Source organism: Panthera tigris, chromosome X, assembly GCF_018350195.1.
Source record: "Panthera tigris isolate Pti1 chromosome X, P.tigris_Pti1_mat1.1, whole genome shotgun sequence".
Classification (NCBI taxonomy): Eukaryota; Metazoa; Chordata; class Mammalia; order Carnivora; family Felidae; genus Panthera; species Panthera tigris.
In genome coordinates this window covers 42,210,337-42,349,150 of record NC_056677.1, presented here as the reverse complement: position 1 = coordinate 42,349,150, position 138,814 = coordinate 42,210,337, and the positions used below count along the sequence as shown (strand labels likewise).

The 138,814-nt window shown below is 48.7% G+C and overlaps 7 protein-coding genes across 17 annotated transcripts in view; 6 read left to right on the top strand and 1 right to left on the bottom strand.

Moving 5' to 3' along the window:
* WDR45 (WD repeat domain 45) overlaps positions 1 to 3,035 on the top strand; it is a 5,535-nt gene extending 2,500 nt beyond the window's left edge. Inside the window, exons 2-8 of one of the 2 annotated variants that reach the window (XM_007084955.3) lie at positions 422 to 527; positions 650 to 744; positions 1,258 to 1,337; positions 1,452 to 1,660; positions 1,740 to 1,841; positions 1,926 to 2,071; positions 2,299 to 3,035. In XM_007084955.3, coding sequence (XP_007085017.1) covers positions 422 to 527; positions 650 to 744; positions 1,258 to 1,337; positions 1,452 to 1,660; positions 1,740 to 1,841; positions 1,926 to 2,071; positions 2,299 to 2,408 — 848 coding nt within the window. In that variant the 3' untranslated portion in view covers positions 2,409 to 3,035. The remainder of the gene's footprint in view (positions 1 to 421; positions 528 to 649; positions 745 to 1,257; positions 1,338 to 1,451; positions 1,661 to 1,739; positions 1,842 to 1,925; positions 2,072 to 2,298) is intronic. The other variant, XM_007084953.3, reaches the window with a different exon arrangement.
* Positions 3,036 to 3,131: 96 nt separating this feature from the next.
* Positions 3,132 to 6,006, top strand: PRAF2 (PRA1 domain family member 2). Its single transcript, XM_042974762.1, has 3 exons — positions 3,132 to 3,423; positions 4,572 to 4,789; positions 5,213 to 6,006. The coding sequence occupies exons 1-3, from the start codon at positions 3,245 to 3,247 to the stop codon at positions 5,350 to 5,352; spliced, it is 537 nt and encodes a 178-aa protein (XP_042830696.1). The 5' UTR covers positions 3,132 to 3,244; the 3' UTR covers positions 5,353 to 6,006.
* Positions 6,007 to 6,444: 438 nt separating this feature from the next.
* CCDC120 (coiled-coil domain containing 120) lies at positions 6,445 to 20,960 on the bottom strand. Its single transcript, XM_042974911.1, is given in 13 exon segments — positions 6,445 to 8,838; positions 8,841 to 8,995; positions 10,183 to 10,281; positions 10,412 to 10,586; positions 10,867 to 10,929; positions 11,286 to 11,580; positions 11,965 to 12,105; positions 12,775 to 12,908; positions 13,054 to 13,144; positions 13,321 to 13,420; positions 16,671 to 16,811; positions 16,946 to 17,028; positions 20,892 to 20,960. Coding segments are annotated over 9 exon segments (1,890 nt in total). The 5' UTR covers positions 13,103 to 13,144; positions 13,321 to 13,420; positions 16,671 to 16,811; positions 16,946 to 17,028; positions 20,892 to 20,960; the 3' UTR covers positions 6,445 to 8,059.
* A 9,106-nt stretch (positions 20,961 to 30,066) lies between these two features.
* TFE3 (transcription factor binding to IGHM enhancer 3) lies at positions 30,067 to 41,469 on the top strand. 2 transcript variants are annotated; one of them, XM_007084957.3, is made up of 10 exons: positions 30,067 to 30,422; positions 32,681 to 32,794; positions 33,875 to 34,169; positions 34,810 to 35,055; positions 35,138 to 35,242; positions 36,716 to 36,833; positions 37,191 to 37,247; positions 37,421 to 37,496; positions 39,012 to 39,159; positions 39,632 to 41,469. In XM_007084957.3, exons 1-10 carry the CDS (start codon positions 30,307 to 30,309, stop codon positions 40,070 to 40,072), a joined length of 1,716 nt encoding a protein of 571 aa, XP_007085019.2. In that variant the 5' UTR covers positions 30,067 to 30,306; the 3' UTR covers positions 40,073 to 41,469. The 2 variants fall into 2 exon arrangements, with proteins under 2 accessions (XP_007085019.2, XP_007085020.2); XM_007084958.2 differs by lacking the exon at positions 30,067 to 30,422 and having other exon boundaries at positions 32,706 to 32,794; positions 33,931 to 34,169.
* A 33,123-nt stretch (positions 41,470 to 74,592) lies between these two features.
* GRIPAP1 (GRIP1 associated protein 1) lies at positions 74,593 to 97,044 on the top strand. Its single transcript, XM_042974448.1, has 26 exons — positions 74,593 to 74,770; positions 76,839 to 76,905; positions 77,047 to 77,108; positions 78,614 to 78,640; positions 79,426 to 79,533; positions 82,366 to 82,516; positions 83,493 to 83,677; positions 83,873 to 83,920; positions 84,589 to 84,620; positions 84,724 to 84,771; positions 84,903 to 85,002; positions 86,536 to 86,613; positions 86,816 to 86,908; positions 87,627 to 87,761; positions 88,566 to 88,661; positions 88,919 to 89,131; positions 89,267 to 89,380; positions 90,640 to 90,717; positions 90,822 to 90,917; positions 91,042 to 91,098; positions 91,184 to 91,283; positions 93,065 to 93,195; positions 94,563 to 94,685; positions 94,812 to 94,905; positions 95,658 to 95,812; positions 96,495 to 97,044. The coding sequence occupies exons 1-26, from the start codon at positions 74,729 to 74,731 to the stop codon at positions 96,585 to 96,587; spliced, it is 2,526 nt and encodes an 841-aa protein (XP_042830382.1). The 5' UTR covers positions 74,593 to 74,728; the 3' UTR covers positions 96,588 to 97,044.
* Positions 97,045 to 100,528: 3,484 nt separating this feature from the next.
* On the top strand, positions 100,529 to 107,153 carry KCND1 (potassium voltage-gated channel subfamily D member 1). Of its 4 annotated transcripts, XM_042974321.1 has the most exons (8): positions 100,529 to 101,649; positions 103,594 to 103,756; positions 103,859 to 103,942; positions 104,034 to 104,132; positions 104,405 to 104,655; positions 105,740 to 105,961; positions 106,286 to 106,325; positions 107,071 to 107,153. In XM_042974321.1, exons 1-7 carry the CDS (start codon positions 100,529 to 100,531, stop codon positions 106,302 to 106,304), a joined length of 1,959 nt encoding a protein of 652 aa, XP_042830255.1. In that variant the 3' UTR covers positions 106,305 to 106,325; positions 107,071 to 107,153. The 4 variants fall into 4 exon arrangements, with proteins under 4 accessions (XP_042830255.1, XP_042830254.1, XP_042830253.1 ...); XM_042974320.1 differs by having other exon boundaries at positions 106,286 to 107,147; XM_042974319.1 differs by having other exon boundaries at positions 106,202 to 107,147.
* A 3,123-nt stretch (positions 107,154 to 110,276) lies between these two features.
* On the top strand, positions 110,277 to 138,325 carry OTUD5 (OTU deubiquitinase 5). 6 transcript variants are annotated; one of them, XM_042973765.1, is made up of 10 exons: positions 110,277 to 111,624; positions 112,164 to 112,214; positions 122,373 to 122,463; positions 130,000 to 130,064; positions 130,151 to 130,307; positions 130,406 to 130,554; positions 134,818 to 135,021; positions 136,494 to 136,695; positions 136,785 to 136,898; positions 137,203 to 138,325. In XM_042973765.1, the coding sequence occupies exons 1-10, from the start codon at positions 111,031 to 111,033 to the stop codon at positions 137,325 to 137,327; spliced, it is 1,752 nt and encodes a 583-aa protein (XP_042829699.1). In that variant the 5' UTR covers positions 110,277 to 111,030; the 3' UTR covers positions 137,328 to 138,325. The 6 variants fall into 6 exon arrangements, with proteins under 6 accessions (XP_042829699.1, XP_042829697.1, XP_042829698.1 ...); XM_042973763.1 differs by having other exon boundaries at positions 122,370 to 122,463; XM_042973764.1 differs by having other exon boundaries at positions 110,278 to 111,624; positions 122,370 to 122,463; positions 137,206 to 138,325.
* Positions 138,326 to 138,814: the final 489 nt, after the last annotated feature.

Here is a 138,814-nt window from a genome sequence, read left to right as displayed (position 1 = left end):
CCACTGGGACATGGCAAGAGATGCCCTAGGCAAGTCACAGAGCCCGAGGATTCATCACAGAAATCTTCTAGGGATACGGACTGGGACCCTGGAGGCAGAAATAGTTACTAATGGGAGTTACAGTCCTGAATGTGAGTCCCTGCTTGGGTTGCTCATGGGCAGTGAGGTTCTTGGCCAAGATACTCAACCTCTTCAAGCCTCAGTTTCTTCATCTGTAAATGAGTATGTAACAGTTTTAGAAACCTATTCTCAGAAATCACATCCACAAGTGCTCATGCCATATGAAGCCCAATGCTGGGTGTTAACAAAAGGTTAAACAAGTGGGTTGAGGTCCCATGGGGAGTAGGGGTGGGTCTTGTGTCACCAGGGCTGCCCCTCACCCTAAACCTTGGCCCCGACAACGCACCCACCTGCCCAACAGTGCTGATCTGGGACGATGCCCGGGAGGGCAAGGACTCCAAGGACAAGCTGGTGCTGGAGTTCACCTTCACCAAGCCAGTGCTGGCTGTGCGCATGCGCCATGACAAGTGAGCCTGAGGAGGACTGGGGTGGGGGAGGTAGGAGGTCCCCACAGCAGGCAAGAGGGTTAGTCCTGCATGGGCATCCCGCCATCCCCTCATGGCCATCCTGTGTTGTGTGTTGCCCACAGAATTGTGATCGTGCTGAGGAACCGCATCTACGTGTATTCCTTTCCCGACAACCCCCGAAAGCTGTTCGAGTTTGATACCCGGGACAACCCCAAGGGTGAGAGGACCCAGATGTGCAGGTGTGAGGTCAGGAGGCAGTGGATGGGGCAGAGGGGCAGAAATGAGAGGTTGGAAGGGGCACACCGGAAAATGGGGAAAGAGGGGCAGAGAGAGAGTCTTTGTGCAGAGATGCTCAGATGGGCTGAGAGATGTTCATATTCCCAGTCAGTCCATCTTTCCAACCCTTGGCCAGTTCTCTGTCCCCACCCGAAGCCCCGTCCCACGCCCAGGTGCCCCAGATAGCAGAGCAGAAACACCAGCAGAGAGTAAGGACATGGCTGGCTGTGCCAGGGATCCTTGGACCTCCTGGGGCTGCCGCAGCTGCATCAGGAGGTGGAGAATCTGCCTCACTGCTGGGGAGCACTGCGGAGGGCAAGCTCCCTGAGGGTTCTGTGGGTAACATATATCATGGAAGGTCAAAGTCTTGGCCCTTATCCTGCTTCTGTCCATTCTGAGACCCTGCCTGGCCCCTGCATCCCCCCAACCCCGACACTTCATCCTCACACCCTAGGGCTCTGTGACCTCTGCCCCAGCCTGGAGAAGCAACTGCTGGTGTTCCCAGGACACAAGTGTGGGAGTCTGCAACTTGTGGTGAGCCATCCAGTGGGCAAGGGTAGGTGGGTAGGTGTGTGGGCTGGCTCCCCCTGTGGATGCTTGGCCCCTGCTTCCCATACCCCCAAGCCCAAACTGCTCCTTCCACCACAGGACCTGGCAAGCACAAAGCCTGGCACTTCATCTGCTCCATTTACGATCAATGCACATCAGAGTGAAGTGGCCTGTGTGTCTCTGAACCAGCCAGGCACTGTAGTGGCCTCGGCCTCTCAGAAAGGCACCCTTATTCGCCTCTTTGACACGCAATCCAAGGAGAAACTGGTGGAATTGCGCCGAGGCACTGACCCTGCCACTCTCTACTGGTGAGCACAGGATATGTGTGGCGGGCTGGTGACCCCATGTCACATGACACATGGGCATCACTGCTGGTCTGTCTTCCAGCATCAACTTCAGCCATGACTCCTCCTTCCTCTGCGCTTCCAGTGATAAGGGCACGGTCCATATCTTTGCTCTCAAAGATACCCGCCTCAACCGTCGCTCCGCGTGAGTACTCCCTGCCCTGCCCTGCCATGTCCCCAGTCCCCCTGCCCATGTACCACACCTGGGCTTAGCCAGTGCTGCCTGCAGGCTGGCTCGTGTGGGCAAGGTGGGGCCTATGATTGGGCAGTACGTGGACTCTCAGTGGAGCCTGGCGAGCTTCACCGTGCCTGCCGAGTCAGCCTGCATCTGCGCCTTCGGTCGCAATACTTCCAAGAACGTCAACTCTGTCATTGGTGAGTGGGAATAGCCCTTGACTGGGGGCACTGCATGGGCGAAGTCCTGCAATTTGGACCTGAAGGAATTTTAAGGCATGGGAAGCTAGAGTGGGTAGCTCGACTCCATCATCAGAGGGATGGCATGTGGACAGAGGTCTGGAGGTAGACCCTAGGACACCTGAAAGGATTGGAGTGTGTGGCTTCTGCAGCTTCTAACCTTTTGCTCATCCTCCCCCCTCTTCTAGCTATCTGCGTAGATGGGACCTTCCACAAATATGTCTTCACTCCTGATGGAAACTGCAACAGAGAGGCTTTCGATGTGTACCTCGACATCTGTGACGACGATGACTTTTAAGGACCCTGTGGGTTGTGCGAGGGACCTGCAGTGGCAGATTGCAAAGCCCTCAGGGGGTCAGGAGTACTGTGAAAGCTACCAGCCAGCGAGCATTAGTGGGGCAGGTGCCCACCTTCCACTCGGCAGTGCAAGACAGCTCACTTCACCCAAGCACTTCTTGGTGACTGTGTGCCGGCAGGGCCAGACTAGGGAAGCAGGGAGGGAGCAGACCCCCTGGGGCTCCCAGCCTGGAGACGACTGCTAGGGACCCAGAGGGAGTGCCCTAATTCAACCTGTGGGGATTAAAAAACCTTCCCAGAAAGAGATATCTCTGATGTGGTGAATATGAATAAAAGGCCCTTAATAGTATTTATGGCTGGACCTGGGGGGCATGGGTGGGGCCTGGAGGAGATGTAGCGGAAAAGGGCCTGCAGGGGTTTCCAAGTAGGTGTGACCTTCTTGGACCCTGACCGGAAAGAAGTGGCATCCTACCCAAGTCCCTCTGACAGTCCCTGTTTTTCTTTGCGTGTCCTCAAATGTCTGATTACCGTGGACTTGAGCCATCAGCACGGTCCAGAACTACCCGCTTGGGCGCCCCCACCCGGGGATGATTGGGAACGCCTCGCGGGCGGCGGAGACTTAATTTCCCGGCAGCCCTTGCTGCCTCACAGCCCCGACGTGTTGTTGGCATTTCCGGTCACATGCATTGCTGCCGCTGCTCAATCTACTTAGCGGGTGAGCGTAGCAGCCGCTCGGTCCAGACTCCATTTCCCGGTGTCCCTCGCGGTGCAGCGGGGTGTTACGGGGGTTGTAGTCCGGCCGCTCTTCGGGCTGGTCCAGCTACTTCGACCGGCAGGATGTCGGAGGTGCGGCTGCCACCGCTACGCGCCCTGGACGACTTCGTTCTGGGGTCGGCGCGTCTGGCGGCTCCGGATCCTTACGACCGGCAGCGATGGTGCCACCGCGTCATCAACAACCTCCTCTACTACCAAACCAACTACCTTCTGTGCTTCGGCTTCGCACTCGCTCTGGCCGGGTGAGGGAGGGAGGGAGATGCCGGTTGGCTAGGGACGCCTGCAGGGCAAGAAGGGTGGACCCGCGGTATTTTGAGGAACGGGAGGGGGATGCAAGGCTGGAAGGGGGAGTTCATTAGAAACGGAAAGCCTACGGGACAGGTGAGGGGGCACTTGAAGGAAGTCAACATGGTTAAAAGGAGTGCCTTGGGTGAGATAGGGCCTGAGGGGGATAGAGGGTTGAGAGGATGGAGAAATGTGGGACTGGAGGGAAACTGGGTATCGAGGTGGACCTAAAGATAAAAAGGTCCTGAAAGTGGGGGTAGGGGAGACGGATGTGAGTGATGCCCCCAGATTAAGGCAGCCCTGGAGGACTTTGGGCAGATACAGGGACGGGGACGTGGTCAAGTTGAAGGGTTGGGAGGGTGGGCTTGTGGGGGCTCTAGTTTGGGGGAGATCCTGGCTATGATTGGAACGCTCCAGGAGCAGGTACCTCTTGGGGAACTTGAACCAAGAGGGAAGACCCAGGGGTGGAAGGCTTGAGAGCAGAGAAGGATGGAGAACCCCTGGGAACTTGGGCAGGGTTGGAAGTTAAGAGTGGTACTGAAAGCCTGAAGGGGTTCTTGCAATGATGGAGAGAGGGATCTGTAAGAAGTGGGGAGTGGATGGGGAATTTGAAGGGGAGGAAGTCTGGAAGGGTGTCTTTCTTGTAAGGACTCTGGACCCGGGGAGAGGGAAATGTATAGAGACATAAGGCCTGGAAGAGGAATCTACAGGCCTAGCTCCAAGGGTGGATTTAGGGGCGGGTTGGGGTGGGGCCTGAGGGGTTGGAGACGGGCCCTGCGGGGGTAGGGTTGGAACGAAAGAGCTGGGAGCCTGGAGGCCTAGGGGGATGGGAAGGCCTGAAGCGAAAGAGCTAAGGAAGATGGGACTGTAGGATCGACACCAAAGGAACGAGGGTCCACAGGGCTCCTGGGAGTCAGAAATCCTGGAGGGTGGACCTATTGGGAGACAGGGCTGGGGGAAGTTATTTGTTGGGCTGGAGGATCCGGAGAGAGGAGAACCAAAGCTCCTGGGGTCCGGAATTGAATGGACGGTGGTCCAGGAGGCTTGGAGGCTGGGCAGCTCTCTCCCCGTCTGCTGGACTAGCTTAGTTCCATTGTCCTCACAGGTACGTGCGCCCGCTGCATACCCTCCTAAGCGCGCTGGTAGTGACGGTGGCCCTTGGCGTGCTGGTGTGGGCGGCAGAGACTCAAGCAGCCGTGCGCCGTTGCCGCCGCAGCCACCCGGCCGCCTGCCTGGCCGCAGTGCTTGCCTTCGGCCTCCTTGTTCTCTGGGCCGCGGGCAGCGCTTGCACCTTCCTGCTAGGCGTCGCCGGACCTGTGCTTCGTGAGTATTCACTACCCTGAGACCGCCGAGAAAACGGCCAGCGCTTGCGCACAGTGGCAGCCCTGCCCTGCCCTGAGAAGAGGCCGAGAAACCAGGCAGGCACTTGGCCACACCCCCTTCATAAAGCGCCTTCCCTGGCTTTGCCTTCCCTCTTCTGGGAACGCCCCTCTTTAACTACCGCCTTTTCTGGCTTCCCTGTTGGTATTAAGTGTCTTCCACCAGCCACGTCCCAGTTGCTGTGCGCCCTCCCTGGCCACGCCCCAGCTGCAAAACTGTACTCAGCCACACTTTAAGATCGGAGGCATCCTGGCCACTTAAGACTCTGTTGGCCTGCCTGTGCTCCAATTCCCCTCCGTGGTCCCCCCACTGGCTAAAGCTGATGTCTCACCCCACTGACCCCACTCCTCTCGGCACTGCCCACAGTGATTCTGGTGCACGCCTCACTGCGCCTGCGGAACCTCAAGAACAAGATTGAGAACAAGATTGAGAGTATTGGTCTCAAGCGGACGCCAATGGGGCTGCTACTGGAGGCGCTGGGACAAGAGCAGGAGGCTGGATCGTAGGGGTCTAGGATTTGTACCCAAGACCTGGAGAATGCCACCCCCACCCTGGCCCTGTACTGGGACCCAGAGCCCTTTCCAAGCCCTTGAAATAGAGGGCCCCGTCCAGTTCAGAAAGCAGGACATCTGTGACCCTCCCCCTGATCAGCTCCCATTACCTAGGGGACCAGACTCTTCTTCAGCCCTGAACTTGAGGGCTTGGATACCCGAGCATCCATGGCCATCCTCAAACCCTGGACCCAGTGATACTCCCCCACCGCCGGTCTGGGACCCACCCATCTCCCACCCTCAGCGCCAAAGGTGGGATCTGGGCCCAAGGCATTCTCTTGAACCCTGGACTAAGGCTTTTCTAGACCCCCACCCCAGCTTTGAACCCAGATCAGGGCATTGCCAAATCTTGAACCCAGGACCCAAGTGTTCCCAGCCCCCATCAGGACAGAGGATTCAGGCATCCTGACCCTGTCGAACCCTTGGTTCCAGGTGACCCGAACCCTCTCCAGTCCCACTTGCCTCTCTCCAGCTCTGCTTAGTGATTCTGCTCCTCTCTCCAACATCCCACAGTGATGAGGACCAAGGGGTGGGGTGGGGGTAGCCCTGACCTGGAATGGGGCATCTGTATCAGTGTTACAGCAACAATAAAGACTGTTGCATCTCTCAAGCCGATTTGGGCCTCCTGGGTAAAGTCTGCATTTCAATGGCCAGAAGTGGCCTTCTGCTTTTTGATCCTGTTAGACTCTTTCTGACTAGGTCTTTTTGTGTCAAATACATGAACTGAAGGGGTGAGCTCTCAGTTCCTCCCTCGAACCTGTTATCTCTGGTGTGGCATTAACACACAAGGTAGTTAAGGGCAGGGTGTTTCCTATCACTTGTATTACTGAGGACTCTTGTTCAGGGCAGGCCAGCAATCTGAGTGCAGACAGGAAGACATGTGACCCCACATCACAGCAAGAAAAGCCAAAGTAGATGGTATTATCACGGGCTGTTTCCAGTGTTCTATTTCTTATCACATGGAGTCATAAAAATATATTATCTGGTCTTAACTACAGGTGTGGGCCCCCAAGACAAGGCAGACAGAGGAGTAACACATGGGTTCAGTTTACACATTTATTATAGAAATCCCCTTCCAGTGTGGGTAGTGTCTTGGGCCCAGGTCCATTGGTAGAAAAAGAAAAGTTTAACACCAGGTAAAGGAGGTAGGGGGACCCCCAGCTCCAGAAAGTCACAGATAGGTATCATAGAAAACACAGCTTGTATAGATTTAAAAAGTGGTGGATGGAACGAAAGCCAAGGAAGACGTGACGTAGCCTGTGGCCAGACGTCACCTGAGGATTTTACTGGCATCCACCAGATGCCAGATTCCACCACCGCAGCATCCCAGGACACAACACACCCGATGGCTCTGCCCTCTGGCCCCTCCTGCAGGGCTTCCTGACTGGGGACAGATAGGGCAGAGGCTGCCACCAAACGCTGGGCCATCTAGCCCTGTGGGCAGAGGCAGCGGGCACAGACAGGCAGACAGGGACTGGGGCTCCTTCTGGCACCCCTGGGGGTAGGAAAATGAACCCAAGCCCCCTACCCAGACTTCAGTCTTTCCAATTGCAGGCAGAGAGCCCACCTCCCCAATAACTGCCCTGGTGGGGGGTGGCAGGGGGTTCTGTTCACACGAGTCTCCTGGCTGCCCCAAACAGGGCCATGAGACCCTATATGATCCGTTTTGTGGAGGGGGTTCCTGAATGGAACAGGCTGGGCATGGGGACAGGAATGAGCCCAACCAGGACGAGATCACAGTTTCCCTTTTATAAAACGTCTAGCGTTGGGGGAAGACAGCGAATATCTAAATCACAACTGTAAACAGAAATGGAAGAAGGGGCTCAGAGTCCCCATTACACCATCCTCCCTCTTTTAAGCTGGCTGAGGGCCCCAGTCCCCAGCACAGTGTGAGAGGGGAAACAGGGTGTCAGACACCTTCGTGGGTCCACAAGGTGCCAGGGGCCTTGGAAGATCAGGTTCGGCACCCCCCCAGGACTGAGAGCAACCACACCCCAGGGTTCAGCGAGGTCAGCTGTGTGCTCCCCAGACTAAAGCCGTGCCCAGGCCAACAAGGAGCGTATCAGAAGGGGTCAGACCAGTGTCCCCGGGGTCTGGGGGTCAGAACTGGAGGACTGCTCCCCCTCTAGCGTCAGGTCACTTAAACGAGCGCTCAGCTCCGGAGCATACAGGAAATCCGCGTAGTATCTTTAGAAGGGGTAGCAGGAATCCAGACAGGGTGGCAAGACAGAGGAGAGAGGAAAAGACAAACAAGACACAGAAAGAGAGGAAAAGAAGCTCGTTAAAGAGGCGGAGGCAGACACAGGAGAGCACGTCTGGGCTTGCAAGCGTGGGGAGCACAGCAAAAAGGAAGAAGAGAAAAACGAGGGGCCTGGGAGGCCCTTCCTCCCAGAACCCTGCTTTCAAGGCTCATTTCAGCTGACATGCACTGTTTTGTTCCAATATTACAATTCTTCTATGGCTTGGTGGAAAATTGCTGCTGCCAGGGCCCAAGACACCCCTCTCCACCAAGCCCCCGCGGACTCATGCAGGTTAGGCAGGGCCTGATGACCCTGTGCCGAGGCCGCAGCTAGTTCTCTCGTGGTCTGAGTCATTAGCTACCATGACTGGCTGCTCCCCAGCCTGGACACCTTTGCCATCTGCCTCCAGAGACCCCTACCCATCAGTAAAAGCACCCCCCATACCTGCCGGAGACAGGGGGTGCCGTGAAACTCCTCGAGTGCGGGAGCGGCGCCTGGCTGGGGGCCCCATACAGCGCCTGGCCCACCTCATAGCAGCGGGCATGGAGGAAGGGTGGGTGTTGCGGGCCCATGTGGGGGGGAACAGGCCGGCGCTGGGGCCCGGCGGCCAGTCCCGAGTTGCGGATGTACCAGTCCCGCAGCCCCTCCAGGGCAAGGTTCTTATGACCACTGCGCTCACCAGCCGGGGGGATACGGGTGGGCGGGGGCATCCACAGCAGAGGGTTGGGATGCACCTCTGGACCCTCGGTGGCCTCCAGGGGCAGGCCACAGGGCTTGGTGCGGGTAGCACGGGTGTGGGGATCCTTGCTGCGGAGGAGGGGGCTGCTGCCATCAGCTGCATATACAGGTGGTGGACCTGGAAGCATGGTGAGGAGCCCATCCCGGCGGGAGAGGGGTCCTGGGACCTCAGCCGCAGGCAGCAGCTCCCCCCAGCCTGCCCCACCACCACTGCGGGGCAGGCCCCGGTCCAGGGAATAGTCCAAGAGGAAGTCCCCACACACAGGTGGGAGCCGGGGGGCCCCTCGGGAGGCAGGGGCAGCTGAGCTAGGCCGGGCAGCCCGGGGAGGGTCTGGGGGGCCGGATGTGCGGGAGGAGAAGGCAGGGGTTGGTTGGGGGCGCTCGTATAGCACCTCACTGCTCTTGCAGACCGGGGGGCCAGCGGCAGGGGGAGCCAGAGGCGCTGGCGGGGAGCCAGCTCCCCGCCAGCCGCCCGGTCCACAAGCAGGGCTTCAGAGCTGTTGCTGCGGCGGGTGCGGGCTGCAAAGAGGGAGGCACGGTCGGAGGCCGGGTCCACCCGGGGGAAGCCCATTTGGGAGTCCTGGCTGCCGGACCACTGGCGAGAATGGAGGCCTTCGGGTCTGGGAACGCAGAGGTGGGGGTGACAAGAGTAGGGTCAGAAATATCAGGCCAAGTGCCCACCGTACCTCAATCCTTCCTGAGCCTTCAACTTGCACCAAAGGGACACAGGATTAGGAACTGTGTGTATAAAGGTGTTAGGTAGTGGCGTGTAAAAGACAGCAGAGGTTCTGTCTGACGCTGGGGGGTGGAGGGACTGAAGACGTATGGGGGGATATCAGTGCCAACGCCAAGGGAGATGCCTGTGGCAGGGGCAGGGGAGTGCTGGAGAGGAAGTGCTAGCAGAGGAAGGCCAGCGGAGGGCTCTTCCCAACAGACGTGACCCTCAGCCCTACTACCGCGTGTCTCGTAGCCCCCCACCGCCTCCACGATGGGGTCCTGATCCTTGGGTCCGGAATTCAACTTCCTGAACTCTGTCCCCCCCATGTGTATGAACCACCCGAAACTATCATCCCAACAGCCACCGGTCACAGGATGCAAGTGCCATAAGGACCCGGACTTTGTTTTGTTCACAGCCTTGGAGAAGCAGGCACTTGGCAAGTATTTAAGAAGCACAAGGGTACAGTGTTTAAAAGCACAGACTCGGGGCGCCTGGGTGGCTCAGTCGGTTAAGCATCCAACTTCGGCTCAGGTCATGATCTCACAGTCTGTGAGTTCGAGCCCTGCATCGGGCTCTGTGCTGATGTCTCAGAGCCTGGAGCCTGCTTCCGATTCTGTGTCTCCCTCTCTCTCTGCCCCTTCCCTGCTCATGCTCTGTCTCTCTCTGTCTCAAAAATAAATAAAAACATTAAAAAAAAAAAAAGCACAGACTCTAGAGTCAGACTTGCCTGGGTTCAAACACCAGGTCTTCGGTTTACTAACAAGTCACTTAACCTTTCTGTGCCTCAGTTTTCTCATCTGTAAAACGGGATCAGCAATAGCACCTATTGGAAAGCATGGATTCCCAGCAGATGGTAGATGCTCAGTACATGTTAACCAGAACTTACTGTGCCTACAGTGTCTTTCAGAGGCAGGTATTATTATGCCCACTTCGCAGATGAGGAGCAAAGATTCAAAGAGAAATGACTTAACCAAAATACACCTTTCAAAGCCCAGCCTCTCACATCCCATGCCCTTTGATAATGCTCTCCCAGTTAGAACTAACAGTTCCTTCCTCTAGTCCATGAACCCACCCTCACAGTCCCCTTACTTGCAGAGCTGGGGGCCAGCGCCCCGGGTGAGGACAGGGGTGGCAGGCACACTTCGCCCCTCAAAACTGGAGGCACTCCTGGGCAGCGAGCGTGTGGGGCTAGACAGAGATGGGCAGGCCCAGGTCAGGGGCCAGGTTAGAGACCATACCCACCAGCAGGCCCTCCTGCCAGCCCCAGGCTCAGGATCCTGCTCCTGGTTCCTGGGGGAAGGATGGGGCTCACCCTCACCTGGTGGGGCTGGCCACAGAGTTCCGCCGGCTCTTCAAATCCCCATAAAGATCTGACGGCGGTGGTTTCCATGGGGTTCGCCGCTCAGGGCTGCCCCCTGACACTGTCCGCAGTTGGTCCCAGGCTTTGGGCGGCGAGGGGCGCTCAGCCAGAGGGAAGCAGCTGCGGGGCTCCTCTGAGAGGAAGGCAGAAAGTGGGGGAGAAGTCAATGAGAGGGGGCCAGATGGGTTGCAGGCAAAGCAAAGGGCAGGAGCCAGGGAGACAGGAAGTGGCAGCGGGCTGGGCAGGGGCTAATACATGGGGCTGGAACTGGGGCTGATGAGCTGGGCAAGGTGACGCAAGAAAGACAGGGGTCCCACACGAGGATGGGGCATGGCTGAGCTGGGGTTGAAGAGGGAGGGGAGGGGCTGAGCATCAAAGGATGGATGGGTCTGTGGGGGGACAGAGGTCCTCACCATTATCATGGCTGGCTCCAGACTCTGACAGGGAGCTGCTCTCGGAGTGCAGAACTACGTCCTCTATAGGTGAGAAGGGGGAGACCCAGGCCTATCAATACAAGGCCTGGGTGCCATCCCCTTACACCACTGGATGGTCTCCTCCCTGCCCTGTTCCTTCCCAATAACCCACCTTCACCTGAGTCCAAGACCACCTGAGGCTCGGCTCCTCGTTCTCCTGGTGCCATGTGGTCTAGTTCCCAGCGGCCCCACCCATGCTGTGGAGCCAGTTCATCACAACTCCTCTTACAAGTCAGGTCCCTTAAGATCCACCTCGCTCCCACTTTTCACTATTTACCCACCCACCCCTACCGTGTCCCTCAGCCGATGCCATGCTCTGCTTTCACCGTGGGGGCCGGGGGCAATGGGGCCCGGCTCACCTTGGCTGAGCTGAGCGAGGCGTGTGCCCAGGCAGACTCCTTGGGCCGTGATAACTGCCCCTGTGGACAGGGGTAGGGGCTGCGGTGGTGGGAGCACCGGGAGGCCAAGGCGGGCCCGGAGGTCCCCAAGCTGTTCCTCCAGCTCATGCAGCCTCCGCAGCGCGTCTGCCTGGACCTGGCGCCGGCGCCGGCGCTGCTCGATGCTCAGCTCAGGGGCCAAGGCCAGGCGGCGGGCGGCGGCCGCAATCTGCTGCTGCACAGACACCTCACGCTCCAGCGCCTCAAGAGCCAGCTCCTGTGGGACCCACCCAAGAGGGTGGGACAGGACCAAATGTTGGAAATGGCCGAGCACAGGGACCACTGCGGGTACAGCCTGTCTCCACTTGAGGTGGGGGAGGGGGGCGGTGCTATTCTAGGGTGGAGCTCATTTCTTCTGCAGGCAGGGCCTGTCTCGATTAAGAGACTAGACATACTCATTTTCCTGAGGGTGAGAGGCTTATCACGGACGAGAACCAGCATCCTCCCTCAGAGCCAGAACCCACCTCCCTCAAGTCATTCCCTCCTCACCTCAGCCTCTCCCTCCCCTGGACGCAACCCCAGCCCTGCCTGGCTTCCTCTAGGCTCCTCTTCCTCTGCACCCGTCCCACCCCCATCTTGCTCTCCAAGCCCATCTGTTCACCTCAGCAGGGCACAAGGAGTGGTGTGCTGGGTTGGGGTGCGGCGGAGGGTAGGCTCGGGCCGCAGGGGGCCGCCGGCGGACCAACTGGGGCCGTTCACCAGGCTCCAGCGGGCACTCGGGGGGCAGCTGGCCAGTCAGCTCCTGGTGGGGGCAGGGGTCAGAGACTACCAAGGGTTAGCTGGGGGTATGGGGCAAAGCAATAACGACTCCTGAAGCTACAGGTGTCCTACTAAGAGAGCAGTGATGCTGAGCACGCCATGCCTATTACTTCTCTCCCTCTTCCCAATTCTCCACCAGACAGGTGTGCTGTGTGCTCTCAGCCCCTTGGTGGCCCAAATCCCTGGGGCAGTGGGCATGGGAGGTAGGGGGACCTGCTTTGGAATCCAGAATTTCTTATTTTTTGTAAACGTGACACAGTCTACATACTGCATGATATGTAACACCCCCCTCAGGGCCTGGGGCTGCATGCTCTGAACCACACGATCATTTCTGGCAAACCGTGTAGACATTCACACCAAGAGGAATAAATCAAAACTATAACTCACCCCTTGTCAGTTCAGGTCGGGTTTTACTGCCAGATTTTGGAAATAGCCATTATTTTTGAGGCATTTTGGATTTCAAACTGCTGATAGGGAACTGCAGGCCTGCACTGCCATATTTTACAGATTTGAAGATGTCTAAGTTGAGCTTTGAGAAGCTACAAGGTGACAGGGCATCTACAGCTCAGACAGGTGGCTCAGCACCTACCTAGTGGCCCCGTCTCCTCACGGCCACCCCACCCACCAGGCACTCTTAGGGCCAGGCTCTCACCGCCTCCTGGAGACACACTTTGCGGAGCTCCTGAAGTTTCAGGCTCAGGGCCTCCTGTAGGGCCCGCTGCCGGTCGAGCAGCCCCCGCAGACGCTCTGACTTCATCTGGGGGACAGCCTCTCCAAACAGGGCAGCTGGACACAGAAAGAGCAAAGTTCAGAGCAAAGATCAGCCAGGGCACCCTGGCACAGCTGTGGGGCCAGGGACCAACCCTTTCCAAGTAGGCAGGTGGTGACTCAGAGCAGGGGAAGAGGCAGAAAAGGGGAACCAGCCAGCTACCTGAGGCATTGAAGGTGGGAGAGCTGATCAGCTGACCTTTGACTTCCATCCTGGTGCTGTCGAGAGGCCGTGGCTGATGGCTGGACAAGGCCTAGCAGTAACGCACAGGGGCCATTAAGGAAGCGTATTCTGTGTTCCCCCAGCCCCTGCCCCTACCCAACTTCCCACACCCCAGCTGGGAAGAAGGGGGACCCTGACCCCACCCGCCTGATTGACCTGCCCTCTCAGAAATCTGTGTCAGTGTCCGGACCCACTTGGCCCTGGTACCTTGGTTCCCTTCCCATTGAGTGGGAGCACAGCAAGCGGGGAGCTGGGCGGACTTATGACGCCTCCTCAGAGGTCCATGGGCCACAGTCAGGAGTCTTGCCTGGGAAGGGAGAGTTAAGGGTACAGATTCAGCCAACTATAACAACAGTGGGCACTTATTGAGCACCTGGGTGCCTGGAACAGTTACCTTCCATGCCACATTTAATCTTTACAACCACCCTGTGATGGCAGTTCTGTGATTATTGCTCCCATTTTAGAGATGAAGACAGTAAGTCACAGAGGGGTGAAATAACATCCATGGTTAAGGATGTAGCAGCCTAGGCCCACCCCTCTGGCCCGACTCTCCCTCACTGGAGCTCTTCTAACTCCACTAATTCGTCATAAGCTCCCAGTCCAGTGAGCCTCAGGGCCTTTGCTCAGGCTATGGCTGTCTGGAGTGCTCTTTTCATGTCTTGCCTCTCTGGCCCCTGGCTCTCACATTCTAGGGCTTAAATGTCACTTCCAGAGATGGATCCCTACATTATGTCCCCTCATAACTGCTGTCCAGCAAGAGACTGAGCCTCCTTTACATATCTGCGAAGACAAGAAACATATCTGTCCTGGTTTTTTTTTTTTTGGTATCTCTGGCACTCAGAACACTTCTGAGCATGTAGCAAGTACTCAATGAATGTCTGTTGCATAAATGAAAGAATGCCAAAGTAGCCAAGCTAGGGATCTAGCCCAGATCTGTGGGTCTCTATTTGTCCCAACTCCATCTTGTGGCCTTGATGCAGCGGGGGAGTGTTTCCTTAGCCCCAGGACCCCTCCAGCCCCTCTCCCCACCCCAACCTGTCCTGTACCCAGCACAGAGAAGACGCCCTGCCGGGACTGTGATCAGAAAAGTCCATAGCTGCAGATAACAAGCCTCCTGCCTCCTGCTTCTCTGCCCCCAGACACCCTGGCTGACCACAGAACCTGCCTTGGCTGGCTGCCAGCCCTGCCCTCATCCCCTCCTCTGGAGTTTGCTCCTTCCCTCCCACATCCTGCTTGGTCCCCAGCTGGGTAGCCGGGTGACATCACCTCCCACCACCTGGCCTGACCTCAGCGGCAGGCAACTGGGAGGGCCTCATGAGGCCACAGACATCCCATACCCACCTAATCCCCACCTTTTCATGACATGGTGGCCAGCTGTGGAGAAGACCCAGGCAACCAAGGAGGTGTGGGTTCAAGCTCCTTCTCCATCTGTACGTTGGGGGATGTGGTCGACTGGCTAATATGGTGCCGCTAGTTTCTTGGCAGTCCTCCTACCGGCCCCATAGAGTCTGTATGCCCTCCACAAAACAGTGGTCCTCTGTCTTCAGCCTCAGGGACAGGGATCAGTCTCTCAAGCTTTTTGCACACCCAGGCAGCAATGCGTACTTTGCAGAGAGGTACTCAAATGCCCGGCCTCCAAGGTCCGACATTGCCCAGCACGGCGGGGTTTCCTTGAGGTCCCAGCTCAGCTTCCTCTGTCCCTAAGCTCCTGCGTCTCCTTCTTCTCCAACCCCCATTTGAGTTTGAGGAACTCTCCCAGGGCTCCCCTAATCCTTCCCCCACATCCCACACTGGGCTTCCTTAAGCCTTCTTTCCCTGAGAGCTCACTGCATCCTAGATCAACGGGGTCCAGACAGGAACCCCAACTCCACCCTGTAAGCCTGACCTTGGGGACATAGCTCAGGCCTGAGTCACAGGGTCACTGGGTAGGGAGACACAGGGTCAACGCCCCACACCCCCACATCTGGCTCCCAAACCTCTGCCTCCACTTGCCTCCCCTCCGCACATTTGCCTAGGGGTCCGGAACTCCCCTAGCCCCACCTGGAGATGGTGAAAAAGGGGATTCCAGCAGTCCCCTTCCCTAACGTCCCCCACACACCCCCCCACACCAGCTCCTAAGTCCCGTCCCAGGAAGGGCTACAGCAGGAGAGCTGCAGAAGGTACCCCCCCATACACACCCAGAGGCGGGCCCAGCAGGTTTTTCAGGTCTGCCCTTCTGACACCACAGCCGAGAAAGAAATTCCTGGCCTTAATGACTGTTTACAACCAAGACACCTCACCTGGGTGGCACCCCAACACCCTCAGTGGGACCCCCATTTCCATATCTTGTCCCAATCAGAGCACAAACTCCCAGTGTCTGGAACTGTTCCCCACACTGCCCTGGAGGCCCCCCTGTCCCCACTCTGGGTGAACAGATGGGGCAGGCAGGTGCCAGGAAGTAGTTTCTCAACAGCCCAGTCTGAGCTTTGCTGGGGGGGGCCAGGCCCCAGGTTGCAGGAGGGCAGATGCTCCTTCCCAGGGCGGGGGAAAGGGGGAGAGGAAGTAGGGAGGACAGTGGAGAAGGGGGGACTCTGGCTTCTCTTCTCCCCCAACCCTTCCCCTTGTTCATTTCCGGCAAGGAATAGGCTTCTTGCCAGCAAAGGAAATTGGGCATTTTGGGCTTTGCTCTTCCACTTGGGCCCTCCTTCTTCGCTGTACCTCTTGCACAGACTTGGTTTTCTCCCACAGGGGGCCTCAGTACACCCTAGACCCTTCTTCCCCTACCCTGCCCCTGGGCCCCCTGTTCCCAGGTGCTCACCAACGCCAGAGAGGTGCTGTGGGGTGGCCTCAAGTACCTCGACAAAATAGTTGTCTCAACCAGGCCCTGTTCCAGCTGGTAGTGGCAGTGAGCAGTGAGCCAGTGGCAGATGCCTAGGCCGCCTCCCACTAGGCAATAGCCCAGCCTACCTGGCCAGGGACTGGGCCAGCCCATACCTCTTAACCCTTGCCTGCCCTCACCAGGGCTCAGGACACCCTTAGGGGCAGTGTCAGGGCTAGGGCCCTTCAAGGCGTTCAGTGCGGCCAAGAAAAGAGCCCAGACAGCCCTGTTCTCCCCAGTCACCTAGCAGAGAACCAAGAAAGAAGGGCTAAGGGTAGTGGGAGTGGGGCTGCCCCTGGTGCTACCCAGGTTCCCACGTCAGACCCTGACCACCCAAGGGTATTTATGACCTTGGAGCTGGGGGACGGAGTTCTGGGGTGTTGTTAAGCACACAGGAGGCCTCAGGTGTATGTAAATCTGGCGTGTGTCTCTTGGCACCGAGCACCACATTCCTGAGGCCCCTACCCTTTCCTCCCAGGGCAAGGCTGCGGTGGGATAAGGTCTTGGGACAACCGCCACCCTCACTGGGGTAAGTTTCCCAAGCTGGGGACAGAGGAGGTCAACTTTTCCCAGGAAAGACCGGGTCTCAAGACCCGACCACCCTCTGCACCTCCGGAAGAAATCATCCCAGCAAACTGACAAGACACACGTTTTCACCCATCCTGGTCGCTACGAACTTGGGAGGATGACGCAGACCCACCTCTTCATAGCCAGCTTGCCGATGAGGAAGCTGGGGCTTGGACAGGTGAAGAGGTCTGATTCTGATCACAGAGGCGTAAGAGCGGGTGGACTCAGAACTCAGGGGGCCGGGTCCTGGGTTGGAGGCAGACAGAGGCTACTCCTGCAAGGGAGGAGGAGTGGGGAGGGGGCTCATGCTTCTTCACATCCAGGCTGGCTCTCCCCCACTCCTCCCCCGTGGGCATTTCTGGCTAGGAGTCAAGGAAATTGAGGGCTCTGGCCTGCCCCGGCACATACCACACATCCTGTGCTCCATTTGGGACCATCTGCTCTGTGACCTCAGGGCCCAAGCCCAACCCGGGCCCCTGCAGCAGCCCATGCTGTGATGTGAAAGAGCAGAGTGAGGAAACCTCCCTCCCCACTTGGCAGGTGGGCCAAGCCTGGAGGGGAGCTCTGTATCAGCAACAACGCCCTGCCCCACACACATGCTATTGAGGCCTCCCGCCACCCTGCCCACCTTTCTTCCTGGGGGTGAGATTTCCGGCAAGGGACACAAAGGCCCCTTTCATCCACCCCCCTTTCTCCCTGCTTCACTGCTTAGGGCTGGTGGAGGCAGCAGCCATAAGGTAGGTGGCTGGGTGTTGACGGGGAGTGTCCCCTCAGCTGTGGCCTCTCCTGCATCTTGGCGGACACCAAGAATGTTGGGAAGAAGGACAGTTCTAAAACCAGAGCTGAGAGGGACAAGGGTATCTAGCTGGCAATGTAGAATGAATAGCAAGGCTTAGGTTTCCTCATCTGTAAAATGGGTAAACAATGGTTACATAGCCAACAAAGCCAGAGTCACTTTGGAAGGCATTTCAAAGTACAAGGAAACTCACATCACGTCATTAATGACCGTTGATAACAACAAGAATAAACTCATGCAGAGGTGGCCTGGTGCAGGAGTAAGGAGGGGAAAGCAGGTAACTGGGCCTCTTGGGCCAGGCAGACAGGCGGGACAGAATCACCTGCACACATCGTTGCCCTGGTCCACGACTTCTAACAGCCTGGAAGATGGCCAACCTCTAGGCCCTACCCCAACCAGGGCCTGAACCTCATGTGGCCTCATGTAGGGGTAGCAAGTGGTAACTCTGGGATTCAACCCTGCTCTGCCACTTATGTCTATGTGACCGCTTGGACAAGTCACTTATCCTCTCTGTGCCTCAATGTCCTCATGTATAAAATGGGGATCATAACAACAGTATGGACTTCACAGGATTGTTGTGAGCATGACTTGAATTAATACACTTAAAACTTGCTTAGGACAGTAACTGGCCCTTGGTAAGTGTTTGATGTGTGTTGGCTGTCACAATTAAATTTTTTTCAATGTTTATTTATTCTTGAGAGAGAGAGAGAGAGAGAGAGAGAGAGAGAGAGCGTGCAGGAAAGGGGCAGAGAGAGACACAGAATCTGAAGCAGGCTCCAGGCTCGGAGCTGTCAGCACAGAGCCCAACAGGGGACTCGAACCCAAGAACCATGAGATCATGACCTGAGCCAACGTCTGATGCCTAATCGACTAAGTCACTCAGGTGCCCTGTCATAATTACAACTATTCCTCTCAATCCAAACTCAGCAATCAAATGTGTGTGTGTGTCTGTGTGTTTGTGCATATTTTTTTGAGACCAAGCTGGTATCCCTGTGCTATACCTGATAAATTTGAAGCAGAGCTGTTGTTCGTCAAATAAACGTGTCCAAATTCTCACTATCCAAAATCAAGAACTAAATGTATTCAGATGCACTGGTGAGACAGAGCTCGTATCCCTCAGCCTCCAAACCCTCCCTACCTGCTACCCAGACATGGAACCCTCCCTATCAATCCAGGCATATTTGAAACAGAGTTGTTTTCCCTCATTATCTGACTTCTCCCTACTCAACATCAAAAATGCAGGAACCAAACATCTTCAGATCAATTCTCTGAACACTCACTATCCATATACACGAGCTGAATGGATCTGGATGCACTTTTGAGATAGAGCTGGCACCCACTACTCTTTGAGCTTTCCTTACGAGGCAAGATGCAGGAACCAAATATATTCACACAACACGGTATTCTTACTATCCCAACTCTTGCCACTGGAGCTCAGGGAAATGAATCGATTTGAATATATTTTTTTAGTTGGGGCCATTGTCCCTCACCTCCCCGCTCACTGTGTAAAATGCAAAACCAAAAAACCTCCATATAACCTGTTATCTTTTACTGTCTGAACTACCCAAGCTCTCCCTCTCAGAAGTCAGGTGCCAAACAGACACTGGGACAATGAAGGATGCTTGTGTTGTTATTAATAGGTTTGGATAAACGTTTTAGATGAATGAGATGGGTCTAGTATCTCACTATTCAAAATCTCACTATTCTATGACAAATGGAGGAAACAAAACATAACTGAATTAACACGTTATCTTCTCACTCTCCACATTCTCCCTGCCTGTCCTCAGAATCAAGGAGATTCAGAGAGAGAACCTCGTATTGTTCTTGTGATTGTTATTGTCACTATTGGATAGGCCTGATTCTAACACCCAGTGACCACCCCCTACACACACACACGCCCCACAGAGGTGGGATGGATTTAGCACCAAAATTTGTATTGCATACAGCCAAGAGAAGGGGGATAAACCCCCCACCCCCACTCCCAACACCCTCCCCACGAAGCCCTGAAGCCTCTGGCCTGGAATGGACTTTTTCCAGATCATGCACACCCAGGATTGAGACTAGGAGATGGGGTAACATGACACAGAAGATTCACACACACTCCTGAGTCCCCCACCCGTCTATGTTTGCTTGCCACCCGCCCCACCTGGACATGGGACAGCCCCCAACCTAGCAAGGCTGGAAACATGATCCAGACCACACAGACTCCCAGAGTCACTGAATAATTTAGGGTGTTCTTTCACACTCGGGGAGGGTGGGGGGCATAGGAACAGTTCCATGCTCTCCCGGGGCAGGGAGACAAATGCAAGCTCTGTGTGAGATCACTGGGTGGGGGTGAGGGACATCACATATGAAAACCCTCCTAGCCACACAGGGCCCACAAGGCTGCTTGCTCTTGCTCATGCTGAGAGAAGCATTTGGGATGAACTTGAGATCATGGGAACAGCAGAACCTCCAAGTTCAGGGGCAGGGTATAATGGGACCCCAGTTCTTTTAGGCTCAGAGGAGATGGAAAGCGGGTGTTAGGAAAAGAGAGCCTGAACAGGGTGGAGGGGCAAGGTAAGGGGTAGAACAGGGGTCTGGGGTTGGGACAGAAAGGGAGAGGGCAGGAAGGGGTGGAGGAGACAAGACAGAATCAGAGTCATTGTAGGATGGAGGTCGGGAGGCAGGACAGAGAAAGAGCCAAGACACTGGCCAGGGGATGGGATGGAGTGAGGTTCAGGAGAAGGGTAAGAGAAAAAGTAGGGGGCAGCAAGGAACAAAAGAGAAGAGCAAGGCAGGGTCAGTATAGAATAATCAGAAGACATGATGAAGGACAGGCCAAAACACCAGTCAAGGTAGGGGAGAGGGAAAAAGGGCAGGTTCAGGATGGAGGTAAGGAGCAGGAAAAGACTGGAACAGAAGAAGTATAGGCATGAGGACAGTGATGGGACAAGAGAAGACAGGAGACAACAGCATAGGGCTGGGGGCAGGGACAGGGCAGTTAACAGGGGTATGGTCTAAAGGGGGTGGGCCAGGATGGAGACGGGGAGTCAGGAGGGGACCAGGATAGTACAGATGGGGAGAAAGTTTAGAAATCAGAGGTCAGGAATCTGGACAGACCTGAATTAGACTGCGGTGAGGGGGGGCAGGACATGAATGGAAGGGGTTCAGGGACAAGAGTTTAGGGAACTGACGTGTCAAGCATCAGGACAGAAATCAGGATGATCAGGACAAGGCAAGATGAGCTTCAGGGATGGAACAGGGTCAAGCCAAGGATCCTGAGAAAAGAACTGGGTGGGGTTTGGGGTCAGGACTGGGTTTAGGGGAACAAAATAGGGATTGAGGATCACGCCAGGCCTAAACATGGTTAGGTCAGGGGTCAGAGCGGAGGTACTGGGGCCAAGACTGGCCAGAGCTTGAGGTTAAGAAAAGATGTAGTCAGGTCAGGTAGGGGTCGGGAGTGAGACCACAGGGTCAGAGGTCGCGGGTGCGCTCGCAGGTACAGCCCCTGCCGGCGTTTCCGGGCCCTCACCCCGCCCTGTCTCCTCCCTTCCTCTTCAAGCGGGCGTTACTCACCGAGGGTCCCCGTCCCGCGATGTAGGCAGGTCGCTGTAGGCCAGGAGGGGTGGTGGGTGCGCCCCTCCCTCGCCGCCCCCCCCCCCCCGCTCGTCCCCGGCCTCGCGTCTACTCCCCTTCCGCGCCCTGCCCGTGGGCCGCGTTTGGCCGCGCGACTGTTAGCAGTGGGGGCCACACGGGGGGCGCGGGGAGGGTAGGAGAGGCGCGCGGACTCGGCCGCGGGCGGTGGACCCTAGCCCCCCACCTTCACCTCGGGTCCGTCCGCTCCCGGCGGCACCAACACCGCCGCCGCTGAGCGCGAGCCTGGGGGGAGGTGGGGGGACGGGGGCGGGGCGCAAGACCACAGCAGCGGCGGAGACCAAGTGCGCAGGCGCCAGTTTGGGTCTTCGATTTTCCTGCCCTGGGAGCGCCGGGAGTGAACCAGCTGGGAGCGCGTGCGCACACGCTTTCTCGAGGGCGGTGAAGCTCTCCTCTACTGAGGCCACGCCCCCTCGGTGATCAGACTGGAAACCCCTCACCCAAGTCACCCCCGAACGGACCCCCAAGCAGGACCCTAAATTGCCTTCTATCAACCACCACACACTTCTAAACTCTTCTAAACTTCTGTGTCCCCAAACCACCCTCCATCATCCCTCAAAATGCATCCCCAAACTATTGCTCATTGATCCCAAGCAGTACCCCCAATCCACCCTCCGTGGACTCCCAAACTGTATGAATAAACTGCCATTCACTACCCCCAACTTGTTCCCCTAAACCATCTGCAATCAGCCCTAAAACCATTAACCTCCAAAGAGCACTTCCAAATCACTCTCCCATCTACCCCCAATATGCACCCCAAACACCCCATATTGACTCCAAAGCACTCTCCATGTACCCCCTGAAACATACTCTGCAGCCCAAAACTATACCTCCAAACCACTCACTCTTGAATTACCACTATACCCAGCCTTGTCTTTCCCATGGATCCTAATTATACCCTCAAAATGTCTTTGAAAGCCACCAAGCATAATCTCTCCAAGAACCACCAAATATACTCCAAGTCCTCTGCATTAGCTTCCTGTGGCTGCTGTGATGAATTTACACAAACCTGGTGACTTACAACCTAAGAAATTTATCCTCTCACAGTTCTGGGGGCCAGAAGACCAAAATCAAGGTGCCAGCAGGGCTATGCTCCTCTTTCTAGGGGAGAATCTGTCACCTTCCTACATTAGCAGCTGTCAGCATTCCTTGGCCTATAACCACATCACTTGAATCTTTGCTTCCTTGGTCGCATTGCTTTCCATTCTGTCTATGAAATCTGCTTCTGCTTCCCTCTTCTAAGGACGTTTATTGGGCGCCTGGGTGGCTCAGTCGGTTAAGCATTCAACTCTTGGCTTCAGCTCAGGTCATGATCTCATGGTTCATGGGATCAAGCCCCGCATCAGGCTCTGTGCTGACAGAGTGGAGCCTGCTTGGGATTCTCTCTCTCTCCCTCTTTCTCTTCCCCTCCCCTGCTTGCTCTCTCACTTTCTCTCTCAAAATAAATAGATAAACTTGAAGAAAAATTTAGGTAAGGACACTTGTTATTACAGTTAGGGTCCCCTTAATAATGCAGGATAATTTCCCCATCTCAAAATTCTTACCTTAATCATATCTGAAAACCGCAAAGTCCTTTTTCTTTTTCTTTTTTGCCATCTAAGGTATACTCACATGTTCCAGGAATTAGGATGTGCATATCTTTTGGGGGGCATCATTCACCCTTTGGTTCCCAAAGTTATACATCTACCCCACATGCAAAACACATGTACCTCATCCCAATACCCCCAAAGGTTTGAACCATTACAGCATCAACTCAACTTCAAAATCTCACTTTAATTTCATCAGCTCAAAGGTTCCAAACCTCGTCATCTAAATCAGGTATAAGTGAGACTCTGGGTACAATCCAACCTAAGGCAACATTCCTCTCCATCTCTGGGCCTGTGAAACTAGAAAACAAGTTATCTATTCCCAAAACACAATGGTGGGACAGACATGAAATAAGAGTTAAAGCCATTCCTATTCCAAAAGGGGGGAAATGGAAGGAAAAAAAGGTGTCACTGGTCCTGAGTAATTTTGAAATGCAGCAGGGCAAGTTCCATTAGGTTTCAAGGCCTGGAAATAATCCGCTATGGCTTGAAGTTCCACCTCTGGGCCCACAGCTCTGCCCTCAAAGTCATTCTTCCCTTCTTTTGAAGAGTAGCACATGTTTGCTGCTGAGTAGTTTTACCCTGTATCTTTCTGGTAGAATTTTGGGAGCCCAACATCCTTCCTTCATTTCAGAGTATTTCTGTTTCTTTCAAGCCGACCAGGCAGTGTTTCTGGCAATATAACCTTCCTTCTCAAAAATTTTGTGGGTCTTCCATGGAAGTCACAGGAATTCACACCATTAGACAAGAGGGTCCTCAAAAGATCTTCCATGGAAAATCCCATCTCTATTCCTGACTTCTGCTGAAATGGTTGACAGGATCCATGAGGCACACACCTTATCTCTTTAGTACTAGCAAAAGGCTGTCCAGCCACACCTTTAGTTCTCTCCAGAGCATACTTTCCTGACAGCAAATCTTCTAAATTGTGTGTCTTCTGCAATCTGGACAGCCTGAGAATTTTCTAAATCATCAAAACCTGGATTCATTTTGCTTAGCAGTTCTTCTCTCAATTTATCTCTTTCCTTTCACATGTTACTAAAATCAGCAAGAAGAATCCAGGCAGTACCTCCAACACTTCCCTTGGAAATCTCCTCAGCTAAATATCCAAGTCCATCACTTACAAGCTCTGGTTTTCACACAACAGTAGGATACAATTCAACTCCACTTTCTGTTTCTATATAATAAGGATCTCCTTTTCCCCAATTTCCAATAACATGTTGATTTCCCTCTGAGCCCTCACCAGCAGCATCTGTAACATTCGTATTTCTACCAATATTCTGTTTATGATTATATATATATATACATGTACATAATTTTAAGTAGGCTTCATTCCCAGCATGGAGCCCAACATAGGACTTGAACTCACGACCCTGATATCAAGACCTGAACTGAGATCAAGAGTCAGATGCTTAACCGACTGATCCACCCAGGTGCCCCAATATATATGTATTCTTTTTTTTTTTAATTTTTTTTTAACGTTTATTTATTTTTGAGACAGAGAGAGACAGAGCATGAACGGGGGAGGGTCAGAGAGAGGGAGACACAGAATCTGAAACAGGCTCCAGGCTCTGAGCTGTCAGCACAGAGCCCGACGTGGGGCTCGAACTCACGGACCGCGAGATCGTGACCTGAGCCGAAGTCGGCCGCTCAACCGACTGAGCCACCCAGGCGCCCCAATATATATGTATTCTTAAGACAATGTAAGCTTCGGGGCATCTGGGTATCTCAGTTGGTAAAGCGTCTGACTCTTGGTTTCAGCTCAGGTCATGATCTCATGGTTCATGGGTTCAACACCTGTGTCAGTCTCTACGCTGACAGTCCGGAGCCTGCTTGGGATTCTCTCTCTCTCCCTTCTCTTTCTGCCCCTCCCCTGCTTGTTTTCTCTCTATCTCTCTCTCAAAATAAATAAATAAACTTAAAAAAAAGACAATATAAGCTTTGTCAACTATTCTCCTCACTTCCTTCTGAACCTTCACCAGCAGTGCTTTCCATGTTCGTGTTTCTACCAACAATTTCTTCAAGGCAATCCAGGATTTTTCTATCATGTACCTCAAACTTGATCCAATTCCAGCCTCTACACATGATCCAATTCCAAAGCCACTTCAATATTTTTAGGTATTTGTTACAATATGTTATGGACTGAATTGGCCCCCCATTCATATGTTGAAGCCATAACCCCTAACATGACTATATTTGGAAATAGGGCCTTTACAGAGGTAAAGTTAAGTGAGGTCATAAAGGGGGCCCTGATCCAATAGGGTTGGTGTCCTTATAAGAAGAGGAAGAGACATCAGGAGCACATGCATAAAGGAGAGGTCATGTGAGGACACAAGAGGCACCTATCTGCAAGTGAGGCAGACAGTCCTCATTGGACACCAATCCATACGGCATCTTGATCTTGGACTTCTAGCCTCCTGATCTTCAGGAAAATAAATTTCTGTTGTTTAATGCAACCAGTCTGTGGTATTCTGTTATGGTGGCTCAAGGAGACTAAGACAACATCCAAGTACCAAAATCTGTGTTAGTTTCCTGTGGCCGCTTTAACTAATTACAACAAATCCCATGGCTTAAAATATAAGAGATCTAGGGGCACCTGGGTGGCTCAGTCGCTTAGGCATCCGACTTTGGCTCAGGTCATGATCTCACGGTTCGTGGGTTCAAGCCCTGCGTCAGGCTCTGTGCTGACAGCTCGGAGCCTGGAGCCTGCTTCGGATTCTGTGTCTCCCTCTCTCTCTGTTCCTCCCCTGCTCACACTTTGTCTGTTTGTCTGTCCCTCTCTCAAAAATAAATATTAAAAAAAATTAAAAAAATATATAAGAAATCTATTATTTCACAGTTCTGGGGGCCAAAATTTCACACAGAAAATAAATTTCACAAAGCCAAAATCAAAGTGTCTGAAGAGCTGGACTCTCTCTGCAGACTCTAGAGGAGAATCTTTTTGTTACCTCTTCCAGCTTCTGGTGGTTTCTTGCATTCCTTTGCTTGTGGCTACATCACGTTGCATCGCCTTCTCTTTTTCTGTCAAATCTTCCTCTGCCTTCCTCTTATAAGGACACTTGTGATTACAATCAGGTTCCATTCAGATAATCCAGGATAATCTCCCCATCTCAAAATCTTTTTTTTTTAAAAATGTTTATTTCTTTTTGACAGAGAGAGAGACAGAGTCCAAGCAGGGTGGAGGGTAGTTCTAGAGAGAGACACAGAATCCGAAGCAGGCTTCAGACTCTGAGCTGTCACACAGAGCCCAATGTGGGGCCCAAACTCGTGAACTGCAAGATCATGACCCGAACCGAAGTCTGACACTCAACCACTCAACCGACTGAGCCACCCAGGCACCCCTCCCTGTCTCAAAATCATTAATTAAACCACATCTGCAAACCATATTTTGCCATATAAGGTAACACTCACAGATTCCGGGGATTAGGACACGGACATTTTTTGGGGGGGGATCATTAGCTGACCACACCATCCTATGACAGTTAACAGCTCTACTACTTTACAACCTTACAGAAGACCAAACTCTCTCTCTAATCACTCACTATCTTCCCATAGTCTCTCCAACTGCACCCCAAACCATCTTCCAACTCCCTAATGGTATTCCCAATTTACCCTCCAATAGCTCCCACTTGCACTCTTAAACTGTTTCTGGCAGTCCCATTCCTCCTGAAGACCTTCACATGATCCTTGAGTTGCATGCAAACTGTTCTGTAATAGATCCTAACCTTGCCCCAAGCCACCCTTGATCACCACTCACATCTAGCCCTAAACATGCCCAACTTCACCATCCGAGTGCCCTCTCTTCTCCCTCCATATCTCCTGGGTTTTGTTACTCAAAAAAAAAAAATCTTAAATGTTAATTTATTTTTGAGAGAGAGGGAGAGTGCTCAGGCACATGCGTGAGCAGGGGAGGGGCAGAGAGAGGTGGGGGTAACAGGTTCCAAAGCAAGATCTGCGCTGACAGCAGTGAGCCCAATGTGGGGCTGGAACTCATGAACCATGAGATCATGAACTGAGCAGAAGTCAGACACTTAACCAACTGAGCCAACCAGGCGCCCTCTTCCATATCTCCTGTTTTTTTCCCACCCCACAGTTGCCTTATAATGAGACCCCACATGCGAGAGAGAGAGAGAGAGAGAGAGAGAGAGAGAGAATGATAGGGAGCAGGGTTGAAAAATTGTGAAGTTGTGAGCAAGAGATTAAGAGAGAGACTGAGAGGGAGGACGAGCTTATTGTGGAGGGTGTGTGATGGGCAGCACTTGTCATGGAGATATTTGAGATGTGCGTATGAAGCTCCTGTTTGTAGAACTGGGATGTGTGACAGGATGATTAGCCTGTGAGTCTAACGCTGCAGAATTTTTTCTCCCGATCTGCTGCAAGTCTTTTAAATTTGTAGCATCTTGCAACAGATTACAGTTTTATATATTTTTTAAATGCTTATTTCAAGAGGGAGAGAGAGTGCCATCAGGGGAGGGGCAGAGAGAAGGGGGGAGAGAGAGAATCCCAAGCAGGCTCCATGCTGTCAGTGCAGCACCCTACTTGGGGCTCAAGGGACCATGACCTGAGCCAAAATCAAGAGTCAAATGCTTAACTGATTGAGCCACCCAGGCCCCCCTAGAGTTCTATATTTTGATGTCATCAAACCGGAGACATAGTGCAGCAGGGTGGTAAGGAATGCTTGGGTTCCAATTCCAGGTTTTATAAACTGAGGTTACCTAGAGCAAGTGACTTAACCTAGCTGTACCTCGGTTTCCTGACCTAGAATTTAGGATAATAAATGGAACCCTACTCAGAGGTCTGTTGTGAGAATTAAAATGAATTAATGCAGATAAAGTACCAAGAATGACCAATCAGTGTTGCTTATTGTTACTTTTTAAAAGTTTATTTACTGATTTTGAGAGTGGGGGAGGGGCAGAGAGAGAGGGAGAGAGAGAGAATCCCAAGCAGGGTCCAGGCTGTCAGTGCAGAGCCTGACGTGGGGCTCAATCCCACAAACTATGAGATCATGACCTGAGCTGAAATCAAGAGTCAGATGCTTAACTGACTGAGCCACCCAGGTGCCCCTTTAACATTTTTTTAATGTTTATTTATTTTGGAGGGAGGGAGGGAGAGAGAGAGAGAGAGAGAGAGAGAGAACTAGTAGGGGAGGAGCAGAGAAAGAGGGAGACAAGAGGATACAAAGTGGACTCTGTGCTGACAGCAGTGAGCCTGATATGGGGCCCAAACTCACGAGCCAAGTTTTTAATATTTTTCTGAATGTTTATTTATTTTTGAGAGAGAAAGAGAGAGAGTGTGTGTGAATGTCAGTGGTGGAGGGGCAGAGAGAGAGCAGCAGGGAGGATACAAAGAGGGCTCCTTTCGTCAAATTTTTAAACGTATTCCCCAAAAGTATTTTGTTCTGATGTTTTTAAAGTTTTTTTTTTTTTGATGTTTAGGTCCTTAATCTGGAATTTTTAAAAAAGATTTTAGTTTTAAGTAATCTCTACACCCAATGTGGGGCTCGAACTCATGACCTTGAGATCAAGAGTTCACTTCATGGACACGCTCCATGGACTGAGCCAGCCTGGCGCTCCATGGAATTATTTTTTCTGAATTGTGTAAATTAGGAGTCTAATCCCTCCCCCCAAAAGACAGGCATTTCTCCTCAAACCATTTTCGTAAATTAGTCCATCTCCCTCCCAGTTACTTGAAATATCATTTTTGAAACATCATTTACTAATTCTCACAAGTATCTAGGTCGATTTTTGGATTTCTCCTGTACCATAGATCTCATTTGCTATTCCTATTCCCATATCACAATGTTTTACTTACTAATGATCTATGGTATATTTTGAATCTGGTAAGACAATGCTCCATCCTTTCTTCCTCTTTTGTAAGATTACATATTCTTACATATTCAAGGCACCACAGGAATTTTAACATCAGGTTTACAAATTCCATTTTGGAAATGTTATTGGTAATGTATTGATTTAAAAAAAAAGTTATTCGGGGGTTACTTGGCTGGCTCAGTCGGTAGAGCATGCAACTCTTGATTTCAGAGTTTTAAGTTCAAGACCCAGGTTGGGTGTAGAGATTACTTAAAAATAAAATGTCCTTTTGTAAATTTCTTTAATGTTTATTTTTGAGAGGGGGGGGGAGGGGCAGAGAGCGAGGGAGACACAGAAGCTGAAGCAGGCTCCAGGCTCTGAGCTGTCAGCACAGAGCCTGAAGCGGGGCTCAAACTCATGAACTACGAGATCATGATCCAAGCTGAAGTCGGACGCTTAACCAACTCAGCCACCCAGGTGCCCCTAAAAATAAAATATTTTTAAAAAGATTCATTTGGGGAAGAAGTGTCATCTTTATTATGTGGATAATGGGGTTGTGTGGAAATAAGGGTGCCAAACACAGGAATGCGCAAAGCTCAGTGAAGTTCTCTGAGGTACAAGGGTTGTGTAAGGTCTTGGGACGTTGGGAAGGAGGAAGGGAAGGTTGTAGGTCCAGGTGTTTTGTGAGCTGACTATGCACCTGAAGGTATGGGCAGGGGACCCTCCGCTGTGTGCACACCAATTTGCATGTATCTGGAACACAGAAGAGCTCAATCAAGATTTGGTGAATTAGTGCACAAATGAGTGAATCAATTAAGTTTTGGAGAGCTTATTGTCTGCCAAACAACTGCTAGCACTTTTCATAAATTATCTCTAAACCTCATAACAACCCTGCCATACAGGTATTATGAACCCCAATTGACAGGCCGGGAAAGCTGAGGCTTGGCGAGGGGCAACCCCTTGCCCAAATCCAAACCCGGGTCTTTATGATTCTAGAAGTCATTCACCGAAGATACCAGGTCTAATTTCCATCTTTCTACTCTTCCATCTACCTGTCAAAGATTTATTAAAGACTTACTGTGTAGCATAACGTCCTAGTACAACAACCGCTCTAGGTGACATAGAGCAGGCGCAGCGCTCCCGGGAGGACCAGCTGGGCGGCTAGTTAGTGGGTACTGAAAGGGCGGGGGGGTTCTGGTCCAGGGAATGTAGCTGCCAAGGCCTCATAGTTTTGGGTTTGGCTGAGGAGGCCACGGCCAGATGGAGGTTGCAGCGCGGTCTAGGGAGCAGGTATTACGAATAGTGACCAAGAGGGGGCGCAGTTCTGCCGCTAGAAGCGTGGCCTGGAGACCCTCTGCACGCCTACAGGCCATCGATGCGCAGGCGCAGAGGACTCAAGGAGCGGCTTAAAAAAAAAAATCTTGCGGGGGGGGGGAATCGTTTGAGAGGAGGGGCGTGGCTTAATAAAATTCCCTCTTGCTGATTTGCCTCTGTCTCTGAGGGCGTGGCCTAAATGCGTCCTTCTCCGAATGAGGGCTGGCCGAATCTAGTTTTCCCTCGGCGTCGGAGGCGTAGCTTAGGGCGGGCCCTAGAGCCACCCCTCTATGATTGGCCGCCTTGCTCAGAGGGGGTGGCCCGGTGAGCTGTCCATCCTCCGTGTGGTCATTTCCTGTGGAGTTTCCCCAGCCCTAAGAGGAGGGGGAAGAGGACGAGGGGGAGGAGGGCGGTCGTCCCGGGTTAGGTTGAGGGGGGGGGTGTTGGTCCGTTCAGGGCGGGGGATGACTCACTGCCCATCCCATCGCCCCGACGCCGCCCGCCCGCGCAGAGCTGGCTCCATGGCTTAGCGGAGGAGGCGGTGGCGAGCGGGGGGAGGGGGACTCTTATTTTGTTAGGGGGACCGGGCCGAAGCCCGACCGGCCTGGCAGGGCTCGCCCGGGGCCGGGCGTCATGTCTCATGCGGCCGAGCCAGCTCGGGACGGCGTAGAGGCCAGCGCGGAAGGCCCTCGAGCCGTGTTCGTGCTGTTGGAGGAGCGCAGGCCAGCCGACTCGGCCCAGCTGCTCAGGTGCGGGGCCGCCTGGGGCCGGTAGTGCCTACTGGGGTTCCTGGGGGCCTTATCTGGGGGGACAGCGGGAGCCCAAGACTGGGATTGGAGGCCCTCGGCCTGGGTTTGGAGGACGTCGGGGCGCCGGTCTTGGGGGGGCACCTAAGGAATCCGTCGGTGGCCTGCTTGGACTGAGGCTTAAAGAAGTCATGGAAGTGCATGAAGGGAGGCCTGTTTCTGATTTGGGGGTTTAGAGAGGAAGGTTGTGTTGTGTCCACAGCCTGGTCTAGGGTAACTGAACTTGGGGGACTGAGGCTGAATTTGGGGTCCTTCAGTCAGGCATGGATTTAAGGGGGTACTCTAGGTGAGGCACTGATTTTAAGGGACTTTCCCCCTCAGTGGCAGAAAAGGGGTCCTGGGAGACAGAAGTGCTTTCTTGGTCGCTGGTTGCTGGATGATTCCCAGTGGCTGGTTGCTGGAAGCTATGTTTAGGGGTAACATGAATCTGGAGGGATTTGGGGGTATCTCAGATATGCTACATGGGACCGGCTTCATGAGTGTATGTGAGTGAGCAAGAGAAGGAACATTCATCAAGACTTGACCGGAATAATCACTTCACCCCTGCCCACCCACCCAGCTGGGTCAGATCCCAGGGATAGTGGAAAAGTCCTCTTCCCACACCCCCATAGGGGCTTGAACGGGGGATAGTGAGGCTTACAGAGGCTACCTCTTAGCTCAGAGAAGAAGGCCTCAGACCTTATTTGGGAACCCAAAGGAGGGTCTCGTTCCTGCTGCCACCCACCCTAGCCTCTCAGCCAGCCTTGATCACCCCCTGCGCGCACACGTGTGTGTGCGCGCCCGGGCTTCTGTGCTCACACGTACATTCTTTTTCTCTTCCTCTCCCAGTCTGTCTCTCAGACCCTGGAAACAGTCTCGAATATGTCCCTAGAGCTGGAATGAGCACCAATTGCACCATCCCTGCCTGGGTGGGTCCTCTGTGGCCTCTTCCCATCCTCACCTCCATCCCCAGCCCTCTCTGTCCACACCCTGCCCACCCCAGTGTCCCATCTCTTCCAACTTCTGTGCAATGGGTGTGTGAGTATGAGATAGGGCTTTGCCTGCTTTCTTCCTAGGATTGTGCTGAGCTCAGCGGCTCCCCGAGCTTCCTCTTCCCGACTTCCTGGGTGGTTTTGGGTCCCCATCTGAGGGTGAGGAAAGGAAGGAAGACAGATCCTTGGGGAGGGGAGAGAATTCTTGTCAAGTGAAGTCACCCACAATCTCAGAATTTTAAATCTTTGACTCAATTCAGGATGCATATCCATCCACGTGCATGTCAATGCCCCCTACACACTAGGGTCTTGCACCCAGCATGCAGGGCTGAGCAGGAGCCTTTGCATCTGATAGGCTTCCCTGTCTTCTGATGCCTTCATAACAATCTGGATCTTCACATTAGTGGAAATAGTTGAAAAGGAGGGGTGTACGTGGCTTCTTAGTGTCAAGTGGGTGTTGGTATTAGAGGTGTGTGTGTGTTTTGTTCTATCCAAAAAAACAGGAGAGCCCTGGACAAGCCAAGAAATGCTTGTATAAGCGGATCATCCACCCAAATTCCTCCTCTTTTAAATCCAAATTGCTGGTATGAGGGGAGCCTTTGATATTTCCATTTTGTATTTGGGTGTGCATTGGCATCCCCTGAACTCCGGCTGAGGAGGGGGGGCACTCATTTGCAAAGTCTCAGATCCTTCCGTCAAGTGAATCATCAACCCCAGTTCTTTGTGATGCATTCAGTTTGTGTTACAATGGACTGTTATGCCGAAGGATGCCCCTACCGTGCTGTAAGCGTGTAGACAAACGTGGGCTCACATTCAGCTGTCAGGACAACAGTAGGGGGGTTGGGGGCTGGAAGAGCTGTGAATGCAAAGTCAGGACTCCTGCAAAGTGAATTGTCATTCCTAAATTCTCCATTTCTATTTTCCTCAAACCCAGGTTGTTACACATGATTGTGTTAGAGTGAGGAGTTGGGATCCTGGCACTCTTACTATTTTGAATCCTAAGGGACTATGGGTAACAGAGCAAAAGAGAGTGGGGAGTGGAGAGGGAGGAAGACCTCAGAGTTCCTGGTGGTGGTACCCAGCAGAGTGGCCTCCTGTGAAAGGGACACTCTGTTCCCCTCTCCCTGGCATGTGACACTCTCCTCCCACTCCCCACTCTTTCTCTCTCAGAGGGGAGTGAGGTCTCTATACAACCACTGACCATCACCCTTACTTCCTTTCCACCCTCAGCCTCAACTCTTTGCTTCCGGAATCTGGGATTGTTGCTGACATTGAGTTAGAAAGCGTCCTCGATCCTGACAGCTTCTACGAGCTCAAAAGCCAACCCCTACCACCACGCTCAAGGTATGTCTCCGTTGACTCCCCTCCCAATTCCTCTGCCCCACCATCCCCTCTTGATATGCAGAGGCCCTCAGTGCCAGCCCAAGCCTTTCACCAGCCTGTATTTTCCAGACAGTAAAATTGGGGGCAAGAAACAGTGTGTCACACAGGAAAGCAGGTGGCCAAGCTAGGATTCCAGCAAGACCTCTCCTGCCTCCCCTCCACCCTACTTGCATACCCATTGATACACAAATATTGCAGCCAACCTAGGAGGCTCAGAGTCCTGGGCTGGTCAGCATTCCAGCAGCCCCCAGGTGGGCGGAGCCAGACCCACAACCCCTGCTCACCCCTTCCTCCTTTCGACAAACGCACCCACCCCAGCCCTTGAGGAACCCCTGCTGGTCTCTTCTTTCTCCAAGCTTGGACGTCTAAATGTGCTGAGTCATCGGCCTGGGCTCTAAGAGAGGGGAGGGGACCTGGAAGAGGGGCAGGAAGAGAGGATTGTGAAATCTTCGAGATTTTCAAGACCGACTAGCTCCTGAGACTAGAGGCCTAGGCAGGGGAAGACAACAGGCCTGCAGTTGCCCTTGTAGCCAGATGCCCATCACCAGGAGCTCAGGGAGCATCTTAGCCCCAAGTTGAGCTTAAGAGCCCTCTGTATCCAAATGTACTGCCACAGCCTCAATTTGGCATCCTGCTGTCCTTTAAATAGATTGAACCCTGCTCCTGGAGCCTAGCAATGGCTTCTTTGCTCAGTGTTTGAAAAGGCCCAAATCCAGCCTTCACTATAAGGACTAAGGGCTAAAATTCCCCCACCAGACTAATCCCTGAAGGCTGGGACTGGGCTTAGTTCCAGTGTCTCCCCCATCAGACAGTGACCCCTGAGGGCTGGGACTGGGCTGAGTTCTCCTATCTCTTACCCTATCAGACTGTGATCCCTGAAAGCTGTGACCAGGCTTGGTTCCTATGTCTCCCCCTCCACACCTTGGCCTCCAAAGGCAGAAAACAGGCCTAATTCCAGTGTCTACTCCATCCCATTATGACTCCTTAGACTTGGGACGAGACTTTTAGCTTACCTGTGGCCCCATATTTCCCATTCCACAGCATCCCAATATCACTGCAAGCCACCCCAGCTACACTCTCTGCATCATCTTCTGCAGGGGGCTCCAGGACCCCTGCCATGTCGTCATCTTCTTCATCGCGGGTCTTGCTGCGGCAGCAGCTAATGCGGGCCCAGGCCCAGGAGCAGGAGAGGCGTGAGCGTCGGGAACAGGCTGCAGCCTCTTCCTTCCCCAGTCCTGCACCTGCCTCTCCTGCCATCTCTGTGGTCGGTGTCTCCACTGGGGGCCACACATTGGGCCGTCCTCCCCCTGCTCAGGTGCCCAGGGAGGTGCTCAAGGTAAGGTGACATACAGAGGGCCTGGGAGGGGTCTCTTAGTGACAGGAATGGTCATAGTAGCTCTTGAGCAAAGTCCTAGGTGCTCTGAGGAAGGTCCCAGTTACTGTTAAAATAGGCTGTCAGCATCCCATTGTGTTTAGGGATGTGTTGTGGAGTTGTGAGGGGTCCTTGGGAGCCACAGGATGTCTTGGGGACCACGGAAGGTTGTGAGTGCCTCAAGTGGGCCCTGGGGACTATGAAGTAACTCCAGAAAGAACTTTGTAGGAAGGGCTTCATGTATGTGTAATGCATTAGAAGTTTTGCTATTGGGGTGTCTTGGGAAGCCATGTATGGTTCTCAGGTGTCTTAGGTGGTGTTAGAGACTAGGGGGGATGGTCTTGGGGACTGTGACATGGTGCTCCAGAAACTGAGGGATTCTGTCCACCATGGGTGGATCTTGGGGGCTCAGAGGGATTTCTAAAAAAAAGAGTTTGGGTCCTGGAGGAGACTTAACCAGTATTTGGGGAGGGGGTCTCAGATTCTGGGCCTGGTTTGCTGGTCTGAGCCTAGAAACAGATGACCTCTGAGGGTCAGGCTGGGGCTGAGGGTCACCCCTGTCCTACCTTGCCTCCCCCCCTCCCTCCTCACCCTTATCCCACAGGTGCAGACCCATCTAGAGAACCCGACGCGTTACCACCTGCAGCAGGCACGCCGGCAGCAGGTGAAACAGTACCTGTCCACCACACTTGGCCCCAAGCTGGCTTCCCAGGCCCTCACCCCACCACCGGGGGCTGCTAGTGCCCAGCCACTCCCTGCCCCTGAGGCTGCCCATGCTACTGGCCCCACCGGCAGTGCTCCCAACAGCCCCATGGCTCTACTCACCATCGGGTCCAGCTCAGAGAAGGAGGTAAGTGGCTGTAGACGACCTTCCTATGCTTCCCTTCCTCCAGCTTCTTCTAACACTCTTCCATATTTACTTATTCCCCTAGATTGATGATGTCATTGATGAGATCATCAGCTTAGAATCCAGTTACAACGATGAGATGCTCAGCTATCTGCCTGGAGGCACTGCAGGGCTGCAGCTCCCCAGCACGGTGAGGCCCAGGGATGGGAGGCTGGTCTGAACATCAGTGCATCCCTCTATCACTGAGACTACACCCATGCTGGCTGTGTACATAAGACCCTCGCTTTGGATTGTACTAAGATCGAGAAGGAGGCCGTATGATGAAGATAGAGCATACCAATGCCCTGGTACCTTGTGTTGGACTGCATGGAGAGGTAGACCTTGTAGATTTTGATATATGCAGGGTGGAGACTTCATGTAAATATCAGTGCATACCCAAGCACTCAAGCTTCAGTGTGGGAGGGGCCAAGAAGTGGAACTCTTGTAGCAATTTGAATGTACCAAAAGATTCAGGTCATTGGGACATACCCAGGCCATGTAGTGATTGGAACATATCAAAAGTCATAAAACATAGGGTGGCTGAACCTTGTGATTGGAATGTACAACATCTCTTTCAGTGAACCATGCCAAGAGGCTGGGTCATTTTTAGAGAGGGGATAAAACTCTCTAGAGCAAAGGATGTACCAATAAATTGTAACATTCTGGTTCTGGAACATTCCAGAAGTCCCATAACTTGCTTTGGGACATACCAAGTGGCTGTAACTTTGTTCTAACTTACTTGAAGGACAGAAACATGTATAAAAATGGCATCAGCTTCTCAGAATTTTTTATTGATTTGGGACAGCTAAAGAATGGGACCTTATATTACATGGGTCCAGCAGACCAGCAGGGGTTTCAAGAGATGGGACTAATTCATCAAGAGGTGGGATTAATTACTTAGGTATTAGTGTGTTGCCCTAGAGTATATCCAGGAGAGTGCAAAGGAGAGAGAAAACACTGAGGCTGGGATAAAAGCAATGAGTGCTCGTGGAGTAGTTGGATGAGAACTCCTGAGAGATCAGAACGTGTAGGAAGATACTAGAGTCAGGAGCTTGGTGCTTGACATTGTACATAAGGTGGTGCGACGTAATCATGGCAAAAGACTAGAGATAGGGCTAGAACTCTCCAGAAGGCTTGATTTTGGATGGAACATTACCATGACAATTTCCCAAGGTCTGAGGAGATTGGGTTGGAGTGTTCCAAGAATGCTGAGTTGGAATGTTCTGCTAGGAGGGGCTAGCAGATTGGAATGTTGCCTTGGAGCCATCAAAGACCTGAGAAGGGTGGTTTTCCAGCATTTCTTCTCAGAGCCAATCCCAGAGTTTGGGAGAGGGGCTTCAGAAGATGATCTGAGGTATTTGAGGACCTGCAGGGCATGATGAACAGGCCCAGCAGGCTCAGGTCCCCTGGCAAAGCAGGGTAGGTACCCTAGATCCTGTCTTTCCTATTGAGTTGCTCTGTGAAATTCCCTTGAAGGAGAAGGAAAGGTGCCCCGTGCTGAATCAGTCAGCCCTTGCATTAGATTGTCTCTGGAGTATGCGGAGGGTTGGGAGCCTGGTTCTGAGAAGGGGCCAAGCCTGGGGGCTGGTCCCAACCGTCATTTCTCTGCCCTCCCTGCCCCCAGCTGCCTGTGTCAGGGAATCTGCTTGATGTGTACAGCAGTCAGGGCGTGGCCACGCCTGCCATCACCGTCAGCAACTCCTGCCCTGCTGAGCTGCCCAACATCAAACGGGAGATCTCTGGTAAGGGCCAGGGTCTTGGCCCTTTGCGCCCATGCCATACCCCGGGGTGAGCCCCATATCAACCAGGTGGGCCTGATGCTGGGGGAAGGGCTCTAAGCAGACAGAAACGGGCTGTTTGCCCTCTTTTTCCACGTGGCCCCTGGACTTGCTTTTACCCCATTTCCTCTTGTCTTGGGTTTTAACAAATGACCGACCACCCGGGCTTCTTAAAAAAAATCATAAAAGTGGCACTTTTTAAAAAAGTCATTTCCCTGCCTGCGCCCACCAAATCCTACCCGCCCCCACCCCGGCAGCTGTACTTGCTGCCCTCTTTCTCTCCTGTGTGCAGAGGCCCTGACTACTCTCACTCTCTTCCAGAGACAGAGGCCAAGGCCCTTTTGAAGGAACGACAGAAAAAAGACAATCACAACCTAAGTGAGTGCATGTATATGCCCCTGCCAGCGTGCTGTGCCACCCTGCCTTAATCCACACCCTGGCCTTCCTTGGGGGACCTCTCCCTGCAACAGCCTCTCCCAACCCCCCAAATCCTCCTCTTCCCTCTTCAGCCCATTGACAACTTTCCTACTCTTCTCCCCCCACCCCCAAAGTTGAGCGTCGCCGTCGATTCAACATTAACGACAGGATCAAGGAGCTGGGCACCCTTATCCCCAAGTCCAGTGACCCGTGAGTCTGGGCCTTAGGGGAGCCGGAGGCTGGCGGGAAGTGGGACAAGGGCCCCATTCCCCTAAAGTTCTTCCTGGGGCATAACCTTCCAGCATTTCTGCTCCTGGCTGTCTCCCACCTAGCCTTCATCACCCTGAACAGGATTGATACTCCTCATTGTCATCAACCTAAAATTTTAGATGCATGACATTGTAGTCTGTGTGCCTCCTCTGGTCCCCGTAGGACATAGGCACTTAGTTCCTTCTTTTTTTTTTTAATTTTTAATTTTATTATTATTATTTTTTGAGAGAGAGAGGGCACAAGTGAGCAAGTGGCAGAGAGAGTGGGAGAGAGAGAATCCCACAAAGGGCAGAGAGAGAAGCAGAGCTCACCCAAAGCAAGGCTCGAACTCACCCCATGCAGGGCTCAAATTCACAAACCAGTGAGATCATGACCTGAGCCAAAGTCTAGTGCTTAACCGACTGAGCCACCCAGGTACCCCTAGGCACTTAGTTTCTTGTTCACTTAGTGCTTCCTATATTCATTCAAGAAATGTATTGAGCTTCTTTGTATCAGAGACCATGCTAGGCCGTGAGGGTACCAGAGGCACAAAACAGACAAAAATCCCTGATATGGAACTGATATTTTAGTGGAGGCAGACAGACCACAAACAAGATAAATAACTAAAGTCTGAGTGATTATGATGAGTGTTGTGGAGAAAATTAAAGAATAGAAGATGGAGGGAGGGCACCTGGCTGGCTCAGTCAGTAGAGCATGCAACTCTTGATCTCAGGGTCATGAGTTCAAGCCCTACATTGGGGACAGACTTACTTTAAAAAAAAAAAGAATAGGGGCACCTCAGTGGCTCAGTTGCTTAAGCGTCTGACTTTGGCTCAGGTCATGATCTCACCGTTTGTGGGTTCGAGCCCCGCATTGGACTCCATGCTGACAGTTCGGAGCCTGCTTGGGATTCTTGCTCTCTCTCTCTGACCCTCCCCAACTCATGGTTTTTCTCTCTCTCTCAAAATAAATAAACTAAAAAAAAAGAACATGGGGGAATGTTGGCAAGGGTTACAACTTGGGGTGAGGAGGGTGGGCACAGGGCAGGCCTTGACTGACAAGGAAACATTTGAATAAAGATCCTAAGGAGGTAAGGCAGGAGCCATCTGGGTGTCTTGGAAAGAGTGTTTGAGGCAGAGGGCAGAGGTGGGCTGGAGCCCCTGAGGTGGGAGTGGTTTTCTGAGTTCTAGGAGCATTAAGAAGCCTGTGTAGCTGTAGTGACAGGAATCCAAGGGATGTAGGCAAGAAGCAGTGAGGGATCAGGTCAGAGAGGGCCTCCTGGGTTCATGGTGTGATGGGGCACCATTGGAATGTTCCAGGCAGGGAGTTTCCATCTGAGCATTGTATACCCTTGATGTATACCCCCCTTTCAGATCTAGGCCTACAGCGGGGTGCTCTGCCTAGTGCAATTCCCCCTCGGCTCCCGAGACCCCATCTGCAACCCCCCCTTTCTTTCTTCCCCCTTGGGCCCTACAGGGAGATGCGCTGGAACAAGGGCACCATCCTGAAAGCCTCTGTGGATTATATCCGCAAGTTGCAGAAGGAACAGCAACGCTCTAAAGACCTGGAGAGCCGGCAGCGATCCCTGGAGCAAACCAACCGCAGCCTGCAGCTCCGAATTCAGGTTTGGGAGGACAAGGCAGTGGCAGAGATTGGGGCGGGTGCTTCCTGCAGGCAGAGGCAGAGGAAGAGCCGGCCAGGATTTTCCTGGCATGTTTGGGGGATCCCCGGGCTTCCCAATTCACATGATGGTGATGATAAATAGGAATCATAACATTAACAAGAACAGTGATGGACATTGGCTAATGTCTATAGTGTTTATCTTCAGCCATGCACTGTGAGGAGAGCCTTATCTCTACTTACTAAGTTAGTCCTCCCGACAGTCCTATGAAGCAGGGACCATTGTTGTACTCATTTTACAGATTGGGACTCTGAGGCTCAGAGAGGTTAAGCAACATGCCTAAAGTTACACAGCTAGTGAGTAGCAGAGGCTGATTTCGAACCCAGACAGCCTGCCCTTTTCACCATTAAACTCCTCTGCCTCTGAGGAACTGTGAACCCCATCTTACCCCACCCCCATCCCCTACTTTTTGCAGGAGCTAGAATTGCAGGCACAGATCCATGGTCTGCCAGTACCTCCCACCCCAGGGCTGCTCTCCCTGGCCACAACTTCTGCCTCTGACAGCCTCAAGCCAGAGCAGCTGGACGTTGAGGAGGAGGGCAGGCCAGGCACAGCAACATTTCATGCAGCTGGGGGCTCTGCCCAGAGTGCTCCTCATCAGCAGCCCCCAGCGCCACCCTCGGATGCCCTTCTGGACCTGCATTTTCCCAGTGACCACCTGGGGGATCTGGGGGACCCCTTCCACCTAGGGCTGGAGGACATTCTGATGGAGGAGGAGGAGGGGGTGGTGGGAGGACTGTCTGGTGCCCTGTCCCCTCTGCGGGCTGCCTCCGACCCCCTGCTCTCATCGGTATCCCCCGCTGTCTCCAAGGCCAGCAGTCGCCGCAGCAGCTTCAGCATGGAGGAGGAGTCCTGATCAGGCCTCACCCCTCCCCTGGGACTTCCCCACCCAGGAAAGGAGGACATGCGTCAGGATGAGGCCCCGCCTTTTCCCCCACCCTCCCAAGAGACTGCCCTGCCCAGGTGTTCTGGGGGAAGAGGAGAGATGAGGCCCCACCCCTGTAACCAGGCAAGGAGGAGGAGTCAGATGAGGCCCCGCCCCCTCCCCACAATACCAGCTGGTAAGGTATTTAATCCATGGAGAAGGTGGTAACATCAGGGCCTGTCACCTGGAGGTCACAACCTCACCTGCACCCCATGGGACCCACCCTTGCCCAGGTGAGAGAAGGAGACAGGATGAACTGGGCCCCTGAGACTTGGGGACTTTCCTAGCCAGGTCTCCAGGGATAAGGAGGTATCAAGATACTGGTCTATCCCCTCTCTTGGAACCACTAGTCTAGTCCACCATGGCAAGGAAGAGGGGTCAAAATAATAGAGGTCCCACCCAGGGGGTTTAAGCCCTGCCTCTTTCCCATTCTCCCTACCCTGTCCAGCCAAGGAACAGAAGTGAGAATGAGAGCCCCTTCACCTGGGAGCTCAGTCCTGGCCTTCTAGCAATGTAGGAGCCAGGCCCCTTCCCTTCCCTATAGGATCAGCCCAGCGCAGGTATTTCAGGCATGGAGGAGGCCATAAGATCAGGCCACCATGTGAAGTTCACAGACCTTGTCCCTTAGCAACATCCCATCCAAGCATTCCACGATGCAGGGGGGAGTGGCACTTAAGCTCCCCAGCCTTAACCTGGGACCAAGGGGACCTAACCTAGGAGGGCTCTGAGCCGATCTTGCCCTTGGAGAAGGGGGCAAATCTTCAAATCTTGTGGGCCAACATTCCAGACCTAGGTCAGGAGTGAGAATTAGACCCTCAACTTTGGGCAGAGTCCTGCCTCCTTCCTTGAAGGGCAGTTTGGGGACGTGATAGGGATTAGGGGGTACCAAGTACAGGTTCCCAGAACCAGCACCCCAGCATTCTGACATTTTGTATAGGAACAGGAGGAAGGAAGGGGCCTTTGTGGGGAGTTCTTGAGCCCAGGAAAAAATGGAAGCCTGCCCTAACAAAGCAGAGGCTTGGAGGGAGGATTGCAAAAGCATATGTACCCCTCTTTTGTTTATCTGATTTTTTTATTGACCCTCCACTCAGAAGCTAGGCCACCTCCAACCTCCAGCCTCCACTCAGTTCTCCATTTGGAGGAGTCCTCCCCATTTCAGAGTTATTAAGAGACACTCCCTGCCCATCCCCATCCTTCCTACCACATACACCCAAGGTTGTCAGCTTTGGATCCTTGGGGTCGAGCCCCAAGGAGGGTATACTAAGGGGTCTGTAGGTTTGTGATTAAAATAATAAATGCTAGGCGTGTTTGATGCGCTTTTAACTTTGGCAAAGTGTCTCCTGTCCTTGCTTTTGACTATACAGTGAGCATGGTCCATGTTGGCCAGGAAGAAGGGTTCTTAGAAAAAAAACAATTTAAGTGAGATGGGCACAAGAATTTAGATAGAGGGGCTTGTGGAAAACCCTGTAAGAAAAAGCAGTCAGTCCTTAACTATCTGCCAGGTACCCTCCTATTACAAGTGTTACACCTAATTTTTTTTATAAACGTTTATATTTGAGAGACAGAGACAGAACGCAATTGGAGGAGGGGCAGAGAGAGAAGAACTGAAGTGGGCTCTGTGCTGACAGCAGAGCCCGATGCATGGCTTGAAATCACGAACTGTGAGATCATGACCTGAGCCAAAGTCAGAGGCTTAACCGACTGAGCCACCCAGGCACCCCCGCCTAATTTTTTAATCTGAGGAATATTTATCAAGACAGTGCTGATTCTTATTCCCATTTCACGTTCGAAGAAACTGAGGGCCAGAATTTATCTGAAGATATACCTGTAAATGGATGAAGAGCTAAATGGTAAAGTTAGAGAGATCTGGCTTGAAGAATTTCGGTGAGGGCAGAGAAGGCAAAGATTTTCTTGCACGTTCACTTTTGAAACCAACAAGGAAGTGTAGGAGGCTATCTCCTGGCAGACAGTAGAGGTATGCCAGATGGTTGAAAGGGCAAAAAACAAAAACCATGAAGGTAGGGGAACAGGCAAGCAATTCAATTTTGGAACAAATGTTGACATTTGTTGGGGGGGGGGATTTAAATGGAGGTAAACAAACACAAGTATCTTCTTGAAGGCTGAGGAAAATATTAGTTTTGGCATTCTGCCACCAAACTCTGATTTCCCAGTGCAGGCATCAGGCCTGCCCTGCGTCTCCCCTAGCAGATTATAACCACCGCACTGGCTACTCCTTTTATAGCCTATCACACTGACCCTTAAGGCCTGGTTGCTGAGTCTCTTCCTCCAGACTGGTGGCTCTCAGATACCTTTTCTTTACTTTTTTCTCCTTGAATCTACCATGTTCTCTTTTGAATTTTGTAAACATGACCTGTAACACCCAGATGTGTTTTTTTTTCAAAGTTTGTGTTCTGATATTTCAGATTTACAGAAGAGTTGCAGACATTAATGTTCCCATACCCATCACCCAGCTCTCCCTAATGTAAATATCTTACATAACCATGGCATGTTTATCAATTTTAAGAAAATAACGGCACAGTACCGGGAACTCCACAGACTTTATTTGGATTTGACTTTTTACCATGATTTTTTTTTTTTCTGTTCTAGGATCCAAGTAAGGAAACTCCATTTGTTATCTCTTCCTGTGTAGCCAGTTACCATGATCTCGGTGGCTTAAAAACAATGCACATTCTTTTTCTCCTAGTTTTTACTGGTCATGAATCCAGGTTGTTAGCTGGGTCCTCTACTCCAGTGGCTCCCGCAAGGATACAAGCGAGGAGGGTGTTGGGCAGGATCAGGTTCTCTGTGTAGCCTGTTGAACCGAGGACCTCAGTTCCTTGCTGGCGGTCAGCATGCCTTGTGTTCCTTTCCTTCCATGAGGCAGCTCACAACATAGTAGAGAGCCAACTAGCAAAATGGAAGTTACTGTGTCTTGTCATTTAATCACGGGAAGTGACATCTCAAAGGTGAGGCATTTTGTTGGTTAGGATCAAGTTGCTCAAGGGGAGGGGAGTACAAAAGACCAGGAATATCCATAGGCAGGGACCCCTGAGGAGCCATCTCCCCAGCTCCCTGTCACAGATACCATGTTGCCTTTAGCCATCATGTCTTGGTTTCCTCTGACAGTTTCTCAGTCTGTCCACTGAGAAGGCCTAGACACCACTAATGAGCATCTCTAGCACCCAGATCTTGGTTTCTAAATGCCATTCTCTAGTAAAAGGAACCAGGATCATTGGAGAAATGGCTGGTATTAAAGGCCAGAATGGGGAAAATAAAAGATGATTCTGGAGCATCATATAGTCCCAGAAAGTAAGGAAGTACCCCCCACCCCAAAAATGGGAGCATGTCTTAAGGATATAAGAGCCAACCTGAAAGCTCACAATGGCCAAATCTGGAACAACTTGAGCAACAAAAAAATAATGATAGTGTTAGTTTATAATGCTCCCAAATTAAATATCAATGATTCTGTAGTTATATAAATAAGTGGTATTACTGAATAAGTAAATAAATGCTGGAGACTGGACAACTCTTCCATGCATAAGAATTCTGAATAACGGGGGGCGCCTGGGTGGCGCAGTCGGTTAAGCGTCCGACTTCAGCCAGGTCACGATCTCGCGGTCCGTGAGTTCGAGCCCCGCGTCAGGCTCTGGGCTGATGGCTCGGAGCCTGGAGCCTGTTTCCGATTCTGTGTCTCCCTCTCTCTCTGCCCCTCCCCCGTTCATGCTCTGTCTCTCTCTGTCCCAAAAATAAATAAAAAACGTTGAAAAAAAAAATTAAAAAAAAAAAAAAAAAAAAGAATTCTGAATAACGGGTGCCTGGGTGGCACAATCGGTTAAGCCAACCAACTCTTTTTTTTTTCAAAATATGAAATTTATTGTCAAATTGGTTTCCATACAACACCCAGTGCTCATCCCAAAAGATGCCCTCCTCAATACCCACCACCCACCCTCCCCTCCCTCCCACCCCCATCAACCCTCAGTTTGTTCTCAGTTTTGAAGAGTCTCTTATGCTTTGTAAGCCAACCGACTCTTGATTTCAGCTCAGGTCATGATCTCATGGTTCATGGGATCAAGCCCCGTGTTGGGTTCTGTGCTGACAATGTGGAGCATGCTTGGGATTATTTCTCTCTCTCTCTCTCTCTCTCTGCCCCCCCCGTCGGTGTCTCTCAAAATAAATACACATTTAAAAAATAATTCTAAATAATAGAGAAGGAATAAGGGAAATATAAAATTACCATTAAAATATCAGTCTTAATTGCTGCAGACCTAATCCACTAAATGCTAAAATTAGTGGGCAAAACTTTAAGGTGAAGAAAAAGAAATGTGTCAAGTATAATCAAATTTTTAAATTATGGGGCGACTGGGTGGCTCAGTTGGTTAAGCATCCGACTTCAGCTCAGGTCATGATCTTGCGGTTTGTGGGTTCGAGCCCTGCATCGGGCTCTGTGTTGACAGCTCAGAGCCTGGAGCCTGCCTCAGATTCTGTTTCTCCCTTTCTCTCTTCCCCTCCCCCCACTCGTGCTCTCTCTCTCTCTCAAGAATAAATAAAAACATTACAAAAATTTTTTGTTGAATAAAAATTTTAAAACTTTAAGGTGAACACCATAGTTGCACAGCCTTAAAGTATCACCTCCAAAATACTTATTCAATATTTGATTCCCCACTGCCAGGACTTGGAGCTTAATTCCCTTCCTCTTGAATACAAGCTGGACTCAGTCACTTGCTCCTAATGACAAGAGTACAGAAAGTGAAAAATAGTAACTTCGCCATGGAGAAACCTGGCAGACACCGCCTTAACCAAGAGATGAGTTAACATCACTGGTTATATGACACATTGCTGTCATGTACCCCCTGATGTGATGCAGTGAGAAGGGCATTTCACTTTCTTTGTATTCTTCCCCAAAACACCATAACCCTGTGTAATCACGAGAAAAGAGCAGAGAAAACCAAATCAGGGGACATCCTGCAAAATATTTTACCCATATTCTTCAAGTGTCAAGATCAATAAGACAAGGAAAGACTGGTTGTATATTTAAGCAAACAGTTATTTTCATCCCCATCTGTCAATGCTGGCTTTTTATTTGGGGGGATCCCTGAGACCAAAGCTGGTATCATTCTACAGATATGTTTATCAAGGCTCTCTTGTGTCCTCTGCTCCATCCACTGGATGGAATGTGATGGCCAGGAGAAGCAAAGCTTGCAGTGAGCCTGGACTGTATCTTCTTTCCACCTGGGTTATTTTCAGGACCTGCCTGTAGGGACATAGAGTGTAGGGAGAAGACAGCAATATAGCTGAGATGGGGGGGGTGGGGACAGACCAGATTGCGGGAATGCTGGGATTTCACTCTACTGGAGAGAAAGGAGGTTTTTAGAGGCCAACTTCCCAAAATCACCAGAGGCATTGCTGTAGGTTTGTGGCCAAATACTAGGCTGTGCAGGCTTATAGTGAGACACTGGGAGGCCAAGCAGAGATCAGTCCTGGGATTCCATGAGCTGAATGGATGCTTGCACAGTTCTGGGAGACACAGGTCTTTTGACCAGCCTGAGTGGAGAGTCCTCATTCAATATCTCAAACAAGAAACAAACACCCCAGAAGGACCATGCCTTAACAGTAAGCCACTTCAGCCAGACCTAGCAAGAGTAAGGGTTACTGTAGATCCTCTCTAAAATATCCTTAAAACCTGTCTCAAGAGGATCAAACTGGAGTGCCCAACTGGCTCAGTCAGTAGAGCATGCAACTCTTGATCTCAGGGTCCTAAGTTCGAGCCCCACATCTGGCATAGAATTTACTTAAAAAAAAAAAAGGAGGATCAAGCTGAATTGTGGAATTTATACTGCAAGAAGATATACATAACAATGACACAAAGGACAAGACTTGGGAAAAGAAACTATACTATTGCAGGGGTTTTGCATCTCATGTGAAATGGTACAATGTTAAATTTCATCTGCATCATAAGGATGCATTTTGTAATCACCAAGGTCACCTCTAAAGAAAATAATGAAAACATGCACAGGTGACAAGCCAATAGAACAATAACAATTGAGGGGCGCCTGGGTGGCTCAGTTGGTTGAGCATTCAACTCTTGATTTCAGCTCAGGTCATGACGCCAGGGTCGTGGGATGGAGCCCTGTGTCAGGCTCCTCGCTGAGAATGGAGCCTGCTTGAGATTCTCCCTCTCTCCCTCTGCCCCTTTCCCCTGCTCACACCCTCTCTCTTTCTAAATTTAAAAAAATAAAAGAATAACAATTGAATATTAAAATATATTTTGTTAACTCAAAAGAAGGTGGGAAAGGAGGAACGGAGGATCAAAACCCAGAAGGAACAAATAGAAAACATATCATAGAACTTAATCTGACCATATCAATAATAATATCAATGAGTGTAAATGACTAAAAACCCACGTTAAAGGCAAGGATTTTAAGACCATAAAGAAAAAAAAAAAAAAGACAGACCCAACCGGAGCTAGGATTAAGATGAGGCAAGTGAGGCACCTGCCTTGGGTGCAAAATTTAAAGGGATGTCAAAAAACTCAGCAATCAAGATAAAAAAACATTTTGTTTTTTTTATTTTAATTCCAGTACAGTTAACATAGAGATAGCTAACATTTTACTGCAACATTGAGAAAAAATAAAACCTCTACTACAAAGCTGTAATCATCAAGACAGTATGGTATTGGCACAAAAACACATAGACCAATGGAATAGAATAGAGAACCCAGAACTGGACGCACGAATGTATGGCAAACTAATCTTTGACAAAGCAGGAAAGAGCATCCAATGGAAGAAAGAGAGTCTCTTTAACAAATGGTGCTGGGAGAACTGGACAGCAACATGCAGAACAATGAAACTAGACCACTTTCTTACACCATTCACAAAAATAAACTCAAAATAGATGAAGGACCTGAATGTGAGACAGGAAACCATCAAAATTCTAGAGGAGAAAGCAGGAAAAAACCTCTTTGACCTCAGCTGCAGCAATTTCTTACTCGACACATATCCAAAGGCAAGGGAATTAAAAGCAAAAATGAACTATTGGGACCTCATCAAGATAAAAAGCTTCTGCACTGCAAAGGAAACAACAAAACTAAAAGGCAACCGATGGAATAGGAAAAGATATTTGCAAATGACATATCGGATAAAGGGCTAGTATCTAAAATCTATAAAGAACTCACCAAACTCCACACCCAAAAACCAAATAATACAGTGAAGAAATGGGCAGAAAACATGAATAGACACTTCTCTAAAGAAGACATCCAGATGGCCAACAGGCACATGAAAAGATGCTCAACGTCACTAATGATCAGGGAAATACAAATCAAAACCACGCTGAGATACCACCTCACGCTGGTCAGAGTGGCTAAAATGAACAAATCAGGAGACTATAGATGCTGGTGAGCATGTGGAGAAACGGGAACCCTCTTGCACTGCTGGTGGGAATGCAAATTGGTGCAGCCGCTCTGGAAAACAATGTGGAGGTTCCTCAAAAAATTAAAAATAGAACTACCCTATGACCCAGCAATAGCACTGCTAAGAATTTACCCTAGGGATAAAGGAGTGCTGATGCATAGGGGCACTTGTACCCCAATGTTTATAGCAGCACTTTCAACAATAGCCAAATTATGGAAACAGCCTAAATGTCCATCAACTGATGAATGGATAAAGAAGATGTGGTTTATATATACAATGGAATACTACTTGGCAATGAGAAGGAATGAAATCTGGCCATTTGCAGCAACATGGATGGAACTGGAGGGTATTATGCTAAGTGAAATAAGTCAGGCAGAGAAAGACAAATACCATATGTTTTCACTCATAGGTGGATCTTGAGAAACTTAACAGAAGACCATGGGGGAGGGGGAGGGGGGAAAAGTTACAGAGAGGGAGGGAGGCAATCCATAAGAGACTCAAATACTGAAAACAAACTGAAGGTTGATGGGGGTGGGAGAGAGGGGAAAGTGGGTGATGGGCATTGAGGAGGGCACCTGTTGGGATGAGCACTGGGTGACGCATGGAAACCAATTTGACACCAAATTATATTTTTAAAAAGTTAAAACTATTTCAAAGAAATCCATGATGCACACAACATCAAAATTTTACATCAAGACAGGATTCCAGGGGCACCTGGGTGGCTCAGTTGGTTAAGCGTCCAACTCTTCATTTTGGCTCAGGTCATGATCTCATGGTTCGTGAGTTCATGACCCCCGCATCAGGCTCCATTCTGGCAGTGCGGAACTTGTTTGGGATTCTCTCTCTCTTTGCCCCTCCCCCTCCTCTCTGAAAATAAATAAATAAATAAACTTTTAAAAAAGGACAGGATTCCACCCTGCACTTTGCACTACCCTGGGAATCATGTAAAATGGGTGGGGTCAGGCTTAATGACATACAAAAAAAAAATCTCTGAAAAACTGGTGGTTGCTAGAGGGGAAGGGTTGGGAGGAATAGACAAAATAGCTGAAGGGTATTAAAAGGTAGAAATTTCTAGTTATAAAATAAGTCACAGGGATGAAAAGTATAGCAGAGGAAATATAATCAATAATATTGTAACATGTGGTGGGAGTGCCTGGCTGGCTCAGTCAATGGAGCATCCATCCCATCTGACTCTTGATCTCAGGGTGGTGAGTTCAAGCCCTGCACTGGGCTCTCTGCTGTGAGCACAGAGCCCACTTGAGATCCTATGTCCCCCTTCTTTGCACCCCCCATTCACTCTCTCTGTCTCTCTCTCTGAAAAATAAACATTAAAAAAACACTGATAGTTTGCTCTTATTAAATTCTTTTATAAAAAATTACTTTTCAATATTTGTTTCTCACAAAATTTGTCTGAAAATCTGGTACATAGTTTTCTGCTGTTTGTAATGGTTGATTTTTGTGTTTTTGGTATAAATTTTTATGTGTACCAATCTTATATTAAATATTATAATTTATAGGACCTTAAGATATATATTAAGGAAATATTACATGTATTTACTGTAAATATTGTGTTAGTAAGAATATATTTTAAATTATTTTAACATTTATTTTCTGAGAAACAGAGAGAGACATAGCGTGAGCAGAAGAGGGGAAGAGAAAGAGGGAGTCACAGATTCCAAAGCAGGCTCCAGGCTCTGAGCTGTCAGCACAGAGCCAGATGCAGGGCTCGAACTCACAAACCACATGATCATGACCTGAGCCAAAGTCAGACATTAAACCGACTGAGCCACCCAAGTGCCCCGAATATATTTTAAATTAATACCAAGAATTTTCAAAGACAAATATGGCATCTAAAAAGCCAAGTGGTGCAATGTTCAGGAAAAGAAAAATATGTTAAGAAATGAATCAAAATTACAGAAAGTAGTTATAGTTTTTGCTATAAGACCTAATATCTCAGCTACTGAAAATGACTTTTTAATTTTAATTTTTTCCAGCTTTATTTATGTGTAATTAACATATAACACTGGGTATCTTTAAGGCATACAACATGATTATTTTATGTATGTATATATTGTGAAATGATTTGTGAATTGAACTACCATACGGGATATTCTTTTTTTTTAAATATTTATTTAAGTAATCTCTACACGCAACTTGGGGCTCAAACTCACAACCCTGAGATGAAGAATCATATACTCTTCCAACTGAACCAGCCAGGCACCCACAGATGGGATATTCTTATGTCTGCCTTAAAAACATTAAAAACATATACAGATATTTGATGGGCACCAAGATCAAATATAATCAAGGCATTTTGCTCACAAATCAAAAGCGTGTATTATATATTAAAGTACATACTAAGAAATGATAAAATACATTGTTCTGAAATGAAAAGCATCTTGGTGAAAACATGACAAATATGTCTGGGACTTATCTGTGTGGGGCGATATTTTGAGCCAAGTGGTAAAAGTTAGTAAAACTCTGCAATAAAAAAAAACAAAAACAAAAACATGACTATGGAAAAAACTGCAATCTTAATAGATGGCTCATTCCTCTGCTTACAACAAATAAGAGGACGTAACTTTGAAAGAGATTTTGCTGAATGTGCATCATTAGAACAAGGTATGAATATACTTGGGGCGCCTGGCTGATTCAGTAGGAAGACCATGCAACTCTTGATCTTGGGATCATGAGTTTGAGCCACATGTTGGGTGTAGAGATGACTTTAAAAATCTTTTTTTAAAAAATATGGGGGGTGCCTGGGTGGCTCAGTCTGTTGAGCACCCAACTCTTGATTTCGGCTCAGATCATGATGTCACAGTTTGTGGGATCAAGCCCTGGGTCAGGCTCTGCGAGGACATCATGGAGCCTGCTTGAGATTCTCTCTCTCCCTCTCTCTCTTCCCCTCCCGCATGCTTTCTCTCTCTTTCTCTCACTCACTCTCTCTCTCTCTCTTTCAAAATAAATAAACATCAAAAAAGATATGGATATACTTGTCAAATTTCAAAATAAACAAAAAAGGATAGTACAGAAATTGCAAATGTAAAAAAAAAGAAATTGCAAATGTATGAATCACTGTTTGAGAATATCACTTATTATGGAAAGAGTGCATATCAAACAGAAATTAAAAAGATCATAGATACTCTAATTTCACATTTAAAATGGTTACTGGAAAAATTTAGTGTCTTTCAGATTTTTTATTTTATCCAAAGATAAGTTATTTTCTACAAATACATCTGATTTACAAAAGGCAGCCATTGACTTAGATCTTAAATATTTTTTTAATGTTTATTTAGTTTTGAGAGAGAGAGAGAGAGACAGAGCGTGAGCACGAGAGGGGCAGAGAGGGAGGGAGACACAGAAGCTGAAGCAGGCTCCAGGCCCTGAGCTGTCAGCACAGAGGCCGATGCGGGGCTTGAACTCACGAACCGCGAGATCATGACCTGAGCCAAAATCAGATGCTCAACCGACCGAGCCACCCAGGCGCCCCAGCTCTTAAATATTTTGATCTACGTCCTGCAGAAATTTATCCAAAATAGTTTGAAGCAGTGTTCAACATCAATAATTCGCAATATAATTCAGCATTACATTTGGATCTTCTAGAACTGATTTACCAATTTTGCTTAGTGCAACCTTATCCAAATTTGGAAATGGCCTTGAGAATTTTTTTTCAGGACAAATGGTTATTTTTAAGTTTATTTATTTTATTTTGAAAGAGAGAGAGAGAGAGCATGACTGAGGGAGGGGCAGAGAGAGAGGGAGAGAGAGAATCCCAAGCAGGCTCTGTGCTGTCAGCACAGGGGGCTCGATCTCATGAACTGTGAGATCATGACATGAGCTGAAATCAACAGTTGGACCCTTAACCAACTGAGCCACTCAGGTGCCCAAGGTCTAATGATCAATTATTTTTTTATTGAAGTGTAATTAACATACAGTGTTATATTATTAGTTTCAGGTGTACAATATAATGATTCTATACTTCTATACATTACTTGGTGCTCCTGATGATAGTTGTACACTTAATCACCTTTATCTATTTCACCCATGCCCACACCCACCTCTCCTCCAGCAACCGCCAATTTTTTTCTCTTTATTTAAGAGTCTGGGGGATTTTTTTGTCTTTGTTTGTTTGTTTGTTTGCTTTGTTTTTCTAAATTCCACATATGAGTGAGCATATGGTAGTTTTCTTTCTCTGACTGACTTATTTCATTTATCACCATACCCTCTAGGTCTACCCATGTTGTTGCAAATGGCAAGATCTAAATATTTTTTATGGCTGAGTAATATTCCATTATAACACCTCTTCTTTTTTTTTTCTAACATCTCTTCTTTTTCACTTTTTATTTTTATTTTTAAAAATGTGGAGGGCACCTGGGTTGCTCAGTGGGTTAAGCACCCGACTTTGGCTCAGGTCATGATCTTATGGTTTATGGGTTCAAGCCCTGCGTCAGACTCTGTGCTGACAGCTCAGAGCCTGGAATCTGCTTCCGATTCTCTCTCTCTCTCTCTCTCTCTCTCTCTCTCTCTCTCTCATTTTCTCAACAATAAATAAACATTAATTTTTTTTTTAATTGAAGGCATCTGGGTGTCTCAGTTAAGCGTCTGACTCTTGATTTCGGCTTGGGTCATGATCTCACAGTTCGTGAGATTGAGCCCTGCATCTGATTCAGCGCTGACAGCACAGAGCCTGCTTAGGATTCTCTCTCTCCCTTTGCCTGTACCCCACTCTCAAAATAAATAAATAAAATTTAAAAAGTTTAAAAATATTTTTTCTTTTTTTTCTTTTTTTTTAAAATTTTTTAACATTTATTTATTTTTGAGACAGAGAGAGACAGAGCATGAACGGGGGAGGGGCAGAGAGAGAGGGAGACACAGAATCAGAAGCAGGCTCCAGACTCTGAGCCATCAGCCCAGAGCCTGACGTGGGGCTCGAACTCACGGACCGCGAGATCGTGACCTGAGCCAAAGTCGGACTCTCAACCGACTGAGCCACCCAGGCGCCCCTAAAAACATTTTTTAAGTTAAGTAATCTCTATGCCCAATGTAGGGGTCAAACTCACAACCCTGATATCAAGAGTCACGTGCTCTATCAGCTGACCCAGCCAGGTACCCCATATTCCACTTCTTTATCCATTCATCTATCGATGGACACTTGGGTTGCTTCCATATCTTGGCTACTGTAAATAATGCTGCAATAAACATAGGGGTGCATATATCTTTTCAGATTAGTGTTTTCATTTTCTTTGGGTAAATACAGAGTAGTGGAATTAATGCATCATATGGTAATTCTATTTTTAATTTTTTGAGGAACTCCGTATTGTTTTCCACGGTTTACATGCCACGAACAGTGCACAATTCTCCACATTCTTGCTCTCACTTGTTAGTTCTTGTTTTTTGGTTCTAGCTGTTCTGATCGGTGTGAGGTGATATCTTATTGTGGTTTTTACTTGTATTTTCCTGATGATTCGTGATGTTGAGCATGTTTTCATGTTTCTGTTGGCCATCTGTGTGTCTTCATTGGAAAAATGTCTATTCAAGTCCTCTGCCCATTTTTAATTGGATTATTTGTTTTTTAGGTGTTGAGTTGTAGAAGTTCTTTATATATTTTGAATATTAGCCCCTTATTGTATATATCATTTACAAACATCTTTCATTCAGTTGGCTGCCTTTTTGCTTGGTTAATGGTTTCCTTTGCTGTTCAAAAGCTTTTTATTTTGGTGTGGTCCCAATAGTTTAATTTTGCTTTTGTTTCTCTTGCCAAAAGAGACATATCTAGAAAAATATTTCTATGGCTACTGTCAAAGAAATTACTGCCTATGTTTTCTGATAGAATTTTTATCGTTTCAGGTCTCACATTTAGGTCTTTAATCTATTTTGAGATAATTTTTTTCTATGGTGTAAGAAAGTCCAGTTTAATTCTTTTGCATGTAGCTGTCCGGGTTTCCCAACACCATTTTTTTTTTTTTGCTTTTTTTTTTTTTAAAGATTTCATTTTTAAGTAATTTCTACACACAACATGGGACTCGAACTTCCAACCCTAAGATCAAGAGTCGCATGCTCTACTGAGTGAGCCAGTCAAGCACCCCAACACCATTTCTTAAAGAGACTGTCTTTTCCCATTTTGTATATTTTATTTTCTAAATATTTTTTAATGTTTATTTATTTTTGAGAGAGAGAGAGACAGAATGTGAGCTGGGGAGGGGAAGAGAGAGAGGGAGACACAGAATTCAAAATAGGCTCCAGGCTCTGAGCTGTCAGCACAGAGCCTAACATGGGGCTTGAACCCACGAACCTTGAGATCATGACCTGAGATGAAGTTGTACGTTCAGCCAACTGAGTCACCCAGGCACCCTATCCCCATTGTATATTCTTGCCTCTTTTGTCGTAGATTAATTGGCCATATAAGTGTGGGTTTCTTTCTGGGCTCTCTATTCTGTCCTATTGATCTATGTGTCTATTTTTACTGTTTTGATTACTACAGCTTTTTAGTAATCTGGGATTATGATACCTATGGCTTTGTTTTTCTTTCTGAAGATTGCTTTGTTTATTCAGGGTCTTTAGTGATTTCATGCAAGGGCTTGAGAATATTTTAACAATAGCGGTTAACAGTGGTGTCCTACAAAATAAGTTTCTGGAAGCTGAAGTTGATAAAAATTATTTCAGATTGTTATTTGGTCAAGAGAAATTGTCAAACACGGGAGTTCTCTCAACTGAAAACAGGATAAGCAAAGAAGTACATTTTAAAAATATTACTGGTGAGCTTGCTTCTATTAAGGCAAAGAAAGCAAAATTATAATAATTCTATTTTTGGTACAAGTAAAGTATTCAAACTTAAAATAATGTGCACTTTAATACATCTACTTCTCCATTTGCCAGTTTTTTTCCTCACAACTTTAATACTCTAGGGCAAAGTTAACCACTAAAAAAATGGGGCACCTGGGTGGCTCAGTCAGTTATGTGTCTGACTCCTGGTTTCAGCTCAGGTCATGATTTCACGGTTTGTGAGATTGAGCCTCGGGTCAGGCTGTGCGCTGACATCTCTCTTGTGGGCACAAAATAAATAAATGAACATTTTAAAAGTTTTAAAAACTGACATTAAAGGGGTGCCTGGGTGGCTCAGTCAGTTAAATTACCAACTTCGGCTCAAGTCATGATCTCCCGGTTCATGGGTTCAAGCCCCGCATCGGGCTCTGCACTGACAGCTCAGAGCCTGGAGCTTGCTTTGGATTCTGTGTCTCCCTCTCTCTCTCTGCCTCTCCCCCACCTGCGATCTCTCTCTCTTTCTCTCTCTGAAAAATAAATTAACCTGAAAAAATTACATTAAAAATGTATAGGAGCACACAGTTTTCCTTCTGCCTCAGGCACCAATATGGCTTGGCGCAGCACTACACCCAACTATATGCTGTCTATGGGAGAAACCCATTACATGAAAAGACACAGGTAGTTTGAAATTTAACACATAGAAAACTATATACCACAGAAACATTAAACTTGAGAAAGCTGGAATTGCTGTATTAATAACCAACAAAGTACATTGTAAGACTATGAGTATTACCAGAGATGGAGACATATCATAATGACAGACGTGTGAATTCATCAGGAAGACGTAACATCATAAATATGTAAGATATCTACTAACAGAATCTCAAAATACATTGCACAACACAAACATAAAGAGTGAAATACACAAATCTACAATCATGATTGGAGATTTTAACATCCCTGGTTTAGTAGTAGAAAAGATTACAACATTAGCAAAACAGTAAGAAGATTTCCACTTTCAACCAAGATAGACTAATGTGGACCAAGTGACCTTCCTGCCTAAAACAACAATCTAGAGAAAATATATGAAACAACGAACAAATCTTGAGATATGGGACATCAGGCCATGAAGAAAAGTGATCCCTGAGAGATGGAGAATAAACAAGGTGAGCCTTATAATTGATTGTTCAGCTTACTGCCTGAGACAGAGAGGGACCAACTAAGGCAAAACCTGGAAGTCTAGGGACACCTGGCTGGCTCAGCTGGTAGAGCATGCAGCTCTTGATCTCAGGGTTGTGAGTATGATCCCCACAATTGGGTAAAGGTAGAGTTCACTTATTTTGTTAAATATTATACATGTGTGTGTGTACACACACACACACACACACACACTTTTGTTTTTGAGAGAGAGAGAGAGAGCACAAGCTGGGGAGAGGGCCAGAGGGAGAGAGAAAGATCCTTAAGCAGGCTCTGTGCTCAGCACAGAGCCCGATGTGGGGCTCGATCCCATGACCTTGGGATCATGACCTGAGCCGAAATCAAGAGTCAGATGCTCAATCGACTGAACCACCCATGCGCCCCTAAAGTTTACTTGATAAGAAAACATTTCTTAAAAAAAAGCCACAAACCTAGATGTCTGCCTGTTTTGAGGAGAAATCTGAGAGTCTGGTGGAAGCCAAGGCATTTAGCAGGTCAGAGTATCAGAGTGTGAGAGGGATTCACCGAGAGGCAATTCCAGAGACAACCAGGGGTTTCCAGTGGTATTCAGTCGAGAGTTAATCAGCACAGGCTTGTGAGGAAACTACACAAGGCCAGGGAAAAATACACGAAAAGATTAAAAAGAACAATAGCTGGAATTCACACAGAGCAGGAAATAATACCTTTTCCCAAAAGCCAGAAAGGAAAACCTGATAATTAATGGATTATTGGGTAGAACACTAAGAAGGGTCTCGAGTTGGTAGTGGGGACAATTAACCCAAGTCTCAACACTGCCCTGGTCTAACAAAGCTTAAAAGCTATACTTAAAAGTAACAAAATGTTTCCAAGTAACTTAATCACATCCCCAAGTAACACTCAAGAATAGTTAGAGGAATACAAAAATATCCAGTACTCAACAAGATAAAAGTCACAATATCTGGCATTGAATACAAAATCACCAGGTATGCAAAAAAAAAAAAAAAAAAAAAGGAATATACAATTCATAATGAAGAGAAAACTCAGTAGAAACAGACCCAGAAGTGATACAGACGACAGAATTAATAGACAAGGACTTAAAAGAGTTATTGTGACTGTATTTCATATGTTCTAGAAGCTAAAGGAAAGATTAGACATGTTAAGTAGAAATGTGGAGAAATGAGCTAGCCAGGTGCTAGCTCAGCCAGTTAAGCAAGCAACTCTTGATCTCAGGGTTGTGAGTCCAAGCCCCACGTTGGGTGTAGAGATTACTTAAAAATAAAATCTTAAAATAAATAAACAAAATGTGGAAAATATATAAAAGACCCAAATTCAATTTCTAGAACTGAAAACAACATACGATTTTAAAAGTACACTGGATGGGGGAGGGGAGTGCGGTGCTGGGTGGCTCGGTTGGTTGAATATCCCATTCCTGGTTTCAGCTCAGGTCATGATCTAATGGTTTGTGAGTTCAAGCCCCAGGTCAGGTTCTGTGCTGACAGTGGAGCCTCATTGAGATTCTCTCTCTCTGACCCTCCCTCATGTTCTCTCTCTCAAAATAAACAAATAAATAATTTTAAATGATTATTTATAATAGGCAAAAAGTGAAAATAATCCAAATGCCAGTCAACTGATGAATGAATAAACCAAATGTGGTATACCCATACAATGGAATATTATTCAGCAATAAAAAGGAATGAAGTCCTGGTACATGTTATAACAGATAAACCTTGAAACATTATGTCTAGTGAATGAAGCCAATCACAAAAGACCACATGTTGTGTGATTCCATCTATCTGACATAGCAAATCTATAGAAATGGAAAGTAGATTAGTGGTTGCCTAGAGTTGGAGGGGAATGGGGAACAGTTGCTAATGGGTAAAGAGTTTCTTTTTGAGATGATGAAAATGTTCTGAACTTGTACTGATGATTGCACAACTCTGTGAATATCCTAAAAAAAAAAATCATTGAATCGTACACTTTAAATAAGGGAATTGTATGGGATGTGACTGACATCTCAATAAAGCGGTTAAAAAAGACTAACATTTAAAAATTAAAACAAAAAAGGGCACCTGGCTAACCTCATCAGAAGAGCATGTGACTCTTGATCTTGGGGTTGTGAGTTCTAGTTCCACATTGGGGGTAGAGATTACTTAAAAATAAATAAATAGATAAGCTAAAAAAGTATTAAAACAAAACTTGAAAAGGGGTTAGCATATGATTCTGATGATAAAGAGTTAAAAATAAGAGCTACCTAAATATGGAAGGGAAAAAAAGGAAAATCTGAAGGAATTCATCCCCAGAAGACCTGCAGACAGAAAGAAAATTATACCATGTGGAAATCTACATCTACACAAAGGAATGAGGAGGACCAGAATTGATAACTACATGAGTAAAAGAGAGGCTTTTTTTTGTATAATTTAAATACTTTTAAAAGGCAACAAAACCGTTTAGTGTTTATTTATTTATTTAGAGAGAACATGAGTGGGAGATGGGCAGAGAGAGAGGGAGAGAGAGAATCCCAAGCAGGCTACTCGCTATCAGCGCAGAGAGATGTGGGGCTCCATTTCACCAATCATGAGATCATGACCTGAGCCGAAATCAGACGCTTAACCAACGGAACAACCCAGGCGCCCCAACAACATTCTTGTTTAACGCAAGAGAGAGAGGCAGGGGAAGAACATGGTATTGGGAGAAACACATGAAATAAACGTATAGAAATAAAATATATGGAGAACAATAGCACAAATGTTGGGAAGGGAGAAATGGTAATATATGGTTTTAAGTTTCTTATGCTATACATGAAGTAGTACACTATCATTGGATGGTAAACATTATATAATAAAGATTAATAAGAAGTTAAAAGTAAATGCTAAAGCAACTACTAAAATAAAACAAAGAGTTGTAATGAATCAACAAGCGAGATAAGAGAGTATCATAAGAAAATACTCAGTAAGGGATGCCTGGCTGTCTCAGTCAGAAGACCACGCAACTATTGACTTCAGGGTTGTGAGTTTGAGCCCCACATTGGGTGTAGAGATTACTTAAACAAATAAATTTTAAAAAATAGTAAATCCAGAAGAAGTCGAGAGAGAAAGAGAGAGGAAGAAAAGAACAAATAGGACTAATAGAAAACAAATAGCGGATTTAAACCCAACCATGTGGATAATAACAGAGTTTCAAAATAAATGAAACAAAAGTTGGTTGGATTGCAATGAGAAATAGACAAATCCATGAATAAAATCAGATTTCAGCCCTCCACTCTCAACAATTAATAGAATAATCAGACAGAAAATCAAGTAAATAGAAAATCAGTAAGGATGTAGAATATACCAGAACTATCAATCAACTTGACCTGACTGACATTTATGGAAGATTTTACCCAGCAAATGCAGAATACACATTTCTTTCAGCTGCATATAAAATATTTTCAAAGGCAGACCATTTTCTGGACCATAAAACAAGTTTGAAGAAATTTTAAAGGATTCAGGTCATACTATGTTCTTTAACTAAAATTGATTTAAATTGGAAACCAGTAACAGAAGTAGATCTGGAAAGTCCCCCAAATACTTGGAAACTAAATAATTCATCTTTTAATAACCTATTGGTCAAAGAGGAAATCAACAGGCAAATTATAAAGTGAATTATAGTAGGAAATTATAAAATGAACTGAATAAATGAAAACAATATATCAGAACTAATGGGGTTCAGCAAAAGCAATTCTAAGAAAGTTTAAAATCAACTACCCTACTTCCACCTTAAGGAACTAGAAAAATCAGCAAAAGAAACAAAATAATAAAGGTGAGAGTGGAAATCAGTGATATGGAAGACAGAAAAACAACAAAAAGGAAATCAATGAAACCAATTTACTGAGAATATTGGTAAAGGTGATAAACTTCTAGCTAGACTGATCAGGAAAAGAAGACACAAGTGACCAATATCAAGAATTAGAGAGGTTGGCAATGCAAACTGGTGCAGCCACTCTGGAAAACAGTTTGGAGTTTCCTCAGAATAACTAAAAATAGAACTACCCTACGACCCAGCAATTGCACTACTAGGCATTTATCCACGGGATACAGGTGTGCTGTTTCGAAGGGACACATGCCCCCCCATGTTTATAGCAGTGGTATCAACAATAGCCAAAGTATGGAAAGAGCCCAAATGTCCATCGACGGATGAATGGATAAAGAAGAAGTGGTGTGTGTATATATATATATATATATATATATATATATATATATATATACATACACAATGGAGTATTACTCGGAAATCAAAAAGAATGAAATCTTGCCATTTGCAAGTATGTGGATGGAACTGGAGGGTATTACGCTGAGTGAAATTAGTCAGTCAGAGAAAGACAAAAATCATATGACTTCACTCATATGAGGTCTTTAAGAGACAGAACAGATGAACATAAAGGAAAGGAAGGAAAAGTGATATAAAAACAGGGAAGGAGACAAAACATAAGAGACTCTTAAATATAGAGAAAAAACAGAGGGTTGATGGAGAGGTTGTGGGAGGTGGGTAGGCTAAATGGGTAAGGGGCATCAAGGAATCTACTCCTGAAATCATTGTTGTAGTATATGCTAAGTAACTTGGTTGTAAATTTTTTAAAAGTATTAAAAAAATGAGAGAAGTAACATCCCCACAGTTTCTACAGATATTAAAGGGATAATAAGTGTTGCTTGTACACCAACATTCTTAGCAGCATTATTCACAATAGCCAAAAGGTGGAAATAACCCAAGTGTCCAAAAACAGATGCATAGATAAGCAAAATGTGGTAGATACATATAGTGGAATAGTTTTTGTCCATAAAAAGAAAGAAAGTTCTGACACATGCTACAACATGCATGAATCTTGAGGACACTATGCTAAGTAAAATAAGCCAGACACAAAAAGATTATATGTATTGTATAATCCCACTTTTATGAGGTATCTAGGGTAGGCAAATTCCCAGAGACAGAAAGTAGAATAGAGGTTACCAGGGGGTGGGGGTTGGGGGAGAATGGGGAGTTATTGCTTAATGGGTACAGAGTTTCTGTTTGGAATGACGAAAAAGTTCTGGAAATACACAGTGGTGATAATTACACAACATTATAAATTTATTTAGTGCTACTGAATTGTACACTTAAAATAGTTAAAATGGTAAGTTTTATGTTATGCATATTTTATCACAATTTAAAAAAAGAATAATAGGGGAATATTATGAACATCTTTATCGCAATAACTTGCAACAAGTTCCTTGAAAGACATAAAATACCAAGGCTCACTCAGGAAGAAATAGATAACTTGAATAGCCCTGTATCTAGTAAAGAAATTGAATTTGTGGGCACCTGGATGGCTCAGTCAGTTAAGCATCTGACTCAACTCAGGTAATGATCTCATGGCTCGTGGGTTTGAGCCCCACATCGGGCTCTGTGCTGACAGCTCAGAGCCTGGAGCCTGCTTCAGATTCCGTGTCTCCCTCGCTCTCTGCCCCTCCCCTGCTCACACTCTGTCTCTGTCTCTTTCAAAAATAAATAAACATTAAAAAAATTAAAAAAAAATAAATTGAATTTGTAATAAGACATCTTCCCACACAGGAAATTCCAGGCCCAGATGGTTTTTTTGGGTAATTCTGCCAAATAGTTAAGGAAGCAATATGTCAATTCTACACAAATTCTTCCAGATGATTTAAGAGGAGGGAATACTCCCCATCTCATTCTATGAGACTAGCATTACTCTGATACTAGACCAGAGAATGTTATTATAAGAAAACTACAGTGGACCCTTGAACAGCATGGGTTTGAATTGCATGGGTCCACTTATATGTGGATTTTTTTTTATTTTGCGAGAGAGAGAGAGCAAGCAAGACTGGGAGGAGCAGAGAGAAAGGGAAAGAGAAATCCCAAGCAGGTTCCGAGTTGGCAGCAAAGAGCCCAACTGGGGGCTCAAACTCATGAACTGCGAGATCATGACCTGAGCTGAAACCAAGAGTCAGACACTTAATCAACTGAGCCACCCAGGCGCCCCTATATGTGGATTTTTTTTTATTTTTAAAAAATGTTTATTTATGAGAGAGAGACAGAGCATGAGCAGGGGAGGGGTAGAGAGGGAGACAGAGAATCTGAAGCAGGCTCCAGGCTCTGAGCTGTCAGCATAGAGCCTGACCCAGCACTGTGGAATTTTTTTTTTAAGATTGTTCTTTATTTTCAGAGGGAGAGAGAGAGAGAGAGTGCAAATGAGGAAGGGGGCAGAGATAGGGAGAGAGAGAATCCCAAGCTCAGCTCAGAGCCTGACTTGGGGCTCCATCTCAGGAGTGAGATCATGACCTGAACTGATATCAAGAGTCAGATGCTCAACAAACTAAGCCCCTATACGTGGATTTTTTAAGATAAATATAGTACAGTACTGTATATGTATTTTCTCTTCCTTATGAATTTCCTAATAACATCTTATTTTCTCTACCTTACTTTATTATAAGGATATGATATATAATAAATATAACATGCATAATATGTGTTAATCAATTGTTTATATTATCAGTAAGGCTCGTGGTCAACAATAGGTATTAGCAGTTAAGGTTTTGAGGAGTCAAAATTTATTTATTTTTCTTTTTTCAGCTTCATAAAAGTTGATATAATACCATTAAAATAACTTTTAAAGTAGAAAAATAAACATCTTAATCTTACTCCCCAAACACAAGTAAGTTTCATATTTTTCACATTGCCTTCTAGTTTTTCTTTCTTTCTTTCTTTCTTTCTTTCTTTCTTTCTTTCTTGCTTTCTTTTATATGAAATTTATTGTCAAATTGGTTTCCATACAACACCCAGTGCTCATCTCAACAGGTGCCCTCCTCAATGCCCATCACCCACTTTCCTCTCCCCTCCACCCCCCCATCAACCCTCAGTTTGTTTTCAGTATTTAAGAGTCTGTTATGCTTTGCCTCCTTCCCTTTCTGTAACTTTTCCCCCCTTCTCCTCCCCCGTGGTCTTCTGTTGAGTTTCTCAGGATCCACATATGAGTGAAAACATATGGTATCTGTCTTTCTCTTCCTGACTTATTTCACTTCACATAACACTCTCCAGTTCCATCCACATTGCTACAAATGGCCAGATTTCATTCTTTCTCATCGCCAAGTAGTGTTCCATTGTATATATAAACCACATCTTCTTTATCCATTCGTCAGTTGATGGACATTTAGGCTCTTTCCATAATTTGGCTATTGTTGAAAGTGCTGCTATAACATTGGGTACAAGTGCCCCTATGCATCAGCACTGAGGAGTCAAAATTTATATGTGGACTTTCAACTGTGCAGGGGGTCAGTGCCCCAACCCCCATGTTGTCAATTGTAGGGACGCCTGGTTGGCTCAGTGGGTGGAGACTGTGACTCTTGATCTCAGGGTCGTGAGTTCAAGCCCCATGTTGAGCATAGAGCTTACTTAAAAAAATAAAAAGTTAAAAAAAAAGGAGTCAACTGTATACACAGTTATCCTTCACAGAGATGCAAAAGTTTTTAGCAATATTTTAGTAAATCAAATCTAGCAATATATACAAAAGTGAATACATCAGCACAAAGTTGAATTTACTCTAAGAATGCAAGCAAAACCATATGATTATCTGACAAATGCAGAAAAAGCATTTGACAAACTCCACCATCCATTCCTGACTTAAAAAAAAAAACTCTCAGAAAACTAGAAATAAAAGGTAATATCTCCTCAACATGATATAGAGCATTTACAAAAAATGTATAGTAACCTCAAACTTAAAAAAATTTTTTTTGATATTTATTTATTTGAGAGAGAGACAGACAGACAGACAGAGCATGAGCAGGGGTGGGGCAGAGGGAGAGGGAGACAGGGAATCCAAAGTAGGCTCCAGGCTCTGAGCTGTCAGCACAGAGCCTGACATGGGGCTCAAACACACAAACCGCAAGATCATGACTTAAGCCAAAGTCAGACACCCAACCAAGTGAGCCACCCAGCTGCCCCACCTCAATTTTTTTTAAGTTTTAATTTTGATTCCATTTAGTTAACACAGTGTCTTATTAGTTTCAGGTGTAGTACGATATAGTGATTCAACACTTCTATACATCTTCTAGTGGTCATCACTTCAAATGCACTCCTCAATCCCCATCACCTATTTCACCCATCTTCCACCCACCTCACTTCCAGCAATCATCAGTTTGTTCTCTATAGTTAAGTCTGTTTCTTGGTTTGCCTCTCCCCTCCCTTTTTCCCCCTTTGCTCATTTGTTTTGTTTCTTAAATTCCACATAGAAGTGAAATCATATGGTATTTGTCTTTCTCTGGCTAACTTACTTCACCTAGCATCATACTACTCTCTAGTTCCATCCATGTCGTTGCAAATGGTTAGTAACATCAAACTTAACAGTGTAAGACTGAATGTCTTTCCCCCTAAGATCAGGAACAAACTGAGGATCTCCACTCTCATCACTTCAGTTCAACATGGTACTGGAGCTTCTAGCCAGTGCAATAAGGCAAGAAAGAAAGAAAACGTATACAGATTGGAAAGGAAGAACAAAGCTGTCTTTATCTGGAGATAATATGTATGTATGTATGTATGTATGTATGTATTCATCTATGTAAAAAATCATGTGGAATCTACAAAAAACCACTAGAATAAGTGATTTTAGCAAGATTGTAGGATACAAGATCAATATACTACACTTAACTGTATTTCTATATACCAGCAATGACCCTTAGGGAATTGAAATTTTAAAATGTCATTCATGGGGCTCCTGGGTGACTCAGTCAATTAAGCATCTGATTTCGACTCAGGTCATGATGTCACGGTCTGGCCAGTGAGCTAGCATTGGGTGATCTGGAGCCCTGCTTTAGGTTTGGCACTCTCTCTCCCTCTCTCTCTGCCTCTCACTCACTCGTGCTCTCTCACTCTCAAAACAAACAAACAAACAAACAAACAAAATGGTAGCTATTTCTAGAAAAAAACCACAACAACTTAGAAAAGCAAGAACAAATTTGTAGGACATCCTGACCTCAAGATTTATTGCAAAGCTATATTAATCAAGACATTGTGGTACTGGTGTCAAGACAGCAACATATATCAATGAAAGAGTATAGAAACTCCAGAAATAGACCCACACTTATATGGTCAATTGACTTTTGAAAAAGGTGCAAAGGCAGTGCAGAATGGGCAATATTTTCAACAAATGATGGAACAATAGAATATCCACATGCCCCCCCCAAAAAAACCCCAACTCAGAACAATAATTGCCCCATGGGGGAAGGGATTGACTGGAAAGAGGGAGGAGGGAAAGTTCTGGTAAATAGTCTATAACTTGATAAGGGTATGGGCTACTTGATTATATTCATCATTTGCCAGGATGCTATAAATTTTGAGAGACAGAGCACAAGTGGGGGAGGGGCAGAAAGAGAATGAGACACAGAATCCGAAGCAGGCTCCAGCCTCTGAGCTGTCAGCACAGAGCCCCACGCAGGGCTCGAATTCACAAACCAAGAGACCATGTCCTGAGCCAAAGTCAGACGCTCGGCCGGCTGAGCCACCCTGGCGCCCTGAGATGCTATAAATTTTGATTTGTAAATCTTTCTGTATGGAAATTTTACCTTTAAAATGCCTATAAATAAATGTTGGACTCTAGTAAATAGATTTGCTCTTGTAGAGATATGGGTTGACAATTCCCCAAATCCCTTTTGTGTGATCTAGGCTTCAGGAAACAAGTAAATATATCAGGAATAATAGGAGCTAGGTTACTTGCAAACAGAGTTATAGCTATAAGAAGGAAGGTATAAATATGGATGGGGGGAGTGTCTGGGTGGCTCAGTTAAACATCTGACTTCGGCTCAGGTCATGATCTCATGGTTCATGAGTTCGAGCCCCGCGTCGGGCTCTGGGCTGACACTTCAGAGCCTGGAGCCTGCTTCAAATTCTGTGTCTTCCTCACTCTCTGCCCCTCCCCTGCTCGTACTCTCTCTCTCTCCCTCTCAAAAATAAACATTTTAAAAAGTTAAAAAATAAATAAATAAAGATGGATGGAGGAGACAAGAATGTACCCTGAAGTATTGATTTGGAATTGGAGGTAACAAGATGATCTCAAGATTTTAGATAAGATAGTCAGAGAAAGAGAACTGTGTATGTATATTTCCCACGTATGTTCTTGAAGAGGACCTGGAAGTAGATACACCTTTAGCAGTACGCAATGTATCCACTTAGGATACAGATTTGGTTTCATTTTCCATTAAAAAATTTATTTTGAAATAATTTCAGATTTACAGACAAGTTTTATACCCTTTAATTGGGATGTTCCTTTGTTAACATTTTTGCCACTTCCCTTTATCATTCCTTCTTTCTGTGTGTGTGGGGGGGGGGTCCCCAAGACCATCCCCCAGTTTGGTGATTCAGTAGAAGGACTTACAAGATTTAGCATATAGTGGTACTCCTAGCTAAGATTTATTACAGTTAAAGGATAGGTCCATGATAGGATCACTAAGAACAAAAGACACAGGTGGAATCTGGAGAAATCCTTGCACAGACCTCCTTAGGCTGCCCACCTCCCCGGAGCAAAGGGAAAAGGGACATGGGCTGAAGTCCAGAGGAAACCAGGCACAAGCCTCTAAGAGTCCTCTCCCAGCGGAGTCACACAGGATGCATGTAACCTCTCCAGCAATGAATTGTGAAAACACATGTGACATGTTGTCTTCCAGGGAAGCTCATTAGAGACTCAGTGCCTAAGGTTTTCACTGGTGGATGGTTACAAGTCACCCTCTACCTGGCATGGAGCAAAATTCTAGACTTCCTAAAGGAATGCAGGTGCTCAGCATAAATTGTTTGTACAAACGGTTTGGCACAGTGAACCATTCTTATCATTTAGAAAAAGTTTTATATCACTGTAGGGAACAGTTTATCAGCCAAGTTTCCAGATGCTAGTCAGGGGCTAACCTTGCAATCAAGTCCTTGTGAGGATAGCCAGTCTCAGGCCTACTGTTAACTCTTTCCTTTACAAAGATCTCTAAGAGAAAGCTATTCCCCTACATAACCACAGTATCATTATCGAAATCAGGAAGTCAATACTGATATAATCCTCTTATCTATTTTACAGACATTATTCAAAGTTTGCCCATTGTCCCACTGATATCCTTTATAGTAAAATAAAAACCTTTTTTCTGGTACAGGGATTCAATCCAGAATCACGATTGCATACAGTTGTCATGTTCCTTTAATCTTTTTAAATGTGGATCATTTCCTCAGTTTTTCTTTTTTTTTTTATGACCTTGATGTTTTTGAAGAGTACAAACTGTTATTTAGTAGAATGTCCCTCAATTGGGGTTTGCTTGGTATTTTCTCATTATCAGATTCAGATTTGAATTTTTGGCAGAAACACCACAGAAGTGAAGTGTGTTTCTCAGTACATCACATCAGGGGGCAGGAAATACCAGTTTGTCCCCATCTCTTTGATGTTAATGTCATCCACTTGGTTAAGGTGGTGTCCACCAGGTTTCTCCACTGTAAAGTTACCCCTTTCTTCATTATAATTAAGAAGTAATTTGTGTGTGTGCGGGGGCGGGGGGCGCCTGGGTGGCTCAGTCGATTAAGCATCCGACTTCAGCTCAGGTCATGATCTCACGGTCCATGAGTTCGAGCCCCGTGTGGGGCTCTGTGCTGACAGCTCAGAGCCTGGAGCCTGTTTCGGATTCTGTGTCTCCCTCTCTCTCTCTCTGAACCTCCCCTGCTCGTTATCTGTCTCTCTCAAAATTAAATAAACATTAAAAATAGTAGATAGATAGATAGATAGATAGATAGATAGATAGAAGTAATTTGTGAGGATGGGGGCAACAGGGTGACTCAGTCGTTTAAGCGTCTGACTTCAGCTCAGGTCATGATCTCAAGGTTCACGAGTATGAGCTGTCAGTACAGAGCCAACACGGGGCTCAAACCCACAAACCTTGAGATGGTGACCTAAGCCAAAGTCAGACGCTTAAACGACTGAGTCACTCGGGCACCCCAAGGACTTTTTTTTAATTTATTTTGAGAGAGAGAAAAGGCACAAATGGGATAGGGGAAGAGAGAGAGGCAGAGAGAGAGAATCCCAAGCAGGCTCTGCACTGTCAGTGTAGAGCCTGAAGCAGGCCTCAAACCCACAAACCATGAGATCATGACCTGAGCCAAAGTCAGACACTTAACAGACTGAGTCGCCCAGGCACCCCAAAGATTTAATTTTAAGTAATCTCGGGGCGCCTGGGTGGCTCAGGTCATGATCTCGCAGTTCAGGAGTTAGAGCCTCGAGTTCGATATCTGTGTCTCCCCCTCTCTCTGCCCCTCCCCCGTTCTCTCTCTCTCAAAAATAAATAAACGTTAAAAAATTTAATTTTAAGTAATCTCTACGCCAAACATGAGGCTCAAACTCACAACCCTGAGATCAAGAGTTGCAAGTTCTACAGACTGAGCCAGCCAGCCATCCCCAGAGATTCTTTTTAAGTTCAAATTCATTTAATGGCAGGTAAAACAAGATGCCCCAGGTTCATCTTGTACTGTCCTGTCTCAGCCCTGGAATCAACCATTTCAACAAGAAGCCCTGGTTCCTGTTGTAGAAAGTGGTAATTAGATAAGAGAAATCAATTAGAGGTACATGAATTGGAAAAGAAGAAATAAAGATACCTTTATTTTCAGACGATATGATTTTGTACCTGGCAAACTCTAGAGAATCAATGATAAAACTAACTCCAACAATAAAAGTATTCAGCAAAGTGGAAGGATGTGAAATTAACATAAAGGAGTCAATGGCCTTCTTGGGGTGCCTGGCTGGCTCAGTCTGTAGAGCACGTGACTCTTGATCTTAGGGTTGTGAGTTTGAGCTCCACATTGGGTGTAGAGATTACTCAAAAATAAAATATTTTTAAAAAGTCATCAATTGCTTTTATATATACAAATAATAACCAGTTAGAGGATTATAATGTGAAAACTCCACTTAAAATAGCAACAAAGAAGATAGTATACCTTAAGAAGGAACCTAAGAAGAAATGTGAAAAAAAAAAATCTATGTGAGGAAAACTTTAAAATGTGTTTGTCGGGGGCACCTGGGTGGCTCAGTCGGTTAAGCGTCCAACTCTTGATTTCAACTCAGGTCATGATCTCATGGTTCATGAGATCGAGTCCCTTGTCAGGCCTGCTTGGGATTCTCTGTCTCCCTCTCTCTCTGCCCCTCCCCACATACTCTCTCTCTCTCAAAATAAATAAACAAACATTTAAAAAATGTATTTGTCAAAACCTATAGATCATTACAACACAAAAAATAAATTTTAATGTATGAAAATTTAAAAAAGCAAACCAGGAGATCAGGTAATCCCAGGATGCAATGCAGATTATGACAACATAGTCTAACTGTATGACAAATAAATAACATGACCTCACTGAACAGGGAGGAAGAAGACATGCTGAACTAGGTAACCTTTGAAATGGTATTTTTTTAAAATGTTGATTTAATTATTTTGAGGGAGGAGGAGTAGAGAGAGAGGGAGAGAGAGAATCCCAAGCAGGCTCCATGTTGTCAGTGCAGAGCCGGACATGGGGCTCAATCGCACAACTATGAGACTATGACCTGAGCTCATAAGTGTCAGATGCTCAACCGACTAAAACACCCAGGTGCCCCAGAAAGTGGCATTTTGACTGGAAACTCCAATGCTAAAGATAAAAGGGACCATAGAAAAGCATTTAACTCAATGTTGGCAAATTTATTTCCCATAGGGCTACAAGTTAACAATTCTGATATCACTATACATGTGTACTGCAACTGAATTGAGTAAATGGGTGGTGGATGGTTGGAGCCAGGTTTCTCATAGTTGGAGTGGGAGGACACAGATAAGCAAGAAGAGATAGAATGAACCATGTTGTACTGGAATATCAGTATGAATTCATGTTTTCCTTAAAATACATACAGATTGATAGATACAGAAATATAGATAGGTGTGTATACATGGATTAATATACATACCTCTATTTCCAAGATACTATTATCATAAACATGACCAAAAGACAACTGACAATCTGGGAGAAAATACATGTAACATCTATTGCAGTAAAGTGTTCATATCCTCAATATATAAAGAACTCTTAAAAATTAAGGGATGGGAATGCAAGCTGGTGCAGCCACTCTGGAAAACAGTATGGAGGTTCCTCAAGAAATTAAAAATAGAACTACCCTATGACCCAGCAATTGCACTACTAGGCATCTATCCAAGGGATACAGGTGTGCTGTTTCGAAGGGACACACGCACCCCCATGTTTATAGCAGCACTATCAACAATAGCCGAAGTATGGAAAGAGCCCAAATGTCCATCGATGGATGAATGGATAAAGATGTGGTATAAACACACACACACACACACACACACACACACACACACACACACAATGGAGTATTATTCAGCAATCAAAAAGAATGAAATCTTGTCATTTGCAACTATGTGGATGGAACCGGAAGGTATGATGCTAAGTGAAATTAGTAAGTCAGAGAAAGACAAAAATCATGACTTCACTCATATGAGGACTTTAAGAGACAAAACAGATGAACATAAGGGAAGGGAAACAAAAATAATATAAAAACAGGGAGGGGGACAAAACAGAAGAGACTCATAAATAAGGAGAACAAACTGAGGGTTACTGGAGGGGGTGTGGGAGGGGGGATGGGCTAAATGGGTAAGGGGCACTAAGGAATCTACTCCTGAAATCATTGTTGCACTATATGCTAACTAATTTGGATGTAAATTAAAAAAAATAAAACAAGATTTAAAAAGATTTTATTTTGTTTTCTAATGGCAAAAAAAAAATTAAGGGAAAAATTGGATGCCTGGGTGGCTCAGTTGGTTGAGCATCCAAATTCGGCTCTGGTCATGATCTCATGGTTTGTGGGTTTGAGCCCCCTGTTGGGCTCTGTGCTGATAGCTCAGGGCCTGGAGCCTGCTTTGGATTCTGTGTGTGTCTCTCTCTCTGTGTCCCTCCCCTGCTCACTCTCTCTCTCTCTCAAAATTAAATAAACATTTAAAAAAATTTAAGGGAAAAAGGTCAAAAGAGCCAACAGAAAAATGGGCAAGATATGTGAACAGATAATTCACACATTAAAGGGGGATATTAAAATGGCCCTTAAGCATATGAAAAGTGTAATCTCTCTCATAATTAGAGAAACAGAAATGAAAACTACACTGAGAGAGGGGCACCTGGGTGGTTTGGTCGGTTAAGCGTCTGACTCTCGATCTCAGCTTAGGTCTTGATCTCAGGGTCGTGAGTTCAAGCCCTGTGTTGGGCTCCACTCTGGGCATGGAGCCTCCTTAAAAAAAGAAAAAAAACAACAACAACGAGAATGGATAAATGGATGGTGAAATATCTATACCACAGAATTCTATTCATCAATAAGAAGGGGGGAAATTCTGATATACACAACAAGTTGAATGAATCTCAAAAGCACTATGCTGACGGAAAGAAGCAAGACACAGAAGAGTGCAAACTGTCTGATTCTATTTGTGTGAAACTCTAAAAAAGACAAATACAATCTACAGTGACAGAAAGCACATCAGTGGTTGCCTGATGTTGGGGGGGGGGTGTGTGTCAGGATGGGGCACAAAGGAAATTTTTGTGGGGCAATGAAAATGTTTTATATATTGATTGTGGTAGTGGTTACAAAGTTGTATACATTGTCAAAGCTCACTGAACTGTACCCTTAAGATAAGTATATGTATTGTTAAAATAAACAAACAAGACAACAGGCCCAAAATGGAATTGCTTATGCTAAGCCCCACTTCACCAAACCAAGACTTAATTACAGTTTTGGCTCTCCCAGAAATAGAATCGTACACAGTCAATCAGGAATCACCTGATCAGCACTAGTTTGGTAGTCTGCCTGACAGACTCCTGCCATCCCTAAAGGAAAGTAACCTTGCAATAACCAATCTGGGTTTTTTGCTTAGAAAATTTCCTTATTTCCGTTCCCTTCCGGCCATAAAATATTTTATTTTTGTACAGCTTCTCAGGGCTCCTTTCCATCTACTAGATTAGATGTTGCTGTAGCAGGATTCTCGCATAGAGTCACGATGCTGATGTGGTTTTTTTGTTTTTGTTTTTTGTTTTGTTTTTAGGAACAACTTTATTTGTGCCAGCATGGCTCAGTTGGGTTTTTACCCCAAGAACTGAGCACTGAATGCCACATGGCGTAGTTTTTTAAAATATATTTTTACTTTTGGGGCACCTGGGTGGCTCAGTCAGTTGAGCATCCGACTTCGGCTCAGGTCATGATCTCACAGTTTGTGAGTTCAAGCCCCGCATCAGGCTCTGTGCTGACCGCTTGCTCAGAGCCTGGAGCCTGCTTCAGATTCTGTGTCTCCTTCTCTCTCTGCCCCACCCCCGCTCATGCTTTGTCTCACTCTGTTTCTCAAAAATAAATCAATGTAAAAAAATTTTTTTAAAAATATACATTTTTTTTACTTTTTTGTTTCCATATATGGTAACACATAAACATGTAGTCTGATTAAGTGGTCTCATGTTACAAGGTCTTGAGGGCTGTTGTCGCGTATGTGTATAGCCAGGTTGCCTTGAGGTTTTGTTTTTTTTTCCTTAGGGAGGGGACCTTACCACACTGCCTAATTCAAATATATTTTTGCTTAAATAAACTCTTAAAATTTTTAATAAGCCTCGGTTTATCTTTTGGGGGGGGTGGGAGAGAGAGGGAGAGCATCTCAATAAGGTTCATGAAATTACAAAAGGGAAAAAGGAGCCTTGGCTGAAAACATTTTCCCACAGCAGGAAAATTATTTATCCCTATGAAATGAGGGCAGAAAAACCCACAAACGCTTCAATGAGCTACCATCTCTCGTCTCTCAGATCAGGGAAAAGTTTTAAATACAACATAGTCTGTTGGAAAGGCTGTGGGGAAACAGGCTGTCAAATACAGTGCTAGTGGAAATAAAATTGGAACAGCCCTTTTGGTAGGAAATTTGTACATACCTAACAAAACTATATATGCACTTTTTGATGCAGCAGTCCTAGTCCTATGTATTTACCCTAAAGATATACCTCAGATAATACAAAAATACATATATGTACGAGGGTATTCTTTTCGGCATTGTTTATAATTAATATTGGAAACAACCTACATGGAAAAACATAGGAGAGTGGTTAAATTGTGTCTACATAATGGGGTACTGTGTGGCTGTGAGAAAGGAGATATTATCAAATGAAAAATGCAAAGCATGCTATCCTTCATGTAGGATAAATAAGATAATATACATATACCTGTTTATCTGAGTGAAAAGAAACACAGAAGGGGTAAATCAGAAAGTAGAGTGGTTACCTTAGCAAGGGTGGGAGGGGCAAAATGTAATTCAAACAGAAACAAAGGAATCTTACTGCATTTCAAATGAATAACACAGCCTAATTGAAGGGGTTTGAGGAGGAGGAGAACTAATTCAAGTAGTTTTTGAACACAGTATTTTGACTACTATCATATTAAAGACAAAAGGAACTGTGTCAAATATTGAAGATTGTAAAACCCAGTATTTTGACTATAGACTGTCATGACGCTAAAGACAAAAGACTGTAATACAACTATTGACCTCTAGTTGGTAGGTTTGTTTTTTGAAGTAGTCTTATGGTTTAGCAATTTTGGTTATTTAATGTGTATGATTACACAAATAAGTAAATTTATTGTGGATAATGAGAGCCAGGTTTCTTTCTGTTGGAGAAGGGATTTACAAATATGGAAAGTGAGAAAACTAAAATGAACCTTGTGTTGTTGGGCTGAAATGTAAGGTATTAGTAATGAACTTATGTTTTCAAAATATAGATACCTATAGCAAAATATATAAATAGATATGTATGACTAGCTGGATTAGAATACATACATATATTTCCTAACTGTGTACACTAAGAGTGCCTAGAAACAATTAGACCCTAGTAGCAATGAACACTTTGTCAACTGGGGCTGAAAAAGAATAAGGTGAGTCTGTAGCATCTTGTAGTGCCAACAAGAAAGTGCTACAAAAAAAAAAAAAAAAAAGACAAGAAAAGAAAAACTGTGATGGCAGCATGCCAAAGGGACACAGAAGTCAACTTGAAGGAACTCCCACTGGCCAAATCCGGAACAGTTTGAGCGGCAAAGAAAATAATGATAGTGATTATAATTCATTGAATAAAATAAGTCTGTACAGCTATACATACATAAATGGAAGAGAAAGCTCTTCCTTACAGTAGAACAGCAACTAATAAATACCAAAGGAGTTGGTGTTAGAAAATCATCAATAAATACAGAAGCCAATGGTTCAGAAATTTTATATAGAAAGAATGATAAAGAAAAGGTGGTAAAACGTAAACAATTGATGAATTTGGGTAAAGGCTACATAGAATTTCCTTGTACCATTCTTGTTTCTGTGTACATTTAAAATATCAAAGTTAAGTTACCACCCCCCAAAGAAATATTTAAAAAAATAGCGTGCTAGTATTTATATGTTTTTAAGCAGGCTTTCTAATGTTTTTCTTTATCCCAGATAAAAACTACTGCATGGGTGGCGGGCGTTGCAGAGGGGGCCAGAAAGCACAAGAGAGGATTATAGAGCATTTTATTACTTATTTGGATGTTCCTGGTGTTTCGCCATCCTGTTTTTGTTTTGTTTTGTTTTTTAAACGAAGTTTGATTCACTGCCATTCTTTCCTCTCAGGTATTTTAAATTTATTTGTGCCTAGGTCCTTTACCTAACATGATTTACAGCATCATATCAAGAAAATTAGCGTCAAATCTTACCAAAAAAAAAAAAAAAAAAAAAAAGCCAAGGGCTTCACAGGGGGCGGGATTCCCCTCCGGGGTCACACAGAGGAGGGCGGGAACAAGACCAGCGCAAAGCTTCCGCTTTCACTTCTAACATCATAAGTCAACCATTCTCATTAAAGGAGTACGGCGGAAGGGTGATTTTCTGTCGGCAAACATTTCCCTAGCGACGAGTCCAACCATGACACAGGGATACCACAGGGTCGCATCACAATGGGTACTTTGTGAGAGCTCAAAAGCCAGATCAGATGACCTAGTTTGTGGTAAAACATTAAATTACAATTCACTTGACCTGTCAGTTTCATTCTCTTCTATCTGTCTCTAAAATACAGAACTTCCGGGGTAGACTCCTCCCCCTCCATTCCTGGCCGGTGGTTTGATCCGGCCAGAATACTGACAGGAGGGACGAACTGCGTCTGCGCTGAAGGCTGTCGGGGGGGGGGTGGGGGGAGGAACATGGCGCAAGCTCTGTCTGAGGAGGAGTTTCAGCGGATGCAGGTGCCGCTCACCGGGGAAAAGACCACCGCGTTAACCGACGGGGGGCGGGGTAGAGAGAGGTCGGGCCACCGGCTTTGAGAAGGGGTTGGTTGGGATGGACCTTGAGTCTAAGGGGTTGGTCTGGAGAAGGGAAACTGAGGCTCTGAGTGGTGAGACTGTTGGATTCCGAGATACTATTGGGCTCTGAGGGGTTGGATTCTATTAGCTTTGTGGGCGGAGGAGAGAGTCCTAGAGTGGGTGATACCTTACTCAGACCTGGAGGGGACGAGACTTTTGGGCCCGTGCGGGGGACACCATGGGTCGGTGATAATAACATTGGGTTTTGAGGGAAGGAAATCCTGAGAGGGCGAAACCATTTTGTCTGGAGAGGAAGGAAGCAGACGTTGGGCCATTTGCGTCATGGTGGGGGGAGCCCTTGAATGGGCAATACCATTACCCGGTGGAAGGTGGAAATGTTTGTGGGAGATACCACTATGCCGAGGAATTGGGGAAAGAACCCACATGCTGTCATTGTTCCTGAGAGGTGGAGATCCTGCGTGAGTGCTGGTACTGGATCCTAAGAGGTGGTGGTACCATTGGGTGATTACAGGTGATCCCATTAGGTCTGGGGTGAACAGGACCCTGACTGGGTAATACCGTTAACTCCTGTTGGAGAGAAGACCAGAAGAGGTTAAAGAGTGTTACCTCGGACCACATGGAGGGGAAATCACTGGGCTTTAGGGAGGTACCCTAATTGGGTATCGACCACTTGATTCTTTCTGGGACAACTCTGAGATCGGATGAAAGGCCAGAGTAGGCCCTTGTTGAGAGAGTTCCTTACTGGGGAAGACCATTGGATTTTGTGTGGGAGGAGACTCTGAAAGGGGGAAGCCCTGAGTGGGATTCTGTGGGAGGAGAGGAAGAACTCCAAGTGAGTATAGGTAGTCCTTTGATCCTTGAATGAGAGAAACCAGTTGTCCCTGTGTGATGGAGGCTTAGAGTGAGAGGGTAAGATCACTGGACCATGAAAGGGGAAGTTAAAACTTGTAACTTGTGTGGGGAGATTCCAAGTAAGAGTACTCACTCAACTGGCCCACCCAAGGCTTTGTGGAGGAGAGACCCTGAAGGATGTAGGACCATCACATTGGATCATGACTGGGGAGTTCTTGAGGGATGTGGGGGACCCTTGGGTGAGGAAGATTGATTTCACTGGGCCATGAGTGAAGGAAAAACCATTTGGTTCTGATATATAGGGCTTCTCCATGTGTTACAAGGGTGTACAAATTGGGTCAAGACAGGTAGATCACTGGGTCTGGTAGAAGAACAGGGCCAAGCCCTCTGACCTTAAGCCGACCACCAGGGGGTGGAGGCTGGTGCCATGGGAGGAGGGAAAGATCTTGGTGGGGTAAGGGACAGTAGGTCTGGGAATAACTGGCCTCAGTGCCTTATAGGGCTGTTGGGAAGGGTATGTTATTTGGAGTGGCCCATACCTCACTCTCCCTTAATTCTTGAAAGTGGTTTGGATGTGTTTTGAGAGTCTTGGGGGTAAGGAGGATCCAGGCAGCCCCCAACTTAGTGTAAGTTGGACAGGAGTATACTGGGCCCTCTTCCCTTGAAAAAGGAGGAATGCAGGCCCCTGTCCCCTATACTCAGGAGCCTCCAAGTCTAGCCAAGAGTATAGACAATACTCTTCTATGACAGAAAGATAGAACAATGTTTAGTGTCTGATGAGGCCAGTGAGGATGAGGAGGAAGAACTTTATCCTGTGGGCGTGGAGAACCATGGAACATGCATTTGAGCAAGAACCTGCTGGAGCAGTGCTCTGTCATGGCCTGAGTGCTGAGTGAATTGGAAGAGGATAGAAAGAAGAGTGAGGCTGGCTGTGGTTATAAGTAGAGCTAGAGAAGGTAGGACATGGGCTGAGGGGCTGGAGGCTCATTTAGGATGCAGGGTACATAGGTCTTAAGGAGTGGCTAAAGAGGCATGTGGAAGACAGCAGGATCCGTGGGGCTCAGGGGATTGGTGCCCTCACTGTGAGAGTAGGGACACATTCCTGACCAAGTCATTTCCCTTCCCTGCCTCCCCCAAGGCTCAGCTCCTGGAACTCCGGACAAATAACTACCAGCTTTCAGATGAACTACGCAAGAATGGTGTTGGTGAGCCAAGAGGGTTTCAGTAGATGGGGGTGGCTTTGGGAGATAAGAGGCCAAGGGAAAAAACCTCAGAGGCCTGGCAGGAAGACCTTTCAGCTTCCTACCACTGACTGAGGCTGAGACTCCCTGCTTTCCCCACACTAGAACTCACCAGTCTTCGACAGAAGGTCGCCTACCTGGATAAGGAGTTCAACAAAGCTCAGAAGGTACCTCCCTCCACCCAATCACCCACCCATTCTTCCCTGTAGCCCTCTGACTCATTCACCTAGCCAGTGAGCACCTACAGGGAACCAGACCTAATGTTACATGCTGTCATCAGTTATTCAAAAAAACTCTTCACAGAAGTCTCTTTAGTTTGCTAATTTTATCTAATCCTGCTTAATTATTGATTTTTAGTTTACTCTTAATTCATTTTCAATTTCAATTACTTATTCTCATTCACTACCTTCTAACTAAATAGTCACATCCAGGGGCACCTGGCTGGCTCAGTCGGTGGAGGATGCGACTCTTGATCTCAGGGTTGTGAGTTCAAGCCCCACGTTGGGTGTAAAGATTACTTAAAAACAAAAAAATTCTTGGGCTGCCTAGGTGGCTCAGTCGATTAAGCGTTGGTCTCTTGATTTTGGCTCAGGTCGTGATCTCATGGTTTGTGAGGCTCTGCCCTTGGTATTCTCTCTCTGCCCCTCCCCTGCTCACACTCCCTCTCTCTCTCTCTTTCAAAATAAATACATTTTTAAAAATCTTTTAAAAAATAGTTACATCCATGGGTGAATCTGTTTTGAATCTGCCTTTTTAAATTGTATTTTTAAAAATTTTTTTGAGAGAGAGAGAGTGAGAGAGAGAGGGAGAAAGAGTGCACAAGCAGGGTAGAGGGGCAGCGGGAGAGAGAGAGAATATTAAGCAGGTTCCACGCTCAGCGCAGAGCCCGATATGGGACTTGATCCCATGAACCTGGGATCATGACCAGAGCTGAAATCAAGAGTCAGACACTTAACTGACTGAGCCATCCAGGTTCCCCCCTTGAATCTGCCTTCTATCCTCCACTCACACTCCTGCCTTGTGCTCCCACTTCCCATCCCTGTCCTGGCCCTGTTGGTAAATTGAGACTAAACCTACCTCTCAGATCATCTGAAGATGAATTGCATGTAACCTATTATGGCCCCTCAAGGCATTCAAGGCCCTCCTTTATCTCTTTCTTCCTGTCCCCATGCATAACTCAATGTTATGTGCTCTATAAATATTTGTTAGATGAAGGAATACAGAATGCGGAAAGTCTGGTAGTCCTGAAGGTGAGCTTCTCTTTGGTAGGGTGCTGATTGCCCAACCTGGCAGTGCCCTCAGCTACCCAACAAGGGAGCAGCAGTTTTCATGGTGCATGGGAGGGATCCACATAGATGTGTTTGGACTGATGTAGAAATGAAGCCACAATTTCTGAGCCCAGAGACCCAGCCCATGAAGGGTTAAATACTAAAACTCATGAACAGTCTCCAGAGCTTAGAAGAAAACATGTAAACAGGATGTCGTTCACTCACTCACTTCATCATTCCTGTGGACTACAAATTTCATTCAAGTTCTGTGGTTAAAGACACTCCCATCCCTTGAACCTGTCATCATTACCCACCCCCTTGACACTTGCCACAATGTTTCCATACCCTAGTGAGGGAGTCCATCTCTGTTCACCTTATTTCTCTTCCCACCCCCTCACCCTTAGGCACTGAGCAAGAGCAAGAAAGCTCAGGTAAGGGGACCCATGGTGGGTGAATGTGTCTGGGAGACTGAGGGGCGATATTTCTGTATGCTGGGATCTCCTAGTACTGGCCTTTCTTTCTCTGTGTGTGCACTCACATCTGTGACTGCCTCACTGTCACCTGTTTCTATGTCTGTCTTTATTTTCCTGTATTTGTCTCACTCTGTGCTTCTTTCTGTGTCTTTCCTTCTCCCTTTCTCCCCATCCTTCTCTCTGAGTCTCTCTATGCCTCTTTTCCTGTTCCTCTCTGACTCTTGCTTCTCTCCCCATCCAACCTTCCCTTTTTCTCTCCCCCGCCTGTTCCTGTCTGCCATCATTTCTCTTCTCTCCCTTTCTTTATCTCTCCCTCTGACTCCTTGTTTCTCTCTCCCCCTGTTCCTCTGTCTCTTCTTGACTCATTTCTTTCCCTGACCCCCTCTCTCTTGCCTCTGTTCTTTTCTCCCTCCTTTGATCTCTCTGTTCCTATCTTTCTTTCTGCCTTTTTTTCTCTCCCTCTCCATCCCTATATATCCCCCTTCCCTCATCTCTCTCTACCTCCTCTCACCTATTTCTATCTACCCCTCTCTTTCTTCCCACTCTCTCCCCTGCCATGTCCATCTTCCCTTCTCTCTACCCTTCCATGTCTGTCTCTTTCCTTCCTTTTATCTCCTGATTTCACCCATCCCATTCTCTGTACCCTATGTTCCCCCCCCCCATCATTTTCTCCCTGTTTCGTTGTCCTACCTCTCCATCCTTTCTGCCCTTGTTGGAGACCCTGCCCTTGTCTGCCATTGCAGGAAGTCGAAGGGTTGCTAAGCGAAAATGAGATGCTGCAGGCAAAGCTGCATAGCCAAGAGGAGGATTTCCGCTTGCAGAACAGCACACTTATGGCGGAGTTCAGCAAGGTGCTGGTGCCTGGGATTGCCAAAGGGGATCCAAGGGCGTATCCGAGGGGAGGGGCCACCTGGGCTAAAGTCTGAGGGCAGCTGAAAGTGGTTGGACAGAGGCTGGCCCTGGATCACTGTCCATGGTGCTGAAACATCCTTGCTATGTGCTGGGGGGCAGTGATTTGACAAATGGGGCTGCCGACTGTGCTGCGATTAGAAGGCCGCAAGCCCTGAGGACAGCTGATTCCAGACCAAGGCACTCCTTTTCTTTGAGCTTCAAGTTCCCTTGTGTATATTTGACAGCTGATGCTATGAAGCTCCAGGGCATTGGAGGGTCTGGAGGGTCTTAGGTAAAGTTCTTATGCCTAGCATGAGATGGAAAGATGTTCTAGCTGCTTCCCTTTACTCTTCCTTCCCTTCATCTGACATGAGCCTGGAGTTCTAGTTCTTCTAGATAATTCGTGCTGGATTGGATCATTCTATCTCCTCACTGGTTTTAGTGTCCTGGCTGTTTCTGAATCTACTAGGGAGTTAGAGATATTATCTTTTGTTTCTTTATCTATCTTCTGTATCCATGATCAATAAGTCTCTAAAGTTTTAGTGTGTTTTGAGGAAAAAATTATCACGGCAGCAAAAATGGTATTTCCAGGGCTGCATGGGAGAATGTAGTACTTAAGACCTTAAATAACAAAATACGAAAACAACCTTTAAACAGTTACAATATCGGGAGAGGTGATTTAACAACTCTAAGTTAAGAACCATAAGGCCTAGATTAAACTCTTGGCTCTGCCTTTTACTAACTGTAATCTTGAGCAAGTCACTTGACCTGCCTGTTCCTTGGTTCCTAGATGTTTAAATTGGAAATGATAACGACAGTACCTGCTTTGCAGGGATTTTGTGAAGATTGAATGGATTAATGTCTGTACACCACTTATAACGGAGCTTCACACATAGTATCAGCTATGTAGGTGTTAGCTACTATCTTTTTATTATTACTGATTCATTTTCCCTCTAAAATATTTTTTGACTATTTAAAAGTTTTGGATCCATCCTGTGGCCCTGCTCTGCCTCAGCCCTTACTGCCTCTTACCTGCTCTATTCCCACAGCCTTCTTGCTGGTCTCCTTACTTCTAGTTTGTCCTACCAGTCTGTGCCCTAGAGGTTGTCCTGACCTGCAGGCCTAACCACATCACTCCTTTAAGCAACAACTCCAAGTGGGTCCCTGACCCTGACTGTTCAGACCCCCCGGTGCTCATGTAATAGCTGACCTCATCACCTCACTTCTCACTGCATCCTGCCTCCAGCCTCAATGGTATCATGGTTCTTTTAGGATGAGGCAGGGACAGGGATTCCTCCATAAATATAGCTTGTGTTTTCCAGCACCTGTCCTGGGCTAGGCACTGGACCAGGTATAGAACCTCCTTCACACTCCCCCTCCTCCTCCTCCTCCTGGGAACTGGAAGTGCTAACAGAGAGACCTGGATTCAAGGCCTACCTCTACCACTTATTTGCCAAGATATTTCGGCTCAATTTTTCCTTCAACAAATAGTTATTGAGCACCTCCTTCATGCTCTGTGTTCTGGACATAGTTGTGAGCGGCACAGAACAGCCCCCACTCTTAGGTAGCTTATATTCTGCTTATGGGGTGGGGAGAAAGATAAGATATTAAAAAATAATAATAGTACAGATAGCTGACAGTTACATAGTGGTTACTGTGTGCCAGGTCCTGTTTGATGTGTTTTACATTATTCACTCATTTATTCTTACAACAGGCCAATGAGATATTAGTAGTATCCCTACTAAGCACATGAGGAAAACTGAGCCCCAGAGAAGTAAAGTAATTTGTCTCAAGGTCACATAGCTAATAAATAGCAGAGTAGAAGTTCACATCCAAGCAGTCTGGTTTCAGAATCTGTGCTTGTGACCCTATGTTACAAAATAAAGTTTAATTGTCGATCACAATTTATAATCCAAAAATGTGCAGAGCTTTAGGAAATTAGCGTACTAGGTAAATTTAATTGTGATTAGTACTAGGTAAAAAAAGAAATTAACAGAGTGCTGTGACAGAGAGTATTGGGATTTCTGTGTTGGGGGATTACTACTTCAAGGAATACATCTGAACAGAGCACTGTAGGATGCAAAGGAGACAGTCATGTGAAGAACTGGATGAAAGGAATAGTGTTCTGGGTAGAAAGTAATTCCAGGCAAAAAAATAAAAATTCTCTGTAGGTCTCAGTATTCTCATCTGGAAATGGGGTTTTAGTGTCACGTATCAGGAATGCTCTGCAAACTGTGTTTTGGCCAGGAGTCGAGCAAGGGGCTGGCCTAGTCTTATTTGCATTGTACCTCGCTCCAAGGCCGAGCGGTGATGATGGTGGAAGGCGGGGGGAGGGGGTGGCTGTGGGTAGCACTGGCTTTGGAAATGCCCTGAAAGCTGTGGTGCCTAGGCTCCCAGACACAGACCCTTCACAGAAGAGGTGTGGCAGCAGGGCTATTTGTGATGTTGACATCTGGGACCAGCAACTTCCAGAGGAGCCTGAGGTCTTGAATTATGACTATGAGGTTGGGATTGGGCAAGCAGAAAAGTGTTCTTGGTATCCTCAATCCTCTGTGACTCTGCCACTTACCAGATGTGGAATTTGAGGTCATTTAACATTTGTGGCTCAGCATCCTTATCTGTGAAGTGGGGGCGGGGGGCGGGTAGATAATGAGGAATGACAGTACCTACATCACAGAGACATTATGAGAATTCAGTGAACTATAAAGTAAATCAGCCAAGTACCATGTATATTTCAGCAAATGTTGTTTTGATTCTCTGCTTTTCTGCTCCCTCCCTCCTCCCCTATTCAGCTCTGCAGCCAGATGGAGCAGCTGGAGCGGGAGAACCAGCAACTGAAGGATGGGGCTGCCAGGGCAGGCACTACCCAAGCTGGGAGTCTTGTGGATGGTGAGCTGCTGAGGCTGCAGGCCGAGAACACAGCCTTGCAGAAAAATGTGGCAGGTACAAGGAGGCCCTCCTGGGAGATGCAGAGACCTTGGAGGCTGAGTAGGGTGTCTTCCCCCTGGGGGCAGGGGAAAGGCTTCAGAATTAGGCTTGGCCCTGCTATGAACCAGTGTATAACTTTGGACAAGCCATTTCACCTCTCTGAGTCAAAGCTTCCTCATCTACAGAGAGCTTGTAGGGATGTACACTCCCGGAAGATTGCAGTAGAGCTGAGCTAAGAGGTGGTAGCTTTCTTAGTTTTAGTTCAGTGCCTGGTACCTAGCAAACGTTAGATTAGCAGATTGAACATCAGAAAGGAGCTGTTTGCTAAACGGAGAAAGTGAACAAAGGAGCTTGGGGGAGATTCTGAGCCCAGATTGTCAGTGGGGTCTGGGATAAAGGCTAGTAGAGTGTGGGTCCCAACGTGGGGATGTTTGGGGCTTGTGGCGTGGTGGGTGGTAGTTTGGTGATCCGGAGGGAGACTTTGTAGAATTTGGTTGAAGATGAGGTTATAGGAGGATTCAGCTGTAAGTAGTGAGTAGAGGATGGTGGGGCCTGGGGGGTGGAGGGGTGGGGCTCAGGGAAACCAGCTTGGGCTGGTCTGATTGTAGACAGGATTTCAGTGGATGGTAGGGCTTAAAAGATTTGTGAAGGGAGGTGCCCAGGTGGCTCAGTTGGCTAAGTGTCTGACTCTTGGTTCCGGCTCAGGTCATGATCTCATGGTTTGTGAGTTCGAGCCCCAAATGGGGCTCTGCGCTGACAGCACGGAGCCTGCTTGAGATTCTGTCTCTCTCAAGATAAATAAATAAACTTGAAAAAAATATTTGTGAGAGGTGTGGATGGGGCTGAGCCTTTGTTTTTTAAGCTTTTGGTCATTTTGGGCAGGGTCTCTTCTACCTGAGGGATCCAAGGCCAATTCTCCCATCTATTTGAGGCATGGCAAAGGTCTTCGGAGACCACCTCATCCATCATATATTTCTGTTCTACCCACCAGCCCTGCAAGAGCGCTATGGGAAAGAGGCCGAGAGATCCCAAGCTGCCAGTGAGGGCCAAGGGGACCCCCCAGGGGGCCCAGCCCCTACTGTCCCAGCCCCCATGCCATTGGCAGAAGTGGAGCTGAAATGGGAAATGGAGAAGGAAGAAAAGAGATTGCTCTGGGAGCAACTGCAAGGCTTGGAGGTGAATCTGGGTCTGTTGGGGCTGGAGTGTCAGGAGGCAGGCAGGTGCCCTAGCTCAGTCTATGGTCCCACGGAAATGTCTGTGACATCACCATCTTATGGGCTAATGGATTAGGAAGGCAGGAGGGTAGGGGAAGCCACAGGCCTCACCTCCCCCTTTGCTGAAGATAGCTCCCTCCCTCATCCTTCCCTGCAGAGCTCGAAGCAGGCTGAAACATCCAGACTGCAGGAGGAACTTGCTAAGGTGGGGCTGCTGAGTTTTCCCTGGACTTTGTTCCACCCTACTCCCCACCTGCCATGCTTCCCCTGGCAGGGCAGGAGGAGCGGAGTACCCCCCTCAAAGCCTCAATGTCACTATCTGTGAAATGAGAGACTCACATTTATGTCTCAGAGTTGCGTTCAATATGGAATAGGCTAATGTGCTTCCTCTGTCTTGTGGCTGGCAGGCCACATCTTTCTCTTATGTGTCCTCTCAGTTCTGCTTGTTCATCCATCCATCGTGTAGACTGCTGGCTCTTATCTTAGGTGCTGGAGACCCAGCGATGAGGCAGGCGATCATGATCTTGCCTTCCAGGCCTCCTCCCCTAGCCATTCTATGATGTGGCTGTCAAGCAATATGTTGGGGGCATAAATGCTGGCCTTTGGAGCCTGAGGGAGCTGGGTTGAGGTCATGTTGTTGCTCCTGACCACCTGAGCAACCAAATTACTTAACTCTTCTGAGACTCAGTTTCCCCATTTGTAAAACCAGTAGTACTCACTTCTCAGGACTGCTCTGAGGATCCCATGAGATAACATAAGTAAATTCCAGCTCCAAAAAAGGACTTAGTAAGAAGTGTCTATAAATATTAAATTTATTTTTTTGTATTTATTAATATGCAATCATTTGCATCCCCCTCCCTCACCCCACCCCAGCTCTCTGAGAAACTGAAAAAGAAGCAAGAAAGGTAAATTTCTTTTTTTCCCAAGGTGGGGAAATGAATTTTGAGGGACTGGAGAGGGGACTGACTTGTGGAACTGACCCATCTATGTCTGTCTTTCTGTGCCCAGTTTTTGCCGTCTGCAGACAGAAAAGGAGACACTATTCAATGATAGCCGGTAACTACCAGGGGTGGGTGTATTGGTGGACAATAGGGACAGTACCCAGCAGAATTGCCTGAAGACCACAAGGGCAGAGGTGGGAGACGGGTCCTCAGGCCATGGTCAACATGCCCCCCCATCGCCCTCAGGAATAAGATTGAGGAGTTACAGCAGCGGAAGGAAGCGGATCTCAAAGCTCAGTTGGCTCGCACTCAGAAGCTGCAGCAGGAACTTGAGGCTGCCAATCAGGTGAGGGGCTGGATTCTGGGATTGCTGGGGTAGAGACCAGGGCCAGGAGTCCAGGGAACCCTGAGGTCTACAGAGACTGGCTGTGGAGGCTAATAGTTCTTGTGTTGGAAATATAGGGACTGGATGGGTACTGGACCCCCTTGGAGCTAAGAAAGTGGGAATTAGGGAGCCCCGAGAGCCCTAGGAATTGGCCTGAGTATGCATGAATCAAAGATCTCAGGGGGCTGAGGACTTGGGAGCTGTGTGCCACAAGGTTGGATGAATCTCAAACTCTGGGAGTTTAGAGATAGGAGTCTAGAGTCATTGGGGGCTGGGAGCGAGAGCTGGAGTGAGCCTGAACTCCCTGGAGGTTTGGTGATTTTGAGACCTTTGGGGGCTGCATAGATATAAGACTTTCTTTTTTTTTAATTAGTTAATTTATTTGGGGGGGGAGGGGCAGAGGGGGGAGAGGGCATCCCAAGCAGGCTCCACATTGTCAGTACACAGAGCCCGATGTGGGGCTCAAACTCATGAACTGTGAGATCATGATCTAAGCCAAAATCAAGAGTCAGTCACTTAACCAACTGAGCCACCCAGGGGCACCCTCTAGATACAAGACTTTCAAGGGTATGACAGGTGCGCCTGGAGGCTGAGTGTGTTTGAGGCCCTCAGGGTATGGGGGCTGGTTTGGGGAGCTGAGACAACTAGTAAGTTGGATTACTTAGGCTAAGTGGTCCTGAGACCTCTGGAGGCTGTGAATAAAAACAAAACAAAGCAAAACAAAACAAAACAAAACAAAACAAAACAAAACTGGTTAGTTGAAGACATCCAGAGACTGGAGCAAAAGTCTGAGAGTTAGAGGCTAGGGGACTTTAAAGCCTCCAGGCTTCCCCCTAGAGCAGGTGAGTCTGAGATCCCTTGGATTAGGGATATGGTGGTTTGGGGGTCTAAGGCTGGCGACAGAAGTCTGGGTAAAGCTGGGTCTTCAGTTACTTAGGTCTGAAGATCCCCAGAGACTGGGGACAGGAGTGGCAGGTGGAGGGGGGGTAGTCAGTCAGATATCACCAGGAGCTGGAATCTAGGAGACTGTAGGGGTTTGAGACCTCTAAGGTTTGGAGCTATGAGTTTGGGTGGACCCTAAGACTCTCGGGAGCTAGCGACATAGACTGAGTGTGCCTGAAACCCATGGGGATTGGGGTCAGGAGTCTGAGTGACACTGTAGTCCCTGAGGTCTAAGTGTGTCTGAGAATCCTGGGGCCTCCAAGCTAGCATCTGGGTGAGTGTGAGACCTCTTTTGGATGGGAGTGGAGTGAGTTTGAAATCCCTAAAAACCTAGATGTTTTCTGAGATTCTTGGAGTTAGCATATGGGGTCTGAGGCCCCTGGGGGTAATGACCTAGAATTTGGGTGAGTCTGAGTCTGATGGCTGGGTAGTCCGAGGCCCTCAAGTGCTGGGAACATTCTGCTAGGGGGTCAGAGAGGGATCCTGTATGGTTATATGTACCCCAAGGGAGACTGAGGTCTAGAATGGGCTCCCCTGATCTGGTCCCTACAGAGCTTGGCGGAACTAAGAGATCAACGGCAAGGGGAGCGCCTGGAGCATGCAGCAGCTCTGCGAGCCCTACAAGATCAGGTACCTGGTAATGGGAAGCTTCTGGGAAGTAAGGGGATGAGTAGAGGGCAGCCTCAGCAGGTATCGTACAGGCAGGCAAGGCCCCAGGGGTCCTGTCTCCCCTAGTCGTGGGTGCGCACCCGTGTGTTTTCTTTCTTGGCTGTGGGTAGGTCCTGTCCCCCTGTTCTGGACCCACTCTCACCTATTGTGGGGGTGGGGCCAGGTGTCCATCCAGAGTGCAGACGCACAGGAACAAGTGGAAGGACTTTTGGCTGAGAACAATGCCTTGAGGACTAGCCTGGCAGCCCTGGAGCAGGTACAGGATACCCGGGAGCCCTCGCTTATCCCTCCCCAGTTTCCCGTCTCCTTCTGCTTCTGATCCACATCAGGGCAGAGCAGTCTGGACCTCCTGCTGTTGTCCTGCCTCTGTTTCTGCTTGATTCTCAGCCTCTCCTCTCTGATGGCTTCCACCCTTCTCTCTGGCCATCCATCCCTGCTTCTCTTGCATTTTCTAGTTTCTCTCCAGTGAAGCACAAGAAGTGTACCAATCGTGGTGTACACTCAGTGAATCATGTCTGTCTGTCTGTCTCCATGGGGCCACCACCCAGATCAAGATGTAGAGCATTTTCAGCACCTTGGAAAGTCCCTTTTACCCCTTCCCAATCAGTACTTCCCCAGAAATAACCACTCCTCCGACCTCTAGTGACATAGATTAGTTTTACTTGTTCATTAGCTTCATGTAGTGGAATCAGACACCCATTTTTGTGCCTGGCTTCTTTCCTGTGAGGCTCATCCATACTTAGCATTGGTCTGTTCTTTTATCTCTGTTTACTATTCCACTGTATGACCATACTACATTTATCCATTCCCCTGTTGATCTCTTTATCTCATTCGTTTTTCCTTTGAAATTCTCTTACTGTCCTGGCTCTCTTTCCACCTCTCTTCTTGTCTCCCCAGAACTGGGAAGCTCACACCCTATGGCTGGCCCCTGGGTCCCTTTTCCCTCCAATTCCCATCACCTCCGTTTATTTCAGATCCAAACAGCAAAGACCCAAGAACTCAATATGCTCCGAGAAGAGAATACTGGGCTGGCAGCTGAATTGCGGCAGCGGCAGACTGAGTATGAAGACCTCATGGGGCAGAAAGATGACCTCAACTCACAGCTGCAGGTGACATCTCTGGCTATGACCTGTCTTCTCCCGGTTCCCTAGTGCTGGCTCCGTGGAGTCCTACATGAGGTGCAGGGAGAAGACTATGGAGTCAGGAGGACCCAGGTTCCAGTCTGGTTTCCTGACTTATTAGCACCTTGTGTCCTAGACCACGTTGTCTTCCTTCGCTGAGACTGAACCTCTTCAGTTAGACAGGATAGCCATTTTGAGTCTATAGTAGAAACCAGAACCATAGTGGATTAAATAAGATAGAAGCTTCGTTCTCTGTCACGTAAGAATCCGGGTGGGCTGTCTAGGGATGGAACAATGGCTTTGCAATTACCAGTGACCCAGATTCCTTCCACATTGCAGTTCTGCCACCTTCAACATAAGACTTCTATCTTGGCAGCCAAGATGCTTGCTCAGGCTCCCCTACCATCATGTTTGTATTCTGTCTGGAAGGAAGGAGGAAAAAGGGAAGGGCCCAGCATGCCCCTTTCCTTTATGAGTATAACCTAAGTTACACTCACTACTTCTTCATACAGAAATTAATCATAGGGCCACACCTAACTGCGAGGGAGGCAGGGAAAAATCAGTTCGACAACCATGTGTCCAACTACGAAATCTATTGCTAGGGACAGAGGGGAGGACACATAGAACACTGGGGAGCTGCTGCCAGTCTCTGCCATGGTTCTCATCTAGAAATGGAGAGAACAGCACCAACTTTACTGGGGTTAGGGGAGACCAGTCTACCAGAAGCGTCCTGGGTGACCATCACCTGCCGGAGGCTCTTTATGAAACTCATCTCCTTTGTCCCCTCATTAGGAGTCATTACGTGCCAATAGTCGGCTCCTGGAACAACTTCAAGAAATCGGGCAGGAGAAGGAGCAATTGACCCAGGAACTACAGGAGGCTCGGAAGGTGGGCAGCTCTGGAAGCCCAGAGGCTGCAAGGGGAGGGATTGGCCCTGGTCTGTGGGGAGGGAGCAGGTGATGTGGGCAAACGCATGGCAACAGGAAAGGATGGAAAGTGACCAGTTCCGTGAGGATAGACGAGTGACTTCGCTGGTTCTGTGGGAACGGGGAGGAGGCAGAATTGGGCTTGTTCCTTGGGGAGAAGGTGGTAGGCCGCGTCTGACGTTGAGAGAGGAGATTGACTGGCATGCTCCTGCCCCCCAGAGTGCTGAAAAGCGGAAGGCCATGCTGGATGAGCTGGCAATGGAGACCCTGCAGGAGAAGTCCCAGCACAAGGAAGAGCTGGGAGCGGTCCGACTGCGGCATGAGAAGGAAGTGCTGGGGGTGCGTGCCCGCTACGAGCGGGAGCTCCGAGAGCTGCATGAAGACAAGAAGCGGCAGGAGGAGGAGCTCCGTGGGCAGATCCGTGAGGAGAAGGTGGGTGGGTGGATGGCGATATCCTTCTGTCTCTAAAAGTGGGAGAGCACAGCATCGCCCGTGGGCCAGGGGATGGTGTGGGTGAGGTGTCCGCTCCTCCGCCTGCCCCATCCATGATGGTCTCCCCTCTTCCAGGCCCGAACACGGGAGCTGGAGAATCTCCAGCAAACGGTGGAAGAACTTCAAGCTCAGGTACACTCCATGGATGGAGCCAAAGGCTGGTTTGAACGGCGCTTGAAGGAGGCCGAGGTGAGTTGGTGCCTGATGAGGCACAGAGGCTACTGGGGGACATCCATGCCAAACCAGGGGACTGGGAGCAGTCAGGCCCTGGAATTTCCTGAGATACTCTGGACTTGGACATCCCCGCAGCCCCACCAGCTCCACGGCAGCCATCCAGAGGGGAGTCAAGGGATGGCCATCAGTAAGGCAGGATGTCAGATATGCAAATTTGAAAAGGCATCTCTTCCTTCTGAACCTGTTTCTGTCAGGAAATTATTGTAATATACTGTTTGTTTTTATGACATCTGTTTATTCTTTTATTTTTATTTTATTTTTTAAATTATTTTTTTTATTTTTGAGAGAGGGAGAGAACATGAGTGAGCGAGGGGCAGAGAGAGGTGAAAAGAGAGAATCTTTTTTTTTTTTTTTAATTTTTTTTAACGTTTATTTATTTTTGAGACAGAGAGAGACAGAGCATGAACGGGGGAGGGTCAGAGAGAGGGAGACACAGAATCTGAAACAGGCTCCAGGCTCTGAGCTGTCAGCACAGAGCCCGACGCGGGGCTCGAACTCACGGACCGTGAGATCATGACCTGAGCCGAAGTCGGCCACTTAACCGACCGAGCCACCCAGGCGCCCCGAGAATCTTGAAGCGGGGGCTTGAGCTCACCTAATGCGGGGCTTGAACTCAAGAGCCGTGAGACCGTGACCTGAGCCAAAGCCAGATACTTAACCGACAGCCACCCAGGCGCCCCTGTAATAATATACTGATTTTGTTCAAACAAGGATTTTTACTGCCATTTTTTTTGAAGACTCATAATAATACCTCAGAGGAAGTGTCACATAATAGTGAAGAGCACAGACACTGGAAGTAGTCATTTGCATGAGTTTGCATCCTGGCTGGGCCCCTTGCTAATTGTGGGCAAGTTACCTGACCTGTGGCCTGTTCTCTTCACCTGTAAAAAAGGGATAATAATAATAATACCTGTCATCTAGGTATTATGGGAGGATTGTATAAAATGAGTCAATATATGTCAAATCCCTACAACATTCCTGGCGTGCAGTAAGTGCTGTGTTATGTTTTGTTAAATAGAATAAAATGCAGATGTCAGTCTGTGATGCAAACAGCACAGCCCTGGATGTGACACTTCTGTGTACTGCCTAAGGGCACACAGTGTTCCCTGCAGGAGTGTCTCCTACATGCCCGCAGGCCCCTGCCGCCATCACATCCCTCACTGGGCGTGACGTCCTCTGGGAGGCCATGGCCAGACCCACCACTTGTCTCATAGGAATCTCTGCAGCAGCAGCAGCAAGAGCAGGAGGAAGCCCTCAAGCGATGTCGGGAGCAGCACGCTGATGAGCTGAAGGTGCCCCCCTGCATGATGGCATCCTTCTCTCCCGGGAGGGCCAGGCCCTAGAGGGAGGACAGAAGTTGCCCAAGTAGAGGCCTGAGCTGCCCTCTCGTTTGCAGAGCAAGGAAGAGGAGCTACAGGGTGTGCGGGATCAGCTCCAGCAGGCCCAGGAGGAGCGGGACTGCCACCTGAAAACCATCAGCAACCTGAAACAGGTCACTTGTCCCTCTGCCAGTCCAGATACAGCCTGGGCCTCAGCACATAGTAACGGGGCGGGGAGGGAACGCACTGCACATGGCCGTTGTGGCAGCCACCAGCCACACCTTCTCTATCCCACAGGAAGTGAAGGACACAGTGGATGGGCAGCGAATCCTGGAGAAGAAGGGCAGTGCTGCGGTATGATGGGGAGGTGTCCAAGCACGGCCCCCCACCTCTGGGTCCACTGGGCCTCAGCCCTCCCCTTTCCCCCTGTTCCCCACAGCTCAAGGACCTCAAGCGCCAGCTGCACCTGGAGCGGAAACGGGCTGATAAGCTGCAGGAGCGACTGCAGGACATCCTTACCAACAGCAAGAGCCGCTCTGGTGAGGGACCAAATGGCAGGGGGGGCTGGGGTGCAGGGGAGGAGGCCAGGCTGGGGCCCAAAGGCCAGAGGTATTTCCTGTGCCTCGTTCCACCGGGCTGTCCTGCGCTTTCTGTCCCTGCGCTTTCTGAACTTGGTGCGTCTGTCTGTCTCTCCTCTGTTTCTCCTGCTGTCTGCATTACCTCTTTCTTTTTCATTTTTTAAAAATTTTTTTATGTGTGTTTATTTATTTTGAGAGAGACAGAGACAGAGTGAGCTGGGGAGGGGCAGAGGGAGAGGGAGAGAATCCCAAGCAGGCTCCACACCATCAGCGCAGAGCCTGATGTGGGGCTGGAACTCACAAAACCATGACATCACGACCTGAGCCAAAACCGAGAGTCGAATGCTCAACTTGACTGAGCCCCCCCGGGTGCCCCTCTGCATTACCTCTTTCTGTGTCTCTCCTCTGTTTTGGTCTCTCTGTGCCGCCTTGTGCCATCTCTCTGTCTCTCCTTTTCTCTCTCTCCCTGCTTTCTTTCTCTCTTCTCTCTTTTCCCCTTGCTGCTTTTTCCTTCTCTGTCTCTATCTTCCCTCTCTCTCTCTCTTCTCTGTCTTTGTCTCTGTCTCTGGATCCCCCCAACTCATACATATTCCCACACCTCACTTGGCGTCTCTAAATTTCTTGTAGCCATTCTCTCATTCTATGAATAGGGACTGAGCCCCCATGCTCACATCCAGGGTCTTTGATAGGAAACCCCCCAAAACTCTGTCCTCGGGGAGCTCCCGGTTGAGCTAGAGAGACACACAGCAGTGCAGCATTATCACCATGCAGCTAAAATCCATGTTATTTCTGCTGCTTAGGGCAGAAGATACAACAAAAACCCTTGAGTTGCTTTGGACTTTATTTTTTAAGAAGGAAATGGCCTATAAATACATTTAAATAAATAGATAAGACACAGTGATGATAGCTCTGGTGCATCTCCCACATCATAGGCTCAGAGAAAATTGCTCCCCTGTCCCCCTGCAGCCATCGACTCCTGCTGGAGACCCTCGGGGTGGGATGACAGCCCCCTTCCCTGATACCCAGAAGCAGCTGCAAGAGTAGAGGCCCAAGCTCGGTGGCCCTGTTTTAAGTGACATGGCAAAAATGGGTGTATCACACACCCAATCTGTGTCTCTCAGAGACACTGGGTCTCCTGAAGTGACCTCTCTTTATAAAGGAGTTTTGTTTCTGTTTTGCTAACCGATTAGTGTATGCATCAACAAGCAGATTCCAGTGGCTTGCCATACATCATCCTTGTCCATTAGATGAAATCTGGATTTAGGTTCATGGCTACATGTCCGTCTCCATCTTTTTTCCCCTCTGGTCTCTGCTCTGACCCACGTCTCTATGCCCGGTCTCTATTTGCCTCTCATCTGCTGTGGCTTACTGTCTCTCTGGGATTTCCCCTCTGCGTGTGGGTGTGCCCCCTGTGCTCTCTCCAACTGTCGGTCTTCCTTTCTGCATAACCCACGTCTGAGTGAGTGCATATGGCCCTTTATGCCCGTACGGGTCCACATTGCCAACTTTCTCCCAGCTGCTTCACCTTTGTTTCTCTTCTGGTGTGTGTGTTTGCCTGGAGAGGCAGCCACTTTCTCTGTTTCTGCCTCTCCCTGTTGTACTGTCTGCTTCCACCTTGCCCGTGCCGAGTGTCACATCGCCTCCTTCCATCTCCATCAAATCTATTTCTGCCTCTTCCTGCCAGTCGCTGCCCTGGGACCCTGGGGGATTGGGGCTCAGGTTTCTCTTCTCTCTCTGCCCAGGCCTTGAGGAGCTGGTTCTGTCAGAGATGAACTCACCAAGCCGGACCCAGACTGGAGACAGCAGTAGTGTCTCCTCCTTCAGCTACCGGGAGATCTTGAGGGAGAAGGAAAGCTCGACTGTTCCTGCCAGGGTAAGGGGCTAGGAAGAGCCGACAGCCCAGCCTCTCCTACCCAGATTCTGGGGTTCCACCTTTTCTCCTCCCCTGCAGCCATCTACTGCTCTGGGCCCAGCACACACATTTTCCTGTCAACTGTTCTCCAAGCTTGCCAACTTGGATTCAGATTGCCAAACCAGGGATGGGCAAGTTATTCTCTCTGACCCTCTGTTCCCTCATCTGTGAACTAATTCCACCTTTCCTGGTGTCATAAAATATGTAGCTCATAGAAGGTGCATCATCTCTATGGGAGGTCCTTTTTTCCAACTCATAATTATCACTTGTGACTGTCGTCTATAATGTCAGCTTCCTGGGCTGGCCACTTTTCTTTGGAAATGATTTGTTATCAATCTGTAAGTAGTATGTGTGCTGTATAGAAAGATTTGAAAAGCACCCACAAGCAAAGACTTTTAAATCCAAAGAAACCACATCTTCACCTTCCAGAGATCCAGAGGTCACCACTATAAAGCCTTGGTTCACACCCTTCTAGATCTTGCTCTTTTTTTTTTTTTAATGTTTGTTTATTTTTGAGAGAGAGACAGAAAGTGAGCCCGGGAGGGGTGGAGAGAGAGGGAGACACAGAATCTGAAGTAAGTTCCAGGCTCTGAGCTGTCAGCACAGAGCCTGACGTGGGGCTCGAACCCACAAACTGCGAGATCATGACCTGAGCTGAAGTCAGATGCTTAACTGACTGAGCCACCTAGGTCCCTTGAATCTTGGTCTTTCTTGAACCTAAATGAGATCATAAGTAACCCATTTTTGTTCAGCTGATCTTTACCCTCCCAGTTTTGTAAATTTTCATCTCATCTGGTACTTTGGCCTTAATCACATCTCTCTGGTTGGCCCCAAAATGTCCTTGATTGCTGGTTTTGCGAAAACTAGCATTCAGTTTCAGGGTTCATGTCACATCTGGCTGCTTTATGTCCGTTAAGTGTCTTGAGTCTAGTGTGGTCCCTTTTTTCTTTTTCATGGCACCAACCCACAGAGGAAACCACCCAGTTAACCTGCAGAAAGCATCCCACCTTTTTGGTTTTCCTGCTGGCTTCCTAGTGGTGTCATATTTCTTGTCCCTCTGTCCCCTAGTTTTCCTGTCAACTGGAAATGAGATCTCATTTGTTATAGGCCCTTCATTCATCTTCTCAGGAAGGAAATGACTTGGTGGCTCCTATGTCCCTCTTTAGGCAAAGGGAGACCCAGAGCCTTTGCAGGTGCTGAGACTTGCCTGTAGCCCCCGTCACAGAGCCCGTCCTCATCCCCCCTGGCTCCCTCCCAGCCCCTGATCCTATCTGGGGCAGGTGGCAGCGCTGAGACAGGGCTGGCCTCTCCCCTCCTCTTCCCTGCAGTCCTTATCCAGCAGCCCTCAGGCCCAGCCTCCGCGGCCAGCAGAGCTGTCAGACGAGGAAGTGGCCGAGCTCTTTCAGCGCCTGGCAGAGACACAGCAGGAGAAATGGATGCTGGAGGAGAAGGTGCTGCCTGCCTGCCTGTCCCCACTTGGCACACCCTTGGAGAGGAGGCTGGGGCATTGTGTGTGTGTTGGGGGGCTGCCTGGCTGGGCCCCTTGTTGTGCATGAACATGCTGGGCCACCCTGCAGGTGAAGCACCTGGAGGTGAGCAGCGCCTCCATGGCAGAGGACCTTTGCCGGAAGAGTGCCATCATTGAGACCTACGTCATGGACAGCCGGATCGGTCAGTGCTCCATCCCTAGCCTCACCCACCATCCAGCCTCTGACCTGCCCCCTCCTGCCCCACTGTTTCCTCTCCTCTTGCAACTCAGCAGTTACTGACAAGGACCACAGCTGCCGGAGGGGAGAGCAGGCCAGGCCTGTCACTGTGTCTGTCTTTCACCTCGGCTCTTCCCTTCTGCCAGGGTCTCTCCTTTCTCCAGTGTGTTTCTCTGTCCTTCTCTCTTCCCCCCACCTCTTCTATCTGCCCTGCCTCCTCATCTTGTCTCACTGCTCCTGCTGCCTGTCTGTCTTGTGCCGCCTCTGGACATTTTCATCCTCTGCATGCATACCCCTTTGGGGCTCCTTATCTGTTCTTCTCCCCTCTCCCACTTTCTCTCCTCTTTTGCCCCCCTCTCCCATCTTCGTTTCTTTTGCTCCTTTCTTTCACACCTTCTCCAATCCCTGTTTTCCCCGTATTGATCAGAATAACATGGACTGATCAACGTGCTGAGAGCTGACCGTGTGCTCTGCGCTTTGCGTGCAGCCAGAGACACTTTTCCAGCTCCACGAATTGTTTGTTAGCCCCATTTCTCAGGGCTGCACAGGTAGTAAGTGACAGCCAGGTTTCACATGGCAAGGCCTCTGCCCCCTGCATCACGTGGCTTCTCCCCCCACTTTTTGCCCCCACTCTCTGTTTCCCTCTTTTCTGCCCCATCTCTGTCATCTCTCCTCCGGCTCTGCCGAAGGGGTGGTTCTCAGCCTGGCCCCTTGCAGATGTGTCTGTGGCAGCAGGCCACACAGACCGCAGCGGGCTGGGCAGCGTTTTGAGAGACCTAGTGAAGCCAGGCGACGAGAACCTTCGGGAGATGAACAAGAAGCTACAGAACATGCTGGAGGAGCAGCTCACCAAGAATATGCACTTGCACAAGGTGAGTGTGGCCTACCAGCCTACCCATCTATCCATCTAGCCACCACCTCCCTCCACACCCACCTGATCCCCTACCACACAGCCCCCAGGTCATCTGCCCCCTACCCATCTAATCGTCTGCCCCATGTCTTTCCACCCATTTCCTGACATACCCCTCTCTCCCTCTTACCTACTCATCAGTAGCCCCTTGTCTTACCTTTTACCCACCTGCCCAGCAACCTGCCTGCCTACCTGTTGTTGCCCACCTGTTTGCCTACCATGGATCCCCGATGCATCCACCCAAACATCTACTTGCTCATCCTGCCCCCCAGATATTCCCCCATTTCTGGGGGAGTCAGAAATTATGCAGACCCAGCCCCTGCCTCTGAGAAGTGAGCTCACCATTTAGTGGAAAAGATGGTCGTGAGGTGAGGGTTGTATCCTCCAGCCCTCACCATGCACAGCTGGTGATCCATGCCTATATCCATATCCCTGGGAGGCTCCCCCTCCCTTCCCCCCCACACTTATCTTTTCCAAGCCCAGCCCACTGCTGGGGTTCTGTGAGCCTCTCAAAATACCTTCCTGTGCCAGGCTAGACATAGCTGGGCATTGATTAATGAGGTGAGATGGATGACACCCCAAGCTTGGTGAGGGAGCTTCCCCTGCTGCTTCCTCTGGCCCCTGATGGCTCGTTTGTTTCTTAGGACATTGAAGTTCTCTCCCAGGAAATTGTGCGGCTCAGCAAGGAGTGCGTGGGGTCCCCTGACCCAGACGTAGAACCTCGAGAAACCAGCTAAAGACCTGCGAGCTGCACCTACTCCTTCCCCTCCCCACCCACCAGGAAACCATTCCCTTGGGCTGCGGTGGGAAAATGGGACCGCCAAAATCAAATAGGTTGGGAGACTGGACATTAAAGGGGTTGGAGGCCTGATGGCTGGTGTTAATGACCCTGTTTTAGGGCAGAAGCCCCTGGGGAGTGGGGATCCTGAGGGGAGGGGCAAGGATTTCTCTTCCTTCTTGGCCCTGGCTCCCAGGGGCCTTTGCCTTCATCTCTGCATGAGCTCTCCCTCCCCAGAGACCAACTCTTTTTTATTTTATTTTATTTTTTAATTTATGTCTGGAAGCCTGGCTACTCTGCATTTGGGATTGGGGATGTTGGGTGGGGCACGGTCCATGTTCAGCGTTCTAGCAACATGTGTGTGTGTGTGTAAAGGCTGCAGCCAAAATACCATCTGGCCAGATGGGCCCACCCACTGACTGTCTACTCTCATTCTTTCCAACCAGGAGGGATGTGCTGGTGATGGGGAGGTCACACCATTGGAATGGGAAGGGAGGTCTCTGGTGGCATGAGGAGGGTGGTCTCTGGCTACAATTTTATCCCCCTTCCCCTACCTTCACCCAGCTGTCTCCAGTCACTGTGGGCCCGCCCCTCAAACTGAATGGAACAGAAACATGGGCAGATATGTATGTGGGTGGATATGTATGGGGTGTGGGTGTGGATGAGTGGGCAGATGAGAGGATAGATAAGTGGTTAGATGGACTGATGGATAAATAAGTGGAAGGTTGCATGGATCAGTGATAGGTTGAGAAATAAATGGACAGATGGATGGATAGGTGATTGCATGAATAAATGGATAGATGGATAGGTCAGGGATGTAAGTGGACAGATGGATGGCTAGGGGAATGGATTGATGGATGGATGAGGAAGAGTAAAGAGTAGGTAAATAAATGATGGGCAGGGCTATGGATAGACAAGTAGATGGGTGCAGGGGGTACATAAGGATAGGTTGGCAAATGGGTGGATGGGGTGAATATACAAATGGGTGAGCAAGTGGGTGGGTGGAGGGATAGGTAGAGCATTTGGTTGTGTGGGTGGGAGAATGAATGGATAGGTGTGTGGTGAGTGGGTGCAGGGATGGAGAAATGGACAGATCGGGAGTGTGATGAGTGGGCAAACTGAGGATTATGTGCATGGGTTAGATTGATTGAAAAGTGGAAAATTGGCCTGGACTTATTGCCCCCCTGCACCACACCTTTATTTTTTTTAATGTTTATTTATATTTAGAGCACACACAAGTGCCTGAGCGGGGGAGGGGCAGAGAGGAAGCGAGAGAATCCCAAGCAGGCTCTGCACCGCCAGCGTGGATCCCTGTCAGGGCTCGATCCCACAAACCCTGAGATTATGACCTGAGCCAAAACCAAGAGTCAGATGCTCTACTGACTGAGCCACCCAGGCGCTCCCACCACACCTTTAATTACTAAAACGGAGACCTCCCCTGGGTGTGCCCTGCCCTGTGCCATCCCCTTTCACGTCACTCCTAATGCTCCCAATGACACTATAAAGTTGGGGTAACATGACATCTGACAACTGAAGATACATTGCAAGTCACTTGCTCAAGGACATAAGTCAGTAGCAAAGCTGGAGTTTGAACCCATCCATGCCTGGTACGCTTGGTACCCAGTGCTCTATGCCATCCAGGAGCAGAGTCCTCTAGGGGAGAAGGCATGAATTCAGAAGGCTCCTGGACATGGACGGATGAGGGAGACTGCCCCTCAGCGTGGGGCCAGCCTGAGAGAGAAGCTGGTATGGGGGTGGGACCTGACTTGTCCCATCTGCACTCCCCTTACCCCCCACTTCACATCTGAAAACAGGATGGTGCTCCAATCCCACAGCAATAGCTTTGGTCAGAGCTGGGATCTAACCCACGCACACCCCCCCCCCAGGGAGCAGCTTTGGGGGCCTTGCCATCTAGAGAAATGCCCCCCACCGGTCCCTCCATCCACCCCCTTCTCCAGCCCTTCTACAGCATGGGGGCAGGGAGGGGACACAGCGCTGCATCATTCCCCATGGCACTCCGCTCTGGGGCCATTAACAGACGCCTCCCCATCGATCGGATCTGCTAAGTGCTGCTGATTCAGACGGGTGGGGGTGGGGGCCCCTGGGGGCAGAGGGGGTAGGAGCTGGGCAGGAAGAGGGGGGAGTCCAGGAAGGAGGTGGGGAGAACTGGCAAAGCTCCCTGCCACCCCCATTTTCCAGATGACGCGACTGAGGCCCAACCAGCTTTGTAGGAGGCGGAGTCTCCCCAGGGTCCCTCTCAGGCTGTCCTAGGGGAGGGGGCTCTGGGAGCCACGAGGCCCCTCCCTGTCTCTCTCTTCATCTCCCGGCAAGCTCAGAGGGGCGGGGAGAGAGAGCCAGAGCAGGAGGAGAACTCGGGCAGCTCTGCAGAGGTGGGTAGGAGCTCCGGTGTTTGGTACCCCCAGCCCCACCGCTGTTGCGCTGCTGCAGCGGGGACACAGGTGAGGACGGCCCTTTGGGGAGGGGGAGGGGGCCACCAACAGCTCTGTCCTTGTCCTTCCCTGGTCCAGCCCCCACACCCTAACCCATCCTGGGATAGTCCCCAGGGGTTCTGCTGGACCTTGTTCTTCCAGGGACCCAGCCCCCTCCCCCTGCCTGTGCTGCCTTCTCCTCTCCTAGGCCTGGCTGTGGCTGCTTCTCCTCTTCCTCCTCCTGCTGCCGCTGCTGCTACTGCCGCTGTCCGACACACACCGCCAGCCCATCGGGGTGTGGTTTCCCCAGACCAGCCCCCAACGGTGGGACGCAGCTTTATCCCGGCCTCCCCCATCCACCTGCAAGGCCCACCAGCCCCCCTCCCTGGAGACACACCCAACACCCTTTCAACACCTCATCCCACTCTCCAACCCATTTTGGGGGGACCCCCCTCCTCTTAGTCTTTTTCCATCTGAGTGCGCTGGGGCTGTTCCCAACTTCCAACTGAGCACCAGGGGGCTTCCTCGGGCCCCTTTCCTCCCCCTGGAACTCTGGAGAGGGTAGACCAGACTTTCTCAGCACCCCCCATACCCCTCTCTCCCAGACACCTCTCAGTCTCTGAAAGATAACCTAGCTCCATATCTACCCCTTTAGATACCCCATTGCCTTCCCTAGCCCCTCTAGGGGGCGCCACCTCGCCTTCCTTCCCCAGAACTCCTGTAAAGTATAGACACCCCCCCACCAAGGCTATTCTTGGCAGCTCTAGCCACTCCCAAGACACCTCTCAGCCTCTTTACAACCTCCTGGTTCTATAGCCACCTCTTACATTCACCAACCCCTTTCCTAGATCCACGAGGGAGCTTCAATCCCCTAATCTTTTCCCCAGAAGTCTTGAGGGTGTGGACAACCCACCTCACTTTTCTCAGTCCCTCCAGAACCGCGTTCCAGCCACTCTCGGCCTCTTTCAAACACCTCTGGTCCCATTTCTAGCCCTCTGGATGCAGCATTCCCCTCTCCAAGCCCACTGAGGGGTCCCAGCCCCATTTTCCCTCAGAACTCTTGAGAGTGTGGACAGGTCCCCAGCGTTTCTTGCCCCTCCTAGACACCCCAGACATCTCACAAGCACCTGCTGACCCCTCTAGAACCATCTCAGCGTTTCTAAACACTCCCTGAGATCCTCGTTGGTCCCTCTAGGCTCCCCTTTTCTGCTACTCTCCATGTCCCCCTAGCCCCTTCTCTGTAGTTCCCTCAAGACATCCCCCAGGTCCTTCCCAGACCCTCTAAATGCTCCCCAAGCCCCTGCCCATCTCTCTAGTTCCTCCTCCTGGTTCCTCTTGGCCTCTGTAGACACCCCCAGTTTGCTTGTGCGAGTGGCCCAGGGCCTCCCCAAGTTCCCACCATCCTGGAGACAGCCACACTCTCCTAAAGGCCACCCCCCCCCCAGTCTCCGTGGGCCTGGGGCGCGGCAGGATGGCGGCAGGCGTGGCCACGTGGCTGCCGTTTGCGAGGGCGGCCGCGGTGGGCTGGCTGCCCCTGGCCCAGCAGCCCCTGCCTCCTGCGCCCGGGGTGAAGGCATCTCGAGGGGATGAGGTTCTGGTGGTGAACGTGAGCGGACGGCGCTTTGAGACCTGGAAGAACACTCTGGACCGTTACCCTGACACCCTCCTGGGCAGTTCAGAAAAGGAATTCTTCTATGATGCTGATTCCGGGGAGTACTTCTTCGATCGCGACCCCGACATGTTCCGGCATGTTCTGAACTTCTACCGCACGGGTCGGCTGCACTGCCCGCGGCAGGAGTGCATCCAGGCCTTCGACGAAGAGCTGGCTTTCTATGGTCTGGTGCCTGAGCTCGTGGGCGACTGCTGCCTCGAAGAGTACCGGGACCGCAAGAAGGAGAACGCCGAGCGCCTGGCGGAGGACGAGGAAGCTGAGCAGGCCGGGGATGGCCCAGCCCTGCCTGCCGGCAGCTCCTTGCGGCAGCGGCTCTGGCGGGCCTTCGAGAACCCCCACACGAGCACGGCGGCCCTCGTTTTCTACTATGTGACCGGCTTTTTCATCGCCGTGTCGGTCATCGCCAATGTGGTCGAGACCATCCCGTGCCGCGGCCCCGCGCGGCGGCCCCCAAGGGAACAGCCCTGTGGCGACCGCTTCCCACTGGCCTTTTTCTGTATGGACACGGCCTGTGTGCTCATATTCACGGGTGAATACCTCCTGCGGCTATTCGCCGCCCCCAGCCGTTGCCGCTTCCTGCGGAGCGTAATGAGCCTTATCGACGTCGTGGCCATCTTGCCCTACTACATTGGGCTTTTCGTGCCCAAGAACGAGGATGTCTCAGGCGCCTTTGTCACCCTGCGTGTGTTCCGGGTATTCCGCATCTTCAAGTTCTCCAGGCACTCACAGGGCTTGAGGATTCTGGGCTACACACTCAAGAGCTGTGCCTCTGAGCTGGGCTTTCTCCTCTTTTCCCTTACCATGGCCATCATCATCTTCGCCACTGTCATGTTTTATGCCGAGAAGGGCACAAACAAGACCAACTTTACTAGCATCCCTGCGGCCTTCTGGTATACCATTGTCACCATGACTACGCTTGGGTGAGTGCAGACCCTGTGTTGGGAGCTGCCCGATCAATTACACTCACCCTTTCTGAAGGTTAGGGTTAGAGGGCTGCCTGGGTGGCTCAGTCGGTTAAGCGTCCGACTTCAGCTCAGGTCATGATCCCATGGTTCATGGGTTTGAGCCCCACATGGAGCTCCTCACTGGGATTCTCTCTCTCCCTCTCTGCCCCTCCCCCACTTGTGTGCTCATGCACATAAACTCTCTCTCTCTCTCTCTCTCTCTCTCTCATTCTCAAAAAAAAAAAAAGATTGGGAAGATTAGATAAATGATTTCTTTTTCTCAATGTGCACTTCAGTTTGCTCATCTGTCAAAACGAAGGGAGCTGGACTAATCTCCAAATCCCTCGCAGCTCTGACAATGCCTTCACTTTCCAGGTCAGGAGACTTGGGTTCAAGGATTGTTTTAGCAGCACTTTTTCTGTTGACCTTGTTTTCTCTGGGCCTGTTATCTCCTGTGTCAAATGAGACATGATTATCCCTTCATCTAGAGGGGATTCAGTGACATCACAGTTGTGAAAGTTCTCTGAAAGTTTCTGGTGTAGGATACATAGGTACTGGCTTTCTATCACCCCCTTTTCCCATCTTGAGGACCCATGTCTCCCAAACCTCTAGAATCATCTGCTGTATGGGGGTACTACCCCTGTGGCTTTGTGATTCTTTGATGTTCTCCAGGACAATGTATTTTCGACATTATTTTTTAAGTGACAATCCCTGAGAGGAAACAGTTGGGGTAAAAGTATCACACAGAATCACCAAACTCGTGTTCTTCTTAAAGACATTGTCTAGGGCAGGTACCATGTTCCTCTAAATTTCCATCACTGGGATTAGGTATACAGTTGCTGCTCAATATCTATTGAATGGATGGATTGGGCTTGATCAGTGCTTTAACAGAGGTACAGAAAAATTGATTTGAGGTTTGTATGGAGTAGAAAGTAATTCTGGTTGGAGGTTCACAATTGGATCGACAAACAAATGCTGAGCCCTGAGAGCGGGTTGGAACTGGGTATTTGGGTGCCTTTTACCCTACTGAGTCCTCACAACAACCCCGGGAGGGTGGACAGCTGCCTGCGTCTCATAGTTGAGGACACAGTCTGAGATGACACATCACAGACCAGAAATGGCCAAGTTGGAGAGACTTTTAAATGAGTCAAAACAAAGAAATAAGCAACAGCCATCCTTGGGGGGAAGAGGGACATGGACTGAGCTAAGGCCTAGAGGCTGGGACCGCAGAGGGGAGGGGATCTAATTGGTCCCGTGATCAGAACAAAAGTGTGCTGTGTGATCTTGAGCCAGTCAATTACAGAACCTCCCTGGGCTTTGGCCCCCCCACCCCCACCCTGTGAAACAAGTAGGTTAGACTGGCACTGCTCCAGCTCCATGGGAGAGGAGGTGGCATGGAGACAAGGAGGATGGAGTTTCAAGGCTCCCCCCACCCCTATTTTTTCATATGAGGACAGTTTCAAGACTTTTTTTCTGGAAGATAAGAAGGGGTCCTACCTACAGAAGGTAAGACAGATGTAAGCAAATACAACAGAGCACTTCTCCCGGGACTCAGAGCCCCTCAGCTGGCTAGTGGTGCTGGGACTTTCTCCCCAGGAGACTATATTTACTGCCTGTCACTTCCTCCTTCTCCCCTCTGCTTGGTATTAATAGATTTCCAGCTGACTCAGATGTTCGGTGTGCAGCTCAGATGGGGGCAGCAGATGGTAGGGGCCCAACGGCCAGTTTCTCATTTGATCCCCACCCCCCACTGGTGGCCACAGAGGTCTTTCCCCACATTTTGCAGAGTGAGAAACTGAGGCTCAGAGAGTTTCAGTGCCTGGCCAGGGTTGCAAAGTGCGTCAGGCTGGATGGAACGGAGGGGGAGACTGAGGGGTGCTTGAACACTTCTTGACCTTGGCTTACCTCCCCCGGCCCCAGCTATGGAGACATGGTGCCCAGCACCATTGCTGGCAAGATTTTCGGATCCATCTGCTCCCTCAGTGGTGTCCTGGTCATTGCACTGCCTGTGCCAGTCATCGTGTCCAACTTTAGCCGCATCTACCACCAGAACCAGCGTGCTGACAAGCGCCGAGCACAGCAGGTAACTGCCCCTTCCATCTGAGTACCTCCTGTTCCCCATACCCAAAGCCAGTCTACTCTTGTGTTTACCCACCTGACCCTCTATCTCCTCCTCTCTCTGTAGAAGGTGCGCTTGGCAAGGATCCGGTTGGCAAAGAGTGGTACCACCAATGCCTTCCTGCAGTACAAGCAGAACGGGGGCCTTGAGGTGGGGAGGGGCCTGAATTGGGGTTGGGGGGTGAGCAGTGATGGGAGGAGGAGAGGGTCCTGACCTCATCCCCCTGCTCCGTCCACTCCAGGACAGTAGCAGTGTGGACGAACAGGCGCTGTGTATCAGGAACCGTTCTGCTTTTGAGCAACAACATCACCACCTCCTGCACTGTCTGGAGAAGACAACGGTGAGACCTAATGAGAGGTGGCATGGTGGAATGAGGGGAGTTTCTCTGTGGGCAAGCCAGTTCCCACCCTGGGATGGGAGGCTCACTACTAATTGTGGAAATCACACAGGGCTTCCTGGAAGAGGCCCCGGAACAGCTGAGCCTTGAAGGATGGGCAAGGGAAAGGAATCAAGAGTGACTTCTGGAAAGGAAGGAATGGCCTAAGCAGAGGCCTAGGGGTGGGGTCAGTTCCTGTGTGGTGCCTTGTGACTGTGCCTTCCTTCTGCCCACAGTGCCACGAGTTCACAGATGAGCTGACCTTCAGCGAGGCCGTGGGTGCCGACTCACTGGGGGGCCGCACCAGCCGCAGCACCTCTGTGTCCTCCCAACCTGCGGGACCTGGCAGCCTGCTGTCCTCCTGTTGTCCCCGCAGGGCCAAGCGCCGTGCCATTCGCCTTGCCAACTCCACTGCCTCGGTCAGTCGTGGCAGCATGCAGGAGCTGGACACACTGGCAGGGCTGCGGAGGAGTCCTGCCCCTCAGAGGTAAGCGCCCCCACCTGTTGGCTACCCCTGGGGAAGCTCAGACCTTGCACCAGGGCCTCTGAGGCTTCATGACTTGGGGGCTAGCAAGCCTAGCTCGAACCCAAACTCCTGTATGCTGGGAGCTTGGGATTATCTTGTCTGGAACTTGTTCTTCATTGGTTCTTTCAACAAACATTTATCGAGCACCTATTACATGCCAGGCATAATTTTAGGAACTTTGGAGTTCACTTCAGGAGTTTAGGAGTTGAGTTCACTTTAGGCAGTGAAGAGAACAGATAGAAATCCTTGACCTTCTGGAATTTATATTTTAGTGGGATGAGACAATTAATAAACAAAGAAACACAGAGATGATATAGTATGTTAAGTGCCAAGAAGAAAAATAAATCGGGGATTGGGGACAGAGAACACAGAAGACGGTGTGATGCAGTTTAAATAGTGGTCAGGGAAGGCTTTGCTGAGGTAACACCTGAAGGAGGTGAGGGAGGGAGCCATGTGGATGTCTAGAGGAAGAGCTGTCTAGACAGAGCAAATAGCCTGTGCAAAGGCCCTGAGGCCGAAAAGGGTCTGCATGTTAGAGATGCAGCCAGGAAGCGACTGTGAGTGGAGTGGAATGAGTGAGGGGGAGAGTGGTAGGAAGTAAAACCAGAAAGGAACAGGGACAGGGTTGTGTAGATCTTACTATGGATTGTTGTGAGAATTTTGGCATCATAAGGAGTAACTGAAACGGAGAACATTTTTGAATGTGTGCTCATTCTGTTCCGGGCACTGCTCTGAGCACTTTGTGTCACTTACCATCTCATGTAATCTCCACAATGACCTTATGAGGTAGAAAATGCTGTTATTCCCGTGCTACACATGAAAGAAAGAGAAGAGAGGTTTAGAGATGCTAAAATGAGACCAGGATTTGAACCCAGGACCATCTGACCCCAGAGCCCTCACTGGGCACCACCATAATTGAGGATGCAGACGAAGCATTTAGCACAGTCCCAGCTTTTCAGTCAGCGCTCATTAAATGTCATGATCACTGTGGCAAGTATTAAGATGACCTTTTAAGAGCCTTCTGTCTCCCTACCCTTATCCACAGCCGCTCAAGCCTCAATGCCAAGCCCCATGACTGCCTTGACCTGAACTGCGACAGCCGGGACTTCGTGGCTGCCATTATCAGTATCCCTACCCCTCCTGCCAACACCCCAGATGAGAGTCAGCCTTCCTCCCCTGGTGGTGGCGGTGGGGCCAGCAGCACCCTCAGGAACTCCAGCCTGGGTACCCCTTGCCTCCTCCCGGAGACTGTCAAGATCTCTTCCCTGTGAGCAGTGGGCCCGCCCATCCAGAGGGCCCTCTCGATTCTTGGGGACTCCTTTCCAAAGCCATATTTTGGGGAGTTGGGGAGGGGCATGCCTGGGGACCCCTTCTGCCCCCCACTGAGAACTATGCAATGGAGTTTCATGGAATGGCTCATCTGGTGGGGAAGTGGCCAGGGAAGGGGGCAACTTTCCCCACCCCAGACAGCTGTTCCAGTGGGCACTGAGGTGCTGGGCTTCCTCAGGCCCCGGCCTCCTTGCCCCAGCACACTGGGACTGGCCTCTGTCTCCTGGCTGGCCTCCTGCATGCTCCTCTTCTTGTGTCCCAGGCTCCCACCTGACTTCTGAGCTCTGGCCTGACGAGAAGAGGTGAGACCCCCTCTTCTCTCTGGCTGGGCTGTGGAGGTTTGGGGGTTCAGAGAAGAGAACCTTCACCTCTGTTCTGGCCTCTAGGGGAGGTCCCCACCCTCCACCAAGCCCAACAACTCCCCGATTCTGAAGCTCGGAATGCAACCACAGGCTTCATGGGCTGTGGCCTCAGCAGTGAACTGCTACCCCCTGCCCTCGCCTTGGCTCAGGGGTCAGGCTGCCTCTCCCAATACACACAGATAGCACAAATGCCATTCCCCTTTCCTGGCTGCTGGAAATGGGTCCCTGCAACCCCGTCCTCCGCTGGGCCCCCAGCAATCTCTAGCAATAGCAGCTGCTGCCGTGACATTATGCAAAGCCTCTGCCCAGTTTGCTGCAGCGTTTACATCTGCCCTAATCAGAGGGGCCACCTCTAAGTACTCCTCCTCTCTTCTCTGGTTTGTTTCCTTCCTGGGTTGGGCTGGAGCCTGGACTGGCTGAGATAAGAGCCTAGCAGCCAGTGAGAGCTGGGCTGTATTTGGAGATCATTGGCTGATTCCATGTTCTTGGGCAGAAGTCCAGAAGCATCAGGGGCTGAGGCCTGGGTTGTTCCTGAACTCTGGGAGTTGTAGGAGGCAGGAGGAACTTCTTGATTTCCTCCTCCTCCCCCACAACGCCTTTTCACATATTCCTATTTCTTTTCCCTCTTGGGTCACCTTCCGGAACTCTGTGTCTGCTCTTGGGCTGAAATCTGGCATCATCTCAGGTTCCCTGTCCCCAGCACTGTCCCTGTGGAGCTGGTGGCTGACAAAGATGTAGTTTCCATCAGTCAATAAAACCTGAGAGGAGAGACGAGGATGAGCACCTCCTGGCTCTGTGGGTTCGGAGGCTGGGTTGGGCTGGGGGGTTGAAAGTACTCTGGTTTCAATTCCTTTCAACTAGAAGGACTGGTGTGGGCACAGGTATGGGAGGTCAGTGGTTGGTGACACATTGTGGAAAATGGGGATCTAGGAGAAATTAAAGACAGTGGCTTGAAGAGTTGAATCTACATCCAGCAAGGCAGGCCAGGATGTCTTGAGACATGCCCTTAGGACATCATCTGCTCCAGCTTTCTCACTCACAGATGGGGAAACTGAGACTCAGAGCAGCACATGCTAGGTTAGAGGAGACTTAAACCCAGACCTCCCGACAGCAAACGGCTCTGAATTGAACCCTAATTAAAAGCATCTCTTGGGAGCACCTGGCTGGCTCAGCCAGTAGAACATGAGTCTCTTTATCTTGGGGTCGTGGGTTCGAGCCCCACATTGGGCCTAGAGCCCACTTAATAAAAGGAAAAAGAACTCAAGAGTGAAAAAGAAAAAGAAGAAAAAAGTATTTCTCGGTTTGGTAAGTTTCCCTTCCTTGTGGACATCCCCTACATTCTGGGCTACTGGGTACACTAGACTAGTGTGTGACTGAACTCTGGAGCACTAAGACAGACCTCGCATTTGGTTTAACCTGGGTTCCAATCCTTAAAACTTAAAACTTCTCTTGCCTCAGGTTGCTAATCTATGAAATAATAATTACCAAATATAATACATGTATAATAACATAATACAGTAATTCACCAAATATTTAAAAATTTTTTTCATGTTTTATTTATTTTTGAGAGAGAGACAGACAGAGTACCAGTGGGGGAAGGGCAGAGAGAGAGGGAGACATAGAATCCAAGGCAGGCTCCAGGCTCTGAGCTGTCAGCACAGAGCCCAACATGAGGCTCGAACTCGTGAACCGTGAGATCATGATCTGAGCCAAAGTCGGATGCTAACGGACTGAGCCACCCAGGTGCCCCCACTAAATATTTATTAACTGCATATCACATGCTAGCCCTAGTGATACAAAGATGGGTAAAGAAGACATCTCTGATCTCCTGAGGTGAGCATGAAAGGCAGATAGTTAAGCAATTACAATGTAGTGTTGTAGGACTAAAATCGATGGGATTGCAGAAGCATGCAGATGGCAGGAGGACCTAAGCCGGCCAACACCCAAAGAATGAGGTGGAGTTGGCCAGGCAAAAGGATAAAAACGTTTCAGGCAGAGGGAACAGCATGTACAATGACCTAGAGGTTAGAGAGCAAGCCCAAGGCCCTTGGGGAACTTAAATGAGTTCAGTACAGCTGAGGAGGAGAGTGTGAGGTTGTGATGAGAGCAAGAGATCACGCCAGCTCACAAAAAGCCTTTGAAGTTATGATACATATTGTTGACTTCATCCTAAGGATAATGGAGACCTCTGCAGGTTTTTAAATAGGAAAGTTGTCATGAGGTTTGCATTTCAGAAGGATGGTTCTGGCTGTGGAGAGTGGATTCTAAAGAAACAGTCCTGGTGGGAGGAAGAGCGGTGAGGAGGCTTTTGCAGTATTGGTAGGTGATGGTGGCTTGGACCACGTAGTGGTGGTAACAGTTGGAGAGTCAAGAGATTTGAGAGGTAGAGTTGGCAAGACTTGGGATTGACAGGCATGTGGGAGTTGAGGAAAAGGGAGCAGGCAGGGTTGACTCGAAAGTTCTGGCTTGGGCAAAGGCTGAATGGGGGCACCATTCACTGTCAAAAGGAACATCAAAGTTGTTCACACACAGTGCCAGGCACATAGTAAGTACTTGGTGAAGATTAGCTACAATGATTATCCTAAGTTCATGTTTAGGTGTGTAGTGCTAGACAAATATCCAGTAGGAAATGGGATATATAGGTCACATGAGAGGTTCAGGAGAAGATTCAATGTGATAACATGCACAGGCATTTGGCACAGTGCCCTGAACACGATAAGCCCAGTAAACGTGAGTCCTCTCCCATTAAGTCTCCAGAGCAGAAAACACAACACTATTTTTGTAGTTATTCCTTCAGGATTATTCCTGAATATTATTCCTGAAGGAAGAACTGAACCAAGGTCGGCATCTGAAGGAAGAAGGTTAGGTGGCACTCAGAAGAGATTTCTGATCATCTCTCTTTCAGTCAACATGTTGTACAGCCTGACTCCTGAGACTGGCAGCAAGCCATCACCTCTCGCAACAACTTCTCGGCTCATAAGCTTATCTGAACCCCATAACTGCTCCCTGAGGTAGTCTGGGCAGGCATTATCATTCCCGTTTTGCATGGGTAATCTCAAATTTGAGACAATGACTTGTTCAAAGTCATACAGTTGGTAACAGTCCATGGAGGGCTGGAACTGATGTCTTCCTGACTCCAAAGCCTGGGATCATTTTCGTTGCACTGCCATTCAGACTAATTTATTGAGCCCTTAACTCTGTGCCAAGCACAGCACTAGGCCCTTTACAAGCATTAATCTTTGATCCCTAAATTGGAATTATCATTGCCATGTTACAGAGAAGTAGAAATTGCAGATGGGGGCCCTGGCTGGCTCAGTGGGAAGAGCATGCGACTCGATTTCGAGGGTTGTGAGTTTGAGCTCCACCTTGGGTACAGAGACTACTAAAAAAATAAATAATTTTTTAAATTGAGGATGGGGTGGATGTTAAATGACTTGTCAGGGATCACTCAGGAGGAGCAGAGCTACGATTAGCCTGTAGATCTCCAGCCGCTCTTTACCAGGAATTTTACCAACCCCATTGCGAGACGCTGGCTGGTGGACAGTGCTGGTTCCTAAACTTTTGCTCAATCCAGGTAAACTGTTTGGGGGGAGCGGTGTGCGGTGGGAAGGTTGTGCCGCGTTTGCGCACTAGCCACCGAGGCGGGGAGGTCAACTCGAGGGCGGGAGCGCAGTGGTGCCAAAGAGGGCGTGTTTGCTTCCCTAACACCCAAGGTCCCCACGATGCAGGTCTGTCCCGGGGTTGGCCAATCCGACGTTAGTGACGGCTTCTCTTAACCAATTACCGCAGAACTCGGCCTGTTGCCAGGGTGAAGCGGAGCCCGCCTCTCGGCAGGACAGGGATTTGCAGGTGGGTGGGACCGGAACTGACGCTTCAGGGGATTGCTATGCTCTGGGAGTGTTGATATTTTCCAGTCAGTCCGGCTGACTGCGGCCAGGTTGGAAGCCTGGCAGGGAGTCGTTTTCAGATTGTCGCGCCTGGGGCCGGCCGCACTGTGCTGTCATAGTACCCCCGCCTGTGAGTCAGAGCCTCGGGGAGTGAAGAGCGCGACAGGACGGTCGAGGGAAGAAAGGCAAGGAACGAGAGTGCAGACTTTTGACTGAAATCTGAGACGGAGGGCACGGGAGGGCGATCGCTAGCTTCTGATTGGTCCGTGGGCATCATCGGGACCCACGCAACTGCCTCGATTGGTTGGTGTCTGCAATTGTTTTGGCGGCGGCGAAGATTTTGCCCACGTACTTCCGAACGAGAGGCGGGACTGTGCCCTGGCGCGCGTGCGCAGCACCCCGGGGCCCCACCCTGTAGTTCAAGAACCTGCGAGGGGGCGGGGCAAAGAGGTGCTTGTTTTGGTTCTGTTTCCTTTGAAGCGGCAGGCCGGAACGAGCGAGCATAGCAGTAAACTTGTTGGACTTGGAGAAAAGGCTACGACAAACTCGCCGCGGTGCCATCATCTAGGACTTCACATCCGGGTTCTCCTGCCCCGTGACCTGCGCGCCACCGACGGTTCTCGAACCGGTGCCTCAATCTCTTTATCCGGGTCCCGCCGATCCCGTCGTGCTTCGCGCACCAGAGTAGCCCCCTCATCCGGGTTCTATCCCAGCGTGCCTCGCGCCGGGTTTGCTGGGGGGTACTTGGCGGTGCCGCCATGACTATTCTCCCCAAAAAGAAGCCGCCGCCTCCCGACGCCGACCCCGCCAACGAACCGCCGCCGCCCGGGCCGCTGCCCCCGGCGCCGCGTCGCGGCGGGGGTGTGGGCGTGGGCGGCGGCGGCACGGGTGTGGGCGGTGGCGACCGCGACCGTGACTCGGGAGTCGTGGGGCCCCGTTCCCGGGCCTCACCACCGCCTCAGGGCCCGCTACCGGGGCCGCCGGGAGCGCTTCACCGCTGGGCGCTGGCCGTGCCGCCTGGCGCCGTGGCGGGTCCGCGACCACAGCAGGCCTCTCCTCCTCCTTGCGGGGGCCCTGTCGGTCCCGGCGGCGGTCCCGGCGACGCGCTGGGCTCAGCGGCGGCGGGTGTGGGCGCGGCGGGCGTGGTGGTGGGCGTGGGCGGAACCGTAGGCGTGGGAGGTTGCTGCTCCGGGCCGGGCCACAGCAAGCGGCGACGTCAAGCCCCCGGGGTCGGAGCGGTTGGCGGGGGCAGTCCGGAGCGTGAGGAGGTCGGCGCGGGTTACAACAGTGAGGACGAATACGAAGCGGCTGCAGCTCGCATCGAGGCTATGGACCCCGCAACCGTTGAGCAGGTATGGCTGGGTGGGGGTGATAGGTGAGTGGATGTGGTGGGTGGGATCCCCAGACTGGATAGGGACCCAAGGAAGGCTGTCTGAGGTCCCCCGCAAGGGACCTACGTCTTCTCCCGGGGCTTGGCATTCATTCTTCCCTGGTGGTAGGGGCCTAAGACACCCTCTTCCCTGCCCCCCACCAAGGACTTGAGGGTTAGAAGCCCCAGATAAGATGGCGGACTTAACGATGGAGTCCGTGGTCTCTTCTGGGACCCATAGCCATTATTCTGGGCCCTGAGACGTCCTCGTGTAGGGCCAGTAGGTAGGAATGCCACCTGAGAGGGGAGTCTCATGACTCCAGGGGATCTTGGTTTGTGTTCTGTGTCTTGAGATTTTCTTTCCTCTTGGAATAGGGTCTGAGATTTCTCCTCAGGGGAACACAAATAGGAGGTCCTATAGGATGGAAACCTTATACATTTTTGAGTGTCCCCAAGATACCTAAACCATTTTCGGGAGTTTGAGACAGTACATACAGGACAACCCCTCCCTTTACTTTTCAGGGGGAACAAAACACAGGACCATTCCAATGGATTCCAGCGACTTCCTTAAAGGTTCTAAGCCTTTTTTCAAGGGCCTAAGATTCCATCTCCTAGAATCAAGTATCTGACACACACAGATACATTCCCTTTAGAGAAGGGGATCTTCTAGCTTTTCTTCAGGGAAATAAAACGACTTTCATGGAGATAAGATTCTCTTCCCCTTGGGGACAAGCGCCAAAACTAACACTCATGGACCAGAAACTACTAGGGTACATGAGATTGATCCATTTCCCAGGTGACAAGAGTCTGTGCTTCCTTTCAGTGGTCTGAGACCTCCTTGGGGACAAGAGTCTGAATTTCTCTCTAGGAGCTTAAGCTTTTTTTAAGTGATAGACCTTCAGCTCTTCTCTTACCCCACCTCCCCAGCCTGAGCCTTTCTTCAAGAAAATCAGCCTCACTGTTTTGGGTACTTGAGCCTAAGGTCCTCCTGCTTATGAACTGGGGCTTACAGAGACTGGGTCTGAAGCCTCTTCAGGAGATGGATTACCCCCCATCCACGGAGGTCCTTTCTCCTCAGGGATTGGTGTCTGAGTATTCTTGGGGGTCTGAGACACCCCCCCCCCCACACACACACACACAAACACAGGGATATGAGGTTCTTCTACCCTAATTATGAAAGACTGAAACATACTTTGGGTCCAAAAATGCCCCTTCTCCCCCTGAAACATGGATCTGAGCACCCCCTGCTCCAAGGGCCTGAGCTTTTTGTAAGGGATGTAAGATCCCTGCTTTGGGAACTGTAGCCTGATACCAGTCTTCAGGGGACATGGGCAGCATGGAGTCCTAGAGATGGACCTGAGATCTTCCCATGGATCAAGGGCCTGAGACCCATTGAGCCAAGGACACTTGAGCTTGTCCTCAAGGACAAGAGACCCATGAATACCCCAGTGACTGGTGTGTCTCTAGAAATGTGGTCTGGGCTTCTCTATTCAAGGAATTTAAGGATCTCTTCAGGAACAGGAGGACTCCTTTCTACCTTAGGACTCGGAATTGAGCCCCAAGACCCTTTTCTTAGGGGCGTGGATAGGGAGTCCCTGGAAAATAGGGTCCCGAGTTTCCCTCTAACAGTTTAAACTTTCTTTCAGGTGCGTGAGACACCTTACCCACCTTAGGACCTGAGACGTGAGTCTGTCCTGAAAGTACCAATTGTCACCTCACTTTAGATAGCATAAGTATACCCGTTATAGGGGCCTTTGAGGGATTTTTTTTGCTTTGGGGACTTGAGCTTCAGGCCATTTGTGAACTAAATTCCAAGAACTTTCTACTCCCCTTGGGAACATGGATAGGACAGGATTCTGAGGAAGAGGCTGAGCCTCTTCCTAGGGGCCTAAGATTCTCCTTAGGGACAAGAGATCATTTATCTTAAGGAGGGACCTGAGTCCCCCTTGGGTATGAGGTGCTCTCCCCCTCCCCACAACCAGGCAATCCTTTCTTACCAGGGAGAGGGACATGAGGTCCTCTCCAGTGTGGCCTGAGGCCTCCGCCATTGAACAGAAGGACCTGGGTGCTATATAGTCCTAAGAACCCCTTACCTGAGCTCTCACAGGCCAAGAAGATCTTCCTACTTTCTCTGAGAAGGTTGCCAGGTACTGGGGACTTGGGGCTGAGGCCTCCCCTCAAGAACTAGGAGATAACTCTGAGTCTCTCCCTGACCCAGCTCTGTTTGCTTCTTGTTTCCAGGATTGGAAATATCCTGAGCTTTCTGAATTGCTTTCAACAAGCTTTTTTCTTCCTGGAGACATTCCCACTCGAGGGAAATTCTCTACCCATATTCCTATTCCCCTTGATTCATATAAATCTTTCTGCACTTCACAGGGGCCAGGGCCTTGTCTTGAGCCCCCTGTCCTTGATACCTTTCTACCCTTTACTACTACAGGTAGAATAAATTGTCTGAGTCTACAGGGTCAGGGCCAGGAATTGTTTCTCTCCCTGATTGTAGTAGGCTGCCTTTCCTCCACAGAACTAGAGAATGCTACATCCCTGGTCCCAGGGGCATAAAGGAAGAAAGTTGCGTGCTGACATGGTGACTAGAAAGACATCTCCTTATACCCCCTTTGCATCTTCTAGGCTGGGAGTCCCTCCCCCATACTTGTTCCCATAAGAACATGCGTGGAAGTAAAACTCTGTGGTTGCATGATGCCTTCCCAATGACGGGGAAGGCTTTTCCTGTCTTCACACTTCTTGGGACAAAAGGAGAATAAGATGCTTCTCCCTGCCTCACCTGGTCCAACTTGGGGCTTTCTGGGGATGAGAAGAGCGGAGATTCTTCCTGCGGTTCCAGTCTTTGTCCTGAACTATCACCTGGGGGCATTTATAGCCTTGGAAGCCCATTAGATCCCGTGGAAAAGAGAGAAGTTGGTGAGAGGAAACCCAGATGGTGGATCCTTGTTCCGACTACTCAGACTTCCTGTCTGTTTGGATGCTGTGACTACCTCCGCTGATTTTAGGAGCCCTTTTGGCACCTTGGGGTCCTGGTGCTGGGGAGGTGGTGATGTTGGGGGTTTCTTTTCCAGGCATGGCTGCCTTACCGAGTCTACACTGTGAAAAGAATGACTTGTAAGTCTCCTGAGCTTGAGGACCCCTCAGAGCATTTTAAGAATGGGGTGTGCAATGCTGAGGTGGTCAGAGGTACTGGACCTGGCACTGTAGCCAGAGTACCTGGGTTCCTACTCTGACTCTGCTGGAGCTTTGCTGGATGAACCAGAATAGTTAGGTCTGTGTTCTCTGGGTCTCAGTTTCTTCATGGGTCAGGTAAGGAGCTGGTGAAGGGTCGTTTAGCTTTGGGATTTTAGGGAACTCAAACCGAAGCCCTCGGGACCTAGAGGTGACAGAGAATGGTGAGTGTCTTTTGAGGAAAAACTGGGTGCCTCTTCCTCTTTCCCTTGCCCGAGCTTGGTGGGCAGGACAAGTGTCTGTTCAGTGTGAGGTTTGGGGTTGGCAGGCAGTGATGTTTTATGTCCAGCTGTGTTATGGTGAATAGGCTTGGGAGTTGCCCGTCAAGGGGCCTATTGGATGGTGTAGAGGTAGGTTTGTGTGTGGAAAAATTGGGGGCTTTGGAGCTGGGCAGGCCTGAGTTCAAACCCTAGGGTCTCCTGCTTGGCTGTTTTATGGCTTCAGGCAAACTCTCAGCTTCCTTCCCCCCACCCCCAAGAGTCCACCCATGCCTGGGGTTATTGAGTGTAGGAGTGCCTGTCCACCTCAGAGCTTGGCTGATTTCTTCTCTTGCAGTTTCCCCAGGACAATCTAGGTTCTCCCTGGGAGGCTTTGTTAACAATCGAGCTTTGTTAGCAAAGACCCTTTGTTTGGCATCCAGGAACCAGCGGATTCCTTTGGCGGGGAGACAGAATCTTATAGCAGGAAGTGGTCCCTGCCTGGGCTTTCTGGGTTTGAGTTCTGTATCTTCAGGCAGTTCCCTTTTCTGGGCCTCAGTTTCTCCAGCCTTGAAATGGGTAATAATGAGGAGGGAGGTTGGACTCATTTCTGAGAAGCTGGTTGTAATCTCTTAATTCCCTGCTCCCCACTCCCCCTCCCCATTTTGAAAGTTTTGGGTAAGGCCCGTTGGCTTATGGGGGTGTGTTACGAAGTCTCATACAATGTTTGGCTTCCTTCTCCTCTGCCATTGCTGTCAGCCCTTGGGTTTGTTTAATTTTAACGGCTTTATGGAGATAATTCACACACCGTAGAATTCACCAATTTAAAGTGTACAATTCAGTAGCTTTTAGTGTATTCAGAGTTGTGCACCCATCACCACGATCGATCAATTTTAGAACATTTCCATCACTTGCAAATGAAACTCTGCACCATCCCCAATTCCCAATCCCCCATCGCCTCCCAGCCCCAGCAACTACTAATCTACTTTTCATTTTGATTGATTCTTCTATTCTGAACAGTTCCTACAAATGGAATCCTACAATGTGAAATTCTTTGTATCTGGGTTTTTTCTCTTAGCATATTCTTTTCAAGGCTCATCCGTGTTGTAGTATGCAGCAGTACTTCATTTCTTTTTGTTGAAGAATGATGGAATCTTCATTTTTTTAACCCAGCCCCTCTCCCCTTGCCCCCTCAGTGGCCCAGCAGTAGGTTTGGGGCCTTGCTCCTTTCCCCATTCCTTCACCCTGGAGAGCTTGTGTTGCTCCTTAGAGAGCAGTGTGCCTCTGTTTTTCATTGGATGGGTTGCCTGTGTTTTGCCCATGGAGTTGAGCCAGTGTTCCTGGGTGATTTGGGGGGAGAGAGGGGTGGTCTTGGCATCAGACTTGCTGGGACAGAGCTGTGAAGGCCAGAATACTAAACACCTCTTGGCCACAGGCTCTGGGAAGACATCTGCCCAAGAGCTGCCACTGCTGCTGCCATCTTCCCCTGCCCCCTCTGTCTTCAGTGGCAGCTCATTCATTGATAGGCAGGATCAGTAGCTTCCCATACTGGGAGGGGGAGTTCCAAGCCTCTGCTGCCTTCATTCTAATCCTCTCCCTGGGGGAATGCTAGAGAGGTAGATCCTGCAGGACGGGAACCATGCCATATAGCCTCATGGCTCACACTAGGGAGTGCTACAAATGGGTTGTATTAGTTTCCTGTGGCTGTTGTGACAAATTACCACAAACTGAGTGGTTTAGAACAACAGAAATGTATTCTCTCACAGTTCTGGAAGCCAGAAGTCCAAAACCAGTTTCACTGGGCCAAAATCTAAGTGTTGGCAGGGCCACACTTGCTGCAGAGGCTCTAAGGAGAATCCAGTATTCTTCCAGCTTCTGGTGGCTGCCGGTGTTCTTTGGTTTGTGATCACATCACTCCAGCCTCTGCCTGATTTCATACTGTCCTCTCTGTTTATGTGTGGTGTCCTCTCTGTGTCAGGTCTTTCTCACACTTGTGATTGCATTTAGGTCCTACCTGAATACTCCCAAGGTAATCTCCCCATCTCAAGACCCCTAACTTAATCACACCCCAAAGACCCTTTTTCCTTACAAAGTACCATTTACAGGTTTCAGGTTTATGGCCTCTGATATCTGTGGGTGGTCATCATTCAGGTTACTATAGAGGTATTCCAGGGGAAGAAGGAAACCCATTAAGTGTTATTCTGCTAGGTAAAGTCATGTAATATTGGAGTCTGCCCAGTAACCCTATTATTGGGAAGCTTGTTATCCTATTTCACAGATTGGAATACTGTGGAGTTTTTAGAGTGGTTCATCACATGGCTAGTAATTGGTGGAGCTGGATTGGAACCTAGATTACTTGGGTCCCACAGTCTGCTTCAACTTTTTTTTAAAATTTTTTTTAATGTTTTTATTTATTTTTGAAGGAGAGAGAGACAGAGCATGAGTGGGGGAGGAGCAGAGAGAGAGGGAGCCATAGAATTTGAAGCAGGCTCCAGGCTCTAAGCTGTCAGCACAGAGTCCGATGTGGGGCTTGAACTCACGAACTGTGATATCATGACCTGAGCCGAAGTCGGACGCTTAACTGACTGAGCCACCCAGGCGCCCCTGCTTCAACTTCTTTTGGGCCTTTGGACCAGTAGGTTGCAGAGTCTTGCTCCTGGGATCCCCTGATGTCAGAGAACTTTGTCTAGTCCCCTTATGGAGGCTCAGAGATGTGGGAGGGACTCACTGACAGGCTCAGCAGTGGCCTTGTAAGATTCATGGTCTGGACTTGACTTTCTCAGGCTAGAGCATTGTAACTTAAACTTACCAATGGCAGGACTAGCCCCCGCCCCTCTCCCCCACCAGCATTTTTTTCCTGGGCCACTTTCCTAAACAGTTCCCAAGTTGGCATCTTTCTCAGAGGCTCCTGTCCAGCTGTGGGAAGGAGGAGACTATGCTAGAGGCTCCTGGGACTCTTCATCTCTTTCTGGAGCCCAGGACAATGATGTCCTATTTTCTCTCCCCAAAGGGAAAGGCACGGTTTTAGCCAGAGCCTAAGCCCTTAAGGCTGCTGATGCTAAAGCCAATGGGTAGGTAGTGGTCTGGCCTCCAGATTCAGGCCTCCTTCAATTTTAGGGACAAACCAGGATTTTCCTAGGATAGGCTGCCAGGTATGTCTCCACACTGTGGCTCATGAGGCCTCCCCTGTTACCTCTATACTAGCCTTTGCTGGTGCCCAAACCCCAGCTCTTTTGCCTCTGTCAAATGAGGTTAATGCTCACTGGCAGCTGGACTGTGATAAGAACAATTAAGTGAAGTTACTTTTTGCATCAGGCACCTGGTGAGGGGCAGGCATTTGGCTAGTATGAGTTCATCTTTCTTCCTGGCCCCGCCCTGCTTACCTGCATAGTCCTACCCAGGACTTGAGCTGTGCTGGAGTCATTGCTGGGCCTTTGGCATCCCTGGTGCTCTGTGGCAGAAGTGATTTTTTTAAATTAGTTTATTTAAGTAATCTCAACACGCAACATGGGGCTCAAACTCACAATCCCAAGACCCAAGAGTCACATGCTTCTTCAACAGAGCCAGCCAGGTGTCCCCAGAAGTGATTTCTTATCCAGTTAACAAGCATTTCTGGAGGTCTTTATGTTTTGATCCTTTAGTCAGCTGGCACCTCTATTCAAGTGCCAGCCTTAATTACTGGCCAGGTCCCTTCCTCTGTGTTTCATAGCACTGTGTGTTCAACTCTTTCACTGCCCTGCTCACACTGTGTGTGGTCATTCCCTGTCCCCACCCCACCCCCCAGCAATTTGTGAATTTATCGAAAGTAGAGACCAAGTCTGATTAATTTCTCTGTCCTCATTGCCAGCCTTAATACAGACAGGGTCTTACTTAGCAGCTGCCTGGTAAACTTTTGTTGGATGAATAAGTAGGGGCCCCTCTCGTCCTCTTTGATCACCTTGATCTCATCTCCCCCCACTCCCTCCCCACACACACTTGAGGGCAGGAGGTTGCTGTGTGCCCTTCTTTTTAAGAACTTTTCTTTCTGTCCAGTCTGCGCCTTTAGTCATAGTTGTAGCTTCCCTGCTGGTGACCCCTGGCTAGAGCAGGCACCATGGTATTGGGATATGACTGTCCCTGCAGGACAGGGATGGACTTGGGGGAACTGGCTGGAGTGTACTAGTCCACAGTCTCTTGGTTGTGGACAGGCACCTGGTTGTTGGAGTGTTGTGCTCAAATAAGAGTCTTTGTGCTGTCTATGGGAACCCATTAAGGGCTTCCAGGTACCTTTGTCATCTCTGGAAAGCTGGTAACACCTTCCCGGGGTGTGGGCCCTAATGGTGGGGCTGCTGGGCATCCCTTTGTCACCCCCATCTTCATCCCTTACTGTCCAGCCACTCACCTGGGACTCTCTGAGGGCCTCAGTTGTGCATCATCTCTGGGCCAGTCTCCACTCTTCTGTGACTGGTGACTTAGGTTATTTACAAAGCCTTTTCAGGTCCTGAAGCTCCTCTGAGCTTCTTGACAGCTCCATCAGGTAGATCACATATCCCCTGTTTGATAGGAAACTGAGGCTTGGTGAATTCAGGTAGCTTACCTGAAATCATGCAGTGAGTGAGTGGCAGAGCTGGGATTGGAATGCAGAGCTTTTGGCTTCCAGACTTCGTACTTCCTACTCTGTTGGGAATTTTGCTCACTTGAGCTGGGGAAAAGTGGCCTGTAGAGTAATGATCCCCTCTGTCTAGTGATCATTAGCCATATACTATAAATCCCTGGTCAGGGTGGTGTCCCGAAGGAGCAGGCTTGGTACTTCTGGTCCTTAGCCTGGATGATAGGTAAGGCTGGTTTCTTCTGGTGGCCACCAGAGGGCGTAAGGGGCCTGGGAAAGGCCTGCTGCTTCTAGTTTTGTTTTGAAATGGAAAATATGTTCTAAGTGACCCGTGGACATTATTATTTTTTATTTTTTTTAATGTTTGTTTATTCTTGCAAGAGAGACAAAGCATGAGTGGGGGAGGGGCAGAGAGAGAAAGGGAGGCACAGAATTTGAAGCAGGCTCCAGACTCTGAGCTGTCAGCACAGAGCCTGACGGGCTTGAACTCATGGACTGTGAAATCATGACCTGAGCCAAAGTCGGACGCTTAACCGACTAAGCCACCAGGCCCCCCTATTTTTTTAATAGACAATATTTTAGAGCACTTTCAGGTTCACAGAAAAACTGAACAAAAGAGGGTTAAATGTCTAACTTCGGCTCAGGTCATGATCTCACGGTTCATGAGTTCGAGCCCCGTGTTGGGCTCTGTGCTGACAGCTCAGAGCCTGGAGTCTGCTTCAGATTCTGTGTCTCCCTTTCTGCCTCTCCCCTGCTCATTCTCTGTCTCTCTCTCTCTCAAAATAAACATTGAAAAAAAATTTTTAAAAAACTGAACAAAAGAGTTCTCATATTGAACAGGCAGTTCCCATATATCCCCTGCCCTCACACATGCATAGCCTCCCCCATTATTAACATCCCCCACCAGAGTGGTGCATTTGTTACAATCAGTGTCCATGTAGGACACATCATAAACACCCAAAGTCCACAGTTTACATTAGGTTTCACCCTTGGTGTTGTACATTCTATGGATTTGGACAAATGAATAATGATACATAACCACTTTTTTTAAGTTATATTTTATTTGAGAGGGAGAGAAAGCATGAGCCAGGGAGGGGCAGAGAGAGAGGGAGAGAGAAATAATCCCAAGCAGGCTCCACACTGTTGGCATAGAGCCCGTTGCAGGGCTTGAACTCACGAACCATGAGATTATGACCTGGGCCAAAGTCAGATGCTTAACCAACTGAGCCACCCAGGTGCCCTGACACATACCCACTTATAAAGTACCATACAGAGTAGTTTCACTGCCCTAAATACCCTCTTTTCTGCCTATTCATCTACTTTTTTTTTAGAGAGGGTGTGCTTATGTGAGCAAGGGAGAGGGGCAGAAGGAGAGAGAGATTTGTTTTTTAAGTTTATTTTTTTAAATTTTTATTTATTTTTTAAATTTACATCTAAGTTAGCATATAGTGCAACAACGATTTCAGGAGTAGATTCCTTAATGCCCCTTACCCATATGAGGACTTTAAGATGCAAAACAGATGAATATAAGGGAAGGGAAGCAAAAATAATATAAAAACAGGGGGAGGGACAAACAGAGGGTTAAGTTTATTTATTTCTTGAGACACAGAGAGTGAACAGGGGAGGGGCAGAGAGAGAGGGAGATAGAATCCCAAGCAGGCTCCATGCTGTAAGCACAGGGCTCGATCCCACAAACTGAGATCATGACCTGAGCCAAAACCAAGAGTCAGATGTTTAACCAACTGAGCCACCCAGGCGCTCATCCATTATTATTTTTTAAGTCTGAAAATAACACATTTGTCTAGGCACACTAAACCTGAACCTTTGGGGTCAGATGTGCTTTGGAATTTAGAGAAATTTCAGAATTTAGGAAAATCACCTGATGTATATACTATGTGTTTGGTAACACCTCTGGTGGAGTCTGTGGCAGTACCTCATGAACACCTGAATGTTTCTGCATGGCAATGTTTGAATATTCACCTCCAAGTGGGGGATAAATAAGTTCTCGCCAGCTCAGGTCAGGTTATGATGGCAGATGAATTAGAGGAAGACTTCTGGTTTTCAAAGCTTTTTGAGTTTTGGAATTTTGGACAAGGGATTGCATACTTCTCTTGAAGACGGTCAAAATCACCTGTAATGCCAACTTTTAGGGGTATTTTCTTGGATGGTTTTCCCAACTTTTACATGTTTGTATACTTATATGTATAGTCACATGTATGTATGTTAAACTTGTTCAATTGTAAGTGAAATCCTACCTTGCATGCATTTTGCCTTATACAAAGGCAAAATGGGATCTAGGCTCTTGCCAGTTACTCCCTCCTCCATATCTTCCCTACCCTAAGTGACTAGAGGGTCCCCAGGTGAAACTCCTTGAGGTAAAGCCAGGTTCTCTGCTGCCCCCTACCTCCAGGTACTTGCTGGGTCAGGGCCTCCGGCTGCCTATGGGAAGGCCAAGCATTGGATTCCCAACATGGTCAGCAGGGGTCCGTCAGAAAGCAGATGAGGCCCTTCTGGGAGCAAGTCTTCTGCTCACACGATGACCAGTTCCCTAAAAGAAAGGGTCTCCTCTTCCTTTGCATGCATAGAGTGTCAAACAGGGCTGGGAGTTTGACCCTGACATTTAGCTAGGCCCTTCGGGAATTGGAGGGCAGGGCCATGGGGAGGGGGTACAGGTCTTTCCTGTTGCTGACCCCCACCTCTTCCCTCCAGCAGGAGCACTGGTTTGAAAAGGCCCTGAGGGACAAGAAGGGCTTCATCATCAAGCAGATGAAGGAGGACGGCGCCTGTCTCTTCCGGGCTGTAGGTGAGTCTCTGGCTCAGCCTTCAAGGGCCTAGCAATGCCCCTGAGCTACTTCTAATTTTTAGGAGTAATCCCTAAGATAGGGTTGAGGGTAGAGTTTACTGGTCTTTTCAGGACTCCAGGCCCCAGCTTCAAATTAGTATCTGGCCTCTAGCCTTTGGTCATGAGGCAGTGTGGTGGCACGGAAGTAATAATAACAGTAACAGTGATAAAGAAAATAACAATGCTTGGTGACAGATTGCACTGTCCGCCACTAAAGGAAACCCTTTTTAATTCTCCCCCAGGCTAGGTAAGTGTAGGGACTGTCGTGGTTTCCATTTGTCAGATGAGAAAAGCAGCTTAGAGCAGGGGAGTGACCTGCCCAGGATCAGGTAGTACATAGTAGAGTTGGGGGTCTCTGGGTCAGGTTAGTCTGAGGCCCATGCTCTTAACCACAGCATACTGCTGTCACCCTGGGACCATGGAATTTTTTTAAACTTACACAGAAGTAGAATAGTGAATTCTCATGTACCCATCATTCATCTTCAAAATAGTCATCAACACATGGCCAGCCTTGTTTTATCACTATCTTGCCCACTTTTTTTTCACTCTCCTGAAGCAAGAGTATTTTTAAAGCAAAACCCCAACATTGGATCATTTCATATGTTAAATACTTAAGTATGTTTCTCTGGCAGATAAGGATTCTTTCTTTCTGTTTTTTCCTAACATAACCAAAGTGTTATTATCCTACCTAACAACATTCATAATTCCTTAATGCCATCAACTGTCCAGTCTGAGCAGTATCTTTGAGCTCCCTCTGGCTCTGAACCTGTGACTCAATAGGCAGTTGTAAGGCCCTGTGCTAGTGTCCGGGGAAATTGGGGAACGTGATCTGACCCTTCCATTGGGGCTCTGATAATCTACCAGGAAGAAGGGCTCTCAGATAGCAGCTTTCAGCTAGGAGTCAGAAGCGCTATCTTCTAGTTCTGGCCCTGATTCAAAAACTTATATTTCCCCATCTGTTAAATGGTACTGATTCTAAAGGACTCCTTGAATCCCTACAAGGTCTGCTATCCTCTCTGTGGCTAGCCCTCATGAGTACTGGTGGGCTGGACTGACTCAGGCTCCACTTTTGGCTGTGCCACTGATTCTTGGTGTGAACTTGGGCAACCAGTTCTTTTTGCTTGAGCCTACTTCCAAGGCTGTAACAGGAGGCTGAGAGACCCAGTGTTACAACGGATAAATGAGATTACTTCAGTAAATCCCTTTAGTGCCTGACAGTAGGCCCTCGGAACAGTAGCATTGGTAAAGCCTGAATGCTGTTTTTGGTGGTGTCTCAGAGCCACAAATGTTTGTTGAATGGGTGGAAGAAGTTTACATGGAGTGAGTGCTTGCCTGCCAGTTCTACCAAGGGGAAGAGGTCCAGGCAGTGGTCTGTGCTAGCCTGGGAAAATCCCAGTCCTCCTCCCCCTGTGGCTCAAGTCTGTGTTCTCCTGGAATGTTTCCTAGAGAAAGTGCTGGGTTTGGGGGCATCTTGGACCAAGGAAGGCAAAGAAAGAATAGGTGGGGGCCTTTTAGGTGCTAGGCCCTGTGCTGAAACCTCAGGCGAGATGTGGGATAAACAGGGCTACTGGTGGAGTGAATGTAAGAGAATGTAGCTGGGTATACTTTGTCTCAGGCAGTCTTTGAGGCAGATCTTGGGGCTAGTAACGACCTGGTTTATGTAGTAACCCATATCAACAGCAACATTTTCACGTATGTCCATCTAGCTGACCTCGGCAAACACCCTCTGACACCACACCACACTCCCCCTGCCCCCACCCCAGGCCTTCCAGTAAAGGGCCTGAGCTTATAGGAAGAGCTGACCGTAGCAGGTTGAAGGCCTTTCCCTATCAGCACTATGGCTACCCATTTCCCCCAGTTGAGCTGCCCTTGGCTTTTCTCTGTAAAACCTCAGAAGCCCCATGGCCTCTCTCTAGAAGTACATGGCCCCTGGGTCTCCAGGCCTCATCTGGAAGTTTCCCTGCAGCAGAGTGCACAGGACATGTGCCCGAGAAAGGGACTTTGTCCTCCAGCTTTCTGCTGCCCCTCTGCTTCCAGCCTGGCTTGTACAGGGACAGGTGGTAGTTGCCCTGAGCTCTGGTGAGAAGGCCTATAGCTCCTGACTTCCTGCTATGCATTGAATAGTGGAAGGAGCACGTCACTGAGGGTTGGAGTTGGAGGGGGATTGCACACACAGAGACCACTCTGTTGTTTGTTGACCCTGACTGTTTTGTTTGCTGGCACTCAGCTTGGTGCTTCGGATTCACCTGCAAAATTGGGATCATTATTACATGAGACGTGTGAGAAGGTTGAGGCTCAGGAAAGGGAAATAACACACTCAGGGTCATTAGTGGTAGAGCTGGCATGGGGGCCCAGAGGTATCCCAAGGACACATTCTTTCTATGACCCTGGGAAAGCCTTGCCTTCTCAGCTCTGCTTCTCTACCCTCTGTTTTACCTCTGCAGTCCAGGTGTCCGTACTGTAAACCAGTATTCACTGCTCTCTCCCACTACTCCCTGTTGGGGACTTGTAAGCATCAGTGAAGGCTTGGGTGGAGTAGAAGTAGAAGTCTGAGTTCCTGAGGTGTCCGGTGGCCCACCCTGCCCCTGCTATGTTCAGATAACCTCCCCCTGGAAACATGAGTCTGCCTCTCTCCTCCTTCCCTCTCCCCACATGGCTTTGACTCAGCAAAAACCTCTGGCCCTGGCCTCTGTGGGCAAAGTGGAGGCCACACATGCATCTGTCTGCATGGGCCATGAGGAAACAGCTGGAGTTGTACATGTTACAACGGTGGGGCCCAGAAACATTAGCCTGGACCATCAGCATTGGAGGGATGGATCTTTGATTAATTTTGACTGTTTTATTAATGGGAAAACTGAGGCCTTATGAGAAAGCCAGGACGTTATTATCTAGGTCACATAGCCAGTGTCAGAACATGGTGTTTGAGGTTGAACTAGGCCAGAGGAGAAAATTCCCATGGGCCACCATGATACCGGTTTCCACTGGGCTCTTTCTGCCCTGCCTCCTTCAGTTTTCCCATCTTTGCCACGGGAATCCTTAAGTAGAGGAGGAGGCATCTCAGAGACAGGCTGTTAAGAGGACTGAGTTTTGTCTCCCCCTAATTGAGGATGTCTCCCCCACTGAGGGTGTGCCATTTGGGGCCATGGGCCAGGTGCACACAACAGCTGCTTGATAGGCAGGTGAGGCCTTTTTTTCTGGCTCATCTTCTTGGTGGGGCTGGCATTCACAGTGGGCCAGGAGGCAAGTGGGGAACAGATCAGGTTCCTGTCTCCCCCTGCTGCTGTGTGTACACACATTTGTGTGGTTTGTTTTTAGATTCCCTGCAGACACCGAGCTTCCTTTTCTGTCCTCAGCAGAACTTGCTGTGGCTCTTCTAGCAGGCAGGCAGGCAGCAGCCTGGTGGGGAGGCAGGTCCCAGGTGTCTCTAAAACAAATGGTAGAGCCTTGTACTTTATTAAACTCCTTTAGATTATCCAGGCTCTCCTGTCTTGCTTCTGCATATAACTCTTTGGCAAATAGTGACTTTATTTTAGGGAGCCTAAGGAGGAAGGATTACAGAGGTTTGGGGGACCTTCCCTCAGGCAATAGGGGAAGGAGGTTGAGGCAAGTCTGTTAGAGCTATTGGCTATTCCTCCCTCCCATTAAGCCCCTGGCAAAGGGTAGGAAGGAGGTGGGGGTCCTCAGTTTGTACAGCCTTGCCTCATGTGCAACCTTTAGTCTTTCTTGGTTAGCAGCAAGGGCAACTACTTGTGGAATGCAATAGGTCTCTGTAGTTGTCAGGGTGGTATGGGTATTTGGTCTCAGGGAATGTCTTTGGCAGGATCTGCTGGCTGTGTGTGTGTGTGTGTGTGTGCACATGGATTTTTGTGCTGGTGTCTCAGCATGCTCAGAGAAAGGACCGGTGTGGGATACTGACCTCTCTAATCTCTGCTCACTCCCAGACCTTTCCTGGGTTCCAGCTGATTCCTGTTTGTGCTGGTGGAGAAACTGAGGCAGACAGAATCAGGCCTTGCCTAGGCAGTCAGGTGGCTAAGGTGATAGGTGGATTGGGAGTGGTGGTAACATCACCTGGAGCATGAGTGTTTGAAGTCACTGGTTATTTCTTGAGAGCTTGGCCTCACCTTCACCCTCCCAGATGTGTGGCCTTGGGCCAGCTGTGCTGTTTTTTTGTACCTCAGTATCCCTCCTGTGTAAAGTAGGGCTTTTTTGGGGTGAAGATGGAAGAAGTTGGAATGTGAAAAGACCTTAGTGGAACCAATTGTAGTACTTTCCTGAAGATTTCTGAGCACTCTTTGGGTTGGGGACAGAGGTGAGGTAGTGGGGACCCCCTTCAGCTGGACTCTGGGAAGGGAGAGCAGGTGCACGTTGCCCACAAGTGCAGCGTCAGCAAGAAGAGGAGTTTCAGTTTCTATCAAAACAAGTTCTCTGAATTCCCCTACCTCTGCAGGTCCATTGGCCCTTTCCCCCACCTTGGCCCCCACAGGGAAATCCAGCCCAGCCTAGCCCCTGGTCCCATATGCCTACCCTCTCGGAGGAGGAGGGCTTTCTGGAGGACAGAGGTGGGGCTAGCAAAGTCAGGCAAGCACCACCTCAGTGAGGGCTGCCTGTGTTTCTGCCCTGCCCTGGATGCTTTTCCCTGCCTTAGATCACTGTAAAGACCCTTCTCCTCTCCCTCTTTGGGGAAGTATTATTGTTCCGTTTTGCTGGTTCAGATAACATATTTTCTTCCATGTGTATGATCCCCAAACTGGGGTATATCTTATAATCAGGTAGGTGGGTCGTGCCGTGCCACTACCACCCCTAACAAAAGCTGCGATTTAAATGCATGTGTGGTACCACCTACCAGTGCATCTTAGAATTGAAGAGAGAAGGGGATATTTTACAGGGAGGTAGGTAGGAAGGTAAAGTTATACCTTGCCCACACTTAAGGGCCCTGGTTTGTGAAGCTTGTATTATTGATTTGATGTTAATTTGGTTGCTAAAGATTTGAACTATGGATACAGAAGGTAGACCTGTGGACCTTTGAATTCAGTAAAGGTTGAGACCCATTCCTGCCTGTGTGAGGAGGGACAGCCTAGACTCCTAAGTTTGGGGCATTCCTCTGGCTGAGGAAGTGACAGAAATGAGGAAGGGCTTAAATAAGTGGTTCTGGTGACATTCTGACTGACTTGTGGGTGGTTGGCCATCTGAAAGAGTCAGCGTCTACTCGTAATAAATGGAACCCCATTTCTTGAACACCTAGTACACCTTAGGTGTTCAGCAAACCCTACCCCTAGTTTTGACAGCTCCCTGTGAAAGGAAGAGGAGTTACTCTCCCCACTTCGGAAGAAGACATTGTGGCCCAGAGAGCTTGATGGTCTTGTCCAGTGCCACACAGCTAGGAGGCAGCAGAGCCTTTCTGCTAAGGCAAAGGAGACAGTGGCAGGGGAATGGAGCAGGGGGACCTTCATGAGGTTCCCTCAGTTCCCTTCCCTGTCCCAGTCTCCCCTTTCCTCCATTTTCTTGCATCTGGCATCTAGCTCAGGTAGATCCATCTCCCAGGCCTGCAAATGCCTGTTGATCCTTCCCTAGGAACATCTCAGCCACCTCCTTGAGCTTGGCAGCCCGGCCCCTATTTAACCCCTTTGCCGCCATCTCAGTTCCTGTTTACTGCAGCTGCTGGCAGCACTGCCTCCTCATCACCCCAAGCTCATTCTACATAAATAGCTCTCGGCAGCCACAGAGGGCTCTGTGGTCCTGGCTTCTAAGAAAGGCGGCAGCAGGGGGCCCCCAGCCTGTGTGCAGGGCACATGACTTGCTGGAAGTGCTGCTGGGGGGTGGGGAAGAGTGTGGCCGCAGAACCCACATCCTTGTTTACATCGGTGAAGGGGCTACCCCTTCCCGCCTTCACAGTTCCCCTCCCCCTCAGTCCTCTGCACCTCCGAAGAGGACATGAGACAGGCATTGGCCCCGTTTTCTATCTCAGAAGTAGCATTTTTCTCCTTATCTCACAGAATCCTCCAGGGAGGGAAGGGAGAGGGCGGCAAAGGCGTTCTTCCGGCGATTCTTCCGAGGCAGACTGGCTCTCATGGAAGAACTCTGTGGTGTCCCCTGAGGGACTTGACCCTGCCGCAGTGCCCCGAGTGATACCATCAGAGCAGTGGTCCTGGTCCTTTGGGGAGACAAAGGGAAATTCCCTCTTTGTCTTAGCCAGTGGACACCAGGTGGGCCTCGTCTTCAAGCCCACTTTAATTTCCCAGGGACAAGACTCCCGGCCTCCCCCACCCCAGCCTATCCATCCAGTCAGCAAGCTCTTCCCGATTTCCTGTACTGTATTGGCCTCTGAGCTGGGGTGGACTTGGATGTGAACTGCTCTCAGCCCTCAGTGGAAGTCAGAGTGCTCAGGCAGAGGAAGTCTGCATACACCTTTGATAAATCTGGTGATAGAAGTGCTCTGGAGGGTGGGAGAGATGGGGAACTGTATAAAGAACACATGGGTATTTGACAGGTAGGCAGCCGAGGAGAATGGAAAGAATGCCCTGAAAAGAGGAAATGGCATGTGTGAAGATCCGCAGAGTGAGGCAGGAGGAGCCTGGTTCTTATTTTGACCAAAACCCCATGATGCCTAGACCATTTGGGCCATAGGCTGCCTTTCCTGAATTAAGTTTAAGTTATGTTCATATGTGTCTTATTTCTCTTGCTAGATTACGTGCTTCTTGCAGGCAGGGGCAGGATTTTACTCACCTCTCTCACATTCACAGTACCCCACATTCAGGCCCCACTATGGGTAGGGAACTCTTGATTTGCTGAGTGGCTGGTCTGTCCCAAGCCCAGTGCTAGTCACCTTATACCCTTTATCTCATTGATCCCACAAGAGGCCTGCTAGGGAGTCATCCTACTTGTTCCTGTTTTGTGTGTGAAGCACATGAGGCTCGGAACACTTGGGTTGCTTTCTTCTAGTCGCTTAGCTCACTAGTACCTGGCAGAACTAGGCTTGGAGCCCAGTTGTTTTTCTTGTCTCTTCTTTTTTCATTTTTTTAACCTGCAGAGGCCATGCTGGCTCCCAGGAGTCAGGAAAACTGGATTCTAGAGTTGAATCCGTCAGACTCACTTGCTGTGTGACCTTGATAAAGCCACAAACTCTCCCTGAACCTTGGCTTCCTCATGTGAAGAGTGAAGGGGGAGTGTGGAATTGCTGGTGCTCAAGGCCACTTAGGGGACTTAAAATGTTTATTGACTTGTCTGAGTGGCTTGGCAAGCCCTGGACAAATTCATCTGCCTGAGAGGACTGTGGTTGTGTTCCTCTCGCCTATACTCTTGTTCCTAAAGACTGTCCCTGCCTGCCTCTTTTTCCATGACCCCATTCTAGCCCACAAAGCCTAGCACTCTCCAGGCCTTTAGTGTAGGAAAAGGAGTTTTTCTGGCCCCCAGCCCTCCACCGCCAAGGATGTTCCATGACTCCAAACTCTTCTGGTGACAGCTCTTAACCCCAGCCTCTCCTTTCTCCTCTCCCCACAGCTGACCAGGTATATGGAGACCAGGACATGCATGAGGTTGTACGAAAGCATTGCATGGACTACCTGGTGAGACCCTGTGGAGGCCTTGGGGTGGGGGCAGTGTGGGTGCATCTCTTCCCCCCCGCAGACCTTGACTCCAATCTGTTCTGCAGATGAAGAATGCGGACTACTTCTCCAACTATGTCACAGAGGACTTCACCACCTACATCAACAGGAAGCGGAAAAACAACTGCCATGGCAACCACATTGAGATGCAGGCCATGGCAGAGATGTACAACCGGCCCGTGGAGGTGTACCAGTACAGCACAGGTACTTCTGTGGTGGGTAGGTGAGCGATCGACTGCACCTGGTCCGAGCCTGCCCTGCCTGGCCCATTGTGGATGCTCCTTCCTTCTCTTTCTCTGCAGAACCCATCAACACATTCCATGGGATCCATCAAAATGAGGATGAACCCATCCGCGTCAGCTACCATCGGAATATCCACTACAATTCAGTGGTGAATCCCAACAAGGCCACCATTGGTGTGGGGCTAGGCCTGCCGTCATTCAAACCGGGGGTAAGTGGGTCCCCCTGCTCAGGATGACTGCTAGATACAGAGGCCAAAAACCTCTGTTGGGGTCTCAGTTATGCCCTAGTCCACAAAAATGTCCTGTACCCTCTGAGTTGCCCCTAAGGTCTCACCTTTATAAAAATAGGGAGTTAACTCGAGGGGATCTCAGGGCTCAGTCTGTGGTCTCCATTTGCCTGTCCGAGCTGGCTTACCCATCTTTCATGCCTGTTGATGGTTGACATTTTGTGATATGGAGGCACATCTGAGAACTGTGAACCAAGGCTTGGTATGGGTATCTTGGCACCCACATGGATCCTCTTCTGAAACTCAGCAGTTAATAGACAGCTGTGTTCAGAGACTTAAAGTGCGGGCCTGGCTGTACTACTTACTGGCTGTGGGACCTAGGGTAGATTACCCAAGTAATCTGGGCTGGTAGCTCAGCCTATACAGTAAGTGCCTAACACTGAGCCTGGTGCCTAGTAGGTGCTCAGAAGGTGGCAGTATGTTTTCCAGCACACGCTGACATTCTCATTCTCTCTCATAAACAGTCATCTTCTGGGGATTTTGCTATCTTCTATTCAGGTTTCACTTCCTATAAGCAGAAAGTGCCCCTGCCTCATTTTAGGAAATGCACACCCTAACACCAACACACCCTCCAATGGAGGGTTTTTTGTTTTGTTTTTTTAAGTAAACTTTTAATTTTAGAATAGTTTTAGATTGGCAGAATTACTGAAATTAGACAATTTCCATGTTCCCCACTCTGATTAGCATGTCAGCATATAACGTTTGTCACAATCAAAAGGCAATATTGATAATTAACTAAAGACCGTACTTTATTTAAATGACCTCAGTCTTTCCCTTATGATCTTATCTGGTCCAGGACACCGTACTACATTTAGTTGTCTTGGCTCCTCTTGGCTCTGACAGTTTCTCTGAGTTTTCTTGTTTTTGTCTTTGATCTGTTTACAGATCTAGTTTTGCCTTTTCTAGAATGTCATGGAATTGGAATCCTACAGTATTTGAGAGTGCCTTCTCACACATAACACTACGTATTTAAATTTAAGATTCATCCGTGACTTTCTGTGGTCTGATCACTCATTTTTCTTTTTCCTTTTTTATTATTTTTAAAAAATTACATAAAAATTTTTTTTTAATGTTTATTTACCTTTGAGGGAGAGAGGCAGAGAAAGGGAGACACAGGATCTGAAGCAGGCTCCAGGCCGTCAGCACAGAGCCCGACATGGGGCTTGAACTCACAAACCGTGAGATCATGACCTGAGCCGAAATTGGATGCGTAACTGACTGAGCTACCCAGGTGCCCCTTAAAAATTATTTTTTTAATGTTTATTTATGTTTTGAGAGCGAGAGCACGAGCATGGGAGGGGCAGAGAGAGAGGGAGACACAGAATTCGAAGCATCCTCCAGTCTCTGAGCTGTGAGCACAGAGCCCAACGTGGGGCTCAAATTCATGAACCTTGATATCATGACCTGAGCTGCAGACGCTCAACTGGGGAGCCACCCAGGCACCTCTCTTTTTCCTTTTTTTAAAAAAATGTGAATGCCTTAAGTTTTTTTTTTTTTTTTATTTGTAGGCTTGGGTTTTTTTTTTTTAATGTTTATTTACTTATTTAGAGAGAGAGCACATATGCATGCATGCCAGAAGGGGAGGGGGCAGTGGGAGGGAGGCTCTGCACAGAGCCCAAAGCTGGGCTCGATCCCACGAACCAGGAGATCATGACCTGAGCCAAAATCAAGAGTCAGACGCCTAACCAACTGAGGCACCCAGGTGCACCTAGACTTAATGGTTTAGAAGTTTTAGATCTACCAAAAAATTAAGAAGATAGTATAGAGTTCCCATGTATTCTTGTCTCCGCTTCTCCCGCCCAAGCCCAATAGTTTCGTTATCATTAACATTAGATGACTGTGATACATTTGTTATAATATTTGAACCAGTATTGGTACATTATTATTAACTGAAATCATGATGTTTTTTTAGGTTCCCTTATTTGTGACAATTTCTCACATTTTCATGTTTTTGATGACCTTGACAGCTTTGAGGAGTACAGGTCACTTATATTGTAGGATGTTTCTCTTTTGGAATTGACATTTGTTATAATATTTGTACTAATACTGATACATTGTTATTAACTGAAATCATGATGTTTTTTTAGGTTCCCTTGTGACAATTTCTCACATTTTCATGTTTTTGATGACCTTCACAGTTATGAAGAGTACTGGTCATGTATATTGTAGGATGTTTCTCTTTTGGAATTGGTCTAATGTTTTTCTCATGATTAGACTGGGGCTATGGGTTTTAGGGAGAAAGATCACAGTGGTAAAAGTGCCATTCTCATCACATCATGTCAGTAGTATATACTGTGAACATGATTTATGACTGTTGATGTTGACCTTGATTGATAGCGGAAGTAGTGTTTGTCAGATTTTCTCCACTGTAAAATTACTCTCTTTCCCCATTCCCTTTTTCATACTGTCCTGTTTGGAAGGAAACCATTATGTACAGCCCACACTTGAGAAGTGGAGGTTATGCTCTATCTTCTTGAGGGCGTAGTATCTATATAAACTGTAGAATTCTGCAAGGGAGATTGGTCTCTTGTCCTCCATTTATTTATATCACTGTGGACCCAAGGGTATTTCTTTTATACTGGATTGTAATCCAGTACTATTTTTATTGATTTTGATGCTCACATTGTTCCAGTTTTGGCTATTAAGAGCTTAGTTGGTTCCTACATCTCGTTGACATCCCCCTATCATTGTGATGGTGAGCTGTTTTAAATTTTGGGTTTTGTTTGTTTATTTTGTTTCATTTTGTAGCACTTTCTTAGCTTCTGGCACTATGAGGTGCTCCAGGTTCATCTTGTGTATTTCTTGCCCCAATTCTAGAACCAGCCATTTCTCCAAGGATCCCTGGTTCCCTTTATTGGAGTATGTTATTAGAAACCAAGATCTGCAGGTGCCTGGGTAGCTCAGTCGGTTAAGCATCCGACTTCAGCTCAGGTCATGATCTTGTGGTTCATGAGTTCAAGCCCCACAACAGGCTCTATGCTAACAGTTCAGAGCCTGGAGCCTGCTTCAGATTGTGTGACTCCCTCTCCCCTCTCCCCTCTCCCTCTTCCCCCTTCCTCCCCCCTCCCCTGCTTGCTCACTCTCTCAAAAATAAACATTAAAAAAATTTTAAAAAAGAAAAATCAAGATCTGGATGCTGAGTATGCTCCTTGTTACTGGGGTGTCCTTGCTTCTAGGCTCCTTCAGCTGACAGAGCAAGGAAATATATCTGTGTATACTAACCCATATGTATACACTTACCTAGAAATATTTCTATGTATACTCTTATCTAGAAATATTTCTTTAACCATCTGTATCTATATGAAGCTGCAGTTCTTACTGATACCTCCAACAGATAAGGTACCTCATTATTTTAATTTGCAATTCCCTGATGACAAATGGTGTTGAGCATCTTTTCATGGGCTTATTTGCCATCTGTATATCTTCTTTGAGGAGGTTGTGTATTTAGACTTTTTTTGCCCACTTTTTAATTGACTTGTTCTAACAGTTTTACATACTTTTTGGACTATTACACATAGGTAAAAAACTACGCTTTACATCATAACTTAGTGCACACACACTGGTGTGTAGTGTGTATATCTGAATTAAAATAATGTTAGAATTTTGTTGAGCAATAATTACACTTAATGCCTGGAATATGCTCTGATATTTTTCTCATTATTTCATATCTCATAGCCTGACGAAAAGCACTTTCCTACGGTGTCCCACAATTCATAACACCCTATACCATGACAGTACTGTCCTCTTGTCCCCTTAAATGTCCAAATACTCCCTTCGCCCTGTGTACACACAGCTAACTTCTCAGGTCAGGTAATCTTTTCTCCTTGTCCCATGTGGGCATAGGTGAGGAAGGCCTCAGCATTATGAAACTGAGTCATCTCTGGGTAAGGCGTCTTTAAATTCCAGTACCTGGCTGCCCCAGACAGAGTACTTCAGTCAAAGTGTCTTGGGGTTGGGAGCAGGGCTTCTGAGTGTAGGAGTTTGGAGTGACAAATCCCACTACCCCAGCCTGCCTTCCCCCGATACCTGATGAATAGACAGCCTGCTCAGGGGGGTGCTTAGTAGGAGTACCTGCCTTCCTATCCCCTGTCTTCTGAGCCTACAGACTCATAATCCTGAGCCAGTTCTGTCTCTTGGCTGGAGTTCAGAGTGTCACCCTACATCCCTGTCCTCCGTGCCTTGCAGTTTGCAGAGCAGTCCCTGATGAAGAATGCCATAAAAACATCAGAGGAGTCATGGATTGAACAGCAGATGCTGGAAGACAAGAAGCGGGCCACAGACTGGGAGGCCACAAACGAGGCCATTGAGGAGCAGGTGGCTCGGGAATCCTACCTGCAGTGGCTACGGGATCAAGAGAAACAGGCCCGCCAGGTCCGCGGCCCCAGCCAGGTGTGTCCTGGGCTCTGTCACTGGCCTGGCCAAGAACCCCTTACTTCCCATGCTCTGCCCCCATACTGGCAGAAAAAAATTAAGCAGTTTTGACATCTGGGAGAAAAGGAAGCTCCCAGCCCATTCTGTACCGCATCTTGGCCTGAGTCTTGGCATTGTGCTTTAGAACTCTCAACACCTTTGCAGAACAAGCTCTCTCTCAAAGAGTGAGGGAGGCCAGCCACTGGTGGTGACACGTGGGATTGATGGGTAGTTCCAGAGGGACAGGCTTTTGTTGAAGGTCCTTGTGCGTCAGGCTCTGTGCTGAGGATGTAAAATCAGGTCTGGCCTGCTCCACTCTCAGAGATCCCCTGTCTACTGAGGGAGACATACATCAGTGAAGCCCTTGACCCTGTCTAGGAGACCAGTAGTTGTGGGGGCTCTGATCAGTCTTCACACAGGAAGGTTGAATGTTTAGGGCAGAGAGGAGGCAGAGCAGGCAGGCATTTGAGGAATCACAAGGAGTTTAGAGTGACTGTAGATGCTGGAAAGAGTTGAGTCATTTACTTAACAAATATTGATTGCGGGTCTGTGCCAGGCATTGTTCTCAGTGTATGGGGGTACATTGGTGAGCCAGGCAGGCCCAGATCCCTGTGCTTGTGATGCTTAAATTTTTGCAGAGTGGAACAAAATAAACAGTAAACATAATGAATACACTAGTTGAGAGGTGGGACAGATGAAACATGTAGAGCAGGGTAAAGGGAATGAGTAGGGCTAAGGGTGTTGAGAGGTCACAGTATTAAATAACGTGGCCAGGGTAGGCCTCAGAGCAGGTGAGATGTGAGCAAAAGCTTGCAGAAGGTGAAGCAGTTAGCTAAGTGCATGTGCCAGGCAAGGCAGAAGGCCAACAAAGGCCCTGAGGTAGGGCACACCTGGTGTGATTTGGGTGTGGTCAGGAGGCCAGTGTGGCTGAGCAGAATGTAGTAGTAAATGAAGTCAGAGGTGGTGGGGCCAGATTGAGAAGGGGCTTGTGGGCTGTGGTGAGGACTTTGGCTTTTACTGTGAGTGAGGCAGAAGCCATTTGGAGAGTTGTGAGCAGAGGAGGGACAGGATCCCCCTGATTGCTGAGTGCAACATGGAATCTAGGGGGCAGGGGTAGAAGCAGGGGCCTGTGAGGCAGAGGCTACTAGAATAGTCCCAGTGGTAACTGATGGCAGAGCTGGCTAGGAAGGAAGGAGAAAAGGGGATGGAGTCTGAATGGATTTTGAAGGTGGAAGTATAGGTTCCCTGTCAAATTGGCTGTAAGGGTGTGAGGGAGGATTAAGGAGCTTACCTTTGTCCTGTGGTCTGCTGTGTGGCCAGGAATGATGGTGGCCTATGTAGAAACTGTATCATAGCCAGGATTCCGGGAGGGAGCCAGCCCTCAGGGATGGGGCATAGGAGGGTCGTGACTGGCGTTGGTCCTTCCTTCCTCCTCCTCCTTCCCACTGCAGCCCCGGAAAGCCAGCGCCACATGCAGTTCTGCCACAGCAGCAGCCTCCAGTGGCCTAGAGGAGTGGACCAATAGGTCCCCGCGGCAGCGGAGTTCAGCCTCTTCACCCGAGCACCCTGAGCTGCACACCGAGTTGGGCATCAAGCCCCCTTCCCCAGGCACTGTCTTAGCTCTTGCCAAACCTCCTTCACCCTGTGCACCAGGTCAGTGAGTTGGTGACAGGGAAGCATGCTGGGGTTAGGAGGTGCTGCCTAGGTCCTGGGCCCTGCCTCTGACTATCCCTCTGCCCCAGGTACAAGCAGCCAGTTCTCGGCAGGGGCTGACCGGGCTACTCCCCCCCTCGTGTCCCTCTACCCTGCTCTGGAGTGCCGGGCCCTCATTCAGCAGATGTCCCCCTCTGCGTTTGGTAAGCCTCCTCTGTCTAGGGGCCCAGAGGCCAGCTGGGAATTGGGGAGAGAGAAGAACCAACAGACCCCATGAGGGGGGCCTTCCAGACCTCTGGCCATCTACCCAAGAAAAGGGAATTTTTCAAACCCAAGGGATGTGTCCGGAGGGGATCTGAATGGGATTTCATAGGCCCGGAGGAGCCTTCTCCATAGAAATGTAGAGGGGCCTGGATAGGATCTCTCTAGAGCCAGGGATCAGCAAAGGGTGAAGAGAAGGAGGGCTGGAAGTGCTCCATCATCCTTTTCCCCTTCCTCTTGGCCCAGCAGGTCTGAATGACTGGGATGATGATGAGATCCTAGCATCGGTGCTGGCAGTGTCCCAACAGGAATACCTAGACAGTATGAAGAAAAACAAAGTGCACAGAGATCCACCCCCAGACAAGAGTTGATGGAGACCCAGAGACTGGAGACCATCTCCCAACCCCCACCACTCCTGCCCTCCGGTGCCGACCCACCTTCTTTGGCTTTCTTCCCTCTTGCCTTCTTCCCTCTCTCCCTTCGTTTCCCTCTTCCCCACTTCCCTCTGGCTGACCCACCACTGCACCCCCTTTCATCGCTGCCACCACCACCATCACCCGTCTCTTCGCCAGCTGACGTGCCCTGTTGCCCCCTGCACAGCACCATCCCTGCACTCCACAGGGGACTTGGGCAAGGGTGCCGAACATAGGCGAGAGGCACACAGAGACAAACCAACTGGCAGCCAGGCAGTCCCTGAGGAGAAACATTCAGACAGAGGAAAGTCTCCCTGCCCCCCTCACTCCCTGCCCTGTTTTTTCCAACTTCAGAAAAACTTGTTACCCCCACCTCCACAATGATGCTGGGAAGGTGCGAGGAAGAAGTGGGAATTCCCCTTCCCAGTACCCCAAGAATGTCTGAGCCTTCAATGTTGAATTTTTTCTTTATTAAAATGTACTTTTATCTTATAAAATCAATCAATCCAAAATGATGTAGACAACAGCATTGGCTCTGTGAAGGCGGCATCTCTGGTTTGGGAGCAGGCAGGCCATGGGCCACAGAGGGAGCCCAAAGATGTGGTTGCTGTCTCTAGCCTCCAGCTCTGTGGAGGTGGGCAGTGTCTAGAGTGCAAGCCGGGGCAGGGTGGGGGGCAGGGGGGCAGGTGTCATATGGGCTTTGGACACTGAGACTCTGACCTCGCTGCATTCCTATTGCTTCCACACCACCACCACCACTACCACCACCACCACTGGTCTCTTTGGAGTCTTGGGGTGGGAGGCACCTTTGAGGATCATGGCAGCTACCGCCTGCCCAGGATTTGAGTGTGGGGAGTGGGAGCAGCCTCAACAGATGAGGCACCTGTGCCCTGCAGGTGTTGACAAGATCCACCATCTGTAATGTCCTTGGCACAATAAAACCAAATGTCAGTTTCCCCTGAGCGCCTCTGTTCTGTGTGGGGCATGGGATGGATGGGGCTTTGGGCAGAGGCGGTGATGGCATAGGCCTTGGCTTGACCTTTGAGGGCTGCATGCTCTCCAGTACGGTATTTCCCCAGGCCTGGGGTTTGCTCATATTTGATTCACTGCTCACTAAACCAACTTCTGGACCCGTTCCTAGCAAGAAAGTTCCATCTTTGCCTGCTGCCTCTGCCTCAATACTGGCACATGTAGCCTGCCCACCTTGTGTCCTGGGGTATGATGGGAGCAGAGGACTATGAGCTTGAGGGCTGGGACTGAACTTCCAATTTCTCTGCCTGCCTCCTTGCCTGCATACGTTTGCTCTTTCCTTGTGATCTTTGATGAGGAATGCTTTGGAAAGGCACAACAGAGGCCTCATATCAATGTAAGTTTAGTGGAATTGACTGGTGGGGCCTCCTGGGTTTAAGGAATGGTTAAGTCCTTTCTTATTGATGTCCCCAGTC

What these genes read in the sequence shown, in the direction of transcription:
- PRAF2 (XM_042974762.1), top strand. Translation starts at nt 3,245, where the DNA reads ATGTCGGAGGTGCGGCTGCCACCGCTACGCGCCCTGGACGACTTCGTT. An exon ending in TTCGCACTCGCTCTGGCCGG is followed by an intron (nt 3,424 to 4,571) that starts GTGAGGGAGGGA and finishes TTGTCCTCACAG; the next exon opens with GTACGTGCGCCCGCTGCATA. An exon ending in CGTCGCCGGACCTGTGCTTC is followed by an intron (nt 4,790 to 5,212) that starts GTGAGTATTCAC and finishes CACTGCCCACAG; the next exon opens with TGATTCTGGTGCACGCCTCA.
- TFE3 (XM_007084957.3), top strand. Translation starts at nt 30,307, where the DNA reads ATGTCTCATGCGGCCGAGCCAGCTCGGGACGGCGTAGAGGCCAGCGCG. An exon ending in CATCAAACGGGAGATCTCTG is followed by an intron (nt 36,834 to 37,190) that starts GTAAGGGCCAGG and finishes ACTCTCTTCCAG; the next exon opens with AGACAGAGGCCAAGGCCCTT. An exon ending in GCCTGCAGCTCCGAATTCAG is followed by an intron (nt 39,160 to 39,631) that starts GTTTGGGAGGAC and finishes TACTTTTTGCAG; the next exon opens with GAGCTAGAATTGCAGGCACA.
- GRIPAP1 (XM_042974448.1), top strand. Translation starts at nt 74,729, where the DNA reads ATGGCGCAAGCTCTGTCTGAGGAGGAGTTTCAGCGGATGCAG. An exon ending in ACTACGCAAGAATGGTGTTG is followed by an intron (nt 76,906 to 77,046) that starts GTGAGCCAAGAG and finishes TCCCCACACTAG; the next exon opens with AACTCACCAGTCTTCGACAG. An exon ending in AACTTGAGGCTGCCAATCAG is followed by an intron (nt 85,003 to 86,535) that starts GTGAGGGGCTGG and finishes TGGTCCCTACAG; the next exon opens with AGCTTGGCGGAACTAAGAGA.
- KCND1 (XM_042974319.1), top strand. Translation starts at nt 100,529, where the DNA reads ATGGCGGCAGGCGTGGCCACGTGGCTGCCGTTTGCGAGGGCGGCCGCG. An exon ending in ACAAGCGCCGAGCACAGCAG is followed by an intron (nt 103,757 to 103,858) that starts GTAACTGCCCCT and finishes CTCTCTCTGTAG; the next exon opens with AAGGTGCGCTTGGCAAGGAT. An exon ending in AGCAGAACGGGGGCCTTGAG is followed by an intron (nt 103,943 to 104,033) that starts GTGGGGAGGGGC and finishes CGTCCACTCCAG; the next exon opens with GACAGTAGCAGTGTGGACGA.
- OTUD5 (XM_042973763.1), top strand. Translation starts at nt 111,031, where the DNA reads ATGACTATTCTCCCCAAAAAGAAGCCGCCGCCTCCCGACGCCGACCCC. An exon ending in TTCCAGCGACTTCCTTAAAG is followed by an intron (nt 112,215 to 122,369) that starts GTTCTAAGCCTT and finishes TCTTCCCTCCAG; the next exon opens with CAGGAGCACTGGTTTGAAAA. An exon ending in GATGTCCCCCTCTGCGTTTG is followed by an intron (nt 136,899 to 137,202) that starts GTAAGCCTCCTC and finishes CTCTTGGCCCAG; the next exon opens with CAGGTCTGAATGACTGGGAT.